The sequence below is a fragment of the Carassius gibelio genome, chromosome B1, assembly GCF_023724105.1.
Source record: "Carassius gibelio isolate Cgi1373 ecotype wild population from Czech Republic chromosome B1, carGib1.2-hapl.c, whole genome shotgun sequence".
Classification (NCBI taxonomy): Eukaryota; Metazoa; Chordata; class Actinopteri; order Cypriniformes; family Cyprinidae; genus Carassius; species Carassius gibelio.
Genome location: NC_068396.1, coordinates 7,630,345 through 7,772,311, shown reverse-complemented (window position 1 = coordinate 7,772,311; position 141,967 = coordinate 7,630,345). Strand labels below are relative to the sequence as shown.

The following is a 141,967-nucleotide window of genomic DNA, read 5'->3' as shown; positions in this document are numbered from 1 at the left end:
TTGCGTCTTACGGACAGATAATAGCGTAAAAACAATTTACACTCCTCCCTTCTCGGTATATAATGAGTCTCAGGGCTCAAAGTGAAAACTTTTTACTCCCGAGTTCAAAATGTCCACAATACTAGATTACAACACTGGGGTCCGGACCAGACCTGAAGAGAGCCCGTGGTATCATCAATTCATTTAGTCTAAATCAATTCATTGTTTGTCTTAATAAAGTGTGCCTAGTGCTTACTGGATTCATGCATTGTAATGACGGATTGTCGGACCTTCAGGATCAGCTCATATAGAAAATATGCCACTGTAAATAGGCTATAGGCTCATTTCTTCCTACACTAAAACATTTATGTTTCTCTTCGCTGAAGTAGCGCATCCCCCCAGAGATGTTCGCTTCTCTCATTATTTTTCCTATAAGCTAGGTCTCATGCAGTGCAAATAGCAGTAACCCGAAATAAGAAATTATGTAAATGTTATTAAGGCTGGAAGATGCCATTCATAGGGTAAAGCTCGAGTCCCTCCGTTTACTTTTCATTTATTTGCAAATGCAGGGGCTCAATGAAGATGACCGAAGGGGTGGCGGTTTTACACTTGTATAATATTGCACACTTGTACGGAGTAAATCTTTTTGGAAACGTGATAATTAAAGGTTCTGCTTTAAGAAGTATAAGCAAGGAAAAAATCCATTGCAGAACCATGCTGGGTGCGTCTTTACTGAGACATCTACCTTTCATTTCGATCATCGTATATTTATTAATTCACTGATGCTAATATTTTCCAGCGCAAATGCTTCAGTGTGCCATGAGTTTTTGACCCTGTGGGTAACATTATTAGACTAAATTGGTGTAATGCATGTGTGTGGAGAGAGAGAGAGAGTTGTGTGTGTGAGAACGAGAGAGAGAGAGAGGGGCTGCTCTTTTATAGAGCGACAAATGATCAATAGGCCGATAAGGCAGGAACATCAATGTACGCGACAGAACAATGAGGGATATCATCGAACATCTATCTTAATATCGCCGCCTACGCGTGCCCTGACAGGCCCGTGCGCCTCATGAAAATTCCACCCAGCGAATCACCCAGGCTTGCCTCATGTGCACAAACACACACACACGCACGCACACACACACATCCTCACACGTACGCTCGCAGCTGCCTGGGCTATTATTTCCCCATTTCAATCTGACTCGCCAGCCTTTCATGCTAATTCTATTATTGTTGGAAGTTTATGTGATTTCATATCGCAGGAATCGGTAATGTATAATAACCCTTCAGGCTAACAGAAAAAAAAAACGTATCCTCCCAGCCGCCACCGGGAAAATAATTACTTTCATATCAAAACTCCACAGGAGCTGACCGGGTCCTACCGCCCGCGGCGTGAGACCTCATTTTAACTGGAGGTTTTGAATGAATGAATTTGTTAAAGCAATAAACACGAGCCTGCTGTACAGCAGCTTCTCAAAGCGATAAACAAAGTAGACATGCTAACTGTAAGCACTGAGGTAGCAATACAAGGTCTTTTCTTTCACAATATTTTATTCTTATTCTTATTATTACTTATCAAAATGTTACATATATAAATATTTTCGATACTTTATCATTTATACAATGTTTGAGGATGTGTTGTTCTTGTCTGCTGCTCACAGCTGACTTGTTTCCTTCAAGTTCGCAGATTATTGGAACAGATATTTTAAGCCGACAGTTCACCTGAATCAAGAATATCCGTTTTTGAAAAGTATAAAAAATGAAATTCAAACAGTCTTGTATACAAAAACGTATGGTTATCAGCTTTGGGATTGTGACAAGTCACTTGGCGCCACCGCTTCTGGCCTATTTACATTTCAGTCCATGTCAACATCCTCTCCATCTGTATTTGTGTCAGCAGACCTGCGGGGTTTCGTGTCTGAATATTCAGACAGGTTAGGAGAGATGCTTTCTTTCTGGCTAGAGCTTGTGACTGTGGACTCTGAGTCGTTTTCAAACTCCTTTTGCGGCGAATTCGATTCTGCATAACATTTCTCTGAGCTTGTGTTTGAAGTTTGCATGGAAGAGTTCTTGCTTTCTCTTTGCAGCTCGTCGTTTGTGGCACCTGTGTCTTTGCACAAGTGAATGATATTTTTCTGGTTTGAGGTGTCTGTCGTGGAACAGTATTGGCCCGAATTTCCTGAATCCTGACTCGGTTTCATCGCTGTCTGTGGCACAATGAAACCCAGCGGCTGGGTAATGGGATACAGAAGGAAATGGCCTTTTCCGACCAGTGGTCGCTGCGGCGGTAACTGAGAGACATCCAGGGTAGTTTTTCTCCTTGGACTTGAGTCGGCTAGTAAACTCTCCACACTAAATGGGTTGAGTTTCTGAAGCGTGGAGGCGCGTGTGATGCCGTTCGAGGCGCACAGTGCAGAGTTCCGCGTGGAGTCCATGGGCTCCGCTGTGTCGTTGACTGTACCGGCTCTTTGGTGGCGTGGATGTTGGTCACACATATGTTCTGTTTGCTGTCGGTGCGCGCTAGGCTGAGGCCCGGTGTGTGGAGTGGACTCGCCATCGGTGCTCTGCGATACTCCACTGTCGCTGTCAGATCCGGGTGTGTGGAAGAGCTCACCTGCTAAGAGCTTGTTCTGAGATTTCAGCAGCTTGCGTTCCTGTTTTCGCTTCTTCTTTTCCAAGCGCTCCAACTCCCGTCGTGCGATCTCTTCTGGGTCCATTGGTTCGCCGCTGCAGGTCGTGGGGTGAGAGTTGTGAGCCGGTCGACCGGGCCCTTTCTTCGTGTTCTCCTTTTTGCGCCATTTAGCTCGCCGGTTTTGAAACCACACCTAAACAGAAAAGGTTGTGAATTCTTTACTCAGTTTCTTAAGCAGGTAGGGTTACACTGTATTTTAAGGTGTCCTTGTTACACGTTACATGTAATTATTAGCCCATTATAATAACAACAAATTAAGCAGAATTACATATATTGATATATTGTATATTTGATATATACAAGGCATATATCAAACTCATGTAGGCTAAAGAACATTGATTGGCAAAATTATAATGACAAATTAAAATAAATGTTTGAATAAATGCTGAAATCTGAAATCTACAAGTACTTCGATTCTTTATCAAAGTATTATCATTTACACATCACAAATGAAAGAATTGTTTCTTTATATTTAATTGTATGCATGTATTCAATTAAATAACAACAACAGCAATAACAATAACAACAGCACTAGCCGATTTCTCATAAAAAAGAAAAGTCTCTGACAAGATGCTCGTCTTGTGTTTCTATTTGATATACATCCAAGGCTCTCCAATAATATGCCACAACTTGGACAGGGAAACTGTTTTCCTCGAAGCATATTTCATAAAGCCCACAGCCACAGATGCGCTTGTCTTAATTGTCAATTGATTCAATGTAATGGCTCACTCTCAGTCTTTCAATTAAGCCTGGTTCTTGCGTGGCTAATTTGGGCCTGTTCCCCTAAAGTTCATTTAGGCGCGTATAAGCGCTAGGACAGATTTGGCCCAGAAGAGGCAGAGCAGCAGGCTCGCACCTCACACCCAGGCCCCTCACATGGCGACTGCCGTCTGTTCAGCGCTGATAACACGAGAGTTAGCATCCACCAGCAGGCTAAGACGCATACTAACATAGAGACATCGAGGCTATACATGACAATAGCTGTGTATACACACATAAAATGTTAATGTCGTTAAAATCTGTGAGCACACAAGCCTAACGATAACGCAGGCTAATCTTCCTTAAGAAATAAGAATAATAGAAAGCTAAGCTTTTAACTCCCTAAAAAGACTGCTTCTCATCCAGCGTCGAGTTTCTACAAAAAGAGAAAATGCAGACAAAGGCTGCACGTTCAACACAGTATACACAGTATAATTTACAACCCACTGGCCTATTTATGTTTAGTAAGAATTGGTTAAACTGATCACAAGTAATTGTATTAACTAAAAGATTTATAAGGGTGTTTTATTATATTTAGGCAATCAAACGTGATATTAGTAGGCTATCATTTTTAAAAATCAGTCAGCATTTTAGCAGAATGAAATTATTAAATTGTTTATAATAATCTGCTTTAGAATTAACATGCATTTACTGCTCAGCTAGTGATCAGTCAGCATGAATATAAATGTTATGCAAATCACTCTATTATATGATCGATTAATGCTTTTAGCAGATGAATTATTGGTTGAACATTTATCATGTAGACTTTACCATTATTTTAAAATGTCTACCCTGTTCTCCTGCATTTGGAAGAAATAACTAGGCCTATTTAAAATTTTAGCATTTCAAATATTACATAAAAAAAGGTAACACACAAAAAAATTATGTATATGATACATAAAGCGTGGCTATATGTAATATTTTGTCTGATTAATAGTAAATAGGCCATTATAATAAAGGTCAATGAAAGATTTTGTTATGACAATAACAAACCATCATTTACCTGAACACGTGACTCAACAAGGTCTAGACGTAGCGCGAGAGCCTCGCGCATGAACACGTCCGGATAATGGCTTTCGTTGAATGCTTTTTCTAGTTCCTCCAGCTGCCAGCCCGTAAAATTTGTACGCGTTCGCCTCCGTTTACAGCCAGGGCTTTCCTTGTCGAGGTCTCCAGCATCTAGGACCACAGAGTCTGTCAGAACACGCGCATGCAAACATGAACATGCACATATGCACTCCAGCAGTTCTACTTGGAACTGTATAATTACAATTTTGTTGACATTAATTATTTAAAATATTACAATTTAACAACAACCAAATTATTGTCAAATACAATTCTACAATAACATGTCACACAAGTGCAGTGCCTGATAGTGCCTGTAGCCTACTTTTAAAAATATAGGTCACAATATCCTTTTAAATGCTAGTAATATGATTCTTAAAATACAATGGTATTATTGTTTAATGTCGCATTTTATATCAAAGTATTTATGAAGTAGCTATTTAATAATCCTGATATTTACAAAGACCAGAAATGCTAATAGAATTTAAACATAAATCAAACGGACTTGAACACACGATAATCAGTGGTTATCATAAGAAGAATTTGACATTTCATTACTATCGGTGTATTATCTGTCCAAGTAAAATCGTCTTACTTTTCAGTTTAATTGAACTCATAAAAGTGAAACAAAGCTATTTATAAAGTGTGCAATGTTGGCTAGGGAAAAAAGCATTTCATGTTTTTTGACGAGAGGCCTCGTGTAGTCTATATGTTTTGCTAAAACTATTGACAAACTGTACAGCCTGCTATATTCTTCATGGATAACCATTCACTTACCGCTGAGTTTATACTGGCTATCCCCGTTTACACCACAACCAGATCCCAGCAGTGGGTTGGAGTTGGCAACAGACGCCGAGCATGATCCGTTAAGTAATCCGTCTATAGAAAAAGGTACAGCGGCCGCCGACTGTAGCTGGTGTCCGGAGATATCGAAAACATGATGGTGACTGATGTGATAGGGGAAACCCATTCCAACCATGCCTCCCAAAGAGCCTCCAAACTGGGCATGAGGATGCTCGAGGATCCGGCTATCCATCATTGCATCTCCGGAATCAGGGAAGCGTTTGTCTGGCCAAAACGAGCTCCAACTCTTCTCTCAGAGCGCATGCAGCAGCCGTGAAGAGACGGACGGAGTTGACATGCTTTGCGCTCCCGATTTAGGAATAAGGAGACCGAGGCAGGCGCGCGAGGTTTTCGCTCTCTCCTACTTTGTCAACATCAACTCTCCTCTTGTCCAAATAACTAGCTCTCGCGCTAGGGAATTCGCGACCAATAAGGAACGTTAATCTTCGGTGACGTCAGAGCCACGACACAAACGTTTTCCATATCGATTGCTAATTATACCTGACATCCACCTCAATAAACAATACCAGCGCTGTCACAACACGACATGAGACATCACAACTAGGCGAGAGGGAGGAGGCGAAACCGGCAAATTGATTGATTCCCCGACTACATTCTAAACAGCCGCTACATAAAAACACACTGATTCTGTTCCAATAGCTAATTGTTCTGCTCTAAACGTCACATTAGTTTAATAAAAGCAGAATAACACATACTAACAACCAAAAACGTCATGTACCCCGTGTCAGCTACTTTTCAAGGAATGTCTGGCGAATGCGTAAAATGATGTTCTCATATTACGCGGAGGCATCGTGCCCTGAATAGAGTGATCCTAGAACGGACGAAGCATGCATGCATCACCACCCACCCTGTTGCGAGCTGTCAAGATGAATTTAAAACTACAAGCACCTCAGCCTTTCTAATATCTACACTCCAGCGCGCTTCGCATCGTTTCAACTCATTTCCACAGTTCTGATTACTGTGGCCATGATCTTGGCAGGTGTTATGAAAAAATAAGGTCGAAACAAAAGCGACTCTGATAGAATATCTGTGAGGGGGAAGCTATATGAAAACAAACGTGTTTTCAAACGTGTTTTTATAGGCTATTTCAGTATAGGGCTTTTAGATTATTGGGCCCCTGAGTCAAAAACAAACCAAACAAAAACTGACATCACTTAAATGTTTAAGCAATTTCGTGCAAACAATCAATTAGCCTATGCTTCTATTCCATTGATCATTTGTATCTAAAAGAGGGCGCTGTGGTGTGTGAAAGGGTCATATTAATCAATAAAATAAAATTATTAACATTTAAAAGAATGGCTAAAACATCGACTTTTTTCAAATGTAAAGGACAAAATTTCATAAGAAGTAATGTGTGAATGATTGCGCACACATGTTAGAGTGTATACGGTGTTCCTACAGAATAAAATGTAAACTAAAAGAAATATATCTTCTTTCATCAGACTGTGATTTTGTAATGATTGTAAACATTTAAGTTTTTATGTAGAATGAAGATCCCCCTGCCTCTATACATGTTAAATGTAAACGATGTCCAGCTCATGTCATTTTTATTTAAAATTGGGAAAGTGTGTGGTGTGTGAGCGAGAGAGAGAAAGAGAGGAGAGAGATGGTACTGAATACAGGATGGTAATCAATCCTGTTCATGTATAAAGTAAGTACATGGGTCTTTCTCTCTCCCTGCTCTCCTCCTCCATTACCGAGAATTAATTCCACTTTATTTATCCAATTTCTCCAGCTGCCAGAATGTTAATTTGAGTTGAAATTTCTCACCACTCGCTCGCTTGCGCTGACCCTCAGCAGCACCCGGATGGCGTGTAGTAATAACCTAAATCTTTCAACAGAGAGGCACGATAATTGTTACCTTATTAGCATGCAAATTGTTTAATTAATATTATTAAGGAGAAGCATATAATCCGTTCGTCACTTGACCTCGCAGTCTGTTGGCTGGCTGCCTCTCTGCATTTCAATGTGTTCATTTCAAACCAGCACTTTCCAAAAAAGAAAAAAAGAAAAAGAAAAGAAAAAAAAGGCCTCTCTACAAGCGCTAGACGTTTTCAAAGCACACATTGCCTGCGTGAGCGCGCGTTTGATGTTACTTGGTTTGTATCTCTCTTCTCCACTCTTTATCCCAAACATTTCATCACTTCGCATACAGGAATTATGGAAATCGTTTCATTCTGCCCGTCCCCAGACATACAAGTTCAATAATTGGCTTCTTGTCGTTTGCTTTTAGAAAACTGCTTCTTGAAAGGGAACCCCTCAAGTTCTGAGCAAGCGGTATCCGCTAGACGCACGCGGCTCCTGGGTAGACAACCCTTGACATGCGGCCCCTGCGAAGCGTTGCAAGGCGCCCGTTGTTTTTAATCCGACAGTGAGTGTGTCAGATGTGCAGGCTTTAATTAACTTGTTAATAATACGTACGCAAGCCACGCCAGGGCCAGGGTTCAGTGCGTTTCCAAATTTATCACATTTTCGCTATCTATAGGCCTATATCTTAGGCGATATTATATTAAACAAATCTGGATATAGAATCAACACGTGTCAAAATGAAATGCAAAGCACTTTGAATGTTTTGCCTGAAGATTTTATTCGCATGTTAATATGATCTATCAATTCTGCATATACTGCATTAGGAAGACTTCATAATACTTTCATTTTTACACTTATGAATAAAAACAATTTAAATAAGTTAAACGGGTCCAACGTGTTTATATGGTTATATGTAGCCTGTTAAATTCAATACAAAGTTCAGCCAGAAAGATGAAAAGGTTTTGGCAGTTCATAAACTCTCAGCACCCTGAAGCTTGAAACAAGGTACTTTTAAACGATAATCATAGCTAACCATTAGGCTCGAATAAAACATTTTAATTAAAATCAATATACTTCTTTTGAAGGTCTTAATTACTAAATTAACTTAATGTGAATTAATTTGTAGCTATCAAAACTGAACTGCACATTAGTCGATGCACAGATAATTAAGAGTGTGAAACGTAAATTAATTTAGTCATTTGATCCACAAACGGAACCAATTAAAGTGTAAAATGATTTTCCTTTCTGTGTTTGTGTTTCACTCAAGCACAGAGTTTGGTGTTTTAGTGGGAAACTAGGCTATCCCACCAGGCAAATTTCCTTCTAATCCCGCTCAGATAATCATGCAATTAAAACTTTCCCGCGCACTAATTATCTGCAATTGTTGGTCTGACTGCCGAGAAAGCAGAAAGTAAAAGCGATTGATTCCGAGTTTTAATTTACTGCATTCCTGATTGAAAGAGAGAGAGAGAGAGAGAGAGAGAAAGAGAAAAAACGTAGTTCCACTTCAAATTACTTTACTCAGCCTTAACCTACAATGTCCTTCAGAAATCTTACCTTGATCTGCATTTATGAGGTAGGGCAAAATGAAATGCTTTTAATAACAATAACTCAAACTTCTATTAGAGTAATAATTTCATTTCAATTAAAACTGACTTATCACCTTTTGCTAAAACGTGCTTAATATGCCAAAAATTATCAATGCTTGACAGACCCCGAGCAGGGATTGTCTAATTGTAATCAGCGAATCGAAGGTGCTTGTCGCTTCCCGTTGCCTCGCGCTGGTATGCACGGAAATAGAACTAATTTACTTGCCTCCCCAGGGAAATCCACTGAACAGATTAACATTTTCAAAACATAGTAATGATATCATTTGAGCAATGGCGATGACGCCAATTTTTCGGAGCCTTTGTGAGGGTAATTTACATATTTTTACAGTCCACTATTTCCCCCGTTCATCACTTTGAAACTGAAGGACACATTAATGTATCACTTGCACGCGGGAGTGCGCGCTCCTGTGTGTCTTTGTGCCCATGCGCTCGCGTTTGTGCTAAAAGCATACTGATCATCCATGTCCATGAAAAGTGAGGAAAATTAGCAGAAAAGACCTGTAACAGGACTTCATTTGGTGATCAAGCACACAAGTATTACAGCTGTCAAAAACTTCAGCTGTCATGTGGAAAAAGAAATCATTCCTTTATCGCCACCTAGCGTCTTGTTATTTTATAAAGGTTAGCTTAACGTACTAGAGAGTGCCAGGGTGTCAAAACGCAAGGGCAGTGACAAAATAAGGACGTCCAAGACGACAAAAAAGACACACTCACACGTTTGTTTCTGTGAATTGTGGGGACTTTCCATAGACTTTTATTACTTTTATACTGACCAAACGATATTTTCTATCCCCTAACCCAACCCTAAACCTACCCCTTACAGAAAACCTGTTTGAATTGTTAGATAAACATAATTTACTATTTTTAGTCACTTTCCCCCTTATTTATATCGAAACGTTTAAGGTTTACTATCTTTGTGGGGACATTTGGTCCCCACAATGTAGCATAAACAACTACACACACACGTATACACACACATACAAATGATAAAACAACAGATTTTAAAACACGTGCCAGTTCTTAGAACTGTATCTTGTGTCCAAGTTGGTTTCATACATTTTCAAAAACGTTTTATTACAAAGAATCAAGAAATGTAAAATGATTTAATAACAACCTAATCATTTTAAAAATTTTATATATATATACATATATGCTATAGGCTATAAGTAGTTTTTATAAAAGAGGTTATAAAGGAGTGCTTTCTAACATGACAACATAATGTCTAAGTTGGTTACAAAAACTCATTTTTAAAGAATCAATAGCCTAAATAACAAATAATAAAAAGGGTTAAAGGGTTAAATGATAAACTTCCCCGTTACAATTTTTTGATCTGTCTTTGCTGATTCGTCTGGCCGGAGGAGAACTGGCCCCCCGACTGAGCCTGTTTTCTCCTAAGGTTTTTTTCTCCATTCTGTCACCGATGTAGTTTTGGTTCCTTGCAGCTGTCGCCTCTGGCTTGATTAAACTTCTGGACACTTCATTTCCAGCGATATCGTCGACTTGGTTGAGCACACTATTTAAACTGAACTGAGCTGGACGATGACATCACTGAATTCAATGATGAACTGCCTTTAACCGAGAATTGAATGTTTACTATTGTCCTTTTGCACTTACACAGTATTTTCCTATTTTGATACAAAGCTGCTTTGACACAGTCTGTATTGTTAAAAGCGCTATAAAAAAAGGTGACTTGGCTTGACTCAGTAAGGCTTATTGATGTTACAAGAACTGCTGGGAGACATAAAGAGGTAGACTATTCCTCGGGATCACCCATCTCTCGTGCTCTCTAAATAAACAAATCTCACGTCACGTGACTCATGTCATCGCCTAGATATCAATCAGGGTCTTGATGTGCACTGACCGCGGTCTTTCGTGAGGGCCCTGAATAGTTAATATCTCTTTGTTATCCACGCCGTTCTAATCCCCCGGTGGCTCGCGGGCTCACGGTTGTTCGGGTCTGGTACAATGAAGCATGGGAGGAGGAGCGTCAACTATTATTTTCGGCCGGCGCGGCCATCTGCTGCGCGCAGGAAACCCAAAACCCCAGAGACGCCCCAGTACCCACAGTGTAAACTAGCGAAGATGTTTTAATTAAGGCGAGGCAGGTTAACTCTGCTGCTTAATGAATTACCTTCTTTGCCCACCTCTTGTCTTCCAGAAGTGCTTTTTGTCTTGGCCTCCTCCAAAACACTGTAGAACAAAACAGTCTTAGTTCTAATCCATGAGTAGCCTACTCCAGAAGTGAACATTGGGGGTTCTTCATATTTAAGACACCTTTTTTATATAATCATCATAGCGTCAGCTCATTAGAGGTTTTCAGACCTAAACTTGGTGTGTCTGTGTAGAGGCACCCAAAATGTGTAAATCTTTTTAAAGGTTTATTATGTCCAAACTTTATAATACAGTGGGGAAAATTGCCAGTACATTTCACAAATAATCACAAAGAAACGGCAGGTTACACATTAAAGTGAAATTTTGAAGAAGAAAGCCCTAAAGACTAAAAATATTTCTTTTATTAAACTTATTTACCGAAAAATATTATTTTTTTGTGTACCAAATATCGCTCAGCCTCGCTGGGTTAAATGAAGGATAATGCAAAAGCAAAGTTTAGTAAACTTTATATAAATGTTTTAACAATACCAAAACCTTTCTTTTTCAATAATTTGTTCTCCAACGATGTTTACTCAGTCCCAAAAGATGGTTCTCGGTAAGCAAATTAAAGGTGTAAATTGTGCGACAGAATAATTAGATGAGCCTATCAGTTAAATACATGCATGCATTTTTGCTTAATTAGGCTACTTGCAGAGGACTCTCAATGGTAGTCACAGCGCATCCTAGTGGTGATCCGAGTCATCCTCCCTAAACTTTAGATCGGCCTATTCAGTAAATTATGATGATATCGTTGATAGACTTTACAGCAATGATACCATATGATAATACTGCACACGTTTATCCTGCTAAAACGTGTCATAAGAATCCAATTAACAACTGTGGGAGTAAGTATCCTGACCAAAACTGGTTGAAGTAAATTCCGAAAGTCAAACTTGTTTTACGTTAAGCTTTTTCTCGAACCACCCACTGGTGAATGCATTTGGCCGTAGTGCTCCGATCTAACTGGTTAATTAAAAACAGCTCATGTTTGCTCAAGTTAATAAAAGGACTAAATTATTCACTTTGGGGACCTGAGTCCCAGAGCGCCTTAAATCATCCCGGGACAATATTGTAACTCTCTCTGCGCTCTGATGAAACGCTGAGGGGTCCTGTCACTGGTCGGAACCCCCTCCTCACTTTCCATCTGTCCTTCTTTGTCCTCCCTATAAAGCGTGTGTGTTTTAGCTCATTGTCTTTCACACATTTATTGACACCTTTTTTAATTCTGCGCTTCTGTCGGCCTTCTCATGCCGCGGGGCGCCAAACTCTTCCGCTCCATTAGCTCATTGAAACAGGAGTCTGGTTAAACAAAAGAGATGCAATCTGATCCTGTGTCAGCTCTCTCCCTCTCTCTCTCTCTCTCTCTCTCTCTCTCTCTCTCTCTCTCTCTCTGAGGCCATACATGTCTCTCTCGCACAACACGGGTTTTCGCGCCCTGTTTGTCAAAGAGACTGGCCCGTGCCTTCGCAAGCCAGCGGGGAGGGGGGATCTTATTAGCATTAAAAGCCTACACCGTGAAATTCATTTATAATTGCTAGAGAGAGAGAGAGATAGCGAAAGCATATGCGTCCCGAATTACGTTTGAATAAGTTTGTGATATGTTAACATGGAATGGAATGAGACAGACTGCAATTATGACGCCTTTGTGACTGTCAAATTCGATTCATAAGAGGCTCGTTCCACGGTGAGCGCCCGTGGAGAAGAAGATGAGGTGAATCTTAATGTAGCTAAAGAGAAGGCTTAGAAATCTCCACTGGGGGAAACGAAAAGCAGACCGAAAAACCGAATGTTTTAAAGTCGATCAAATGGCCTGCCTTTATTACCAGTGTTTGTTTAATCTGTGTGAAATGGCTTCATGATTTAAACCGATCTTGTCTATAATTCATTATCATAGTATAAGAGAGACAGACACTGGTTGGTGGTGATTATGATGAATCAGGTGTGCAACCAAAACAAAAGTTTCTTTCCTCAACAAAAAGATGTGCAACATATGCAGTGCTGGACCACAATTAAGAACTACTGCACTATATTAAGCAAAAAACTTCCACAGAAATCCTTTTTAAGATGCAGGAAGTGTCTCCACACATTTCTGTTATATGCTATCTTTTGCAAAACATGACCTCAAATCCAGATTATCTCTATTATTTGGAATTTAGAACCTGTCAATGTGTCAGTTTCTCTTTAAAAGTCACTGCATTTGAATTAGCCTAAAAAATAACAATTACAACAATTTAAAAGTACTACATTTTATCTGGTAATGATCAAGACATGAAATGCAAAAAGTTATTAATTAATGTGACTCATTTTCACAAACTTTTCTGTATGTGTTCTGACACCCACACCCCAAATTAGAAGTTGAGCAAACCAATTCCATTCGGTTTTAAGAAATCTGCTGCCATCTTCTGGTCACCTTCACAACCAAACAGTAGAGCCTTGAAACTAAAAGCGTTTTTTTAATATCAATGTCAACTCAGAAGTCATTTTTTTTTCTAATTTGGACTGGACCAAAATCAGTCTAAACTGAACCTTTTTTACATGATACAGATATTTATGAAGATTCGTATTTAATAACTTAATTCTTATGTAATGATTATTAAATGTATGATTCTTCAAATCGTAAAATGTGAATATTTAAAGACAGAGAGACAGCTTCCTCTGTTTGAGTGAAACAGCATAGACCAAACCACGTCAAACACTACATACAAATACAGTTTAACTTGCAGTGCATGGATTTAGCAGTCTTATCTGTAAGTATTTGGTGGTGGATATCTTAACTTCAGTGGCCTACATAGACGGTGTCCTTTCAGTACCATGGACAGCGCCACTGTGTTGCTTTTGAACGATAGCACTGTGGTTATTATTTTAATCCAAGTTGCGTACAATTATCCTAATGTTAGGTTAAGAACAGTTCACGATGCCATGTTGGTTACGAGATTTATAATGGAGATATGGCAAATGAGAAAAAGGAGGATTTCATAAACTCGGCAGTAACAGTCTATTAGTAGGCTATTGTTCTCCAACCTCACCTGTTAGTATACATCAGTTTAACAGTAAAAACGTGAGACAACATTATTAACTTAAAAGTACAATAATGTTCCTTTCCCAATGAAAAATTCAGGCGCAGGATGATGACGACTAGACTGACTATGCAGTGGTCCATCCAATGAGAGCAGTGAACGGTGATTTTGGAAATAGTTGTGGGTGTCCATATCAGTGATGAATTTTTTTTTGTAAAAATGTATCGCTACTAATATAACTGATCGTCAATACTACATCGAACAAATAGGCTTGTGATCGCCAGTGTGATCCATCGACTAATCCATATTGGAGATACCAACAGTCTCCTATTTGCGCTTTGCATCTGAAAACGAGATTTTTCCATTGCCATGATCACTCAAGCGAATGCTTTATGGAGAGTATTCGACTATCGGCGTGAGAACGGCTGCGCGATTCACCGAGGGCCGCGGAGATAGAATGAAACGAACGCTTTCGGAGAGACTGGATGTTGGACACTTCGTCAGAATATGCCATACAAGACAGCATATCAACGATTCACCATTACATGACATGGATAAACACCCGTGGTATGTTTTATTTATAGCTTTTTCTACAGATGCAGTGTCTATCAGTAGTTTCCCAAACCGGTTCCAGAAGACATTTTGTAAAGCACACGGATATATAGCTACCCGTTAGCGCCGCAGCAAGCATAACTACGCTCTAAAACGTATTAAGTCGTAAATATTTTACGCTAAGGTTTTTATCGTACATAATAGGCTACGATAAAACAAATATTTCCACTACGCCGCAGATGCGTCATGGCGTCACGCGACGTTTAAAAAAAAAACCATCACTATCACTTTTAATCTGGTATTATATAATATAGCTATTATATTTACTACAAGTTAAACCAAAAAAAAAAACCCATTGTTATTAGTTAAACCGTGGTAACCACAAATTAACCATGGTTTTGCTACACTAGTTTAACCATGGTAACTTTATTTGTAGTAAAATTATGGTTATAAAAAAATTAATCTTTAGGACAAAAACCATGTTTACTACGCTTTGACTACAATAAAACCATGGTTAATTCCCATTAATAAAGTGGTTTTCTTCAGTTTAAAACAATTAACGTAGGCCTATGTTACATTTTTGGCAGTTAGCACATTTTTGGTAGTTGACGTTGGCACGATATAAAAAAGGCCGACAAATGTAGCGTAAGTGGTGGATTATTTTTGTATTTACACTATGCTTTTAAATCATTTTAAAAAACCAAGGTAAGTTTGCTCAAGTTTCGTTTTCAAAACAACTTATTCCTAATTATTAAACCTACTCTACAAAAATAACATCACAAAACGTTATTTATTTACTTCCCCTTGTCGTTACTCCAGACATGAAAAGTTTTTGTCAGCTGAAACGTGCAAATTTAGTGCAGGACTCCAGGAGCATGAGATAAACGCTGCGTGCGGTCACGTAGCCTACCTTTTAAGGACGGAAAGTAACACTTAGTTCAATTGGCTTCACAGGTTCATAATCAATCAACCAAACGCGCACCTGTTCGGGAAGAATCGTGGAGTGTTGCTGTCGGTCTGAGCAATGGCCGCTCCAAGAAGAATTCATCTCACCGCTCTCTCAAGCAATGCATGCTTTCCTCTTCCCACGATCCCCAATGCTGGTGACCAGCCTGTCAAACAGGGTTTACCTGCACCGACGCCTGCAGCTGGATCGCCCCCACCTCCGCATCCTGTGACAAGAGTGGAATTAAAACTCTTCGAGTCGGATGAACAACGCTGCCCGGAGTTTAGCTACCTGGATTTGATCAGCTCAAAAGTAAACAAGCATTGGCACTGATTTATTTTCTGAATTTCACTTGTTGTGTTAATCATGATTTTAAGACAACATTTCAAAACTGTTTACAAGTATGCAAGAACAAAAGTACTGCAAAATATAAATGCTCTGAGTTTGTATTTAACAACTTTCAATCAGAACACTTGAACTTTGTGGGGAAATAGTCAAAAGTTAAATACATACTTGGAAAATTGCTTTTGATCCAGAAGAAGCAGTGTTGACAAAGTAAGCATCTACCTTGTGTATTTAAATTTAGAATTAAGTAAAAAATTGTATATGTAGGCCTATAAATCATTATCTAACTGTCAATTCAGCAGCCGATATTTGTATTTTACCAGTATTCAGTTTAATTTCTTTTTTCTTTAGTTTTTCATCAATGTGCCTACGAGTCCTTGAGGATAAAACCAGTTCTGGTAGATGTAGATAAATCAGTTGTTTCTCATTTTAAGGAAACCACTGAGAAAAAGAAACCACAGACATTAGAGGAGTTGGTGGAGGACAAGGAGAGAGAAGAACTGGAGGCGCTTGCAAAAAAGTTTGACGCAAAATACGTGAGTATGAATTGTGCCAAGATTATATTTCTAGCTTCATCATGTTAGTTCTGTGGATTGTGGAAAAAAAAGTAAAGTTCAAAGGTCACCACACTTGCTGATGCATATGGTGATTCAACAGGATTAAGCTTATATGTCAAATTTAATGTTTTGTGTGTGCATATTTAAAGCTATTCATTAACATCCACCCTTTTCTTGTTTAGGGTGGAGGTGGCAAAAGAAAAAAAGACAGGTTACAGGATCTGGTGGATATAGGCTTTGGTTACGATGAATCGGATTCATTCATTGACAACTCTGAGGCTGTAAGTTCAGGCCAGATGATAGCCTGCATCAAATTAGGAATGTTTTACTCAAGTCGTCTTTTTTCCTGCATGTCGCAGTATGATGAGCTTGTCCCAGCTTGTCTCACCACCAGATACGGAGGCTTCTACATCAACTCTGGAACTCTGCAGTTCCGGCCAGCCTCTGAGAACGAGAATGATTTTGAGGACAGCGGTTTTAAACCTAAGGTGTGTCCTCTGTTTGCAAAAATTGCAATGCTAATTTGTTGTGTACAGTTATTTTCAGCTGTATGCAAAAGATTAAGACACCATACATTATTAAATCTTATTTGCTCCGATTCCTTTCTCAGAAGCGAAAGCTTAAGCAAGGAAAAGACAAGAAGATTGGGAAGAAAAAGAAAGAGGAAGACATGCTTACTAGGGACGAAGCCAGAAAAAGGTTTTTGCTGCTGATTACAGATTACAATGTTTACTACTCTTAATTTTTCACAACATCCTTTAATAATGGTTTTCATTGATTTGTTTCTTAAATGCCCTCATTGTTCTTTATCCTTCTCAGCACCCCACCAGAAAAATCATCTGCAAAGAAGAAGAAAAATAAGAAGCCACTAAGTATCGATAAGATGCTGAAGAAGTTCCACAAGGAAAAGCTTCAGCAGCTGCAGTTGTTTAATAATAGAGAGAGAGATTTGCATGCTCTCAATGACACCGTGCAAGCTGAGGTTCAAGAACCGTCCATATCAGCTGACCCTCTTCTCACACTCATTGGTTCTGCCAGTGCAGATGACCTCCTTCAGGCGGTCAAAGCAGCAGAGCAAGACTTTGACTTTGATAGACTCTTAGGGGAGCCGCAGAACATCTGCTCTCCAAGCCTGGAAGATAATGGTGAGGTTCTGGTAGCGTCCGTCCCTGAGAAACCTACTACATTACTTCCCGATGGTCTGCCACCTACATTAGAGCAACGCATTAAGGAGTTTTCCCAGGTATTATTTGCTCTTACAACTTTAGAGTAGTTTGCTGGAATATGCTACTTATTCTTATATGCATTACTTATGTTGTTGTTTAGGCTGTTAAGAAAATTGAAGGACAAAACAAGCTGGAGATTTTGTCTTCAGAACTCAACAGTGTTCTACTAGAGTAAGTTGCATTACATTAATTATATAACGGGTAACATTTTGCAAGCATACTTTGCATCTAATATATTGATTCTTTCTCTTTGTATGTTCAGTGTGGAGGTGAACTCTAAACAGCTTAGTGGGAAAGCACGCTCCAGAATCTTCTCATACTTGGCATCACAGCTGTCCTGCAGCAAAGGCACTCTGGTTAAAAGAGTCAAAAAACTCCACAGTCTACAGCAGGTCTGTGAACTTACAAAACTGCATGAGCCTTCAGCATAGTGACATGACTTTGATCATAATCGATCAAAATTAGATACAATTTTATAATAGATTTTTAAAGGATTTTGAAATATATTGTTTGAAGGTTTGAGGTCTATAACTTTTTGAAATTAATACTTTTAGTTAGCAAGGATGCACTGAATTGAAATGTGAAGTCACGGTACAAAAGTAAAAAAAAAAATACAAGAGATCTCTATTTTAATATAAATGTTTTTCTCTTGTACTTTCTATTCATCAAATAATCCAGACAAAACTGTTAAGTCATTTCAAATTGTAATGTTATTTCACTATAGTACTGTCTTTCTTTATTTTTGATTAAATAAATATAGCCTTGGTGAGAATAAAGTGAAAGTGACATGACATACAGCCAAGTATGGTGACCCATACTCAGAATCCATTCTCTACATTTAACCTATCCAAAGTGCACACACACAGCAGTGAACACACACACACACACACGGAGCAGTGGGCAGCCATTTATGCTGCGGCGCCCGGGGAGCAGTTGGGGTTTCAGCGCCTTGCTCAAGGGCACCTAAGTTGTGGTATTGCTGGCCCGAGACTCAAACCTACAACCCTAGGGTTAGAAGTAAAACTCTCTAACCACTAGGCCACGACTTCCCTAATAAGAGACTACTTTCAGTGTTTTTTGTATTTACCAACCCTAAACATTTAAATGTGTGTGTAACTGAACTCCAGTTAAATGTCTCTGTACGTGTAATGTGCTGGTCGTGTGTGTTATCAGGATGAACAGCTGCAGGAGCTGCTGAAGAAGCTGGAGAATGCAGTTGCCAGGTCCATGCCAGAACAGATCACCCGTTTCCAGAATCACTGCCAAGCTCACTCTCAAGCCAGAGCTGCCAAGTAATCAATCACTGTTAATATGCACAACTCTATTTTACTGACTCTTTAATTGGTTTGAAGTTTTCTATTAGAATGCAACTTCGGTTTAATTTGTATGTTCTTTTTGTGTTTTAAGACTCGAAGCTGAGAAAGAGAGGGGGATTGATGGCTCTGATGAAGAAGAAGAGGAGAGGGGTGGAAAACGAGTGTTTGGGCCTCGCAAGAGGTTCAGATGGAATGAAGAGATCAGGTCGGGTCTTGTGTGTGCGCGCGTGAATATTAAAGCTCTCTTGAATGCTACTAGTAAATGCTGTACATTCTCATTACATAGTCTTTGAATTTAATGAATACCAGAACTTGTAATAAGATTAAATATTATTAATTAATTGTGTACGCACTGGTCATCAGTATAAACAATTATCACTGAATGGACTTTTACAGGGAGTTACTCTTTGAGATTGTCAATTTGAAGATGATTATTTATGATTCGGAGTCGCCCACATGCTCTAGTTTGGAAGAATATCTGAAAGTGTTCCTAGAGGCTGATGTTAAACCACTTTGGCCTAAAGGATGGATGCAATCCAGGTATACAAAGTAAATTATTAATATTCTGAAATTTTGGACATGAGTGAAATCTCTAGAGCCAAGTTAAAGTTGTTAATTTACATTTACAAGTGACGAGTAATTCACAACAAACTTGTCTGTTTTTATCATCATTACTCCAGTGTCACATGATCCTTCATTCATTCTCATATGCTGATTTGCTGCTCAAAAATTCTTATTATAATGAATGTTAAAAACTGTCTTTTTTTCAGAATTCTGTGAATAGAAGGTTCAAATGAACAACATTTGTCTATTACTGTCACTTTTGATCAATTTAAAGCATTAGAATCTGCATTTTAAAAAATAATAAAAATAAAAAAAATCAACCATCAGTGTTCAGGCATTATGAAATCTTGCTTGGAGTTAATCGTTATTAATCATTTGATTAATTTCTGTCCTGTCCTTAATAGGATTCTGCTTATAGAAACCCGAAAAGCACATGGCCACATCACAGGTGTTGTGTAAGTATGATTCTACACTGCTACACAGTTCCCAGATACTGTATATATCCAACTCTTCTGAAGAAAATTAGTCATTATTTTTTCTGTTATCAGAAAAGACAAATGAACGTGTAAACTTAACCAAAGTTCTTGTTTATAAATTACCCTTTTTCTTGATTTTACAGGGCAAGAAAGAAGCCATTAGGTACAACAAAACTAAAAAAGGTACATCAGGAAAAACTGCAAACCCCAGCCGTAGAGTACACTGTTGCATGTCGCATTCTTTAGGAAAATATAGGTGGAAGTCTGGTCCTAAACCTTGCTTTTTCAAATGTTGAATGCACAGGTCAGTGCTGCCGTTGAGGACAGTAAGAATAACTCAGAAATTCAGGGCCCACCAGCACTGAAACGCAAACGCCTGAGTGTACCTGTGAGCGTTCAACCTGAAGCCACGCTGAGCACCACTGCCAAAACGCCATCAAACACACAAACATCTGCCACCTTCTCCACCCATCCATCTAATCAGAACCATAAGGAAGGTGATAAAACTGAGAACCATCAGACCAGCACTCAGAGAAGTCCAGTGATCGCAGAGGGAGCTGGGTCGGTCCAGATGATGTGGACCAGGTCTGTTATGGATTCAGATTCAAAGCGGCTCCAGACTGGAGAGAGGGCGACTCCTAAACTGACGCTGGTGGCACCGCCAGATGGTGCTGAGGGTGACTGTCCATCCGTGGTGCAGGGAGTGGCCAGGCTGCTCACTACCACCTCAGTGGGTGACGCACCAGTTTCTATGGCAGCAGTAAGTCATTTAAAAAAAAAAATACAAAAAAGACACACATTGGTTGCTTCCTAGATGTAGATCATATAATCTGTATGATGATCTACATCTAGTGTTCACACACACTATATATATATATATATATATATATATGTATATATATATGTATATATATATATATATGTATATATATATATGTATATATATATATATATATGTGTATATGTATGTGTGTGTATATTACAAAAACTATCTTCTGTATCTTCTGTATTTTAAAGTGTAATTTTCTGCATCATTACTCCAGTCTTCGTTGTCACAATTCTTCGGAAATCTAAAGTTGCTTCTCAATAAATTAGAATGTCGAGGAAAGTTTCATTTATTTCAGTAATTCAACTCAAATTGTGAAACTCGTGTGTTAAATTCAGTGCACACAGACTGAATTAGTTTAAGTCTTTTGGTTCTTTTAATTGTGATTATTAAAATTATTGATTAATTAAAATTATGATTAATTGTGGCTCACATTTAACAAAAACCCACCAATTCATAATTTCAACAAATTAAAATGGTTCATAAAACCAATAAAAAACATTTAGTGAATTATTTGTCTTCTGGAAAGTATGTTAATTGACTGTACATGTACTTAATATTTGGTAGGGGATCATTTTTCCTTGAATTACTGACTCAATTCAGCGTGGCATGGAGGTGATCAGTTTGTGGCACTGCTGAGGTGGTCTGGAAGCCCAGGTTTCTTTGACAGTGGTCTTCAGCTCATCTGCATTGTTTGGGCTCTTGTTTCTCATTTTCCTCTTGAACCATAGATAGCCCATAGATTCCCTATGACAGTGGTTCACAACCTTTTTCAGTTCGCGGCCCACACAACCAAACACATACTGTATGTTTGTGCGGCCCACTGCAAAAAAATGAACTGACCCTGCTATTGTCGGGTTAATAATTTAGTACTCAGAAGCTAGATTGTTAACTGTCTTTATTGAATGAACTGGCAATGAACAGAAAATAACTCTGGCTGGCACTGCTCAGCAAAACATGAAAACCAGTCACCGGAGCGAGCAGTCAGGAGGAAACAAGTTAACAGCCATTTATGCATGTTTGAATTTGTTGTTCTGTAACATATGCAGCAAAAATATCTAAGATAAATTGACGGTTTATTCTTAAACCAATCAGCGAGCTCGAATAGTTACTGTTTAATATTTATTTTTTGTTATTTCATTATATATATCATGAATAGAAAGTTCAAAAGAACAAAACATTTTATTGAAAATCTTATGTAACAAATTTGAAATGTTTACTGTCAGTTTTGTTCAGTTAAGTCTGTTTTAGTCATTTATTTTGGAGCCTAAGAGGCAAGGGATTTGTTTTAAAAGCTTTTGTTTATAGTTGGACTGAATAAAACGTATATTCTTCTTTCCTTGTGTTTCAGGCAGCTGGTGAGATCTCCTGTGGGAACCCAGCGCTTCCCACTCCTTCTCTATCGCTCCTTCCATCCTCATACCCCACCACAGTACAGCCGGGTGTTTTACCGAGCTTTGCCCCCCTGCATGCTCTCCCGTTCCCTGGGCTCAGCTCTGGCACCAAACTCCCTGGACAGCCTCAGGCCTGCAATGGAGCTGTTTTTCCTGGCCAAGCAACGGGAACTTTCCAGCATGGTCTCGCACACGGTGAGCAGATATTAATCCTGAAAAGAACCATAGAACTTGGTAAGCATCATCTCTGTTTGTTTAAAGGTAGAGTGTGTTATTTATGCTTCAATTACTGCACATAACTATTGATTCCATAACTATTCTAGCATTTCAAAACTACACACTTCACCTTTAACTACATATAGAGGCTTAATAAATTCATAATCTTTGTGTGATGTTTAATGCACTTTGCTCCATCGCTGTAATGTTACATTTGTCATCCTGGTGTTTTCTTCTTCCTCCTCCTCTCTTTCCTGTTTCAGGTAACTCCATGCTGTGCTCTAGCACGCTTCATCTTCTGTCTGTCCCTGTTTCTTCTCCTGCTCCTCTTCATTCTTTAACACCATGGCTCTTTGGTTTAGGTAACTTTACACACCTTTGGGAAAGCCCATAGAGATAGAGTTGAAACACCCTCACATTGCTCATGTTCATCTTAATTAGGGCTGCGAAATATTGAAATAAAAACTAGACAAAAATATTTTTTTTATAAATAGTATTTTTTACAGTATTATTAAAATAATAATTATTATTACAACAGTTCTCATTTAAAATTTTTATTTATAACAATCTTAATACATTTTTCAAGTTTTCCCCAAGAAAAATTATATATATATATATATATATATATATATATATATATATATATATATATATATATATATATATATATATATATCTCAATTTATTTATTTTTTCTATATAAATCTTTCCAATATTGTGCAGCTCTTGATTTGGTGTTTGCTTGCTTGTTTATATCTTCTTTTTTTATCTTTAGCTGATTGTTTTGAGTTTATCTTTTTAACATTATTTGAAGTGTCACAAGTAATGCATGAGTCTGAGTTTTAGTTTAGCTGATCATCTCTAGTTTCATATACAGTGTCCTCCACTAATATCGGCAGCCTTGGTAAAAATGAGTGGCTGTGCAAATAAATATGCATTGTTGATCTTTCTGATCTTTCATTCAAAAAATTCTAAACTTTCATTGAAGTAAAACAATTGAAAATGGGTAGAAAATCTCATGATGAAATAAATGTTTTTCTCCAATGCTTGTTGGCCACAATTATTGGGACTCTATTTTCCCAAAGATAACCACTCTGGGGTGTGTTTCCAAAAACCATAGTTGTTTACCTGTTAGTTTTTTCCTATAATGCCTGAAGAGTTTGGAGCATCTCTCTCCAGATCCTTCAGATTCCCAGCTCCATGTTGGTGCTTTATGGTCCAGATGATCAATTGTTTTACTTCAATGATAGGTTCGGATTTTGTGATTTTTTTTATTTTTTTATTATTTATTTTTTTATTTTTGAATGAAAGATCAAAAGGATAAACAATGCAGATTTATTTTCACAGCCGCCTTTGCTCATATTTACCAAGGGTGCCAGTATTGGTGGACAGCACTGTTGTTAATAATAAATTACATTTTTTAATGTTATAGTTGACATACAAAGTTACACAGTTTGGTTATATAATAATCCATTCATTTATTTATTTATTTATTTATTAATTTTTTTGACAAAATAACGTAGACTGTATGATGTCATTGTTCTAGTTTTGTTTTAAAATCAACATGAAATCCAAATGGACTCCAATTACTTGTAATACGTTTGCACATTTGAATAACTTGTAAATGTAATGCATGTTCCTGGTTTTACCATAGCTTATTAATTTTCAATATCAATACATTTATTGAATTAATTTAATCACTGCCATATTTTAAATTATGAAATGTTATGAAGGAATTGTGAAATTATAAAAGTAAAATGGGTCATGTGTGTCGTTTCAGGTTGATTTGCTTAAATTAGGCGAGCATTACATTGAACAATCACATTAGTGTTATTTTGAGAGATAAAATAACATTTTGTTTTCTGACAGATGGAAGCCAGATCCAAACAGATGGTCTAAACGCTCGGAGAAAACTACATTAATGGCCATTAGAATGAAATGAATGATGGCTGTTACCTAAAGCAAAATTTGCTACTTTTCGTAAGATTATGAAGACGGAGCTGATATAACTGAACATGGATTTGCATTCTAATTTAAAAAGGAGATTAGGAGACATTTTGTTTTGTATATTTTAGAATCAAATCTCTTTCAAAATGTTTGTTTGGAGAGAAAAAAATGCACTTATTGAGAATGGACGTGAGGACTATAATCCAAGTTTTTTGTTTTTCACAGTATTGATTATAATTTGAATGCTATGACCAGCCATGTGACCTCAGTGCAGTGATATTCACCATGACTTTCAACTTCTAAGGCGGATACTTCTTCTGTAAATTCTTCTGTATCCATATACCTTCTCTCTCTCTCTCTCAGAGGTGATCTACCAGTGAAGATCCACAATCCTGATTTATTTATGAAATGAAACGAATGATATTCAATTCAGTGTTCAACTACAATGTAATTTTCAAATACATGTTTGCAATGAAAATATAAAGGAGCTCAGAATCTGTTGTAATAGTCAAAGCTAGAGACTGCACTTTTTCTTGTTTTGGAGTTGGACTGGGTGATGGAAATGATGCCAGTGTAATGATCTCAGGGCTGTTTAAGTATAGTGGCCGAGTTATTGAGAAATGCTGCAATATCTGTAGAGAACATGCACTCGCTTTTGTTTTTGAACACATTGAAAAATGAATTATTTAAATATTTGAAGGTATAATGTGGAAATAAAGTTTCCTAAAATATTCTATTGTTGACATTGTATTGTTGGAGGTCAGATGTTTTTTGTTTTGTTTTGTTTTTTTGTAGCCTTTTTTCTCTACATTTTTGTACAAATGAATGTTGAGAGTGAACACAGTCTTGTCAAGCCTCATTTCATGTCTATGCAAAGTTGGATAAGAGCTCAGCAAAACAGATGTTAAATTGCTGTTGTTTAATTACCTCTACACCGTATGTGACCTCTCCTGAACAAATAAGATGAGATACTGACTGAACTTTATTTGATCTGATAGCTGTATATGTTTTTACCATATTATTCCTTTTAAAGTGAGAAAGTATATCTGAACGTTACCATGCACGGCTGTTCTGTAAATCTGTAAAAACTTTCTTAACCTATACACTAATTGCAACATTTTAACAAAAGTAACCTAAAAATATATAATGAAAGCTTTAAAGACCCCTCATACGCTGACCAAAGCAGATGTTCAATGCATTTCCAAAAATCTAAACGGATAAATGAATCCTTAATTAAATATGTGCTAAAGACTAAATGTAAAAAAAAAAAATTGCTTCTTCAGTCAAGTAGCATTAAAATAATAATAATAATAATTTGGCCACAGAACAAATTTAGTTTGAAATAATAAAACTTAGTAAAATATTAGTTTGGATTATTCATGCAATGTCCGGAACTTTTAGAACTCTTCTGAGCGTGTTCTCAAGCAGGTGCATGAGGTGTCGTCGTCTTGCTTTATGGCAGGTCGCAGGCTTGCATTATTTACTTCACACTCTATCTACAATCTCAATTAGAAGTGTCAATGCACTTATAATTCTGCCATCTGCCATAAAGCAAGAAGACGCCGTCGCCTCATGGCCTGCTTGAGAACACGCTTAGAAGGGTTGGGACATTGCGTGAATAAGATGGTAAAAAAAAAACTATATAAATATGGTTCAGTTTCTTGCACAGATTAATTGTTTTGTGTCATGAGGTTTTGTCATGAACCGCAAGGTTTAATTTGGTTGTGTTTGTGTATGTTTTTTTATTTATTTCATTGCATGTTTTAGCCGTGATTTCCATCTACTTACATTATAAGAGTGATAGACTGCAACAGTTTCAGTTAAAAATCTTGGTTTGTTCTACTGAAGAAACAAAGTTACCTACATCTTGGATGCCCTGGGGGTAAGCAGATAAACATCAGATCTTAATTGTTGGGTGAACTATCCCTTCAATGGAGTTCAAACTTTAGTATGACTGACAAAAAGCAATTCTGAATGAGCTCTTAAACAGCACAACAAGCTACTGGTCCAAGTGTATCTTCTTGCATGTGGGGTTTTATGGTTTTCCTGTCCTGTCAAGTCCAGCTCCATGAGGTGACAAATCAATATTTCAACTCTAAGTATAACAGTAGGCTACTTTTTTCTTTATTAAGATTCCTCAGATGGTTTCCCAGAGATTTTAACATGAATTTCAAAGAAACAAACCTACTCCAGATTAATAATGGTGTTATACTTAAATTTAGGGCTGGTAATTGGAAAGTTGCTAGTTCGATCTCCACAAGAAATGAACTGTGAGCTATCACCATTGTGCATTTGAGCCAGTCATTTAACTTAAGTGGGGTTGTTTGTTGCTTTGGATAAAAGTGTCTCCTGAATGACTCTTTACTTACTAATGAAGACACATAAAGTAAGTGCATAAAGAAGACTGGAAGGCAAATTAGAGTCAACACGTCTGGGACTACAACAAAAGGTCCTTTTGTACATTTATGGTGTGTATTTGCAACATGGAGTATACTGTTGCAGCTTTTTTTTGTACCTGCTATAGATGCGCCTCTCTCTGTCCAGTCCCTTGGCACCATCCTTAACATCACAATAATACCATTACTACGGCTGTACCTGTCTGGAGACAAAAACACCCCTGTGTACTGTCCTGGTAATGTTAAAATATGTGCACTGACAACTTTCTGTTCTTATTTACCGACCTAGGTGCCTTTCCAAACTCAAATACAGAGAGTAGTACCTTTGAGTATTCCATGATGTTTGTTGTGTGACTCCTCCCCAAATTCTTAAGAGCTCCGCCCCCATAACATGGATTTAAAAAAGAAAAGAGCCGAGCACTGACATCATCAATAACCTCACACAGCTGGAAAAAATGTTTAGGTGGAGATGAGCTTGTTGTGCTGGGATTATTTAAGGTAACTCAGGAATTTTATTTAGTGAATCTGTCATTTTACCTAGGTATATTCAGTGAATTCCTTTGAGAAACAGTCACGTATTTGCAGAAGTCCTGTAAGGCATCATGTTTTATTTTTGTCATATAAAATATATTTTAGTTACATAGTGCTTTTTATAATGGGTTTTTTTCTTACAGTGGAATGATTTAGTTGTTTTGGAACATTTAAAATGATTTTTGATTGAGCCAGAAGATTTTTTTGTTATAATAATTGTTGATATAAATTTGTTACCAATTATTAAAAAAAAAAAAGAATTATATATTATTTATCATGTTTTTCAGTAATCTTGTCAAAAACAGGAAAACAAGCTTTCTCGTATAGAGCAGAGTGATTTGCAAATTTGATCAAATTATTTTAACAGAATCTGTGTAAATAATTGATTAATTTAACATTTATATAATAGCTAAAGATTTGAAAGCATTAAAACATCATTATGAATGTTTATTAAATTATTTTAAAGAATACGTTGAAATGGATTCGTTCAAAATTCCGTCATAACTAAAAATGTATTTGAAAGCATTAAAATATCACTATAAATGTGAACACTAAAAAGTGAAGATGGTCCCTGTACATCTCTGCTGATTCACAGTACTCAAGGAGAGTAGATTCATAAAGTGCCCAGCATGGCACAGGTGGATTTAGTCATAGCTCTGGAGTCTATAACTTATGAAGGAAAAAATAAAAGCACGCAGTTGGGATGGGTGGGAAGCTATTTACCAGTATGATGGTGATTGTGAATGAGGGGGAGCAGTGTGTGACATGGGAAAAGTGCACTCACCTACAGGGTTAGACTCTCTATACAGATCAGAATCCATCACATCTGAACTTACACATCCAAAATGATTAAATCTCAGCCAAATTAGACGCACAATAGAAAATTTCTCAAATTAGTCAAATTTACATTTTATGACACCTACAGTAAATTATGTATTGTCTTTTATAGGTTTTATGTTATCGGTTGTGGAATCAAACCATTAAGTACTAATTTGAGGTAGGTTTAGCCAACTTTGTGAGTATTTCCCTTTTATTTACACATTTATTACTATTACTCCACTAGGTAAGAAATATATATATGTATAATCTAAGCCCCTGGAACACACTACAAACAAAACGATCTTATGATGCATTGTTGTCTGTCATAATTAAACAGTTTTGGAGACACTGGCTCTAAAAACTGTTGTTTTGTTGACATTCTTGTTTTAACGGACATTAATATAAAACAATACTGCGAAAAGTTTACTTTCACGCTTTTATAATCCTATTATATTTTTGTTATCCAACATTCCCAGGCATTTTCTTAATTTAATTTCACATGTTGGTATTCAATGTTTATAATTCTGAAAATTGAACTTAAAATAATTTAAACTGAAACTGACATGGTTTCCAGAGAGAAAAGGTTTTGTTGACTAAAACATAAAGTCTGTAAAAATAAACTGTTAAAAGGTTTTGATGAGCACTAGCCTACTGAATTCACATTATTCTGTGTTGTTATCATCATTCAGGTTGGATCTCAGTCTTATGTAGTAGTTTTTTACTCTTTCACTCCTAAAAGTGATCGGTCAATATATTAACCAGAGCTATGAATTGACATCATTGCCTACAAAAGACTCTCCTGCCTGATTTATAACAAGTTATGACATCCTCACTTTCCTGCATAACCTACTGCATGCTGTCATAATCAGGTTTTAATGACAATCTTTCTGCATGGAGGAAGACCCTTTTCCTGAGAATAAAGTAATAGGCTGGGTGTGAGAAAGCTTACGTGACCTCTTAAACAGATTAGGTTCTGTAAACCCCTAAATCCTTTAATTGGGGAAAACGCTTGTGGATCACGTGTGGATCAGACATACTAGTGCTTGACAAGCACTTTGATCTACAGTAATGGATAGAACTCAAGGCCTGTCTTTTCAATCTTAAATTGCAATGTATACACAACACCAAACCCTTTATTGCAGTCAGCTATGTAGGGATTGTGTATTTTATCATCATTTGTCCCACAAAAGATGGTTTAACTAATGTGACTAAGATTATTAGATTATTATAACCCTAACAATCTTACAGCCCAGCAAGACTGCAACTACTGCAGTGAATGTTTACATCTCAGTCCGTTATGCAACTCTAAGCTGCACGTGTTAGGCTTACCTTCTTCAGAGGATCCGCACATCATGCCTTTGCCAAGCCCCTTTCCCAACACCCTATAAAGAGCTAAACTATTCCTTCATGCTATTTCTGCAGTGGCTGTGTCTGAGGAAAGAAGTGGATGTTGGGGGCTCTGGAAATAACAGGTAGCCCTAAACATGCAAAAGATCAAGACCCTTTTCTGTCGCGCTACACCTCCAAAACCGAATTCTTGTCCTACGTGCTGCTCTATCTGGTGAAGATGCCTTTCCCGCCTGTGACAAGACCACGGAGTCTTCCTAGCTCAGGCAAAGAGAAACTTTCAGGACCGTCACCTGTCATTCTGGTCAAGACCGTGGAACAAAGAAGTTCTGTGAAGGAACGGTGCAAGAAAGCCACACCACACAAAAGTAAGCTACCTACCAGTCGAGCCCCTTCTGGCTTGAGGATAGAGGGTAAAAGCACTTGGATTATGACTTCAAGACCCGCTGATCCTTTGGGTTCCTCGACACCAACTTCTTCGAAAAGTACTTCTGGCAATAGTACCTCTACAACCAATTTGGCAACAACCTCCTCAGTGAAATCCTCAAGCAAGAAGACGTTTCCTGTTTCTGCAACAAACATTCCCACAAGCTCTTTTAGTCCACAGGCTTCATCAGGATCAGGCCATGGACTGAATAGTGAATCTAACTTCTCTCTCAACTTGACTCCTGAGGCCACCTTGCTCCTGCAGAAACGTAGCCGTGAGAAGCAGCTCTGTGCCATCCGCGGCAACATAACAGCACCACACCAGAAAGACCGTCTGTCTGCCAAGCCAGGTTCTCGATCCAACATTCCACTTTTGAAGATCTCTCTTCTAAACGAGCATCACCGATACGATGACGTGGAATATGAGGAAGATGAAGAGAGTGTGGATCAGAGCGTCTTGCTGAAATGTTCTGAGTGGCTACGAGGGGTCAAGAACGCTTCTGGAGCTACAGTCCTGGGTAGAGTGGACAAAATCAGCTAGAAGAGCATTTAACAGATCGGACACTGTGTGACCTTTTACTTGTGCTGACTTGAGAAAGGTGGTAGTTTTGAGTAGTGGTCGACTGATATGCGTCCTGCAGTGGCTGATGTCCATCCCAGCAACTGAAGAGCTGGGTGCCTTATAGCTGATTTTTACTTAGTTTAAATTGCAGAAAATGGGATGTACATATAATTGCAACACCTACTGTAAACAATTTGAATGTCCAATGTTTACATTTCACAATGAAAATTTGTTGTCAAGGCTACTGGTATATTTTAGACTGGACTAAAATAAAATGTCCTGTTAATGGACAGAATTATTGGCCAAAGCCATGTTCATAGGTTTGATTCCCAGCGAATGCATGAACTAAAACTAAAATGCATTGCTTGAATGCAATTTAAATCCTATTTGTCAAATGCATTATGTCATGAAGTCACTGGTCTGGCTAACATCTCAGTCTATCACCATTCTTGTGGACACATTGTGCATTACAGGGACTTTGCTGTTACTATAAGTGGCTTAAGGGACATGATTTAGACAGACTTAGCAACTAAAAACATCGCTCACTCGTAGCACTTCTTGATCTCATTAACAGAGAGTTGCTTTCACTTGTAAACAAACAGCAAACACTACGGTTTCTACTACTGCATCAATCCCAAGTAGACATGACAGGAAGTAGAGCTCTCCAACATGTTCACTGTTGCAAGTTGCTTTAGATTACATTTACTAAAATATGAAAAACAGTAACATTTTGCAATATTATTACAATAAAAATCTTTTAAACACTATTTTAAAATACAATTTATTCCTATGATGGATCGATTCAATAAAATCTGGTAGTTTATGTACCGAACTGTTGTAAAAGTTACTGTTTAAATGCTACAACTACAATTCAATTAAAAAAACTATAAAATGTAACTTTTTGGCAAACACACTGACTTGATTATGACATTTAAATAACATTTATGGATGTTATCAAGTGACTGCAAAATGTAAAACAACAAGTGGTCTGGTGATAACATCACAGCATTAATTCTGTAGTTAATTTTCTCTGGCAAAGACTAGAAATTGCTATTTGAAGCCAAATGGGCAGTTTGCATGTATTTTACATAGATATACAGTGAGTTAAACATCCCTCCCATTACATCTCATGACGCAGAGAGATCATTTGATTAACAAAGAAGTCTGAATGCAGCATAGCCTCAAAAATAGGTGTGTATCTTAATCTCATTTGTGTAAACCAGAAATTTACAAAAGGGAAAAAACTAAACACCCTCCTCTTAAGTGGAACAAAGCATTCAAACTCAAGCTATTTGCTGGAGGACTCCTGACAATCTACTTAACTTTGCACGGTAGGCCAATTGTATATACAATTATTTTATATTGAAATAAAAATATGTAGTTATCATTTACACATAATTCATCTTTGAGACTTGGACGTAACATTAAAAGAAACATGATCAATGGTATTACAGATGGATGAGCTAGATGAGACTCAGCTGAAGAATCATGTGGACAGTCTGAAGCAGCAGCTACAGTTTAACAGAGAGAAAACATCCGTCACGATTCCAGAGTGAGTTTCAAACCTACAAATCTACTGCTTTGGTTTGTTTCAAAACAGTGATTTCCAACTAGGAGTCTGTAAACCTTAAACAATTGTCATAAAATAGTGAAGAAATAAAAAAAATAGGTACAAAAAAATTATAATTATCTATCTTTTTTAATGCACACCTTATTATTTTAATTTATATAGATGGTATTCACATATAAAATATAAGCATCATGTATAAAAATCTGAATACATCTGCTCGGAAAATATCAAAAGTATATTATATAAGTATATTTTTGTGTGTGTGTTAAGTTCTATACTCCTGCTATACATTTATTTCCAGGTTAACTAAATGGATCGAGGAGAAAATGAACGAGGATCCATTTCTGAATCCAGATGTACTGAAGGACAACCCGTGGGTGGAGTCAAGTAAATGTGTGATAATATAGCGCAGGAGCTGTCACTCATCACTATGGCAGCAGGAGTGACTCCGCCCACAGTCATGGTTACACTGCCCAACTTTGACTAGGACAGACAAACATGCTAATTTAAATCTGCTTTCTTGTTTACGCTTATCATGCCATGACATTGTGAAAAAAATTATAAAAACTCGTTATTTAGTGAAAACATGTATTTATAAAAGTGTAAGAACTATACAAGGACACAATAAAAAACAACAACAAAAAGAGGAACCGGTGCTTTTTCTTTTTCACATATTGTAGATCTGTAGGTTTGTTTTTTAACTTTACAGTACAAGGTTCAGAAAATTTGGGGTTTTTCATGTATTGATTTAAGTGGTAAATGAACATGGGCTTCATTCACTTTCTTGACCATTTCACTTTAAAGTAACTCCCGAATGTAAACGTTTCTGCGCACTGTATTTGACACACCTTCATTTAAATAAAACCATATGTCAATGTCACCCACGGCTTTACCAATATGCACCACTCCAGCTCCTTTGGCATCTTCACCTGCAGGAAGGTGAGATCAGTTAATTTTTAGCATTCGGGTTACAGAAGACTTGTATTTTGATCTATTGCATAAAAGTATGAAAAGCATCTATCTATATCTATATCTATATCTATATATTAGTGCTGGGCAACGATTAAATGTTTTAATCGTGATTAATCAAATTGTTATGCACAAAAATAATAATGCATTCAGAAAAGTAGTTTATTGTGCCTACTGCTATATGAACAAAAGTGTAATAACATTTGGTTCACAAACAATTTAACAAGTAAAGTGATTTTTACAGTAGTGTTCCTTTTACATAGTAGTAGTTAAAATATTTATTGTAACCTAAATCTCAACTAATAACATTAATGTAATTAAATTATTAAATTATTATATATAATTAAATAATTATATATAAATTATTTATATACTATTTATCACTGACAGTGGTTTGTGAATGCTGATTCTTAGCCTTTGATCGGGAGCATCCCCTCCTGTGACCCATGATTTGTCTCTATGTTTATTCAGAGCCAGTGAGCAATGGACTTTCATAATAATAAAAAATTTAAATTAAATAATTGTTGGAGTTAATCAATTAATGCATTAACATGATAATAACGTGTTAACTTTCCCAGCCCTAATATATATATATATATATATATATATATATATATATATATATATATATATATATATATATATGTATATATATATATAGATAGATATAGATATAGATATATAGATATATAGATATAGATATAAAAACACAAACAACAACAACACACTTGGGTACAATGGCTAGACCAAAGAAATCCAATTCAGGCTATAAACATGGAAAGGATAAATAAACAAGTCATCACGTGTGAGCACTTCGACCCTGATCCACTATTAACCCAATTAATCTTGGATTATTATGAAGCATAAGTCAAGCAGTATGAGGATAATCATATAACCTGGTGGCACAGAATCACTGTAAAATGGATAAAGGGGAGAATTTAATAAATACTTCAGAGCAAAAACAATTGGCATTTAAATTAGGTTACAAATAATAATCTAAACTAGTAATGCAATATGTAAATATTATTGGGTTTTTTTGGCTCATTTGCAATCACTTTTTTTATTGAATGACAGTATTTCATTTAAAGGTGGACTGCACTTAAGGAAAATAAATTTGGGATTTTTATAGGAGTATAGGAGGTTTAAGGACAGATGTAAAGGATTTAAGATGGTTTAATATAGATTATTTACCCTGCTTTTCCACCACAGTCTGTTCTCCAGCCTCTGCTGATGGTCCCTGCTGATCTGTTTCTTCACTTCTGCACTTTATTAACTGCCTCTGCCTGAACACACAGAACAAATACTTTGCAATCTGCACAATCCTGTTTATTAAAACATGATTATCTACAGCTCTGCACATTGTACATTGTATAGTTGTAACCTTTGTTAGGGGTTAACATCTATCTAAGTAAGTATACATGACAATATATAAAGGATTAAATATATGAAATGTTTTTCACTGCTGTCTAGTGTCCATACTAGATGAAGTCAAGATACAGTTATATTATATAGGTCTGTCAGTTCAACACCACAAAAAAGTACAACTGTAGTTAAGACAAAACAGTAAACATTTCCAAAGTCATGATATTTCAGTCAAACTGAAAATGATCAAAGTGCATGTAAAAGTACAGTTTACACTACAAATGAATGGTGAAACAAGTGTCTGTGACACACACACAACTACAACCATACAAAATAATAATAAAAAAAAAACACATACTTGAAAGCAAAGTATCAAACTTTCAGAAAAAAAAAAACTCATATAACTGATTTAATTCTCTTTTTAAATGTGCATATTTGTGCACAGGCTGTGTGTGTGTGTGTGTGTGTGTGTGTGTGTGTGTGTGTGTGTGTGTGTGTGTGTGAATTTGACCTTGTGGGTTTCTTTCTGCTGGGCTTTCTCCACCCTCCTCATCCTCTCCAGTTCTGTCTCCTTGGCAATCAGCTGCTTCACCTGATAAGTTAACTGTCTCCACGAAGGCAAACCCGGAAAATGCACCACATCTTCTACACTATTGTGGAAACACACACAGGTCATTTAATGTACGACAAGTCCATGAAAACAGCTAAATATAATGACAGCATAAACGTTTGCATAACATTTTATTATACTCCAAAGAGAACCCAAACAAGGGAATCTAACGAGGAGGGATATAAATGAAGATGAGATGGTTAAAGAGTGGAAAGCGGGTGAGCTCAATAATCCGTCTTACTCAGAAGGTGAAACACTCTTCCAGGAATAGAAGTAAATTAAACAATATGTGCAATACACACAAGCAGATGAAAATCCAAACGCAGGATTAGTTGTGCGGGGTATTCCTGGTCACGTACACAAAGTCATTTCTCTAGGACAGTTGGAGAATGTTCTGTGGAGCAGTATGGAGCAGTTCACAAGTTTGTTTTCACACTAAAATAAATTAATTCTTCCATTTCGAGAGAACAGGACAGCAATGAAAGGTTGGCAGATACTTCAATATATCTATGCTGCTGATATGACATTGCATCTCACATGAAAACAAAAGAAGACTTCACATATATATATATATATATATATATATATATATATATATATATATATATATATATATAGAAATGCTTGCTGTGTATTAATTACAAAAGTGAGATGTGATTGTTTCTTCCCTTCAGGCCTCATCTTGGTTAACAATGCTGAACCATTTCTCCTCAATGCAATGGAAATGCAGTTAGCTTTCACTGTCATTCAACATTTGGCATGGGAATTGTACAATCCTCAGTCTGTCTTGTTACTTTCCAGTGGCATGGCTTCAGTGTGGTTACTCAGCACTTGTTGAAGCAGAGCTCGATAAGAGATGGCAGGAAGATACAGGAAGGCATAAACAAGCAGAAGCAGTAACAGGGCGACCAGCAGAGGAATCCCCCAATCCGAGGTGACCAGCGTCTCCTCGCAGCGGGCCTGCAGGAACGACTGCTGCATCATTCTACAGCACCAAGCACAGAGAGAACACAAACACACGTGTATATCAGTAAGAAACTTCAGAAACATGTTATATTTGCCCTATCTAATCTAAACTAGTAGGGTTAGATTCATTTCAGTTCAATATTATCAACATACAATTAACCGGCTTATTCATTTGGTTCATTCAGTTTGATTCACTTTCAAAAAAGCTGTTATTTTGAACTGTCTGTTTCAATGCAAAACACTGATTCTGGGATCAGAACAACAACAACAACAAAAACGCTGATAGAAACCTCTACAGCAAAGAATTAAGTATATATTACTCTTTGTTACATAAAATTACATTTTGTGTATTTTTTGTGAAAACACTAGAGTTTTAAACTAAAAACAGTAAGAAATGAACAGTAAAGAAATTAATTAGTTTATTCAGTAAGGATGCATTGACTGCATTAAGAATCCTGAAAAAGTGCAGGGTTTCCACAAAATGTTAAACAACACAATGTCATGTCACACTGAAGATTGGACCAATGGCTGCTGAGAATTCAGCAGGAATTAGGCTAATAAAATTTGAAAATATATTGAAATAGAAAACTAATACTATTTTCCAATATTTCTATTTTTACTGCATAAATACATGCAGCCTTGGTGAACATAAGAGACTGCTTTTAAAAACATTAAAACAACTTTTTGAACAGTAGTGGATGTATGCATCTGCATTTCATTAGACATTAGCCATTTCAGAATGGACCATTACTAGGTTAGTCTGTTTTACAGAAATACAAACATAGCAGAACTTGAATGCTCAATGAATAAGAGGTAAATGTAGAGGATGAACAGAGATGCTCTTCTTCTGTTCTAGCTTGAACTCACCGTCTGAAAACCAATCCAATAGCCCAAAGTGTTCCCTTGGTTATCTTCTCACTCCAGGTTTTTATCCACCTTTAGCTCCACCAAGAAGACTTTTAAAGGGTTAGCAGCAAGTGCTCCACACATGACTGTCAAAGCTTGTTTGTGAACACTGTCAGCATCACTCCCCTCAATCATTGTGAGTGCTAGGACACGGTAAGCCACAGAGAGGATTGTAGGTCTTTGTAAATATTTAAGTGATGAGCATGTGCATCCATGCAATGAGGCAAGTAACACAAAACCTCCAAGTTCTCATCTGAGAGAATCGCCAAAGTGAAACTGTGGACGAAGAATAATAAAAATGGGGAAGAGTAGGGGAGGGAGAGACAATAATCTGGAGATGCATCTTAATCTCTCATAAATCGTGATGAACAGGTAAACACATACAGAATCTCTCAGCGCTGTGTGTGTTATTGTGTATTCTTGTGATGAAGTCTGAGATGCATAACTTAAGTGCCAACAGAACAATATGTCTGTAGATCAGGGTAATGTTGTTTGTGTATTTGCATGTACTCATGGCTCCAGAACAAGTGTACTGTCCCTCTGGTGTGCGGTCCTGTCTATAAGTCAGGTTATAGTTGATCATGGTGTCAATCAAATCATAGAGCTGCTGCTTCTCCCTAGTGCTGTAAAGCTGAGGGTTGATCTGTTAGAAAAACATCACGATCCACCAAGGCTGCATTTATTTGTAAAACTAAAATATACAGTAAAAATGGTAATATTGTGACATTTTATTTCATTTTAAAATAACCTTTTTCTGTTAAATGTAAGTTATTCCTGTGATGATAAAGCAGAATTTTCAGCATTACTCAAGTCTTCAGTGTCACATGATTTTTCAGAAATCATTCTAATATGCTGCGATCTGTAGCTCAAGTTGAAAACGGTTGTGAAGTGTTGAAAACAGTTGTGCTGCTTAATATTTTTGTGGAAATGGTGATACTTTTTTTCAGAACTCGTTCAGTTTGATTCATTTCCAAAAAGCGGTTATTTTGAACTGTTTGTTTCAATGAATGAAAACATGTTGACAAATCTCTTCAGCGGAAAATTAAGTAATATTACACTTAGCTAAATACTATTGCATTTAATGTATTTTATATTGCAATATGCTTATAATTAAACACAAATTTTTCACTATGCTCTGATGAATAGAGAGTTTAAAAGAACAGTATTTTTGGAAACAAATGGAAACATTTTGTAACATTATAAATGTCTTGATCACCTCAATTTCATGTGTGCTTGCTTAATTTATTTTATTATTTGTTTGATTGTTTTTCAAAAAGGAAATAAAAACAAATCTGACTCCAAACTTGAGAAGCTGAGTACCTTACAAGGAATCATAATCATAGTTAGCCACCTTCTTGTTCTTTTACGCTGCAGACTTCAAAATCACTCACCGGCCTCAGTTTGGGGGAGATGAGCTCCAGGAGAAGGCTTTTTTCTTCTTAACTTTCTTTTCTTCCTAGAACACTTGATGACTGACAATCTTCAAAGGGCTCGACTTTGGTACATGATGGAAACTTGCAAAATGGCTCAAATCAACAATTTTACTGCTGCAATTGATTGTAGCGCCTTTTACATTTTAAATAAAGGAGTTCATAAGCATATTTGTATTTATTTATCAAAAAAATTTGTATTGAAAACTGCTAAACTGCAGTCAACACCAATCATGGTACAGATGATATGCAATTTGTTTTAGCACTGCTGATGTGTTATCTGGCGTGCCCAATAACAGAGATAACACGTCAGCAGCCTCGAAAGCCAACAGCTCCACTGAACGCATTCACAACAGACCAGGAAAAGAAGACCATTGTCTTCGCAATTTTTATTTTTGGACAGATTTATTTTCAATGTTTCAACAAATTCTAACTGACCCTGTGATGTCACATGGACTACTTTGATTATGTTTTTCTTACCTTTCTGGAGATGGACAGTATATTGTTCACACTGTTTCAATGGAGGGACTGAGAGCTCTCTGACTAAATCTAAAATATCTTAACCTGTGTTCCAAAGATAAAAGGAGGTCTTACGGGTTTGGAACGGGTTTTTTTTTTTTAAAGAAATTAACACTTTTATACAACACTGATGCATTAAGTTGAGCAAAAGTTACAATAAAAGCATATAATATTACAAAAAATGCTAAAAAATTAATTTCTATTCATCATAGAATCCTGAAAAAGACTTCTTATGGTTTCCACAAAAATATTATGTTTTCAACACTGATAATAATAAATGTTAGGCATACTTAAGCAAAATCAGCATACTGTAATGATTTCTGAAGGATCATGTAACAAAGATCAAGACTGGAGTAATTCAGCTTTGCCATCACATTAATAAATTACATATTAAAATATACTAAAATAGAAAAGTTATTTAAAATTGTAATAGTCTTGGTGAGCATAAAAGACTTTCAAAACCAAGAAATAAAAATCTCACTGACATCAAATTTTTGAATGATAGTGTAGCTCTGAATTATTGTTTTATTACATGAGAATCCCCTGTAATGCACTTATTCAGAGATTCCTCCTCCTCACACACTGGTGGTGAGATGCTCTCAGGACACGGTTTATTTACTGATTTTCTCAATGGCACATCACCGGACACAATGGCTTCCTCAAACGTCTGGAATCGGCTTCTTACTGCATACACTTGAAGGATGTTCGCCTACATACATACAGAAACATTCATTCATACATTCAAAATTAACAAGCTGTTTTAATTATGTTATTATTACACTATAATAATTTTCCAACGTTTAGTAAATATATATAGATATGCATATACATACATACAAATGTATGTATATTTATATTTATTATATATATATATATATATATATATATATATATATATATATATATATATATATATATATATATATATATATATATATATATATATATATAATTTGATCTTAGTTCGTAAAATGTATCTCAAGACAATATCATGAATCCTTTTCTGACACTAAAAAAGAGCAATTGCATTCAGATATTTTATTCTTCAGTTAATACCGTGGTACTACTATGGTATAATTTAAGACATGACACACGCACACAAATGTGTTTTATTAAAACACTTTTATGAGGAGCAGTCAGTGGTTATACCATTAGACAGAGACTTAAGATCGATATTAACTCATACTTACGTTTCATTTCAGCCATGACTTCCAGTTCATCCGCAAACTGTTTCTCAAATTCATCTTCAATCCCGTACATTTCATCATATTCGTCCATGTTTGCGGTCTGTTGAATGTTTTAACAGGAAATGTACATGTGACCTGACATACGAATAAACAAGCAGTAGAGCGCACATCAACAACAGAATTTTTCGCGGAATATATTTTTGTATGTAAATGTACTTCCGGTTCCATTGTAAGACCTACATCCACGCGATAAAAGTCCTGTATGGACATGGTCAATTAAATAAACAAAGGAAAATACTACAATTTAACATTTATATTAGAAAATTGCTTGTTTGAAAACTCTATAATCAGCCTTTTCTGAACTGTCCTTTTCCAATGTATTATAATTGCAAATTTACAATAGATAAAATAATGTAATTTCCTTACTACTGTATGCACTAAACCAATGATACGCGTGCATGGTAAACAGCATTTAATTAAACTTTTAATCAAATATGCCATTCCCTCGTTTCCCTTGCTTCTAATTTAATCTAAATTGCAGACAGAATGAGGGGGCGTGTTTTATGTAAATAAGACAAACAGAATTATCCAATCATTCCGCTGGAACGCAACTGTTTTGCATATGTCCCAGAACGCTCACATTTAAGGGGAGTAAACCCTCCTAAACATTTTGTTTTTATTATTTTAAATGTACTCCAGATTTTCCCTATACCGCTCTACGATATAAAAAAAACTTGTTATATAATTAATTTGTTGTCTAAGCTTTTTGCTACCATCGTGTGCTTTAATAGCCAATATCTGATCTATATATTGTGGCATGTCCCGCTAATGGTTTGTGTTGTTTGAAATAACACATATACTAAAATTGGATCGATACAGAGAAGATTAGCATGGTCCCTTGCGCAAAGATGACACGCATAATCGTGAAGCGTATCCAATCTTTTGCGATTTGCCACATATTCTTTTTCACAAGTGCTTGCAGTCGTTTCTAATCCTTAATTAATTTAACTAAAGTCCGTTCAAGTAACTGCTGTAGTCGTTGATATTACAGCGAATACAAAAAACAATAATTAGGAGATACACATCTATCTACAACTTGTTGCAAAGACAACCGCTCACATATTTTTAATACACATATATAGGCTATATTTTATACACACAAACACACATTTATGTAGATCTTTTTAAACTGTATTAGTGGGTTATCGTTTAGTGGGCTTGATGTTAAAAATGTTGCACAAGAGGGCAGCAGAGCTCATGGTATGTAATTATAATTTGAGGTTATGCCACACTTTATTAAAACACATTTAATTGTTTTAAATGTTCTCCATGGTTTAATAACATAATTTGTTGGCCATAATAATGGTATTTTGTTACCTTGTACATCCTTGATGTTTAGTTTAGTTTTATATATTTATGTATTTGTTATTTGTATCGATCTATTTATTTTTCACAGAGCTCAAATGTATGTATCTGCAAAGAAGTTACATTCACTTAAGTTACATTCACATGCATTCACATTCACATGCTTTCTATTTTTTTAATTATATCTTATTGCATTCTTTGTGTGTGTGTGTGTGTGTGTGTGTGTGTGTGTGTGTGTGTGTGTATATATATATATATATATATATATATATATATATATATATATATATATATATATATATATATATATATATATATATGCCAGTGTACTGCATTAGGCTAACCTAGACTTGTCAATTGCACTTACATATTGTTGCTCTTTTGTTAGTTTGATCGTTTCTATTGTCCTCTTTTGTAAGTCGCTTTTGATAAAAGCGTTTGTTAAATGACTAAATGTAAATGTTAGGAGACAGCTACCTCAGATTACATTAGTTTATGTTGGTTTGTAGAATGTACAGTTCTTATTCTTTAAATAACTATGTTGAGAAAACGACTGAACATAAAAAGTCATACATGTTTGATTCAGTATGTAATTCTTTCTTAATTTTAATGAAATAATAAAACATTACTTGTTCCGATGGCACTTAAACTAAAGTAGCTAAAGTAAAAAATTATTTTGCCTACTTAAGCAGAGAGAATATTCTATGTTAAATGTAAAAGAAGAAAAAAGACAGAGCGGGCTGTTGTCATCAATCGTCAGGGCCAAACTGTTATTGTTCCACGCGTTTTAAAATGACATGCCGTTTTCTCGAAGCTCCGCCTTTCAGGTCAAGCGCAGCGAGTGGCTATTGGTCAGACGCGCTGTCAATCAAACAAACATGGCCGTGCCTTCTAGTTTTCTACTGATTTGAGTGACATCACCAGTTCCGTCCCAACGCGGAAATGTGCAATATTTGTTATTATAATATAGGCTCAGTTGTCTGGCATGTTACAGACATATGCTGAACTGAAGCAGTACTGTAAGTGATTGAGTATGCCGCTGTGTAGTTTTTCCGGTACTTTGTGATTATGGCGTTTTGTTGTAGCCCTTTCGACCTCAGTGTATATTTACTGACACGGACCTAGAACACGCCGCAACTTTAACACAGACACACCTGGCAGATTCAAGGAGAAATGATGGACTGGAGGCATTCGCTGCTGCTGTTGCTCAGCTTGGCTGGAAACGTGTCACAGGTAAATTGGGGAAATGGACCGCATGTGTTTACCACTTCATGTTGCTGGTCTCTATAGGGAATGCACGGGGACATGGCTATGTGTTCGTCTATTTTTGGCTACGCAGAGGCGGGTGCTCTGAGGTTCTTGGAACGATATGCTAATTAAAAATAATAAATAAATAAGAATAATATAGAAATCACATATTATAATGATTTGATATTATTATACTGTTGTATTATAATTAAAAAGTAATGTAGTGAATTAACTATTAATAATGAATAAAGTTTGCGAGTCGGAATCATTTCGCCGAATCGGTTCATTTGAACGAACGTATTCTAAAACCCGATTCACAGATTCTTTAGTTATCGCTCAAAAGCGTCCCTTCGCAGATTTTTACATTTATTTTGAATTGAATTAGTTGTTGTTTTATATTATAGGTTTGATTAGATACTGTATGTCTAATGGTTTTTATGCACTACATCTGTGGTAACTATGTCATTTTTGTAAAAAATGCATTTTTGAAAAGTTTTATAATGGTATTGATAATACATAAGAAAACATTTGAATCAAATTAAATAATAATTATAATACTATTGTTTTTCCTTATATTGTTAACTGTATTATATATACCTCGCAGCTTAATTCCTAAACAAAGTGATCCAGTACAGTCAAGTGCTTGGACATTTTGTGACTCGTTTGGACAGGTTCATCGAAATGAATCAGCTCAAAAGACCGATCCAAGAAACACGTTTGGAAAAAGTTGGAAACACAACCCTATTAACAGAGCTTTTCAAGCTAATTTCAATTCGTATTCTTACAATAGTGTCATATTACCTGAGCCTGAGCACGAGACCTGCATAGGCGCGCGCTTAATAGGCTTTAGTTTGTACTGGAGAGCTCGCGCAATCCATGATGCATTGTTCCCAGAGCGGGTGCATGTGTGTTATAACAAGAATTTCCATGAATGTGTGAGAAAACAGAGTAGTGAGTTTTAAATGATGTGATGCTATATGATAATTTCTTTTGAACACTTACTGACCCATAATGTTTGTAGGCAGAGCTTCAGGTTTAGTTTGACCTGAGGTAATAATACCAGCTGTTTATGCTCTCAGGATGAATTATTGAAAATGTAAAGAATTGAATCCCCTCAAATTAATAATGATTGTATGGTTTAATGAAATAACAGCCTAATTATGCCATACAACAAGTACATTTCATAATTTATTTACTTTTTGTACTCATTGAAAGTTGTCATTCTCAGTCATATAATGTCAGGCAATTTTTTTTGGTAAATATAGGAGTGTCGTTACAAAGAAGGATATCCTGGTTACTAGCCGTTGACTGTTAACTGTGCTCTCTAACACAAACACACACAAACCTCTGAAGCTATGTTAGAGCGGACATCATATAGACATGATTTTTCGTAAATAACATATTTGCTATACACTCCCCACGAATCTAACTCTTACAGTCATGTTTTTGGCATTAGATTTAAAGCTAAACATGAGCTTAAAAATGTTGGCCTTCACAAGTACACACACACATTCAGTCAGTCTCAAGAGGACACACTGGGGTATTTACGGATACATATCAGGTAGCGATTAGTTTTAAATAGTCTGATATCTGCAGTGTGATGTGTGAAATGGTGTTTTACTGGTTTCTCTTTCAGTGTGAAGGAGGAAGTTCAGTCTCTCTCCCAGAATCCCTGCTCTTTGTTTCTACACTGGATGGAAGTCTGCATGCTGTCAGTAAACAGACAGGAGACATCAAATGGACACTAAAAGAAGGTGTGTGTGTGTGTGTGTGTGTGTGTGTGTGTGTGTGTGTGTGTGTGTGTGTGTGTGTGTGTGTGTGTGTGTGTGTGCGCGCATCTGCATGCATGTGCATTATGACAAATGATAAAAAAGAATATTGTCATTTTGTAGTGCTGTTGTCGCATTAAGACAACATTTTGTTGTAACAAAATTGTTATTCCATGACATATTTTTAAGAGTAGTGTAATTACTGTACGTAGTATTATTATCTGCCAAACAACTTCCAGAATCATTTTACTTTCTCTCTCTTCTAGATCCCATCATACAGGTTCCTACATATTTCCAAGAGTAAGTGTTTAACAGCTTCAGAATCTAAATGAATCTACACTACTACATGATTAGGGTCGGTAAGATTTAAAAAAAAAATTCTTTTTTAAAAGTCACTTATGCTCTCCAAAAAAATACAGTGAAGCACATTATAAACAGTAATATTGTTAAAATATTATTACTGTTTAAAATAAAACATTTCTATTTTACTTTGAATTGAAAATATATTTTAAAAATAAATAGAAATGTGTTATTCCCATGAGTGCAAAAATACATTTATCGTCCGCCGTTACTCAGTTTACTTAATTTCAGGGTTACATGATTCTAATGCAAACATTTTTGATTAAGTAACATTTCTTATTATTATCAATGTTGAAAACAGTTGTGCTGCCTAATTTTTAAATATTGCATTAAACCCTAAAACCATGATACAGTTTTTAGGATACTATAAATAATAGAAAGTAAAAAGTAAATATAAAATTAAATTAAATAACATCTTACAGACACCATGCATTTAAAAGATAGTATCTTGGATAAAATGTAATAACTTGATTTTTCTCTGAAACAACATTCTTTTTATAAATAACATCACTTAAGGCATGCAGGTTATTAGATACTATTACCACCAATAGCAAAATAAAAATAAAATAATAATAATAATAATATAGTGATTGTTTTAAAATTGCATTCAGGTCTGACACATTTCTGGTATATAATGCCCACCTTTATGATCCGATTTTAAGGTTGTCTGTTTCCTCTTGTAGGCCAGGCTTTTTACCGGATCCCAATGATGGCAGTCTGTATGTACTAGGAGGCAAGCGCAAAGAAGGTCTGATGGTGAGTGTCATGGGAAGGGCTGCGAGTGTGTTTGTCAGAGAGTCACAGCTCAGTCACTCATATGAATCTTCTCTGCAGAAACTCCCGTTCACGATTCAAGAGCTGGTCCAGTCTTCTCCCTGCAGGAGCTCTGATGGGGTGCTCTACACGGGTATATATGTCAGACATGTTTGTGTGTTTGTAACGTTTTTGGTGAAATCAGTGTTAAATATATGCACTTTGTGGTGCTTTTAAAAATAAAAGTGATTTCCAGCTCAGTATGATTTTTTAAAATTTGTTCAAATTAATAAAAGCTTAAAAGTCATGTACTAGTTTTGCTGAGCAAAACCCTGATAGCATGTACACACAATGATCTGTGAAAAGCTCCATGGCCTTGCACGCTCTCATTTATTGTATTGTGTATTTTCCCAGGTAAAAAACAGGACACTTGGTTTGTGGTTGATCCTCAGACAGGTGAAAAACAGACGAGTCTAAGCACCTCTTCTTCGGACTCTATTTGCCCTTCTGCCCCTCTGCTGTACATTGGTCGCACAGGTCCGAACACACATACATGAACCTTCTCTTTATTATAACACCCTGAGTCATTCTGTAACACACACACACATTTTTCACAAAAGTTAAAGTAAAGAGAAAAATGTTTAAGGAAAAATATCAGATTTTTTTTTATTTTTTTTATTAAGTGTTTGTTAAACAGTGTTTTTTCAACATTAGTAATAATAGGAAATGTTTCATGAGCATCAAATCAACATATTATATTGATTTCTGAAGGATCATGTGGCATTAAAGACTGGCATAATGATGCTGAAAAATCAGTTTTGTAAATTGAAGAGTTTATTTGCAAAAACAGATAACTCTCCAAAAATCATATTTTTATGATGTTATCATGTTTTGTATTGTGGTTCATTGTGGTAATTAGCTGTATTCATTTTTTTGTTATTTTTACTTAATCAAAACAACCCAACTGCAGTTTGACTGAGATTAATTGGTATGCACAATGAAAAAACATGATTTTTGAAAATGATTTTTTGATCTGTTTTGCAAATGAATTCCTCCATTAATTAAATTTTTTAAATATGAATAAAATATAAAGATATATAAAATATATTTTTTTAAATTGTAATTATATTTCACAGTCTTACTGGACCCAAACTTTTGATTGGTTGGTTATGTGATGCATGTATCCACATGTATGTCTGCAGAATATATGATCACCATGTATGATACGAAGACTCAGGAACTCCGCTGGAATGCTACCTACAACGACTACTCTGCGCCTCTCTATGATGACAAAAAATATGAATATAGTAGGTCCTTCACCACGCATGCACAGATTTTACAAGCCAGTCTATTGAATTTAAGAATGCGTAAGCATGTTGTTTTTGGAATTCATCACAACTGAGTGTGTCTGTGAATCACAGAGATGTCCCACTTTGCGTCCAGTGGGGACGGTCTGGTGGTTACGGTGGATCGGGACTCTGGTGAGGTGTTGTGGATGCAGAAGTTTGATTCTCCAGTAGCAGGGTTTTATTTATGGAGTCAGGACAGTCTGCGGCGAGCTCCTCATCTGACGGTCGCAACAGAAACCCTGCGTTACCTGACCTTCACTGCAGAAAACACACAGTCCCACACCATGAAGTGGGTCTACCAGTTCACAAAGGAGAACCACAGCACTAAGACTCAGCTAGTGTAAGACACTAGGCTTTAAAAATCCATTTATTTAAAGAGATGATTCATCACCCATTTTTTTTGTCATCATTTACTCACCCTTGCATGCCAAACCTGTATGCCTTAAAAGGCAGTTAACTATAAAACAAATCAGTTGATGATTAACTCATTATAAAGAAGTATTTATTAATTAATTATATATTCATGTGTGCATATTTTGATAGTCCTACTCTCTATGTTGGCAAGACGGACTCTCATCTGTATGCTTCTACCTCTCTTGTGCACAAAGGTGTGGCAATAGTGGTAAGTTTTGCAATCCATTTTTCAAAACCAACAGTAAAACTTCCTTCTTAATAACTATATCTTGTTCCCATGACAGCCAAAAGGTCTTACACTTGCACGCATTGAGGGGCCGATCACCGCTGGCGTTACAATGGGTAACGGGCGGCCTGAGTGTGAGATCACACCCAGCACTGATGTTAAATATCCACCAGGAAGCAGCAATTCCCTGCAAAATCAGTGGCTGCTGATTGGTACGTGTACATCAAAATACGTGCATGCATGTGCAGTGCTACAACTCCCCAGTTTAAGTTGTAGTTCAGCAGTTTCAGAAGTTTGTAACGTATATTAGACAAAAATATGCCCTAAAACTCTTCTAAAACTGCTTTAAAACAGTGGTGTATCTCTGTAAATGGTTAATGTTTGTTTGTGTGTGTGTGTGAGTAGGTCATCATGAAGTGCCTCCTTTGGCTCACACCACCATGTTGAGAGATTTCCCAGAGAACCTGCAGCGCTCTGGTGAAGTCATCCCACCTCGAGCTTCTGGCTCTTCTTTCCGTTCTCCCTCTCACCCAGTGAGTCCAGTGCACAATTCACTCAGAAATGAAAAAGTCTGCCATTTACTCACCTTCATGTTGTTCAAAGCCTTCATTATGTTATTTCTTTTGTTAAAAAAATTTAGTTTACACTGTTATTTTCATAGAATGTCAAAAAAGGTAATAATATCATAAGTTACCTATACACTTAAGTACCATAGAAGTAATCTATGCAACTTTTGCCATGCCTTACATTCATATTAACGTTTATGCATTTTACAGACACCTTTATCCAGAGCAACCTATGAAATAAAAACAAAGACAATTTATCAAGGACACCACAATATTCGCAATATGCAATGGCAGTTTTATTTGACAACCACATAAGGAAGCAGTTTAGAGAAAAGAAGAAATGCATACAGTTAAAAAGCAATTGTGAGTGTGTAAATGCAACATGTAGATCGTGTCTATAGCAACTTTATAATTGGATGTAGATCGTTGAAAATCTCATGCATGATGAAATTGCAAGCGTTACGAACATCCAAGAACAAACTTGTCATCTTGTGTTCACAGTTGCCACCGGTAACGAAGCACAGCTCCTCCCCTGTGTTGCCAGACTCCTTGACCTCTGACCCCATGACTGTGCTGGTGGTGACGCTGCTGCTTGGAGCGTGGATTGCCTTCCTGCTAACACACAAAAGGGTTTGTAGTAGAGAGTTTATTTTAATATTTATAATTCAATTCAAGTTTATTTTTATGATAATATACATACTCATATATATGTATAAATAAAAATATGTATGTAATATTTATATACGTATGTATGTAATATAAATAAACTGGCATAAAAACAGTTTGTTTTCCCTTTTTTAATCAGCCTATCAAAAAATCCCAGACATCTGAAGAGCCAGTGGACTCTAACCCACTGCCAGTGTTGACCAATCAGAGCGCTAACACAGAACCCAGTGCCTCGCCCTCAACCTCATCTTACAACCACAACAACAGCCATTCAGAGAAGACCAGTTCTGTTGCATCCAATCAAACGCCATTCTCAAGCAAAGACTCCGCCTCATGTACGACAGCTGGCCAATCACAGAGTACGGAAGCTATGCTATCTCCATATCAACTGTTGAGCCTTATTCATGAAACACAAAAACACATTTCTGTGTAAATCCAATTAAATCCAAACTATTATTTACCAAACTGTTGCTTTTACAACTCATTATAGGAATTATTTTCTTATTAAGTTCTGCTTATATCATTTTTTATTTGATCTAAATAAGCTTTTTAATTCATTTACACACCTATCTATGTTGTTCACTATAATATAAGCCTTTAGATATGTGTTTTTTAAATCGTGTTCAACTCATATTCTTCAGGTTATCAGCCTGACGTTGTGGGAGTTGGTAAAATCTCTTTCAGTCCTGCTGAGGTGCTGGGCCATGGGACAGCGGGAACCTTTGTGTTCCGGTGGGTTTTTATGGGTTGTAATAATAGTTTGGTGGGTTGGTTTCATCTTTACCTTTACTTCACTGGTGTTATACATGCAGGGGTGATTTTGACGGCCGGCGTGTGGCGGTAAAGCGTATTCTTCCAGAGTGTGTGGAGTTTGCAGAGCGAGAGGTTCAGCTCCTCCGTGAATCAGACGAGCATCCCAATGTCATCCGTTACTTCTGCACAGAGCGGGACAGACAGTTCACTTACATTGCCATAGAGCTGTGTGCTGCTACACTCCAGCAGGTGTGTTTCAGTGTGAGCATGTGTGTTACAACATAAAAGTTACTCAATTTCCTTTTCGCTGTTTCATCGTGATTGGTGAAGTCGATCTACATGAGGCAATAACATGAGAATTGTATCGTTAGAATTTAAAAGTCAGTTAGGATTTAGAGTTAGGCTAGTTGCACAAAAACTATAATTTACTGTAACGTAGTCAAATATAATATACACATTATTTTAGTATAAGTGATATACTATTCATTAATATGTTAAATTAGCTTTTATATTTTAAGTTTTAATTTTAAAGTTTTAGTATATTTGTTTGTCTTTTTATTCGTTTTTTATTTCAGTTTTAGCTTTCAAAATTCTTAACATACTTTTGAATACATTTCTAATTAATGTGGTTATAGTTGTTTTATTTGAAATTAATATTTTATTAATAACACTTTTTTAAAGTGCATTTTAAAACAGCATTGAAACCATGTAGCCTTATGTACAAAAAATTATGTACAAAAACAACATCCCTACTGTACTGTGCTGTATTTCCTAACTGTATAACCACATTTTGTTATTTATTTTCATAATAAATATTCATGAATAATATTAATATTACTATAATCAACTCTCATTTAAAGCTGTATTATAACTGATTTGTTTCCATGCACCTTCTGTTTTGTATGTAGTATGTGGAGGACCCAAGCTGTCCTTATTCAGACCTGAACCCAGTGTCCCTTTTGGACCAGACCATGTGTGGCCTCAGTCACCTGCACTCCCTCAATATTGGTGAGTCACCATTGCCATAGCAATGATTCTTATCATATCTTCCTTCCTGTAACGTCTTAAAAATGCACATGGAAGTATTGCATTGCACTAATGTTTATTAATTGCTATTGAGTACCTGGATGCTGATGGCATACATGCACGCAAACAGACGGCCCCACCGTCATTTGTAATTGCATGTCCCTTTTGTACTCAGTTCACAGGGATTTAAAGCCACGGAATATTTTGCTCTCTCTCCCGGGGGCGTTGGGTCGAGTCCGGGCAGTGATCTCAGATTTCGGCTTGTGTAAGAAGCTTCCAGATGGTCGCCATAGTTTCAGCCTACGCTCTGGAATACCGGGAACCGAAGGCTGGATTGCCCCTGAATTACTCATAAATGCTCCAAAAGGGAACCCTGTATGTCCCGTAGACATGCATAAAACACACACATCACATGTTTAGTTAAAAAAAAACAGATATTGTGCTCAACTGAATTTTAAAAGCTTATTAAATTAGATATATTTTGTATAAGTCTCCTGTATAAGTATCCTTTCCCCTCTTTGTTCTGTCTTTAGACAAGTGCAGTGGACATATTTTCGGCTGGATGTGTGTTTTATTATGTGACGTCCAAAGGACAGCATCCGTTTGGTGACACTCTGCGGCGTCAAGCTAATATTCTCTCTGGAGTCTATAACCTCGACCACTTTATGGAGGATATACATGGTTTGTGCATGCATGAATTTATTAATGCATGTGTACTTTTGCCTTGAGAAGTGTTCTGATTTTGTGTAGACAATGTTATCATGAAGTTAAATGTAGAAAATGGTATATATATGTGTATGTGTGTGTGTGTGTGTAAAACCATATTATTTGGCCATTTTAAATTTTTTAGCATTGACTAATAACAATGTGGTTTTGCAGATTAATAGGTTTCAATTAATAAATTAGATTAAAAAAAATTAAAATTTGTTTTTTTGGGTTGTTTTGGTGTTTGTAGAGGATGTGATTGGCAGAGATCTGATTGAGCGGATGATCAGTGCTGAACCGGAAACCCGTCCTTCGGCAGCGTCCGTCCTCAAACATCCTTTCTTCTGGAGCCCAGAGAAACAACTGCAGTTCTTTCAGGTGTGTGTTTGTGTGTGCGTATTCAGTGAAGGGTCCAGTGAGAAAGTGCAGTGCTGAAGTTGTTCTTTGGCTCTAGGATGTCAGTGACAGAATAGAGAAGGAGCCAGCAGATAGCGCTATAGTGGCCCGTCTAGAAAACTCTGGCAGATCTGTGGTAAGAACCAACTGGAGGATGCACATTTCAGCACCACTACAGACTGGTAAGCACTGCCAGCTACCATTACAAAAAATACTGTTAAAACATTTTTATTTTAGAGAAATATTGAATAAAATGTGGAATGTTTTAAGGCATATGAAATGAAAATGGTTTAAAACGTGTTTATTTATATATGTATATTTGCTTGTCTAATATCAATCTTTTTCCATCTGGCAGATCTTAGAAAATTTCGCACATATAAAGGAAACTCTGTGAGAGACCTACTAAGAGCAATGAGAAATAAAGTAAGTGTTATGTGTTTTTACATATAAAATGTTTTGCATAGAGAAGTGAGTAATCACTAAAATAACTATTAACATTGCACTTAATATAATATAATATACACTATCATTCAAAAGGAGTCTGTAAGATTTGTAAAATACTGTTGAAAGTTGAAAAACTTCAGACATACAGTAAAAACTGTAATATTGTGATTTTTTTTCTGTTAAACTGCTTTAATATATTTGAAAATATAATTAATTCCTATGATTGAAAAATCATTTTCACCTTCACTTTAATCAACTGAATGCATCTTTGCTGAAAAATTAATAATAATAAAAAAAGAAAAATCAGTGACAACAGACTTTTTAATGATAATAATATAATGTTTTCTATAGGGCCGGGACTTTAACGCGTTAATTGAGATTAATTAATTACACAAAAAATAACGCGTTAACTAAGATTAATTAATTACAGAAAAAAAAATTCCCGCATTTTTAATAACTTATTTTTGCACCGCGGAACGTTTCTCACTGGATTTGTTTCGGCGGACCGATTATACTGGAGCACCAACTAGCGTTCGCTTCTCATATCACTGCAGCACATCGAGCATCAAGTATCACCTCAACGCAAAACATATAGCAGTTAGCGTGGACTTTACACTTTATGTTGAACTATATATTATTTTGTTGGTGCAACAGTTTATGTTGAACTCTTTATTGTTTTGGCCAAGGTTATTGAGAGTTGGACTTAGTATGTTATGGCCTCTGAAGCAACAAAGAGATGTTTTCTAATAGTCAGTGTTTCCAATGTTCTCAATGTAATTGACAGTATTGTGTTTTACTTAAAAAACTCTTTACAGAAGGTTCCAGCACCTATAAGCTTCCTGAATTTCTGAAATGTACTATTTCTAAATTGTTTTAATCGAGTCCCGGCCCTAGTTTTCTAATATATTATAATATAATATTTAAAAGTTGGGGTTGGTAAGTTTTTAATATTTAAGTCTCTTATGCTCATCAAGGCTACATTTATTTGATAAAAATAAAGTAAAAACAGAAATATTGTAACAAATCATTATATTTTAATAAATGTAAAAATATAATTTATTCCTCTGTTGGCAAAGCTGAATTTTCATCTTGATTTTAATTAGCTGAATAACAGTATTCTTTTATTTTTTTAATTGTACTGCCCCCAGACTTGTGAACCATAATTATAATTATAATGTAATGTAATAGAATAGAATAGAATAGAATGTGAAGCCTTCTGTAAAAATCTGAAATCTTGTAATGTCTTTCAACAGAAACATCATTATCATGAGCTCCCACCAGAGGTTCAGACAGCTCTGGGTGAAGTCCCCGATGGCTTCGTGGTATATTTTACCTCCCGTTTCCCCCGGTTACTGCTTCACACGCATTCAGCGCTTGGCATCTGTGCCTCCGAGAGACTCTTTCACCCATACTACCACCACTGAACATCCACAGAGACATGCTTGTTTGTTACTACGCTGGACAGGAGACGAAAAGTAAGATCCTTGAGGAAACAGAGACCTTTAGGACTCTGTCAGTGTATAATTCTGAACTTCAGAACTGTGAGCACATTTCGTTCCTAAACATCCAACTGGACTTGCTGAATGAAATGTAAACCTTTTTATGCTTTTACAGAAACAGGTTTTATAGGTTAGATTAACCAAACAAGTTACTGAGTGGGCTTTTATTAAGGGCGTTTACAGAGCTGCCATTGTTTGCTGCTGGTTTTATCATGTCAAACAAATAGCAAAGAAATAAAAAGCCCATATTTTCTGATGAGTTGACATCAGCCAGTAGATTGGCATGTGTTCTACCATTTCTGTCAGTTTTGTTTATTTTAATTCTGACTTTTACCACACAGGATTACTGCATCACCACCTGACTACTTATATTCTTATTAGGTAGAAAGTTAAAGGAACACTCCACTTTTTTTGAAAATAGGCTTTTCTTTTTTTTATTTCCAACTCCCCTGTAGTTAAACGGGCCTAGAAAATCACAACTTTTCATTTTCCGTTGGCCTTAGTACACAAAGTAAATACAGAATGTCAAGTTTTAAACCGGAATAATATTGAAACTCTTTGGTCATTTTTTAGCAAGATGCTAATGGTCTAATTAAATTCAATGAGCTATGCTAAGATAAGCGTGCTACCGCCAGACCCGGAGATCGGCTGAATGGATTCTAAAATTGTAAAACTCAACTCTTTAACTTTAGGGGATTCGAAAATGAGCCTATTTTCAAAAAAAGTGGAGTGTTCCTTTAAGTATTTTCATAATAAAGTTTCTTAAAGGGATAGTTCACCACAAAAGTTTAAAAAGGGGGTGAAAAAAAAAACATAAATGTGACCCTGGACCTCAAAACCAATCTTAAGTGTATATTTTCTCAAAATTGAGATTTATACACCATCTGAAAGCTGAATAAATAAGCTTGACATTTATGTATGGTTTTTAAGGACAATATTTGGCCGGGATACAACTATTTGAACATCTGGAATCTGAGGGTGCCAAAAAATCTGAATACTAAGAAAATCGCCTTTAAAGTTGTCCAGATTAAGTTCTTAGCAATGCATATTACTAATAAAAAATTACGTTTTTATATATTTACAGTAGGAAGTTTGCAAAATATCTTCATGGAACATGATCTTTACTTAAAGGGATACTCCACCCCAAAATGAAAATTTTGTCATTAATCACATGTCGTTCCAAACCCGTAGAACAGGGATAGGCAACTCCAGTCCTGGAGGGCCACTATCCTGCAGAGTTTAGCTCCAACTCTAATTAAACACACCTGAAGAAGGCAATCAGTGTTTTCGGGATTACTAGATAGATACCGGCAGGTGAGTGTTTATGAGAGCTGAAGCTAAACTCTACAGGACCAGAGTTGCCTATCCTGCTGTAGAAGCTAAATTCGTCTTCAGAACACAATTTAAGATATTTTGGATGAAAACCGGGAGGCTTGAGACTATGCCATAGACTGCCAAGTAAGTTACACTGTTAAGGTCCAGAAAAATATGAAAGACACTGATGTCCAACTGCCATCAGTGATTCAACCTTAACATTATGAAGCAATGAAAATAACAACTTTATTCAACAATTCCTTTTTCAATATTCTCCTCTGTTTCTCTTCATATCGCCATATGCTGCGTATGCTTTTCTATATCAGCCGCTCCACAAGGATGCACTGTTATCTTTCAAATAAAAGCTAAATACACGTAGAAACAGCTCATGCTTGTGGCGCGGCTGACACAGAAGAGCGTAGGCAGTTTGAGTGATGTGGAGAGACACAGAGGAGACTGTTGACAGGAATTGTTGAATAATGTCATTATTATTTGTTTTATTTGGGTACAAAAACTATTCTCGTTGCTTCATAGTGTTAATGCTGAATCACTGATGGCAGATGGACAAATCTGACGATGCTTTTTTTATACTTTTCTGGACCTTCACATTGTAACATACTTGGCAGTATGGGACAGTCACAAGCCTCCCGGTTTTCATCCAAAATATCTTAAATTGTGTTCCAAAGACGAACAAAGCTTTTATGGGTTTGGAACAACATGGGGGTAAGTGATTAATGACTTTTATTTTAGATTTTTGTCATAGAATAAAAATCTGTAATTTTGACCCATACAATGTTTTCTTGGCTATTGCTACAAATATACCCCAGAGACTTAAGACTGGTTTCGTGGTCCAGGGTCACATATGTGGTCCATCTTGTGCAGGATATTCATATTCAATACCTTTGTGTGAGAAACAAATAATGAAATACATTTTGGGTGAACTATTCCTTCAGCCAGTTTAGATGCTTAAAGAATGATAAAAGCCAGCAAAACGTCCACTGATATTTGCAGATTTATGACAACATTTCATAATTAGACTTAAAAAACTAGTTTGTCTGTCATATTATACACCACGTGTATATGCATATGTATTTTTGTGATTCAGATACATTGGGAATGGGATTTTTTTCTTTTGATTTTGCTTTGTGTGGCTACATTTTTGGATCCTCCACCTCACATTGCATCTTCATCCTCATCTCTCAGTGTTACAGCTTTAAAACCAAATATTGTGAAGCATTTTACAGCCTGCTGTACACTAGTTTTATACTGCTAGTTTTAAACATGTATTTTTATAAATTAAGTGTTGAGGATTTTTGCCACTGGAAATATTCACTGAATGTGGAAATACTAGTGCCTTTGTTTTTCTACCCAGTGAAGATTAAATGTATTTGCCATAAAAATCTTTGGAACTATTTTTGGCACAAATTATAAACTCTTATACTTGATTCAGATTATTGTTGTTATGGATTTCCATGTCACTGGATACTGTGTTAATTACATGTTACTTAACAAAACACACAATGGTATTACCGTTGTACAAAAATGTGGTAGTGCTATTATACTTTTTTGTGCCATTTTATTACAGCATCAACAACTGACTTATAGTCAACTACATGAAAAATGTTTGAAACCTAAAAATGAAACTAACTTTGCCCTGCAAAACATTATGGAGTGATATAATCTTAAATAAACTGTACCTTTAAGCATTTGATTGCATTGCTCTACATTTTCTCAGCCGTTGAATTTAATCCATTATGTTGTGGTAAGCTGTTATTGTGTAAATGCGCTTAATGTTTAAATCATTTGTCAGCTTTGTAATGGCCATCTTTATTCTTAATATAAGTGGTCTTGGTGACAGATGCAAATGGCAAGCTCAAAAACATTAAAAAAAGATTTGTTCATGTGCAGTGGCAATGTAAATAAACACTACCAAAGAGGACATAGAGTTACTTCATTAAGATGTAGTGAAGTAAGTACCTTTAATCTTCCTCATGGTTTCCCCCAAACATTGTCTTATTTGCACATGCTGCCGTAAAAAATAAATGTTTGCATTTAGCAGACGCTTTTATCCAAAGCAACTTACAGTGCATTCAGGCTAACACTTTTAACCTAACGTCTGTTCCCTGGGAATCAAACCCACAACCTTTTGCACTTTTAATACAATGCTCTAACACTGAGACACAGGATCACTAATACAATAATGTAACATATGCTTCAGGTTATTGAGAACATGCAAGGCTATATTTCATAGATTTAAAACCTCATATATTTTCATAGATTTTAAAACAATTTATTCCTGTGATGCAAAGCTGAATTTAATTTTCAGCATCATTACACCAGTGTCACATAATCCTTAAGAAATCATTAAGATATGCTGATCAAGAAATGTATAAATATGGAAAACTGTTTTACATCTTAAAATTTCTAAGGAAGGTATTTTTTTTTCCTCAAGGATATTCTATGAATTTCCAAAGAGCAACATTTATTTGAAATCAAAATCTTTCATAATTTTATAAAGTTTGTTTATATACTGCTATATGGATTTTTTTTATTTTTATAATTACTAAGCCCTAACAGTATAAAGTAGCATATTAAGTTACAGCAACTCAACATGAAACAAGTAGAATATTGAAATAAAGGATTGATAGATAGCAAGGTTTCATGTTTGATTTAAAAACACTAAAGACTTATTTTCCGGACACTTACATTTTAATTAAACTCAATTATAAACATGTATTTATCATTAACAGTATCTAACAATCAAAATGTCTCTAAAAAGATCTTTATTTTGGAAAACCAACTCATTTCAAATATTCTCTTACACATTAAAAGATTAACGTCCGAAAGCTTTTATACAAAGAACAGTCAAAAGGTAAACAGACAAGTTCTAAAATATTAAAACATGTACAAGAGCATTCACATGATACAGCGAGCTGGCATGGTCACAAACTCCCCAACCCAGAAAAACAAGTGATAGTATAGGAGTAAACAACAGATCCGCAGGAGGAAGTCCTGGTGTAGAGCCCAAAAAACTGACAAGTTTGATCTCATAAAGCTATACATATTGTGATGTCAGTGGATTAACGGGCTGATGTAGCGGTGCTTTTGCAGGCCATGAGCTTCTCTACCATGTTACGAGCATAGCGCAAACGGCTGGCCAACTCTTTACAGCACCCAAACTCCTCAATTAAACTCATCTTATAGGTGTAGAACTCCCGCTTCTCATTGATGTACGTCACTGCACCCATCAAGGGACACAAAATAAGCTTAGTGTGGTCCTGTAGAACACAAAGAGAAAATGAGTTCGGATACCTCTGTATTTTGTTTGACATCACAAGTACTAGACCCATTTCAAAAATGGTAGGTTCTGACCTGGAAGAAGTTGATCTGCACGGTTCCATTGCTCAGGTGTAGCACTATGGCGCTCTTTGTGCGGAACCAATGGCGGAGGTAAGGCAACCGGATCAGTTCATCCCCATCACGTGGCGTTATGTTTGCCCCGGCCTTCAGCAAGTGCTCGCTCATGTAATTCCTGAAGTACTTGAGGAGCGTAATCTACACCAGAAAAAGATTTTTATTTTATAAGCAAACCTGAAACAGAGAATTATGGAAGTCATTCGCGGTGTTATAATTCCAGTGCGCACAGACCTTTTTGGAGAGTGCAGAAGGGTAGGAGCGAACACTGAGGTAGGATTCTGCAGAGTTGCGGTCGATGTACTGCAAACTGTCACCGTCAGTGTACATGATCAAACGGGTGGAATCATTGAACAGAACGCCTACGCTGTTATCACACAGCTGGTAACCTATGAAGGGGAAAAGAACATTATACAAATGAATAATAAATGCAAAAGTACAAATATGGACAATATTTTTGGAAAGCATGCAAGTAGCATCATTCATCACCCAAAGCTACAAATGACATGTGCGCACATAATTGGGATGTCACAAAACATTTGTGAATAAAGCACCTTTTCCATTCTGCATGCAAAACTGGCACAAAATAGTAAAAAAAAAAAAACAACAACAACAACGTGCTGTATCCGTAGAAGGCATAATTTTCCCCCCACGTAATAAATTTGAAGCACTTGTTAAACTGAGAAACATGTATTTAGTAAAAGGGTTATCACAGTTTATGCATGTTTTCTTACCAAATGTAGAAACCCACCTCAAATGAATATTGTGCGGCGTGCGCATATTAAGACTTTGCACATTCCTTTAAAATAAACTGCAGCTAGCAGTAGTTATCTCTACAAATTTAGCCAAAAACCTAAAATAAAGGTTTCACTAATTAGGGCAATTGAAATGTGATCTCAGACAATAAATTTTACCAGTTACTGTAAAGTTCTTCCGCAATGAGTAACTTTATTTTTTTATAAAGTGAAGAGAGTTCACATTGCTTACAAGTTTGCCTTTTGTAGATCATCCACATAATGTGCACAAAACAGATGCATCAGAGAAAAATGCTAATTATACAGTTTGCGTGTGTATGTGGGGGGGGGGGGGGGGTCTTACCAAGGCCATATTTGTCAGAGTAGTCGACCCATTTACTAATCCAGAAGATAGGTATACATGCAGGGTCCTCTGCTTCCTCTATATAGGAAGAAAAAAAAAAATTCATTGCATTGTGCTCATCAATAGTTTGAACAAACACCAGTCAGCACATATTTTTGTGGCTTTATGTTCAAATGCACAAACTACAGTTTTATAGATTCTTGCTGTTACAGTAGCTCCTGCTCTCATTTCCATTCAAATACAGCCACAAGTTCAACCCTTCACTGGCACGATGCAGAAAATCCATGTGGTTACCTTGTCTAATAAAGTCTCTCTCAGATGGCCTGGCCGTGTTGAGGCTGGCCAGCTGCTGCAGCATGTCACTTAGATGAGTGTCAGGTTGTTCAACTCCATCCCTGTACAGAACAACAGATAAAACCATTAAATACAAATGGATGCAAGTCAGTTTTTACAATTATATTAAAATCCTGGTTTTGATACTATTTTCCAAATGCATGTACCAAACCATCTATATCTATATATTTCTATATCTAAAAACAGCGGCTGGTATCTACATAGATAGAACTGACCTTTGCTGAAGATCTTCACTTTGTGGCTGCTCCATTTTCCCCATTTTCTCAATAGGACTATCTGTTCCTTTGCACACAGAAGATAGATTACAGGCAACTTGAAAGTTTGAAATATTTCTGAATGACAAGATTTTCAGTGGAGGGACACGGTGTTGAACTCCAACACAGCTGAGCCAAATTACAAGATAAGAGTTTTAAAAATAGATTTTTCTATACACATACCTTTATTAAGTGACGAGAGGGGTTTGCGAAGGAGGGCGGGATCCAGGCTGGAGGGGGCGATGGAGAACCTGGGAGGTACAGTGAGACAGGAAGTGGGCAGCCGCAGAGGCGCATAACCAGAGGTGAAAAACTCATCAGTGAGCAGCTCGGACACGGAAGGTCTGAGCATCGGGTCAGCGTGCAGCATCCGACGAATCAGAGCAGCAGCAACTGGATTAATGTGCTAAACAATAAAAAAAATTAAAAAAAACATGTTGCAATAAGCCAACAATCTGGCAAGATTCAATTTATAATTGCTTTAAACATTCAACAATAGAAAGTACAAAATCTAGCAAGTTGCCTACCTAAATTGAATTAACCACAATTAAATGATTAAACATTAGAAGCTTTACTTTTTTTTTTTTTTTATGAAAAAAAAAAAGAAACCGTTCACAATGGGCACAAAAGGATTTTCATTTCATGCCAGCATCCAAGTACAACAGGTGAACTCCTGATGCAAAGATACATACTCTAGGAACAGCGTACTCATTCTTCTTGATTCTGATGTAGGTCTCCTTCAGACAGGACGTCTCAAATGGTGGCTTGCCAACCAACAGTGTATATCTAATGGACATATTACATCTCCATCAGCAATTGCACATGCACAGTTAAAAAAATTAATCCTTATGCAAGGACAGAATTTCATTAGAGATCATGTTTTATGAAAATCTACATCAAATGCTTCTATGGTTGTTTGGTTTAACACTGGACTTACAGAATGCATCCCAGTGACCATACGTCTACTTCGAAGCTGTGGCCTTTCTTGCAGAGCACCTCTGGGGCTATATAGTTCGGCGTGCCACACAGGGTCTTCTTTCTCTCTCCATCAAACTCGATCTTAGTGGCCAAACCAAAGTCACCTAAAAAAGGAGAAATGGTACATAGTCTTGATTTAAAAAAATAATAAAATAAAATAAAAAATTAAAAAGGTCAGGGGTTAAAAAAAGAAAAAAAAAGTAATGCAACAACAATTATTTTTTTCCTCACCAATTTTCACATCCATGTCATCATTGAGGAATAGATTTCCAAGCTTGAGATCACGGTGGATGACCCGATTGTTGTGCAAATACTGACAACCCTGGATAGTCTGGCGCATGAAGTATCTGGCCTCAGGCTCCGTCACTGCCTTCCTCCGCTTGTGCAATTCAAGGAGAGACTATATGGAAAGAAAGAAAAAATAAAGCACAAAATATATGGAGCGGACGGGAACTTCAAACAAACTTCTTTAACTCCAGTTCCATCACATAAAGGACAAAGGAATAAAATAATTTGCCAAAAACCTTCAGGATAAACAATTTCTTATTTCAGACTTCTTGGGGGGGGGGGGGGGAGAAAATAAATATGGTGGGATTTGAGGATTATTTGAATTTACAGAATCTGAAAGAAAGAAAAGTTATAAAAACAAAAAAAAGGTATAATAAATTATTTGTAAATTAATTATAAAATCTGGTAGAATTGGCATTAGTAGAAGTGAAAACAATAAGATGTGTGTATTATTGATCGTTTTCATTTCTGACACAGTTCGTTTTAAACAACGATGTCTCCGAGAAACACAAAATCAACTGACGTCACATCCTCCAGTTTAAAATCCACCAGCGGCGTAAGGGAGAAAGTTGAAGAAGTTTTAGTTTAGATATAACGTTTACAAAACATTTAACGTTACGTTTTGAAAGAACACAGTAATTACCGGTTACTCTTAGCAGAATGTGGTTATTTTAACGAGTTAAGTTTGAAGCTCTGTAATCTACTATCAGCCATGACAGGAATACCGACCGTTGACGGTCCGTTTTCAAATCGGTTTCCCTGATCTTACCCGTCTCCGGCAGATTTCCAGCACCACGTACACAAAGTCATCATCCTCAAAAAAGCCGTGAAATCCCACGACGTGTGAGTTATCGAGACTCTTGTGAATGGCGATTTCTGTGCTCATTTTCTCTTTCTGGTGCGGCTTCAGTAGCATTGACTTAGGCACCACTTTCCCTGCGAAAACCTCCTTTGTGTCCATATCTGTGATTTCGTAGCATTTCGCAAATCCTCCCTTTCCCAGAAAGCGACCTCGCATGTATCTCTTCATGGTTCTGGGATCCACCAGAATGTCAGGAATCTCTTTCAAAGGAGCAGATTTGGGGTCGACGTGACCCGATGGCTTCGCCGTCTTTGCGATTGCAGCGCTCATCGTTGCACGCTTTACGAGACGATTTAAGTCGAATAAGGAAACCTAAAGTCCTGAAAAATAAATAACTGAGTCGAAGTTCCTTGCTCCTTTCTTCTTTATCCCGAAAAGCACGCATGCAATTCACCAGTCATCCACATCCGCTGCGAATTACATTCAAATAATAACCCCAACAATTTGAAAACCTACAATATACACGCTGTATTATCTAAATTTCGCTGATAAGAATGAAATTAAACGGGCATAAAGTCTGTGCGTCGGCCCGCTGCTCAGATGGGAATGCAGTGAGTCACTGCTACTTTTTGAATTGTGCTCGATTCGTTATCGCCGCCTCTGATTGGCTGCTGCGATTTAAATTCTGACCAAACACAGCGAAGCATCATGGGACTCGGCGTGCGCGTTCGGAAAAACTTTGCTTGTGTTCTTTGGATGTTTAACTTTGGGGAAACTTTACACACCGTTATATAGTTTTCGTATGGATTTAATTTTATGATTTATAACATGGATTATACGTTGAATCTCTATGGGGTTTATTGAGTCTCTATGGGGTATAAATAATATTCAAAGTCCACTAACTTGTTATCATTTAATTAAATGTATTTAATTAAATGTAAATTATTTATATTGTAATTTAAACAACTACATTTAGTAATAATAATAAATAAAGAAATAAATAAAAATCACCTGAAGATAAATTGCTATATTTTATTTTCTCATGTCATATACAGCTAATCCTTTGATTTTGTACATTGTTCGGTTTGTTTAATTATGCCGCATGTGCCCTCTTGGGTTTGTAAACACATTCATTCAAGCACGTGTGCTTAAAGTCTGTTTAGTATCTAACCTCGAAAAGTAAATAATTTTGCTCTAGTTTTTAATCTAACCATCTATCACGTGCTTTTAACACTTTGTGTATCTTTGGGTATTTATGTGTGTGCAAATGGTCAAATGAGGGCACGTTTTAGCTTGCGGAGGGGAAAAATACCAAGTTACCTATCATTACACACGTTTTTATGTTTGTACAAGTGTGGGTGTGAGTAGAGGAGAGAAAGCAAGATAAACACAAAGTTTGCCCTTGTGATTCAAAACCAAAACAGTGTTACAAGGTCAGGAAGCAGTAACAAACAATGATATATATATATATATATATATATATATATATATATATATATATATATATATATATACCATTCTTAGTGTTTATTTTAGTGTCTTATTCAATATTCTATTCATGATATTTAACTATTTCTAACAGACTTAAAATTAATAACGATCTTCTAAATAAATTATGCTAATGTTTTTTTCTTCATATAATCAAACCATTAAAGAGAAGACATGACTTAAATTATCTGTGTGGGTGTTTTTTGAGAGCATTTCTGTGTCTGTGTGAATACTGTGAAGTGTTTCCTAATAAGGTTGTTTACTGTTTTTCATGAGTGTCTTTCTCACTCTCCTGCTCACGATTTTCTCTTGTCTAGTCCATTCACAAATGCATGCATGCACCCACCCACTGTTTCCTGATTAAAACACTACAATTGTCACTATAAAAGGTTGTCATGGCAGTTAGATAATTTTAGCATATATAAAAAGGTGGGTTGCATGGATGCAAGGAAGTACTTCATGTTTGCATAAAACATGTCAGCCTCCTTGAAAGCTGAATAAATTACACATAGGCTATATTAAACAGTTCCAAAATACATCAACCTACAAAAAGTCACATGGTCAGCAACTGCTGGGACTAACATTATTACTGGCATACATGCTGTATTTATTTAGTGATTAAATGTTTATACCATTAATTTTTACATTTGTTTAATTTTGCTACCATTGGATTTTACTTTTGTGTTTAGTCAGTCATTATTGTAGATGTGGCTGTAAATATTATTTTTACTTGTACATATATAGCTATTATTTTGTCCACTGGCCTGTTTATAAATAAATATAATATAATATATTTTAAGAGGTGACAAAGAAATGAAGCAAGGAGAGCAGCAATGTGTTCAGATGGAAGATGAGCTTTTATTCATAATCTGCTTTGGATAGTTCTGGAACAAAAAAGTTGATATGCCACAACTAATGAATTCAATGGTTACACAATTGGCTATTATAATGCATTGATTCACTTTTTCTTTTTAAATAAAATTTAATTTATGCATTCAGCGGATGCGACTTAAAGTGCATTCAGGCAAAACAATTTTTACCTAACATTTATTTCACATTTCAGTTTTTGAAGAACTGAAGGAATAGTTCACCCAGATAAGTTTGTTTTTCGGTCATCTCTGCATTGGATGGGTGCCGTCAGAATCAGAATTCAAACAGCTTATAAAACATCACATTAATTCACACAACTCCGGTTCAATGTCTTGTGAAATGAAAAGCTGTGTGTTTCTTATTACCAAGTTAATCCGTTTGCCACAGTCCATTTCAAATGAGCCCTGGCCCTGAGAAAACACCTGCGCTTTCTGGATCGTGTTTAGATATGGCTTCTTTTTTGACCTATAGAGATTTAGCTGGCAACCGACAATGTTGTCTGGATGAGCCCATGTTGTGATTTCCATTACAGTAGCATTCCTGTATGTGATGTAGTGCAGTCTAAGGGTCCAAAGATCACGGGCATCCAGTATGCTTTTCTGGTCTTGACCCTGATGCACAGAGATTTTTCCAGATTCTGTGAATCTTTGGATGATGCACTGTAGATGATGATAACTTCAAACTTTTTGCAATTTTTCTCTGAGAAACTCCTTTCTGATATTGCTCCACTATTTTTCGCCGCAGAATTGGGGTAATTGGTGATCCTCTGCCCATCTTGACTTCTGAGAAACACTGCCACTCTGAGAGACTCTTTTTATACCCAATTATGTTGCCAATTGACCTAATATGTTGCAAATTGGTCCTCCAGCTGTTCCTTATATGTAAAATTAACTTTTCTGGCCTATTAAACCTGTCCCAACTTTTTTTTGAATGTGTAGCTCTCATGAAATCCAAAATATTTGGATTTATTTGGCATGACATTTCAAAATCTCACTTTCAACATTTGATATGTTATCTATATTCTGTTGTGAATAAAGTTTATGATATTTGTAAATTATTCCATTCCTTTTTTACTCACAACTTGTACAGTACAATTTTGTTTGTAAATTATGGACTCGTGTTTTGGCCAAAAGCAACAACTTAAAGCTGCAGTAGGGAACTTTTGACGCTCTAGCGGTTAATAAACAGAACTGCTTGCGTCTTGCGGAAGAACATCGTAGCCGGAACTACTTCTCTCTGTTTATGTCTATGAAGAATCACAAAGGTACTGGGTTACCCCGCCGCAGTACCCCCGAAGCAATCTAAAATAGTCTGAATATAAACACTTATTATAGGTGCACCCTAGTGATTCAGGACAAGCTAAAAACACGGTTTGGAAAATGGATTCATGGTGTACTCGCTTATTATGTTCATTTTTCTACATTTTGAACACAAACAAAGTTACGGACCGCAGCTCTGATTGGTTGTTTTTTACCGGGAGCGCATGACTTTCTGCAAATGGCAATAGGAGCACTGGGAGGAGCCAGAGGAGCTTGATTTTTTTCACAGATTATCTGTCTCATATTCTACTGTCAGGACAGGTTTAATAAATATGTAAAAAATATTTTTTTACAAAAGTTCCCTACAGCACCTTTAAAGTTAACAACTTATACTACCACACAGCTCTTCAATTCACAAAATGTTAACTGATGGACTGGAGTGGTGTGGATTAGGTGTGGATTAGTGTGATGTTTTTATCAGCTGTTTGGACTCTAATTCTAACGGCAACCATTCACTGCAGAGGATCCATTTATCCAAGTGATGTAATGCTACATTTTTTCAAATCTGTTCTAATGAAGAAACAATCTAATCTACATCTTGGATGGCCTGTGGGTGTGTAGCAAATTTTATTTCATGAATCATTCATTTAAGAACATGATATTATTTGCAGTTTTTATTATCAGCAAAGAAAGGGTGTGACATGTTGTTGAGTCATGCACAGACTGATATATATAACAAAAGGCCATCTGGAAGGTGCAGAGCTGACATTATTTCCTGAGAAAAGGTCTGGTCATTCAGCATATCTATATCCAGTCTTATATGCAAAGTGTTATTTTCTGTGTGTTGGGATCAGAGCAGCAGGATATAGCCAGAAAAAAAAAACTTACTAATATATTCTGCCATTGATCTGACCAAGACACTACATGACAGATAAAGTAATCAAATTACTGAATTATTACTCTTGGTTGAACTAAGAAAACATGTCTGTTTTATTCTGTATAGGTGACTTTAGCCCAAGTGGGTCACATTTGATATTACCTTTTATGAAACAAGGTAAAGAATATGCACAGAGAACATATATTGATTAGAACATTATTTATATTTATTTACTCATAAAATCTCCTTTAGAGAGTTACATGATTATGATAAAGCATCAGACTTAAACTGTCCAACATTTATGTGGAGTCTATCGATCCAGACCACTTAAGCATCAGTATGATGCACAACTATTATAACATCAGGTGAAAGTGCATTAAGACAAGATACAGCTGTTGTTCTTCTTCATTGGAGGCTTTTTCCGCGTCTCTGTATGTTCTCTGCTCATTGTCTGCGTCCGTCTGCGCAGTGCCGGGCTCACGCGGCTCGGTAACTTCATCTGTTGAAGCAAGTCCCGAAACACACCGGTGACGTTCTCCCCGGTGCGTGCGGACGTCTCCACAAAGCCGGCGCCCCAGTCCTCCTCCACCGCGCGCATCACCTCAGCAGTGGCCTGGCGACTCCGACTGCCCAGGTCCGCTTTGTTCTCTATCACCGTGATTCCAGTGAACTTCTCTCCCTTCAACTCCAGGATCTCCTCACGGAGTCTCTGCACCTCCTCCAAGGAGTCTGGCTCGTCCGCGGCGTACACAAGCGCAAACGCGTCCCCGGTTCGGATGCACAAAGCGCGCATCGCTGGGAACGAATAACTACCGCTCGTGTCCAAGATCTCAATGCGCACACTCGAGCCGTCTGTGTCGTACTCAAGAGCGTGAAGCTCCTCCACCGTGCGTGTGTATTTGGAGTCGAAGCGATTTTGCAAGAAACGGGTGATCAGAGCAGTTTTTCCAACCCCGGCGGCGCCCAAAAACACAAAGCGGACCGTCCGATGCTCCCGCACCAGCAAAGACATATTGCTAATTTTATAAATTATAATTTGCAGAAGAGATTCAGTAAGACTTACAAATCTAAAACTTTTAATATCCTTATGCCATCGAGACGCGATACAAAAGTGTTGAGATGAAGCAAGGATGCTGCCCTTATATTACATGCATGCGTCCCACGTCCTACTAGCTGTAGCCAATGGAAACGCAATGACGCGACGCGTGGGTTTCTGGATTCGTTTGACGAATTTAAAGACATTGTAAGAATTATTCAGTGAGTTCAGCTGGGGTAAGTAGGAAATTTTTCCGAACGCAAACTGTTGAAACACTTGGGGTTTATGCAAATATATATATATATATATATATATATATATATATATATATATATATATATATATAGGCTAATAAAGTGATAATAATGTTTTATAAATGTAACAGAACGTGCCCGGACAGGACAAAATTAACCATGGTTTTACTACAAAAACAAAACAAAACAAAAAAAAACGTATAGGAGTTAAACCATGTTAACCAATTAACCATGGTTTTGCTACACTACCCATAGTTTAACCATGGTATTTGTAGTAAAATACAAATGGTTATCAATGCACCAAAAACATGGATACTACACTTTTACGATAATAAAACCATGGCTGATTTTAGTAAGGGTTGCTCCTCATAATAACGTGATTTCTGTTTGCTTGAGTTTATTTATCGCCATGAGAAATTAATGAGGCTAACCAAATTTTTATGGTTAATGAAACATTAAAAACAAAATAAATAAATAATGGGCAAATTTGGTTTATTTATTAAATGTTTTAAACATATTACATTTAATATTAATTTTGTTAAACATATAACCCTATCTGTGGATCATATTGTAGTTTTGTGTGAATTTGCTAAATCTTTGTAAATCTATTTATTTACTTATAATTGTATCATATTTATTTAAAAATACAAAACAGTGTGAGACCCCTCCATAATCATCCCCCAGTTGACAAACAGCTTCATCTCACAACAATGGATGTAATATTTACTTTGTTGTTTCAACTTTTTTTTTTTAACAGACAGTTTTGAATTTACAAATAATGTGCTAACAGGACTCTGACTTGAGGAAGCCTGACTTCTTGTAGGTGTGGTTTGGCAAATTATATAAAAGTTGTTTTTTACTCTGCCCTGGATAAGTACGCATATCTATCAGCAGGGTTAGTTATTTAACTAATGTGGGAACAGGCCTATTTGATGTCTAATATTTAATCATCTTAATCTTTATGCATGGCTGACCTTTCAAAAACACAAAACTCCAGTAATTAGTCATCATGATTAATCGTTCTGTTAGCTTACTGAAATAAAATATGTAAACTGTTCAAAGGAGCATTATATACTTAAAGTATACTATATACTTTAAGCTAGGCTGTATTTGTCATTAAGAAAAAGTCAGAAACAAGGTATTTCAAATATCAATGTTTCATGAGCTCGTCAGGGATGATTTTCCATATTTTGCATATTAAAATCATGGTGTCAGATGGTAGGCATGGAAATACAAACGGTGACCTCAAAGCACCAATATTTTCCACACAAACACTGTGTTTACGCAAGTCTGAAGGCTAAATGCAGTCAATGTGACTTTATCTGTCTATCTCCCTATTAATCCGTTGCTGCTGTCCATCAAACTATCTGGGACTAACATGAAAGGATGATTAATTTGGCCTTCAGTTCTGCTTTTTCTGCACATTGCTGTCTAGTTTATTATATTTAATGCAGTATATATTTACATTAGTATGCATATTTAATATGATATTAAAGCAACTTTAAAGATAAGTCTGTTTGTGCTGTTGCAGCGTAAATCTGAGATGCGTGTGACTCACCTTTTGACAGGAAATCTCCCAAGATTAACAGTTTGGGGAGACGTCCTCTTCACACCACATGAAGACACATCATAAGATCAGTATTGCCTCTAAAGAACAATTAGGTAGAGACACTGTCCTTAAATGTACCCATGCCGTCCATGCTTGCAGAGAATGAATGTCCTGTCTAACACAAATACTGCATAAAACAATTGCAAATCATGCAGATTATTAAAATAAGGAGGTTGCACTGGTCCAGATGAGTACAACTTACATTTTCTTCATAAGTAGTAAAATTCAGTCATTCTAGCAACCTCCCGTTCAATTATTTTAAGGAATATTTGCACTAAAAATACTTTAGCTTAAAATGAACTCAGACAATCAAATATAGTCTCACACAGAGGAGTTTTCCCTATGCTGTCCATCTCATTGGTTTCTTCTCAAAAGTCCATCCCCTGTTCTCTCAAATCAAAATCCACCAACAACATACTTTCTAAGAACTGTTTTAGACCATTTTCACATTGCTTGATATGTGCAAGTTTTCTCTATTAATTCAGATTAGACCACCTTTTGACTAGAAAAAGCAATATGGATATAAGCAACAGCTAAAAAGAGCTTAATGATGGAGTTGTTTCTTACAAACACAGCTGTTGCATTACAAGACATTGATGGTCTGGGGTCGTGTGGATCAACTGTGGATCATTGTGATGTTTTTATCAGCTGGGTTCTCAATCACTGCAGAATCACTGGATTTTCTTTTTCTTTAATGCAAACAGACTACTTACAAAGCTAATATTTTATCTACCACACTGTTAAATTTATAGCTGCGAGAAAGGGAAGACAATAGTTGAATCTAAGCCTCATTCACTAAATACTGAGAAAAAACAGACATTACTAAAGAGTCCCGATGAGACGGATTACGCACACGTCTGTCTACATCTAAATCCTTAAGTTAAAAAAAACTTATTATACAATAGGTTATATGTATATTTATATAAAGGACGATTTTATTATCCAATAACAAAAGTAACAGTAACAGTAACAGTAACAGTAACGGGCGAGTAACACTAACCTGAAGGTCAGAGCGTGTGGTCTGTTATCGATTGGTTTTGTCTGCAGTCAGAACTCGCGGGACAGTTGAGTGTGTGGCAAAATATTCCGCAAGTCTCGTCAGGTTAGAAACAAAGGTCAAAACACAACTTTTGAGCGTAAACTTCTCTCCTGGGTATGTAAATAAATGTTAATTTAATTGAAGCTTATTGTTTGCTCAGTCTCTTCTGTGTTTATCTATCAGTAGCCTACTTGTCAGTCTGCCTATGTCTATGTGGTTGTTTACAGTTGGTTGTGATTCTCGTAATGTTTTCATATGTCAAATAAATAACGTTACGTTGACGTGCAAATATAGAAATAATATCTATTCACATATTAGTTTGCAGGATGTCAGAGGAGATTCACCCTAACGAAGATAAAGAGACCGTGAGTTCATATGTTTATATAGTTTGTAGGAGCACCATTTGACAAAAACTGATTTGCTAATAACTTCCATGGTCATGTTATGTTGTTTTGGACATTGTTTGGAATAACTTTTAGCGCTATGTAAGTACTATAGTACTGTACTTTATGACATACATGGTATAGAGCCATGTGACATCTGATATCCTCATTGGAATACCAGTAGTACTTTTTATATCATATTATTTGTATAATTAGCATGTATTAATGTTTTTACTTAATATGAGAGACATGAAAATATTGCCTCATTTGTCATTCATTGAATGTTTTAGTTGAGAAGACGATTGGAGCAGCTGAAGCAAGAGTATGAGAAGACCGCACAGAGACTGCAGGTAAAGAGTAAAGACATGCCATATTTGTGGCTATGCAAGACTTTATCTTCAAACTGATGTTAACACTGTTAGACTGAATTGATTTCTGCAGTGTAACAGCCCTTGAGTTGTCATATAATTGAAATTGTGATGAATATAATGAGACGTGTTAATGTATATCATGTGTTTTTTGGTTTAGAGAGCAGAGCGCCATGATGCCATTCTCAGACTTACACAGAATAACTCTCCACACACATTTTCTGTGTCTTCATCCATGCCAACATCAGAATATTCAGAAAACCATGAGAATCTGCAATTACAAACCAGTAAGGCTAACTTCAATGTAAAAACATGAATAGAGAGACAAACATAACGGATAATATTAGGATAAATTGTTATAGACCAAGGCAGCATACATATGTGTCAATATTCATAGCCTCAGTGGTTTGAGATACCAGTGATGACCACATTTACTGTTCATTGTAATGTAAATGTTGAAACGTTGTTAAACATAATAATGCATATTCATAAGGAAAAGTATCCCGAACACTAATAAACTGTGGTTTTCTTTGTTCTGTCTCAGGCCTAGTTGCAGAAAGAAACAGCTCTGGTATTTCCGCTGTACCAAAAATCCCTGCAGTCCAATTGGATTTTATCGAGATTATGTCCACACCGCCGTTGTACTCCCCAGTATGCAAACGAAGCCCTGCCCACCGCCTGCGTTCTAAGCGTAGTCGACTGCGTCTACGGAACAAAGAGCGAGAATCAGACAGTGAAATCAGCCAAGAAAAAGAAAGGGATGGAAGTGGAGACTGTATTTGTGAAAAGGTGGACACCGAAATAAAGGAGGGTAGTGAATGGACTGAAAACAAGAACAGTCTAAAAGGAATAAGAAAATATGGTAAAATGGAAGACGAGGACAGTGAAAAGAAAAAAGAAAGAGAAATTGAGAAGATGTCGGCTGAGAGGGAGAAGAACCAGGACAGGTCAATTGGAATAAGAAAAGTTGGTAAAATTTCTAAGCCATCACAAGAACTGGATAATGATTGTGCATTAAACTGCTCTATGAGCCAGTCAGATAACAAACTGTCAATAGTTTCAAGTGAAGAAAATCAGAACTCTCACCGTAGCCAGAAAAAGGTTAACGCTGAGCAAAAATCACACTCAGGTTTAGCTGTGTCTATCCAAACCTCATCTTTCCCTCAGTCTTCCGAGGGAGTACAGATTACTGACAAATCACAAGAGATGCTTGAACAAACTAACCAGCTGCTAAAAGACTCAAATAAAGGTTATGATGACATGATAGACATTAAATCTGGTTTTCTGGACTCTTGCACGCTGGTTGAGGGTTTACCGTTTCCCGTGGAGTATTATATCCGGACGACAAGGCGCATGGCTGCATCTCACAGCTCTGTCGATTTAGATGCTGTCATATACAGCCAGCTCACTGGGGGGCGGGGCAGACGCAGGCTCAGCCAATCGCAAACGAGTGGTAGAGGTCACATGACCACGGAGCATTCAGTCTGCAGGTCCACTGACCAGACCAGACGTGGAAGAAAAGGTCAGAGAGGGAGAAGAGGCCGTCCGAGAAGCACTGCTTCATGTGCCAAAGCTGATCCTGATTGTACAATATCACATTCCCCAAGTAAATCTCAAGCAGAATCAAAGTCCACGTCTCACACTGAATCACCCAGTCAATCAGTATTGGTCCTTGACAGGCTAGAGTCTCAGGAAGTCTGTTCTCCTGGGCCCACAGTGAGTTTAAAGCCAAGTCCAGAGCAAGGAGTTACTCAGGATTTTACGCATCTACCAGATTCTCAGCTTTGCTTTGATTCCCAACTCCTCCCGGATTCAAATGTGTTCCCTATTTTCAGAAGAAAACACGGCCAATCTGGAAAAGCATCTCAGACAGGTAAAAAATAAAGATGATGTGATTTTTATATTCTTTTCTTTCTGTGTCATGTAGTATGCATTTTTTAATTATTCTGAATAAATAATTATGACACTAGCAATGTCATGGTCATTGGTTTGATTTTCAGGGAATGCACAGACATAATGATAATAAATATACGTTGAATGAAATGGAAGTCACTTTGGGTTAAAGCGTCTGCCAAATGTATGACTGTAGATGAGAGGTGTTGTTCTTTCTGGAACCATCATGTTATCGTTAATATGTGTTTGTGGATGTGTTTTGTGTTTAGATCAGTCACCTGTTCTGCCATCATTAGCTTCACTCATTCAGGCTCTTCAAGAAAAGGGTAAGAAAAATGGACTGCTGGCGGCACTTGATTTCCAGGATTTCCACCTGCCTGATGAGGATTTTGGACAACAAAAATTAGAAAGATTGCGCTTGTCATCTTCAGTCGTAGAGCCCTTCGTACAGCATCCTCTTGTGTACAATACACGGCAGAGCAGCAGGCGCCAGAGAATGAGTGGGAGAAAGAGTAATTGTGAAGCACATTACTCAGCGGGTGAACTATTTACTCCAGAAGCCCTAACTACCTCTTCTCTTGAGGATAGTTTACCTCTTTGTCAGTCAGACCCTGCTGACCAGTCACAGACAGAGATAGAAAAGGACCTCAACGCTGTAAATGAAATAAAGACCCTCTCCTCAGAAGTTATGGACAGTATACAGATGATCAAACCTGAACCAGACGGAAGCATAAATAATGAGAGAAAAGTTGAGGCCCCACTTAAATCCTCAGAAACTGAAAACATTAATGAGATTCAGGCGCAAACAAAGATGCAAAAACAATCTCACATGCTCCTGGAGAACAGCTCGCTTTGCCCTGTGGTACTTAGTTTGAGCCCATCTCTGACTTCACATACACAGAAAGGTCAAGATCCTGTCCTTCCATCTTTGGGAATGTCCCCTCACTTTTTGACTCCAGGTTCACCATTAGACCTCCGGTCACCTCTGTTTTCTTCCTCTGGTATCCTTAGGTCTCCCTCCTCAGTTCCACTTATGGGATTTGTGTCTCCAGAATCAGTCTCAGTTAAAACAGGGGACATCAGAAATCAGGGAGGTTCAGAATCACAAAATCAAACTCAAATAAGTCAAGAAACAGTAACAGAAGTTCAGAATACTGTGAAACCACATATGCCATCCCAAAACAACACTACACTGGGATATGAAAACTTAAGTGTCCTGCAAATGGAATCCTCAATCATCTCAGAAAATGAAAAGAAACGTGAATGCAGTCTTGATACGGAAAGCAATCTTGAATGTGGAAATAAGATCAATTGCACGCCAGAAAATGAACTTCAACTCCTCAACATTCCTGAACCAGTGATTTTTAAAACTGTCTTTGAGTCTGAAATCCAAACCAAGAACAGTTCTGAAATGGACATTGAAACCTATAAATGCTCTGAGCTTGGGTCTGAAACCCAAAGTATGGGGTTAAACCAAAATGCGAAATCTGGAGCTGTAGGTCAAACTCCTGTTGAGACGACCTCTTTGGACACTTCCACCTATCAGAGAACAGAAAGAAGGACTGGTTTTGACAACAACAGTTCTCAGTTAGTGGAGCGTAACACTGTTCCATCCAACAACCAGAAATTAGTGCATGAGGAATCCCTAACTGGCACTTCATTTACTGATGAAGTTCATTGTTCTGCAATCCTGCAGGAAATGCACACTTTTAAGGTATCTATAAATTAAAATAAATAATTAGTTGATATGCAATGCAGTGATATGTGCTCACTTGTCCTAAGGTCTAATTACCTGCATATGTGTGATGATTGTCTTTGTTTTCAGGCGCTGGAGGGTGGATGTGTGTTAGATTTGTGTTTGGTGCGATGGCCATCGGAGGACTGGTGCATATGTGTGGCAGGAGAATGGAGCGTTTGCCTTTGGGCTCAGATGAAGGAAATTCAGTCATGGTGTCTTTTACAAACCTGGACATTTGCACAGGTAAACCAATTTGCTACAGCATATATGACAGCAAGCTGACAATTCTTTGAATTTTTGTAGTAGTTTAAAAGGTTAGTTCACGCGAAACAATTGTCATTATTCATTCTCATGTTATCCATAACCTTTAAGAAAGACTTTGGTTAATCTTCAAGACATGAATTGAGCTATATCTAAAAAATTATATATATATAAAATATATCCCTCTGATTTGAATTCTGTGTTTGTATCTGTAGTCCGTGATGTCTTTGGAAGGGATACCAGACTCTTCAGGACTGCTTTGTGTCACTCTGGGTCACTTGGAAATCACAGAGGCAAGGTAATAAAAATGGTACAATACAAAACAGCAAAAATACTATTAGGTAAACCAAAATGATGCTATTTTTGACTCCCTTTACCACAGTCATCCAATTGTGAACTCAAACCCTAGGGGCATTGCGCTCAGGCATCTTATAGTCAATATACGCCAGTCTAATTCCTTGTGTGTTCCTGAGTGCAGGATCCTTTGCTGTCCAAGTACGGATGGGCCATTCTCTCAGAACGCTGTGTGCAAGGACACGTTACAAGCAGTGCTGGGTGTGTCTAACTGTCGGCTTGTGTGTTGCTCCTCCCCTGGAGATCAACAAAGAGTCAGTGTGCTAACAGTAACTCAAGATGGAAGGTAATAAACTATCATGTGCATTTTAAATACCTGTGTCTATGAAACCTTTTTCTATTTACTATTCACTTAAAGCAAAACTTTTATTTACTTGCTTTATTTAGGGTAAAGAACACTCTTCTCCTGGCCTCTGCTAAACAGAACATTCGGACCCTTGCAGCTGTCGAGGGTGAAAAAGATGCTCTGATTGGTTGGACAGAATGTAAAACTCTCCTTATATGGTAAAGAATTTGGCGATTTTGAGTCTTAAACATCTTTGAAAGTCTTTTTATTAGGAAACTTTAATTGTATCCATCCTGTAAATAGGGATATAATTAAAGGGTAATGAAACCCTGTGTTTCAGCACTGGTTAGTTCTGTTCACCGTTTTAAAATACGCAAAACAAAAGTGGGCATGGTGCACAGAGGAGGGGAAGAGGGGATAGAGACACACAACACACACAGCTTCAGGCTCAGACAGTTTAATTTCGCTTCCAGTGAGATAAAAACACAAATAAATGCACAGCAATTTGCACTCTGCATCGAAAACATATGAACGCACTTTTAAGGATTATTCTGTTTTTCATTGGAACGTGAAAAAATGTTGCATTACGTGGACTCTTTTCACTTGTAAACAGTGCTAGAGCTGTGCATGTTTCTCTCCTCATTCAGATGAGAATAGAGAAAGATTAACAATCACTAGAGAAAGATGAAGGATAGAGGACTCATATTTTAGCCCAAAGTAACAGTTAAAACATCTTAATAGATTTGATTAAAACAAACACAACTTTTTCGCTGACATTAATTAAATCATGTGGATTATTGTGTTGTTTTAATCATCTGTTTGGACTCTCATTCTGATGGCACCCATTCACTGCAGAGGATCCATAGTTGAACAAATGACGCAACGCTAAAGTTTTCCAAATCTGTCCCAAAGGAGAAACAAACTCAGTTTACATCTTGAATGGCCCAAATAAATTTTCAGCAGAGTTTCATGTGTGGCTGAACTATTCTTTACATTTTTGATAAAATGATTGCTATATTCTGATGCTTTGCTAAAAGGAAGGTATAATTTGAAGTCAGTTTTGTTAATGTTGTCAGTAAATAATTTTTAATACTGTGTATATCTTGTTAGTATTTTATTTTTGTATAATTGATTATTGCTTTGGTCACACTTGTGAATTTCAGGAACATGAAAACATGCCAGCTGCTGCAGACTATATACCTGGAAAAGACTTTAACCATGACAAACTGCATGAAGGGATATTGTTACAGAGTAAGTGAGTGTATTGTTCTTGTGTGAATGAGTATGTGCCAGTCATAACCTTGTGCTTTCTTTCCTGCAGGGGGTGCTGTGTGTGTTGCTTCAGAATGCAGGAAATGTGTGTGATGATGAGAGTAACGCATCTCTTTTCACACTGATTGCCACAAACCCTCTCACTGGCAAACATATCACACTAACCTCTATCAACTGTCCTGATCAACACAAACAGCAGTAAGATTAGACGTGATGAATGTTCCAATATAAGAACACATAATGTTAACAGTAAAGTCAAATGAATGAATGTTTGTCTCATTCTCTAGGTTAATAGATGGTGATGTCTTGGGCACCGGGCTTGTTGGTGTTTTTCAGTCTGGTTATCTTGCTGTTTGGGATCTCAGAGGAGCCGTGGTTAAAGTTGTTGGTGTGCTGGATGAGTTGTGTCGACTAGCCCGCTGGGCAGGGCCAGATATGCTGCTGACTGGATATCTGAATGGAGATGTTAGTGTGTTTCATTATAAATCTACATAAACACATCATACATCTCTATTCAGCACAATGCATGCCAAATGACTTGTACTACTTGTTAATAAAACAAAAATATATTGATTAGTGCCATTGTTAAAAAAATGAAAAATGTTACATTATTACACAAGCTGTTTGCTGATTACAGTTAATATAATCAAAACCAGAGAAATATTTGTACTGTTCAAATGTGACACTGTATGTAAAATACATTTTACTAAATAAAACATAAATGACTTAAACACTTTTAATGCCTTTAATATTGAGATTAAAGTTTTTAGATGAGAAAATGTCAAATTGTATAAGCTTTATTGTCCACACGCCCCAGCTAATATGTAACACTGGAGCACAAATCCAGTCATAAGTAGCACAGGGTTTTTTTTTTTTTTTGGCAATGGCCAACAATGATTTGAATGGGTCAAAAGTAATAAATGTTTCTTTATGCCAAAAATCATTAGGATATTAAGTAAAGATCATGTTGCATGAAGATATTTATATATGTAATTATATCAAGGCCTAATTTCTGGTTAGTAATATACATTTCTAAGAACTTCAGTTTTTCTCAATATATATATATATATTTTCATCTTCAGAATCCCTTTTCAAATAGTTGTATCTCAGCCAAATATTGACCTATCCTAACAAACCATATATCAATTGAAAGCTTATTCAGCTTTCAGATGTGTAAATGTTAATTAAAAATAATGTGTGTGTGTGTGTGTATATTATGGTTTTGTGGTCCAGTGTCCTAATCAGAATTAAACAGGACATTTTATGGAAAATAAATAAATAAAATGTTTTGGATGTTTAAATACTGAAACAGTTTTGGATATATAGTTTTCAGCCAAAATAATACTAAAGGTCAAAAAGATGACAACTACACATTTATAGTTGACACGTATGTTAATCTAAATTGAACAGTTGATGTCGTACATTCACAATTAATTTTCTTTTATAATCATGAAATATAGTATATTTATTAAAAGTTAAACTTTTACATTCACAATTGAAGACAGTGTTGCGCGCATGCGCAGTGCAGTCTCGTGCATTGTGGAAGCGGATCGAGAAACATGGCGGCGCGCGTCATTGCCCGGTGTGTCCGATCACTGAATCACCGTACTGTATGTTTTAACCGTGTCAATACTGTCGCGACATTAACAGCAGCTCCGCTCATCCGTGGACGAGCATTCTCACAGCTGACTCATGGACACAAGTCTCCGCTGGAGCAGGTGTGTGTTAGTGATTGACTCGTGACATCCAGTGACCTACCCGTGTCTTTAGTTACATGATGGAAAGACATCATATCACAGCTACGAAATACTTTTTAACAAATTCACCTGTATGTACAGTTCAGGATAATGTTTCTAAATTAACCGAAGTGTTATCATCTCTATGTAGCAAAACAGCTCATTAGACTGGTCTGCATGTTTTGATTTTTAATGAGCTCTTTTGCTAATCAGCTATGATTTACACAGTTATTATGGATCGCGTGTATGTAGACATTACATGACAGTATTAATATATTTATGATTGTTTAAAGGTGTATTTGTTTTTTGTGTATTTTCGCTATGTATTATATATGGTATAACTTCTTTCTTACACATTGATATTCTGACATTTAACAAATATATGATTTACCTCGTAATATTCATGTATCATTAGTTATTATTGTTCTGAACCTTGAGTTAATTTTGCTTATTGTTAACTATAATCGTTAAAATAATTTCTGTAATTGAAATATAAATGTATAAATAATAAATAAAAAACTTAAAAAAACAAAACAAATTGAAAATAAGGCTTTAGCATAAACTAACTGACTGACTAACGTTATACAGAATTGGATCAATGAATTAAACCCAAGTAGAAAGCAAATAGCAAAATCATTAAACCTAGACTAAAATTTAAATAAAAACTTGAAACATAAAAACAAAAGCTCAATCAAATAATTAATAAATACTTTAAATAGTAACACTGCTTCAGATGTCTGTTGATAATCCTTGTAAAATGTATTTTTTCTGAGATGTTCTGTTTTCTTTTGTAGTTCTCCATCAGTTCATTTCAGGTTTTTCAGTGGAGGCAGTACGGTGACTTGCCCCCATTAACCCTGGACTCTATCCATGAGCGTGTCCTCTACGTCCTGAAGCTCTACGACAAGATCAGCCCAGAGAAGGTAAAAAACAAAGACGGCAATGTGCAATATGCCTGAATAGTCCCTCTTTCTAAATGAAAGAGCCAATCGCTGATTGGTTAAGTCATTGCATCACGGCAACAGCCGTTAGAAGCTCGGGTTCCCATAGAAACTCTGATGGGTATTTGTTATCGTATACTGAATTATATAAGAAATTCCCATTTCCAGTTAAACCAAGAGAATTAGCTTTTTTGTTTTTGACGCAATCCAAGTGTGGTGTTACTTTTTAAAAACTGTATCTCAGATTAAATCAGTATGGTTAATCCATCTGAAAACATTTTCAATGAAAATACTTCCGGATGTTTTAAAACAACACTAGCAATAAGATTATAAGGAATGCTCTTTGTTCTGTGTCCTTAACTGCGGCAAGATTATTTTGGTCTACTTTATTTGGTAATATCTTTTGGGTTTAAAGCATGGAAAATGCCAAATAAGATTTGTATCAATAACAAAATGAAGGAAGTATCTTACAAAATACTTCATAGAATTCATCCTGCTAAGCATGCTTTGGAAAGATTTAAGCTTAATATTTCATATATCTGTGAATTTTGTTAACCAAATTTTGCACATTTTATAAATGACTTTAAGTTATATGTAAATCTCTTGGAGCAAACAAAAAAGCACTGAAAACAAGAAATGCTCTTAAAGCATTGAAAAAATAGGTAATTTTTTATCTCTTTTTTTTGTTATTGTGCATGTGCGTATGACTGCGCGTCCGTGTAGCCTAAAAAATATGCCATTTGAGCATAATAAACAACATTCATGGGGCAGTTCATTTCAGATTTTATTTTGCTGATTTGAAATATGTAATTAAATTGCGAGTAATTTTGGAATTTCAGGATTCCCCCATTCATTTTTAGATAGGACTTGTTTGAGCTGCCTGGAGGCATTGCAAATATGGCCACTGAGTGAACAGACTTCCCTTGAAAGGGACTTCATAGTTTTTTATCAGATGGGCAACATTTTTGGTTGAAATATTAGCTCCAAATATACCATATTCTGCAGATTAACTGTGTTAGATGATAATTTTAAAGTGTTTTTCTTAATAGCTTCAGGCTACGTCTCACTTCATGAAGGATTTGGGATTGGACAGTTTAGATCAGGTGGAGATCATCATGGCCATGGAAGATGAATTTGGTATGTAATTGTAAATAGTCTCCCATTATGGCATTTCTTTGTATTTATGTATTCTTTGAATGTGTGTCATTTGTTCTTGTTGATGTATAACTATTAAAAGAAACAGATTATTATACCTGGTTATGAATGTGTATCTATCTTACCCAGTTGATATAGTATTTGCTCTCATGCACAGGTTTTGAAATTCCTGATGCTGATGCAGAGAAGTTGATGACACCACAAGAGATAGTTCAGTACATCGCAGACAAGAAGGATGTTTATGAATTAGCATAAACTATCATTGTGAGTTTCCTTTTCATATTACTTCAGTCATTTCGGGTGAACCTTATTATGAACTCTCGTTTGTTCTTTTTCATCCAGATAAAGATAATCCCATCAAATGACAAAGACCATGGCGTTTTCTTCATGAACTGTTTATGTTACTGCTATTCTTTGTCATTCTTTATTCTTTTTGTATTTAGATAACTGTTTAAACAGTGTTCATAATTTTGCTTGTGGCTGCTTGTGATTTGTCTGTTAGAGACATGAACAAGCTCCTCATTCATTCAGCGTGCAAATAATGTGAATAATACATATGAACACTACAAAAATAAAGACTTTGAATAAGTTTCATGTTTTATGGAATTGTTTATTTATTGGAAACATTATGCTAGGTTGCATTAAATTGATCATATACAGGAAATATTGTGTAACATTATCATAAAAAATAACTGTTTTCTATTTTAATATAATTTAAAATGCAGTTTATTCTTGTGATGGTAAAGCTGAATTTTGATTTGAAAGAACAGCATTTATTTGAAATAGAAGTCTTATGTATTCATATGAATGCCTTTACTGTCATTTTTGATCAGTTTAATATGTCCTTGCTAAATAAAAGTATAAATTTAAAATCGTGCTGACCCCAAACTTTTGAATAGTAGTGTATAAAACAAGAAACTACTGTACATAGTTAGGAGTGGCTGTATTTGGTATGTTATAGCACCACCTACTGGAGATTCTTTCAATGTCTAAAATATTAATGCAAGACTTTCCAGAGCTTGAGCCAATAGAGTTTATATTAGGAAACATTTCTAGTCCAGTACTTAATCTTTACCCCCTGATGTTAATGCTAATAAAACTAATACAATCTTTCACTAATAACCTTTAACTCACTCTAAACAACATTAAGCTGTTTGACATTTATTGCAGAGTGGCCTTAAAATTGTGATATTTAACATTCTTGTTCACATTTGCACATGGATTCCTTTAATGCCATTTCTTAAGTCTGTGTATTTCAGGATCAGCTCTTCAGCATAAAAGGACTGTGTCTGTATTTCCTTCAGAATATTTAACACAAAATATTACTCTAGTCATTTATCAAAACTTAGAATCACATCAGAACTATTTGATTTATGATAATGATAATTCTTTCTTAATTTAGACATACAAATTTGTTTTTGTTTATTCAGACTTGGAGTTTCAATTTAACCTTCAGCTTAGGGTAAAAAGAGATGAACTCTGGTTTAAGTTAAGTTCAAAAAGGCTTTGATTTGAAAGACACTCCTATCTCATGGACTTAAACCCGTGTTTCCTTTTCAGGTGTAATAAATCCTTCTCCCTCCCTCTGTGTTTATGTGTGTGTTATGTCAGTGGACGTCTGTGAACATATACCTCTTACTGTGATGATGAGAAGCTAGGGAGGGACGCTCCAGGCATTTCCTCCTGTGTGTGTGTTGTGTGTGTGTGAATGTCAGGATTTATGTGCATTAGCCAAAGGTTAAGTAAAGTTTTAAATGCAGTGGGATTTGAATTTAAAATGAATTAATGCAATTGACTTTTAAGAAATTGTTTGAATTTTATTCAATGTCAGAATACCTTTTAGTATAGTTTTAGTTTTTACTTTGCCTTACAATGTAGTGTCTAAGAATCTGAGTTTGTCTAATCTACCCTTAAACAAACGGTGGTAGTATTCCTTCAATTCCTGCATTCCGTCCCCTAAAACTGCTATCACAGAAAACACACTGTGTCAACGATCTCTGAATGCCTTCTGCGTTAATCTATTTTCTGATTTGAATTGAGAGCACAAGCTCGTCAGGGGAGCGCAAACAAACACTCTCTCTGTTTTCTTTCACACAAACACACACAACCTCGATAATTAACCTAATCTTGAAATCTCCACCGTCCCCTTAACGTTTTACCGCTTCCGTCCCATTTTCCCTCTTAAAAAGATGCCTAATCGTAATCATATGTCTGCACGATGCCTTGTTTTCTACACCCCTTGGGCGAGCTCGCGCGTTCACAGGCGCGCGTACGCACGCGCGAGCTTCATAAATTGAGCTGAGGTCGGTTCAACGCGGTTTCTGAGGCGGACTGAGGGATGAACTTGACTCTTCTGTGAAGGTCTTTAAAGAACAGACAGAAGCCTGAAATTAATCCTCGTTACACATACTTTTTTGACTACTTTATATAGTCTATTGTCTACATCATTTTAGTATTGTTAAATAATCTTTATGGAATTAACTGTGGGAAAGGATTCCTTCCTGGAATGTTTTGGCTCGCAAAATGCGTCGTTTTGTGTATCTTTTCTTATTTATTTTCGCTCCAGGTAAGACGACTATTTCATTAATAGACGATGTATTTGCTAAATGCTAAATACATTATCTTATATTCAAACCATATTTTAGAAGGTTGATTAAAAACTGTATTTAATAGTTTTTAAATAGTTTATTTTATGATTCATCTATATATTATCCTTTTTAAAAATGTATCATAGTAATCTTAAAATATACTGTAGTGGGCCTGATCATAACATATAGGTACTGAATCTTTATGTACCACAGATTTTACACACGTGTCAGAAGTACCATGGTACTTCTAGGCTATTTTTGTTTTTTGTTTTTCTTGGACATTTACATTGATAGTAGGCTACTATGAGTAAATGTTGCAACCATTTTACCTCACAAAAAAACAAGGTTAAAGTCCAAAAGTACTGATACTTTTTATAAAATGTTATTAAAAGTTATTACCTAACTTTAAGGTAAGAAAATATGTAAAGTTTCTTAACTTATTGAAGATGATGATGATTTTTCTGTAGGTAACACACTGTTGAACTTGAATCAAGACTGTGGAGGTAAAATTCTTGGAGAGAGGAGTGGCTCAATTCAGCCAAACAGCCTTTTATTGAACAGATTTACCAGTAACAACACAGAAAAACCGTTGGATGTTACCTGCACTTGGATTATTGATGCTTATGAAAATCAGACTGTTTGGATAGAGGTCATTTCTGTTGGGAAAGGCGCTCGTATTGGAATTAAATTTGGGAATGGGAATACACTGATCTATGAAAGAGAGGAGCGGGCACAATTCTCTGGCACTGGGAGAACCATCATTGAATGGAGCTTGAGAAGGACTGATGAAACATTTTCCTCATTACATCTGAGTAAGGCAATTATGTACCCTGCTATTATCATATTCTTTCAAAAACATTTTTTCAAAAAGTGTTTGTGAAAAGTATATGGACAATACCCAGTAAAAAAAAGGTTGTTGTATATTTGTTAATTTCCCTTAGTGTTAGAATCTTTTTTTTATTGGAAAAATATATGCAATACAGATAATCTTGGCAAAAATCTAAATATCCTCCATAGTTTCCTTATTCATACAAAGTTAAATAAAAACGTTATCTTTCTTCTGCTGTTATTTAGTATATACAGATACATATGCAAACAAATAAATGCAGTGTTCTTAGTTAGTGTTGGAATCTTGTGTCTTGAATAATCTCATAAGTTCTGTTTCCATTCATCATTGTCTGTGTGTTTTTCTCAGGATGGAACACGTCAGAGGACAGTCACACTCCTGCTTTCATTCCTTACACCCACTCTGATGCTGACCCGGTGTCTCCCTCTCCGAATGGCTCAAACGATGTAACTTACACTGCTGACATTCCAGTGAGCAGCAATGCAGCCCCCAAAACACACACTCTCAGGGGTGAGAGTATACAGCAGGGCGGAGGTGTGTCTGACCTGGACGATAAGCGCAGACCCATATTTCCGCAGGAAATCACCAACAATGGACAGGAAACGGCTGGAGCCTGGATCTCCGACCTCTCACTCACTGGCACACATTCCTATTCTGATACACAGACCAGCTCTGCCCTTGACACACACATGAACACACATACAATGTTGTCTAATGAACCTATTTTGATGCAGTCTTCTACTGAAATCCAATCACCATTGGTGTCTGTACAAACTACACCCAAACAGGCAACTGATGTGGCAAAAACAAGTGTACTCTTAACCACAAATGATGTTTCACACACTGAACTACATATAGGAAGTTCACAGCAGACACATACACATGCATATACCAAAATACAGCCCAAAATGACAAAAAGAGATGATCCAAGTTCAATGTTTCCAACTTCCAGCTTTATGACTATAAGTCCGGATTATATTCAGCCATTCGACAGAACTTCTAAACACTTTCTGAGTGACAGTTCTCACAAGTCTATAGCAACCACGGTGACGCTCCCAAATAGGGATGAGTTTACAATATCAGAGGATGTTGGGATGAGTCAATTTGATTTGATTTTTGGGAGTTCAAACACAATTACAGATGACAACCAACGTATATCTTTAGAGGTGGACAGGACAGATCGCTCTCCAAGGTCAACTAATGCAGATCAATTAATTACTAATCCAACAATCTATGCTGATTCAGTACTCACTACTAGTACGCCTGCAACAGTCTCAGAGTTTCCAGATGTTAATCAAACCCACACATTAGCGTTTTCTGAAAGTGACATGGCTGAATACTCCACGTCTCCGAATGAGACGCCAATAAATGTTACCGCTGAGAATGAGCCAACAACTTCAGGCGAGTTCATGCACTCTACATATAACACACTTGAGACTCCAACTTTGACATCTTTGGAAGCATCAACCACCCTCATCTCACACACAACCCAAAGTCAACACGATACTAGCACCCGGGGAACCAGCTCCGCATCTGCGTCAATCTCATACCAGACGTCACACAACACTAACGAAACCAGTGACTTCACCTCTTTCCCAGCTACCATCCTTCCAGACCTGACCCCTACTGAGAGTCCTAGTACCCTAGAAAGGGACAAGGATCTGTCACCATCTGAAAGTGAGTGTATCGGGCTTGCATGCACTTTGTATTTAGCGTCCACAGTACAAGGCAAGCAAGAACGTCCCGTCACCAGCCCTCCATCAATCTCTTTGTCAAGTCCTCAGATTAGTCATGATGTGACTTCTGACCTCATGGTTGAAGACAGCACTACAGTGAGATCTGAGAACCGCACTGATTTAGAAGAACTTGATGGGTCTCCATCACAAGTCCAGAATACCAACACAACATCAAGTATGCCAACTGAATTCCCTATATACACATCTACACCTCCATATTCAACATCTTCGGAAAACACACAGAGCAATGTGGGATTTTCCGACGTAACTGATATCAGTGAGATGAGTAGTGGTCAAACAATGAGTGATCCTACTCAGACTAGAACAACAAGTTTGAAGACAATTCTGGGCTTATCTCCATTTAACGACATTCATACTGTATCAACAGAAAACACTAATGGGTTTACCGCCCACACGATCGCCACACTGAGTACTTCATCATTGGAAACCACAACTCCATACATCTCTCAGCTCAGTACAACTGTTCCAACAAGCAAATCTGTTAGTACGACCTCTCCACATTGGAAAACTAGCCCCCAGATTAATCCACATGCCACGTCCACAGAAACTACTTCAGTCCAGGTCCAGACACACATTCCAGTGCATAAACCCAGCACTGTCAGACTTCTCCAAAATATGACCACAAGCTCTTATCTAATTAAAACAAAAGCACACACAGTACCTACACAAGCAGTGACTCAAACATCTTGGATCCGTTCTACTGCATCCAGCTTTGACAGGAAGTGGCTACATGCACGCCATTATTTTATAGTAAAGGACCAGCCAGCAATCATCAAGGGTGAGTAATATATCTGTCACTTTTGCTTCTTGAGGCCAGTAATTTTTCACTTATCCGTATTCTTGGTAAACATGAGTCTTGTTTTTTTTTTTTTTTTTTGAAAAAAAAAAAGAAAACATGCATTCTTCTGTTTTTCAGAAAAAACATTTCAAGTACTCTTACAGATTGTTCTGGAAGGAGATTATGCCCCTAGCATGAGGTTACTTGAGGTGAAACCATTTGAATTACTTTATATACACTACCATGCCAAACCTCTGTAGGCTATGTGAATTTTCATGTTTTGAAAGAAGTCTTATTTGATAAAAATACAGTTTTTGAAACCCCAAATTTTAAATGTCAGCAGATGGTTTATGGCCATTTGATTACCATTGCTCTTCTTCCACTCCTGTAGGTGGAGACATTTCTGCACAACCTTTCTGGATTTCAGAATCAACATGTAACCTGGCACAGGTAAAATTTTTACTGACATAGATATTGTCGACCAGACATTGCTTTAATGAAATTCATAATTCAGTGAGTACTTATAATTTTAAATAAGACTTGTGTTAAATAAGTTGATTTAATGGATTCTGCAATGGATTTTTTCATCAGTGGCCCAGTTCTGCAAACACTAGTGCAGTTCCAAACAGTGGAAGCACTCTCCTGGCTGGAAAGGGTGGAGTCTCTGTTACAAGAGGCGGGGTTAAACCCACTGCCAAAGAAAGGAATACTTGTGGGGGGAGTTAAAGTGAAGAATATTACTGTGGGAGGTGAGTGTTGAATAACGAGATTTTAACCACTTAAATATCTCTCACTCTCAGAACACCTATCATACCTTAATATTTTTTTTAATTTGTTTTCTTTGTTTCTTTCCAAGGTTTGCAGACAGATGTTTGTGAATGGTTGTTTGAATGTCCATCTGGTTTCCAGTGTGTTTCTTCAAAGGGCAATGCCACCTGTACATCTGTGTGCCACTCTGAATACTGCAAACATCATGGCATCTGTGTCCATCACCTCGGGCAACAGCCTATTTGCCAGTAAGTTGCATGTACAGTTACATGCAGTGTAGTTTTGCATAGTCACATCCTTTATTTGCAGCATACAATTTGATCTTAATTGCAACTCATTCTAGTCCAGACCTGTGTATTTATACGTGCACACTGATTAACTCAGTAAAGCCTAACAAATTAAATAATAGTCAGAAAAATATATCAATATTTTTGGAATGGAGCAGTTTATTAAACCTTTAGATGAAAAAAAAGAAAAGCTTTTGTGTTTTTTAAGTATCATATTTGATACATCAGGCTTTTATGGCTTATAAAGTGTTATGGAGTTCACACTTGATTTTTATGGAAGCATATGGGTAGCATTATTCAATTTGGGATGTAATATGTAAAATGACAATGCAATATGTAAAATGGCAATGCATTTCTGTATTTACATTTACATTTTCCAATACATTTGTGCAACGTTTGGTGCAAAATGAAAATGAAAATTAAATTACATAATTTTAATTTGCCATTTACTACACCAGTTTTAATATGTAAAATGAATATTAATTTTAACGCTTTATAAGTTGCAAAATTAAAATGAAAATGTATTACAGAAATGATTAGATATGTCTAACATGTTAAAGCAAAAACTGTGGCAAAATGATCATTTAAATGCTATTTTTCTTAATTGGATTAACACTCACAGTCAAGACACTTACGATTGCATTTTCATTCGGTGTCCCGCAATGAATGTAGCAAAACTCAATGTGCACATTGAAAATGCATTCCGAGCCGATCACGTGTCCCCGCCCTCGCGCCACGTCAATCATTGTGTGAACAAGGCGGGGCTTACAGAAGGTCAGAGACTCAAGTCTCAAGAAGAGGATTCAATCAAGTGAGACAACATGGACAAGGCAGTTGGTCCGTGTATGTTTTGATCATTTCGGTTTATGGCTTCAATATTTCATTCGGACTTGTGGGCGGAGCTGAAACGCTGCTTTCATCTGATTGGCCGAATCGGATCGGTTGTCATCTGACAGCCTTCAGCTGAAATGTCTGAAACTACACTCACTGTTAATTAGCATAATATTTGAATCAGATGTAGCTGGGCACATAATTCGTGCTGCTGAGACCTGCAAATTATTTCTAGGTTGTAGTATTGTATGAATTTTGTCCCACTGATAAAAACAGTGCAAATAGTTCTGTCCCTTTGGATAACAGTAAAGTGGAAATAAATATAGTTAAATTTATGAAATAAAATTAAATAGGATTTTTTGGGAAGGTAAGTCTGGCCAGTTATACAAGCAACACGAGTCGGACGAGTCTAAAGATATGAGCTGAATTGGGTGAAACATTAAAGTTCTAGTCTGTGTCAATTACTCTCATAATAAATAATAATAATAATGTTAACTGTATTTTTCGGTATAAGTTGCATCAGTCCAAAAATACGTCATGACGAGGAAAAAAACATATATAAGTCGCACTGGACTATATGTCACATTTATTCAAGACCAAGAGAAAACATTACCGTCTACAGCCGCGAGAGGGCGCTCTGGGGTAGGCTACAGGAGCACTGAGCAGCATAGAGCTAATTTTACTATTTTTATTTAGAAATTTAACTATATTAATTTTTACAATTATTTATTAATGTCTCTCTCACACACACACACACACACACACACACACACATACCTAGTGCCTTATGACTTAAAAGATGAGAGTGGTAAATGTTACAGACATGGAACTGTTCAGTCTATTATTGATTTTAATTTCCACTTCACTGTTATCCAAAGGGACAGAACTATTTGCACTGTATTTATCAGTGGGACAATATTCATACAATACTACAACCTAGAAATAATTTGCAGGTCTCATCAGCACGAATTATGTGCCCAGCTACATCTGATTCAAATATTATGCTAATTAACAGTGAGCGGTGGTTTAAGACATTACAGTGCTTCACTCGCACTGACTCTTATTTTGCCTGAAAGAATGACAAGACCGAGCTGAAGGCTGTCAGATGAAAACCGATCCGATTCGACCAATCAGATGAAAGCAGCGTTTCAGCTCCGCCCACAAGTCCGAATGAAATATTGAAGCCATAAACCGAAATGATCAAAACATACACGGACCAACTGCCTTGTCCATGTTGTCTCACTTGATTGAATCCTCTTCTTGAGACTTGAGTCTCTGACCTTCTGTAAGCCCCGCCTTGTTCACACCATGATTGACGTGGCGCGAGGGCGGGGACACGTGATCGGCTCGGAATGCATTTTCAATGTGCACATTGAATTTTGCTACATTCATTGCGGGACACGGAATGAAAATGCAATCGTAAGTGTCTTGACTGTGAGTGTTAATGCAATTAAGAAAAATAGCATTTAAATGATCATTTTGCCACAGTTTTTGCTTTAACATGTTAGACATATCTAATCATTTCTGTAATACATTTTCATTTTAATTTTGCAACTTATAAAGCGTTAAAATTAATATTAATTTTACATATTAAAACTGGTGTAGTAAATGGCAAATGAAAATTATGTAATTTAATTTTCATTTTCATTTTGCACCAAACGTTGCACAAATGTATTGGAAAATGTAAATGTAAATACAGAAATGCATTGCCATTTTACATATTGCATTGTCATTTTGCATATTACATCCCAAATTGAATAATGCTACCCATATGCTTCCATAGATTTTATTCAGAGGAACAAACAATTTGCAATTTGGTTCAGTTACTCAAATTCTAAATATTAGATGAAATTCTGATAGCTTTTAATGTCAATCAACAAGATCTTTATAATAGTATAGCAGACTACATGGGACATGAAATGCATATAAATACATGAAAATGCTTATAAATATAATTTGTTACTCTACATCTCCCAATACATTGATGATTAGGGGATGTACAAATAACCGTTCCTTAAAAGCCTGTTTCATCATATTTGAAACTTACATTTTACATTCTACAAGATGATGTTTAATCAAGTAAACCTAATTAGCATGAAATATTACTAACAATATAAAGAGTATTTTTATTTTACTTTATAAGAATCAGTAAAGATCTCACAGTAAAAGAACACAAAGATGGTTTTACAATTACACCAAAAGGCCTTTTACTTGATAAAAAGGTATAAATCAGATGACAGAGAGCATGTAGAATATTGTGTACAACAGAGAGGTTCCCATCATTTTGATAATCAAAATTTTGCATATCAAATATGATACAGCAGGCTTTATCAGTTTAAAATCCTGCTGTCCAAACTCTTTTTTCCTGAAGGTGTCCTGTTGGGGAAGATTACTGGTTTATGGGCCAGCGCTGTGACCTGCGCATGACCCGGCCACGTTTGGTGGGCGTGTGCTTTGGAGTACTGGTTGCTGTCGCAGCAATCATGGCTCTTCTGTCTTATCTCACAGTGCGCCGCTTTAAAACCATGCTAATGCAAGCCAAAGTGGAACAAACACGCAGCAGGTATCACATGTTTTCACATTTTATATACACACACTCCCATGCACTTAGCTCTATTAGCCTGGCTTTGTTATTGGAAATAGTTTGCAGGAAATCATTGGCCAGTTAAAACAAACCGTGGGCTGTGATAGCGCCACAACACAGGGGTCGAATGTGTGAATAATATTTCTTTGTCTTCTGTGTGTGGAAACAGTTATCGCAGGTTTAATCACTTTGATGAGCTTTCGGCTCGTTTTTGGGGAAGGTCCTGGCCAGGCTCTGCGGACTCGTTGGATAACCCTGCCTACACCCGCTCTGATGAATTACTACACATGAGAGCACTTGACCGTACCTGCTGTTACCATGATGATACTCTTTCTGTGGTATCCACATACCACGGTAGTGGAACACACCTCAACACCATATATCCTCACGGGTAACGTAATATTTGCATATTATTTCATAATTCATAATTTACCATAAATATCATGGTACACTACTGTTCACAAGTTGGTGTAGGTAAAGTTTTTAATAGTTTAGGAAGAAGTCTCTTATTCTCACAACAGAAGTAAAAGAAAATTCCATGTATGTTTGGGCTTACAGTTCTCAGTATGGTTGGGATCTCAGCAACTGCAGCTTGGCGGATGGCGTGGTGGATTCTGGGAAGGCTAGTGATCTGTCAGTCTGTAGCTGGCCAATTGAGCCGATTCAATGGACCCCATTCCCTTTGCTGCAGCAGCTCAACAGGAATAGCACCACAGTAAGACTCATACTCTCAAACTCATACTTTATATCTATATTGTTGTAAGGGAATGACACATAACTGTTCTTCATATCCAGGTGAAAGCGTCCCGTCCACGCTCTTACTGTGAAGGCATGGAACTTGTAGATTTAGAGAAGAGCTGGACAGCTTAAAGGAGATTCTCAGGAAACCCAACAAGCTCTGGTCAAGTGAGAGATTATTTCATCTGTTTCAGGAACACCGTTGTTGTGCCAAAAATAAAAAATAAATATTTTAACTGAAAAAAGTCTTTTTTGGGGATCTGCTTCCAGTGTACTCTGTAAAATCTACACAACCATTCCAATGTTTGGTGTCAAGCTTTTAAGGAAACTTTTTTAGATAATTAATACTTTTATTCAGCAATAACACGTTACATTTATTAAAAGTAACAGTTAAGACTTTTATAATGTTATTAAAAGATTTTAAAGTCGAATAAATATTGTTCTTTTGAATGTCTGTCAACAATCCAGAAAAAAAATGTATCACAGTTTTCTCTAAAATATTAAGCAGCACATCTGTTTTTAACATTAATAATAAGAAATGAGAAATTAATAGAAAATAGAACATTTGTTCTGAAAATAGAACAAATCTTTTTTCATATTCTCCTGTTCTCCATTCTGAAGATGTGACAACAAACATGGTGTTAGCAAACTTGAACACGCCAAATAATTGAGGTAGCAAGACAGCGTTTTCTGATTGCATGCAACATGCAAATGCAAAAGTTCAAGGTTCAGTCATAGTCATGCATGACCCAGAAACTAAAGCCACCATCCTGTTCTGCCCTCATTGGGTCTAAAATCAATCCACTTAACCCTGTTGCTCCAGGCTATCTGTCCTATCAATTGTATTGGCTGTTAATTTGTATAAAAACTGTATATTATCTTTCCCAATCCAGTATGGTCCACTAAAAACCGAATGTTCTAAACAATGTTTTAACACTTTCTGGATTTTTGTTGTTGTTGATCACTGGACCACTGGAATGAGAAATTCTGGGCACGATAAACAGCACCATTAGTTTTTTTGCAGAGTCAATCCACTTCATTTAGTACATAAAGCTAAAAGCAAATAATATGCACATATTCAATAAAGGAATTAGCTAACACTTCATGGCCTTTCATATAGCATAATATAGCAGCATAGGTTCTTTTTATTTATATATATTTTTTTTTACACCGGAGTTGTTCTTCTTGATGCAGTGCTACTTTGAGACATATATGAAGGCTCCTTTACAGCGTTTTGCAAGGGTGAATTGTCATTCCCAGAATTTTGCGCATGCACTGGGCTTTTACTGAGATTCACTAAGTTTTGTTTGTAGTTCTGCGACAGCACGACTCCATTTTCAGGTTTGATTGAATTCTGTCCATGTACATTTGCAAAGGCAAAGCCATTCTCGGTGCTCAACGAGTTCTGTATGTGCCCAAGCTCTCTTTCTGATTTCAACGAGTTCTGCATGGTGAGGACATGAGGATTTGCAAAGTTGTTATTAGCGATGACAGAGTTATGAAAATGTGCAAAACCACGCCCGGCGCTGAGGCTGTTGTGCGCGAGCGCGTGAGCAGCTGTTGGTGGAAGTCCGCGTCCCAGCGCGTAAAGCCTGAGGTCGTTCCCGGGACGGGCCGCCGGGGCCGGAGAGGGTTCGTTCGATCGGGAGTCTGAGGAGCGGTTTTGACCCTGCCTCCAGCGGTAACGGGAACGGTAGCTGCTCGAGCGCCGATGCTGTAGGGAATGCGTGCTGGTTTGGAGTGTTCGATGCGCACGCGCTCTCAGCACACGGTGCGTATCGATGAACAGGTGCACGGTCAGGACGCCCACAGTCTCCGCTATGACGAAGGAAAGAGCGCCGCAGTAGAAGCTCCAGCCGTACCAGTGACTGCGCTTCGACTCGCTCTGGTTAGGGTCGCCAGCGTTGGATGAGATGTACACGATAATGCCAATGATGTTGCTGAGGCCTAAAAATAACAATTAAAATACTGTCAACCTTCCTTCTTTTGCTCCAGCTCACTTGTGTGTGTGTGTGTGTGTGTGTGTGTGTTTCTAACCTAATCATACATTAAGAGCAATTTGCTAAGAAATGTCCTTAGAAATTATTTTCAAACAAGTTATAATGGTGTCCTCGAAATAACTGGTGATCTTATGAAAATAATCTTACGTAAATTATTAAAGCAATGCATTTTTCCCCACAAACAAAAATATCCTTTTTTTGCCTTCAATAATAATTTAGCAAAATCATGAAGTTGAGTGTGGAAGTTGGCACTTATTCTGTAATTTTGTTTATGAAACGTTGCATTGTATGGAAGCGCATTTATGCCACATAAAAATTCGACATTATGAGATACTGAGACATAATTATGAGATAAAAACTAGGCAATGCTGAGATGTAAATGTGAAGTTATAATTATGAAATGAAAAGGTCAAAATTGCATAAAACGGTCGAAAGTCTAACAAAAAGTCATAATTGTTATATAAAAAGACAAAAAATTATCAATTTGGCCTTTTCTTATCACAATTAGGACTTATTCTCCCATGATTTTGACTTTTTATCCCATAAATATGACTCAGTAGATCATAATTTTAACTTTCACAAGAAACATAAGTCATATTAATTGACTTAATATAATACTATTTATTATAATAAAAATCTATTTTGAGATATTAAATTAAAATTTTAAGATAAAAAAGTATAATAGTATTACAAAAAAGTCATAATTATGAAATAAAAAGACAATTATGGGAAATCATGGGAATCAAAAACATGATATAAATAGAGTCTTAATTATGACGTAAAAGGACAGAATTCTGTCATAATTGTGACTTTTTAAGTCAATTATAATGTCATAACTGACTTTAACTGAAGATTTTGTGTTTACTGTTTTGTATTATTACACCCCCCCCCCCATTTAATACTGTAAAGCTGCTTTGACACAATCTGTATTGTTAAAAGCAAATAAAGGTGACTTTACTTTTTATCCTTATTGCTTGTCATAATCTCTTAGACGGTTTCCTATAATTTCCTCTTTTATGTCCTACTTAAACTTTTTATCTCATATGTCTGACTCTTTACTTCCTAAATTCCCCTTTGTCATAATTATGATTTCTCAAATAGTTTTTCTTATGTGGCAGAAATAGGCTTCCATATTACAGTCATGAGAATACCACATACATTTGTTTACAGTGCCACCTACTTGTCAAAAGCTAAAAAGTTACAAGTAATACAAAATCTGCTTTGCTATGAATCAACCAAATCTACTCAACATAACAAAGGGCTGCTATTTGTGTGCTTCACCCTGTGATGACTGTTTGCGGATACAAATATTATACATATATACATTTGAAAGCATCTGTAGTGCATATAACCAGGTAAAAACCTACATGTGATCACATGGACATACCAGCTGAGACAAAAAAGATGCCTGCGCTCAGGATGACATTGTGTCGGCTCTTGTAGAACTCACTGGCAGCTACACACACTCCACCAATGAACAGCAGTCCCACACTCAGTATAGGGAAAAGACTAGAGGCGCGCACAGCACCTGCCACACAAACACACACAAAGTATAACTAATCTCTAATAGTGTTTTTTCTCTAATCTATATAATTAGTATGATTCTAATTCTTATTGGTTTATTTTATCGCTTTTACAGGGTTCCTATGTATTTTCCATTTCAAAATTCCATCATTTTTAAACCACTCAATTTTTCAGTCCATATTTTTACATAAATGGGTTATAAAGCATTATGTCCAAAATTATATATAATATTGTCATCTCAATTTTTTTTTTTTTGAGAAGAATCTGCATGTATTCACCTGATGTATCAGTATGATTAACACAATAACAAAAAAACAAAATACTTTTTTCACATACATCTTAACATATGCATCTTTAGGAAGGAACCTTGTTTTATCAGTGATTAAATTGGAGACCACAGAGTTTGCAAATGCTATTTTTATAGCAGGTTTTTATTGCATGTGCTTTACCTTTAACTGAATGTGACACGTGTAGATACTCACGCAGTAGATATTCTGCAGCATCTTGTTCATAATCTGCATCCTCTGGAAAATGATCAATGTTCTTACAAACCCCTTTAAATATGCCTGTAAGAAACACCAGATACTTTCACAATCACACATGCCTCAGCCAATGCCATTTTCCACATGATTGGACTAATGCTATCAAATCATTAACAATATCATTATCCTCCAAACTAATTAGACATTCTCAAAACACAGACTTTACTTCTCTTTTATCCAGGAAACACATTTGAACTTTTGCTAAGTGTCATTCAACATATCAAATATCTTGAGCCAAAGTAATTATTTACTTTTTTTTATTTTTATTATTATTACAAAATGATCACTGCATGTGCATGTGACTGTGATGTAGATACCACACATGTACATGCATCTGCATTTTTAAAAGCTTGATTTCTATATCTTTGTGTGTATAACTGATCTTACAGAGAACACCAGTTTTAGATAAAGTGTATGGTTTGTACCAGCCATCTTTAATAACTTTCTACTCGTACCCTTAATATATCTTGCATTCACACGTGTAAAGTGAACGCTGCCACTTTGATGCCCTTTTAACATAGTCAACGCTTCATTACACTTTCCATTAAAAGAATTGACGTTGAAGTGATATAGGTCAGAGAGTACGAGAGGGTGTGAGAGATGGGTCGAAGCTAGAGGAATGCGTATTGTGAGAGAGAGAGAGTAAAAAAAGATTCAATCAATAATCAGATAAATAAATCAACCCACAGGAAACAGGAAAGAGGTTTGATTCGGCTCCAACTTTTAAACATTTATAGTCATCTGACACACATGCTTTAGAAAAACGTAATGTGTGGTAAAATGACAGTGACGGTAAGGTCATTATTATAGTGAATGTGTATGAGTAATTCAAGGTACTTCAAAGACTAGCATGGTACTGTAAAAAAAAAAAAATAAAAAAATAAAAACTACTGTTCTATGAAACAATTGCATGGTGGTTTTACTTTTTTGAACATTGTAAAAATGGTCATTTGAAATTGTTATATTAAAAAGCAATTTTTTACCTGATTTAACCCATAAACAAGTTGGTATAAATTAATGTTTTTAGGTCGATTAAGTGATGTTATTCTATTTTGACTTTAGCCTAGTTAATTTAGTCATTTCAGATGTTATCATTTACAATTTTTTGGTGTAAGAGTATAAATATTTCAATTATTTAGTAACATTAAATCTCAAACTGATACTGTGTTATTGTTTCAGAACCTTTCTGTCATTAATTCATGCATTCGTTTAATAGATGTCAATTTACCATCAATAAACAAATTTAGCTGACTAACTTTCAACATATATATATATATATATATATATATATATATATATATATATATAAACACACATACACATAATGTAGTTAAAATAAATAGCAACCATTTTTTTATTTTTTTTTAAAGTTACTTTTTTACAGTTATACCACAGTTCTATTGAAACAACTTACTTGAAATCATGAATTTAAATCATAACACAATCATAGTTTGAGCTAAATATAAAGGCTATTACAGTGTTATCAAGTCATCCACTTGTACATGTAATAAAAAGCATTTCATGACAGTTTTGAAGGAAAAGAGTACCTTCCATGCAGCACTGTCTCCAGAGTCCCGAGTGCGTAAGTACCTCTTCGTTCTTTCGGTTGGTGTCATTGTCATTGACGCTTTTGGTCCTGCAGACCCCACGCGAGTACAGCCAGTAGTCGGTGCCCACCGCGATGGTCATCAGGCTGAAGGCCGCGAAAGCCCCCGCCGTGGTGAGGAGCATCTGCACTCCACGATTACACACCTTCATCCTGCACCCGGCTCTCTGGCATCAGTGTACACTTAGCACGGCTTACACATATTCACGCGTGTTGATGAAGTCTCACATGTGTGTGTCCGTGACAGTGAAGTTTTCGAGAAGTTTTGGCACGCGCTCCTCATGCGTTGCGCTTTTACGCGTAAAGTGAGAGAGGTCATTAGGGTTAACCCCCTTCATTAAGGTAGGCTAAATCCTAATATCAACGCTCCAAACCTACCTTATACATCACAAATCAACTCCAAGAAAACCTTTTTCCCAGAAGACATTACGGTGGTGTTAGGTTTTCTCGATATTCCCCCGAATAAAACCAGTGTGCCCATAACTGGTCTGTGCATTCCCACATGGATCATACTACTGAGATGGGTTTGGGTTGAGCCTCTGATTGTGGATGCAAAGCACCGCCTCTCACTTTGCGCTCGATAGTGTCGTGAACAGCACATATAAACTTATGCAATAAAAGATCAATACATTGTAAAGAAAAACATGCACAAATTAACACATTTATCTAGTTACCCTGTCATTTGCATTTGCTTATTTACAAACCGTAAAAATTATACTTTTAATTGCGTATACTATGCATAGGGTGAGCGTGATTTCACAAAGTACAACATGTTCACGGATTAACATCCTTGCTTCTACACTAGCACCTCAGTCGTAGCTTTGAATACTTTTCTTTAAGTTAGAGTTTAAATTAAATCTCACCCGTTCACTTTTGTAGGCCCACTAAAATCAGAATAGGAAAAAAAACAACAACAACATATTTTCAATAGTATGAATATTGGAAGATGTGCCCTCTATGGTGGTCCAGCAATGTGGCAAAGTTAAGCAGTAACAATTTTTAAATAGAAATACATCTTGAAATTTACAGGTACACATTTCTCACTTTTTTGTGATTGGGCCAATAACCTTAGACCCTATGGACTCTTTATGGGACTTCATAACAAAAACTAACAAAAAATTACAAACACACATATTGGCATTTGAAAACTTCAACTTTAATAATCCACATATCATAAATAAATAACATGCAAAATCTCTTTGCAATTACCAGCGATAGCCCTCCCCATAGCCGACCACTGCTGCTGTCTGGTGTTATGTCGATGTGTCGTTGTTGACATGCATCTGTCTTGCATAGTATAAAACTTGTTTTGGGGGTGGGGGGCGGTTGATTCTTGTGCAGGAAGCCCTTTAAAAGCCTTCATCATTAAACATGATAGAAAAACTAAAATAATAACTGCCTACTAACGGCCAGGGTTTACAATATTAAAGTGTGACAATAAGGTGTGACAATTACCTTGATTGCGTAAAGGCCACATCATTCATTTACAGTTACGCACATGCATTTTAAAACTGTATTTCAAGATTATTCAAAACATAAAGTTGCTTTAAAATAACAGCTTTTCAATCTCTCTTTCCAGCTTTCACATCTTTGTAGTTCAGGCCACTGGTCTTACCAAACATTTAACCCTCCATATGCACTATACAATAAATATTTTACAATATCTTTATACATTATCCCCACTTTTCCAGTTATCACCTCAGGAAAAGCTGATTAAACTTTTCACTGTTTACATGTTCACACAACGTGTTTTCATTTGGAAGACTAGAATACTTATATTTCTATTTCGTATATCTAATTACAAAATAAAACATAAACAAATAGAACTGTTCACACACCGTAACCCTTAAAAGGATCTATGCTACAACAGATCCAACCGTTACTGGCACACTTCGTTAATAAGTTAACACCGAGTTAAAGAGCAAGGGCTCTACCAGGCATGCATAGGGTAGACTAAAACTCCTTGTGGAGTCTGTTTAACACAGACACATTGCACATAACGAGCTCCCCAAACACTGCAGATTCCCCCACAAAAATATATGGCACATTAGGGTTTCGGTCAAAATTGGTACAGTAGCTAATGTTGTAGTTCTTCAGCTCATACAGAACGAATCACATTCTCTGCAGCCAGTGATATGCATGGAACAACCCCTGATGCCAGTTCAGTAAACAGCACTAACACACTTTAGCAAGGATTGCAACCGCATGCACTTGACAAAAGTTCAAAAAGAAAATGGTGAAACTCGATGCTTTAAACACAGTTAAGGTTGAAAGTGCATTCTAACATTTTCCATTCAGTATTTGTAATTCTCATCATATTCACTGTATTGTCATATGATAATTTTTTTGTAAGCATATTTTATTTCATGTTATTCTCTTTGTGTCATGCTTGCAGAAGGTTTCCCTCTCAAATGGGTTTTAACCCTAAAATGGGCATTTTGCCAACTTTTATTTAAAAAACCTATTCCATCACATAAGGAAGAATCATGTTTTGGTAATGAATTATGACATGATTTCACATCAAAATTGGAGCACTAAGTCACTCAGACATAAAAAGTTGAAATTGAGACTTATGAGAAAATTCATAAATCAAAGTCAAAATTCTGACATAATTACAAAAAGTCATTACTTTTGAAAATGTGAATTTGTAAGATTTGAAAAATGAAACAAGTTCAAATGATGACAGATTTTCTTCTCATAAATGACTTTTTATGTCATAATTATGACTTGTGTTATAATTATCTAATAAATATGACTAAATATGACTATCATAATATCAAGAGCACCAAATTCCCAGAAAAAATCAATATGAGGCTCTCACAGTTAAGCTCATTAATTGATTTAAGACTGTTTTAGCACAGATTCAAACTGATCAGCAATGAAGGGAAACAATCAACATATTTCTGGGACCACAAATGTAAACCATTTTCATGTAAAATTATGATTTTCAAATCTTTAGCCAATTCATAAATCGACTCTGTTGTCTTATGTTTTCCCCCTTAAGTTATCATGACACAAAGAAGCCATTTTGCCGGGAGCAAACTAAAGGCCATATGGATGTGTTTAGCTGTAATGCTGAGAATCTCAGACCAAGCTGACAGATATCAACCATTTAAACAAACATCTAGCAAGAAGTGCTTATCTATCACTCACTGATGCACAGGAACTCAACTTTATACCAAAGTGCTTCACTAATTTAGAGCAGATTGTAACTTAAACGGTTCAAGGTTGCGGAAGGCCTAATGAGCTCATTAGTGTTGTCAGGCTAATTCATTTGGAAATGAGGGGCTGCAGGAAAAAGCTGACTGAATCTATGGAGAGAATGTATAAAAGAAAGAGGTAGGATAATTCTCATGGAGATGAAAACAGAAGACATTCTCATGGAGACTATGAATACACTCTTTCATAACCGTTCTCTCTCCTCTGGCGAATTCATTTCAGTGTTTCTGAGGCCTTGGTTGAGACTGAGGATAGTCCTGGTTTGGTTCTGTATGAACCTGCTGGGTTTGTGCTGTTTCAGGTGAAGAGAGAGGACAATCAAGATGGCACAGGGACAAAACAATGCTTTCTGGGTAATAAGAGCGAGCGAGTCCTGCTCTCACACCTGTATGGAGCAATCAACTGGAGTTTGGTGTTAAACCTGAATGACAAACTCAGGGTTGGTGTAGGAGAAGCCTTGGAATTCATTTTGGTCCAGATTCATAATGAAGAGTTTATCTGTTGGTGTCAGCTCAACCGGCATCTTGGTGAACTCCTTGTCAAAATTACCCACGTCACGACGATTTTTCTGAAATAAAAACAGAGAAAGAGTGTTATGAGTGTGACCATGAGTGTGCATAATTTTTCGCATATGTCACTAATAGTCTAGGTCAGTGGTTCTCAAAAAGTGTGGTAACCAGAGGAATCACTAAATTAAGTATAAATTAATGTTTTTTATTTAAGTGCAGTACAGTTTTAATTTAACTTTTAGGTACAACACATTTTAATTGAAAATGTATTAAAGTGTTTTATTTACCTGTTTGTAAGCACAGTGCAGTGTTAATGTTCAAACTGTGTATTTGCAATGTTAAAGTGGCTGACAACAATAAATATTCTAAATAGGAATAAAACCAGCTTGTTTTTTAACTATGCAGAACTGTTGAATAGTTAGGCCTTCTCTACTGTATTTGAATGTTATTCACTACGGTGGTAATTTTAGAGCCAAATATTCCCTGAGGTGGTACTTGGTATAAAAAGTTGGAGAACCACTGCTCTTGGTTATAACTAGTGACCTGAACTCAAGGTGTTAAAGATCAAGGATATTACTTGTTTTAGTTTTTAAAATTTTGATAACATCACAATACAGTAAGTCTCTACATGCTTACATTAGTTAATTACATACAGTTACTACTGTCCAAAAGTTTGAGGTTGGTAAGATTGAATAAAATTTTTAATAAAAGAAAAAAAGAAAAACTGTATTTTTTTCTGTGATGCAGTGCTGAATTGACAGCATCATTACTCCAGTCTTTAGAGTCACAAAATTGTGCTGCTTAATATTTTTCAGGATTCTGATGAATAGAAAGTTCAAAAGAGCAGCATTTCTTTGAAATAAAAATATTTTTGTAACATTATAAATGTCTTTACTATTGATTTCTATCAATATAATGCATCCTTGCTGAATAGAAGTATTTATTTCTTTAAAAAAATATATTACAGACTCAAAAGTTTTAAATGATAATGTAAATTTGAACATTAATTTGTATAAATTAACTTTAATTACTGTATATGAATATTTGTAAATGGATATTAACAAACGTTGAAAATATAAGTTATTTTTTGTACATTACTACACTCATTGTGACGTTAGCACTTTTTTTCACTGTCTAATTTTTCATTTCTAAAATGTTTTATTATTTATTTATTTATTTATTTTTAAAACTTATCACCAACACAACTTTTCCACATCTTCAGCAAAGGTTTTTGTTGGCATTTTGCATTACAGATCAGTTCAATACTAGCAGAAATGCAATAAAAAGCCAACACAAAATTGCATTTGAAACCTATTTTACTTTCACAGTGGGGTCTGTTTCTGTGATAAGCAGGATATTCAACATGAAAAACTTGAATTTGTCCACTGGAAACTGTCCATGAAAAATGCTGATAAGTTAACAAGATCCAATAGCCCTCAAAGCCTTGGTGACATCAGCAGAAAAAAGTTGATCATGAATTACAGAGACAAAATATACCAAATCACCTGAAACATGCATGAAGAAAGCAAATAGGATCCATTTTAATTTTATGTTGACTTTAAATTAGACAAGACAACCCAAAAACATCACAGAGAATAATCGGATATTAAAAGTCAGAAACAGCTAAAAAGACCAAGAGGAACGTGATGAAGAGGAACACACAGCTTGAAGTTACATCAGAATCAAAAACTCAAGACAAGAGTCAGTCCGGAGGAAGCCGAATTAAATCACAAATAACATGGAGGGACAGTACAGAGGAGAGCAAACTAGACCATAAATGTCTGAAAAATTGAGAATGAGATGAACATTTCGACATTAAAGTCCAGCCACCAACTGGAGACAAACAGCTCAAAGTTCTGCTAAACACATAAACCAGGAACAAAGAGACACCACAATGCCCGTTCATCCAAGACAGAGGACAATCAAGACAAAGTCCTACCTTCTGCTAGAGGCCCAAACCAGCTCAAGAACAAGGGCCTTGGAGAGAAGTACTTCATGAGAGTCTGGTCCCTGTAACTACTCAATTACTGGAGCATCACGTCCTCACGAGACCCAGAAGTCCAAACGCACAATTTCACACGAAACACTCCTTTTGTTCTCATATGGATATGCTGTTTGCTTATGGTTGTTTTGCAGGTAGCTGATTTTTTAAGACTAATCAGTTGGCGTACTTGCAAAGGATAAATTATTTACTTTTATCCACTAAGGATGCATTAAATTGATCAAAAGTGACAAATAAAACTATGCATTACAAAACATTTCAAATAAACCTTTCCATGAAAGATTCTTAAAAAAATGCATCATGGTTTCCACAGAAAACTCCACAGCAAAACTTGATTCTTGAGCAACAGATCTGAATATTAGAATGATTTATTAGATTTTTACTGTATTTTTGATCAAATAAATGCAGCCTTGGTAAGCATACAAGAATCCATTTTCTTACTGATCACCTAATACGTGTTTTATATATATATATATATATATATATATATATATATATATATATATATATATGCTGATATTTATTGCTGATTTTTTACATGTTAATGTCAATGTATGATCAATGATCAAAACAAAAATGGGCATATTATTAACCATATTTAATATATCCTAAAATATCAGTATTCAGAGACTACATTTCGGCACTGGTTGTGTATGCGAGAATAAACACAGAGAAGAAAAAAAATATAGACATACAAAAATCATGAATATATTCCAAATACATATTCATATATTTTCCTCTATAGAAACAGTCTGTCCACAGTTTCACAGTAATTTGATCCAAACACTGCCAAGCACAGATAACAAGTCATACATCACAGATTTGGCAGAATAATGACATAAAAGATATGCTCTTGTAAGTAGTTACATCATCATCATCTTCATCATCATCATGTCTGGAATTAAGTTGTTGTAGTCATATCACGATCACATCCAGTTGGTTTAAGGATGTGTTTATGAGTATCCAAGCAGCTCTGGTTGGAAAACTACACGCTGCATGACCAGCTCTTAAACTTTATTCTCTGACTTGGCACAGTTTCACACAAACACACGTACAACACCCAACCGAAAAAAGCACTAAAATGGGGTGAGACCCAGTAAACATCCTGATCAATAAGCAGTAAATGGTTCATCTGAGATGCATGGACTTTGTGTGCACGTTTGCATGTGGGGAGAAAGATAGATTTGACAGCTATATTTAATATTCCAAAGATATGCTTGATCCGAGACAATGAGTGAATCTCACAAAACCTCTAGGACAGGTCTAGGTCACATTTCACCCCAAAATGAAAAGAAAATAATGAGAAACAAATTGATAATAAATAAAATGAAGCCTATTTTTAAAACAATTCCAATCTTGTTGTGTTGTCACATTATCACATTTGAGTGCATTTTTTTGCATGTTTCTTAAATTCTCATATATATATAATATCTGGGGTGAAATGTGTCCATAACACTGGATTTATTCTTTTTTAAATCTATAAAACTACAGTCTATGATATATAAGCATCAAATAGTCAAAATCTCGCAAGTCTGCCACAAATACACTCCTTATAGGTTCTTTTACAAAGGTAAAGTTAATCTCTTTCCATGATCCTTTTAAATCAAACAAAATATAATAAGCAGGAAGGAACAATATGAATCAAACACTACGTCCATCAATCTGGCCAAACTCTCTCATTGGCTAATTTTGAAGATCTGTAATCTCATTGGTCCCTATTTTGAGCTTGGCTAAAACTGGCTACTTGGATTTCACAGATGCAAAATTTGGATTAATGTACGAGAAGCCCTGAAATTCATCTTGGTCCAGGTTTTGAATCACTTCCTGGTCAGGAGGGGTCAGGACGGGAGGATGGCGGGTGAAAAAACGATCAAAGTTCTCTGCGTCTCGACCGCACTGTGGAGAAGACGAGAGAAGAGAGATGTGGGATGGGAAAATGATGGTACGGCGTGAGCAAACAAATGAAGAATTAATGACAAATGGAAGCTTCAAATGTGGGAAAATAACTGAAAAAAAAAAATATTGAGACGTCTGATAAAATTAACAGTTCTTGTATAGTAACTCTTAATTGAGTGAATGTGTAATGATAGAAAATGATGAGCACATACCTACTTTGCATAACTAAAATAAATGCACATACTGTCAGTCAAACACCTTCCTGCTCTCGTTTGAGCAAAACATTTCATGCACATCATTTTCTGCATTAGAAACATTGTTTCTGATGCTGCTAATTGTTGTGCTGCAAGACGTCAACACATTAAAAAAAACCTGAAAATTTAGTTTTCAGGAGATGAATGTGCAGCATTCAGAAAAATGTGATCTGTGGAATTAGACAATTCCAAGTGAGAGGGTGAAGAGCAGTGACTGTGAGAAAACAATAAGGAATCCAAATCACTTACCTGTGAATGGGTTTTACATTGAATATTTAAATGTTTATTCTTTGAACTCACCTCACACATCCTCAATGCAAAATTATGTGGGGTGGGGCTTGCTATAACTGGCCAATCAGCCCACAGTCAAATGCATTATCAGAAATATAGACTTTAAAGAACAAAACAAGACGACGACTTAACCTTAACCGGAATCAGGCAGCACTGTTACATGGAGATCTATGCACATATAGAATTATCATGAAGAATTCAAAATTAATCAGTTAAATCAAACCTGTTAGAATACTCATGTGCAAGCTGTTAACAGCAGGGGCTTAGGAATGATCCGAAAAGTGGGATACACATTAAAAATCTCATCAGCCTCTCTCCATGTGATTTCAAATGTCTAGTTGCCATGGATACAATCATTCCAGATACCATTTGAAAGCTCAGAAACAAATATCTAGCATTGTTGTCAGTTTAATAATTAGACCTAAACTTTGTTGTAAATCATGTGACACTGAAGACTTGAGTAATGATGCTGAAAATTCAGCTTTGCCATCACAGGGATAAAACATATCAAAATAAAATAGAAATGGTATCTCTCTCTCTCTCTCTCTCTCTCTCTCTCTCTCTCTCTCTCTCTCTCTCTATATATATATATATATATATATATATATAAATAAATAAATAAATATATATATATATATATTTTTTTTTTTACTGTTTTTCTATATTTTGATCAAATAAGTATAGTCCTCCTGATAATCATAAAATACTACTTCTTTAAAAAGCATTTGAAAAAATTAAATGATTTTGTGCTGTGTGTGTAATATATATATTTACTTTACTGATGATGTAATACTAAATATTTACTTTACTAAACTAAACTATATATGTATTTTTTTTGTACATTAACATTTTGTACATTGTACATTTTGTGATTTTAATTAAAGATGACTTTTCTTCTGTTGTTCAGCAGCACAGTGCACATTCTGAGCCAGTGAAGTGATGCAGATGTTGGCAGATAAGCAGTGCATTACCATTAATCACTTGCACATTGTTCAGCCAAAGCAGCTGGTCAGCTTTAAAACAGCATATGCAACATTTTATCATTGAAAATTGTGCTTGTGCATTTAAAATGAACACAATGATATCTTTCAGTGTGGTTTAAGTGTCTGAATACGTTTTTGGGTCACTTTATATCTACATCCTGAGTCAACCTGCAAAATTCTTAAAATGATCCATTACAGTTTTCTGCAGAATTTGAGTCTAAATATGAAAGCAATCCTTCAGTGCCTCTCATATTTGTGTTTTCATTATCTTTGTGGTTTAACAGCAGAGCATGAAGTGACGCTTTACTTCCTGCACTGAGCATTTTGGAACCACAGCATCTTGGCCACATACACTAAATCTTCACTACAAAATGAAGACACATAAATAATGAAGATATTCTTCATCACATGTACTAAGAACAAGAAAAGTGTAAAAAGGATAGCATTTTATTGCCTTGTGCTACAATGCAACCACTTGATAAAACACACACAAAACAAACCGCTGCATTATTACTTACTGCTTTAGGTTTGAAGGGAGGTTGAACTTCTTTATTTTGTAGTTTTTCCCAGTCCATGTAGCGGAAGAAAGCATGTTCCTTAATGTCTCGCTCTCCCTCCGGTCCACAGCCCAGACGCTTCCCTGGATGCTTGGTCATCAGCTGCCAACACGTAATGGTGTCTTTTAGTGTATGCAAGCATAGTCAAGAATGTATAAAAAGTGTGTTTGGGTGTCGCCTACCCCTTTGCATATAGCCACTGCTTCTTTGGACATGGATTTGGGGTAAGACACATGATGCTCCATGATGGACTGGAAAAGCTCATCTTCATCCTCACCATCAAAAGGTGGCTAAAGAAGAGGAAACACACTGGCATCACTGCATCTACCACAATCACATAATCACTTCTGACAATGGCTCTGAATTTAGACCCAGAATGAGAAGGTGGCATTAGTTTACCTGTCCAGCCAGCATTTCATAGAGGAGAACTCCATAAGCCCACCAGTCGACAGACCTGCCATACGGCTGATATGCAATGATCTGTAACACAGGAGAGCATATATATATGCCTCGTGCAATCTAACATAAGTGTAATAACATAACACACTCATACATCCACACACACCTCTGGGGCAATGTAATCTGGAGTGCCACAGAAGGTTTTGGTTGTGGCCCCATCAAACATGTTCTCCTTGCACATGCCATAATCTGCAATTTTAATGTGGCCTTCAGCGTCCAACATCACATTATCCAGCTTCAGATCTCTAAACAAACCCAGAAAACAAAGAGCAACAGCACACACACACACGCATTAGGAAATATTTGTTCTGACAAAAATATGATTCTTTACTAAATAATTACTTTTCATTATTATTATTATTTTTAAATATGACAAACTAATTGGAGGGACAATTTACATCATTAATAGATTTATTTGTAAAATATTGACAAATATTTGTATTATTCTTCATCTTTGTGTATTATTATAATGGATTATTAAATACTGTGATTGTTGCATAACCTAACCCTAAAGTAAACAATCATTTCACCTGTAAATAATGCCCTTTGAATGAAGAAAGAACAAGCCGATGGCAATTTCTGCAGCATAGAACCTGATGGTAAAAAAAAAAAAAATTATTATTGATCTGACTCATGTATAAATCTAAATAACAATAATTTGTCTGGTGAGCATGGCATAGCAATAATACTTAAAATGCATCAATAACGATAATTGATGACTACGAATTTTGCTCTTATTGATATATGTTAAACAAAGTCTTATTTTAAAACACTTTGAAAGCTTTTGTAATGTTTCTGAAAGATTTTGTGAAATAAAAAATATAAAAAACTAATATATCTATAATATAGATATAAATTATGTATCTATAATAATAAAATGTAATTTATTCCCGTGATGACAAAGCTGCATTTCCAACAGCCATTAGTCCAGTCTTAAAATAATAATCTAGAATATGATTTTGTGCAATCAATAATTAAATGTATAATTTTAACTAATGAAAAAACCTCCTTTAACTGTTTTGTGTTTGTTTTAGTAGTGAATACATACACAGCATGGGGTTCCTTAAATTTTCCCACTTGTTGTATCTGATACATCAAATCTCCGCCGTTGATATACTCCATCACAAAGTAAAGACGGTCCTACAAACAGCAACAACACGACTGATCATAGGTTTATAATGTGGTTTTTATATGTATGTGGATCTGCTTAGTACAGAGAGTGTGATGTGTACCATGGTCTGAAAGCACGAGTGGAGCTGGGTGAGGAAGGGTGGTTTGCCAGAGAGAGCGAGAACCCTCTTCTCCACCATGGTGCACTCCACATCATCATCCTGAATGACCACATCCTTCTTCAGGATCTTGACTGCGTACAGCTCATCGGAGCCCTTGCACTCGGCCAGCATCACCTGCAGAAAGACAACATGATTATTCTGAAAGAAGTTTCCTAATTTATTGAGCAATTATGTATGATTGATTTTATGATATTGATATTACATTATACAAAGCCTACAAATGGCATTACGTTTTGTTTAATATTTCGTATGGATATAATTTATAAATAAATAACCAGTTATTTACCAGAGATTTGTTTTTGTTTTTTCAATTTCAGACTATTCAACCAGTCTTTAAAAATAAATTTTTTTATGAATACTAACCATCTTTAAAGTCTCATATGGTCAGCATAGTTGCATTTATTTAATCAAAAATACAGTAATATTTAGAAATATTATTACGATTTAAAATAACTTTAATTATTTTTTAAATTACATTTAATTTATGCATTTAGCAGGTTTTCTTACGGTGCATTCAGGCTATCAATTTTTACCTATCATGTGTTCCCGGGGAATTGAACCCCAACGCAATGCTCTACCACCACTTGAGCTACAGGAACGCATTTTATTTTAAAATGTATTTTATTCCTATGCTGTAAGCTAAGCTGTATTTTCAGCATCCTTACTCCAGGTTTCAATGTCACATGATCCTTCAGAAATCAGACAAATCATTCTAATATGGTTTAACAATAAACCATAATGAAAACAGTACCGTCTACAGCCGCGAGGGGTCTAACAATACGCAAAAATCACGGTTCGGTATGTACCTCGGTTTTAAAGTCACAGTTCGGTTCATTTTCGGACCTGCTCAGTTTCGTTATTGCGTAGGACCGATCGGAATTAAGAGCAAAGGTCTGTTTAAATGGCGATGGGAGCTGCGTTTGAGTCACAATCGTTTTTTTCCCTAGTTGTAGTGATGTTCACACTTGCGTGATGCCTTTTGAAAACCTTAGGCCGGTGACACACTGGCATATTGCACCTGTCAAACATACGTAGTCTATTTTGCCGTCAATACTGTTGACAGTGTCCTTTATCAGTAGGCTTTAAATTTAAAGTAAAGTCTTTATATTAAAGACAAGATCCTGGTCTGTCGGCGGTCTCCCCCTATGTCACCTACAAAAGGCGTCAGGCACGATTCTGGTGTGTAAAGACACAGAAAATGCGATGCAGCTGCCACGCAACTGACACGCAGCAGAAACGCCACGCTCACGCCATGCAGCCAGTGTGTCACCGGCCTTAGAATCAGCTGCAGGGCGGGATTTGCGCTGAACGCAGAGACATTCGCCACTTAATATGTTCGTTTGGAAACACGAAAATGTATATGTTCCACACACAAAATATTGCATTCGGTCATTCGGTACACATGTGCACCTCACCGAAAGCCCTGTACCGAAACGGTCCGGTACGAATACACGTACCATTACACCCCTAGTAGATGGTAATGGTTTCTCTTGGTCATATCTTCATGTCAAATTAATTTTGATAAATAAGTCGCACCTGACTGTAAATCGCAGGATCAGCCAAACTATGAAAAAAAAGTGCTACTTAAAGTCTGGAAAATACGGTAACTGCATTTAAATCGCAAAAAGTAAGCCATGTTAGCTTTGGCAGACCTTACACTACCACTACTGTGTGTGTAAACGAGGATGTGTGTGTGCATGAATGAATGGTGTGTCCTGCCTTGCCAAAGCTGCCTTTGCCCAGCACCATGATGAAGTTGAAGTCTGAGAGCTTGACGCGGTCTTGGTTGCCATTGGCATCGTACTTGGAGATGTCATTCTTTGAAGAGCCATCTGTATTCTTAGTGCCAGGGCCAATCTTGGCTCTCTGGAGAGTTTAAAAAAGTAAATCAAAATCAGAATACTGTCAGAAAGATACAAGTAAAAAAAAAAAATAAATAAAAATAAAAAAAAAAGAGTGTGAATACTAATGAAAAGAGACGTGGATTTCACCTCAAATTTCTGCCGCAGTTCTTCATTGCCCTCCTCTCCGTCTGGTGGAACTGGAACGTTGAAATACTCCCCTTCCTCTTGGCCCAGCAATTTAAACCTACAATCCAAACAGATGAAGAGGATGCTCTCAATCCTCGAGCGCTGAGGTCTCATGTGTAGGAGGTATCTGGTAGTGCTCACCATCCGTCGACTCCTTGTTTCAGCAGCTCAGAGATGCCAAAAGACATGGACCCCATGAAGTCATTTCTGCTGGTCAGATCCCAATCCCACACCTCCACTGACAGACGCCTGTCTTTATCTGTATCTTTGAGGTTACTATAGTAACACGGAGATGGAAACACACATTGCACATGTGAAACAAACATCCATATCCATTCCACACAAATGAATGCCCTCGACTGATTTGCCACTCACAAGCTGAAGTGTTCGTCCCAGGTAGGATTGAGGGAGCACTTGATGGTTTTGGTCTTCTGCTTGCTCTCGCTCTTTGGGTCTGGAATTAGTTTAAGCTTCACGTATGGATCCGACAGTCCGTTTGGATCCATTGGCACCAAGTTACGAGCTTCCTTGACTATAATAAAAAATACGGAAAAATTAAATGTGAAAACCAATGGATGGAGTATTATATGTACTTCAATGGTGTAATTTGTATTTCAAAGTAGATACATTTTTAGTATTATTTGTATACTACTGAAATATTTATTAACATATTGAATTCGCGTTTATTTGTACATTTACATTTTTATTTTAAGTTTTATTCCTTTTGTTGTGTTGTTCAATAGTTTTTGTTGCCTGAAACATTTCTATGTAATACAATCCTATTTATATATTTCTATATATTTACATTACTAAAACAGAATTATTTACAACAACAAAAACTAATAAAAAGCACATAAAATTACTAAAACTTAAAAAGTTTGGCTTGTCAAATAACTGAAATAAAACAAAGTTTAAGTTTTCAAAAATATGTAGATTTTATGACAATGATTTTTTTTGAGAGGGGAGCGGGGGTTTCCTGTTTGATGGTGTTTGTGTATTTGTAGGAGGATGCTAAGGGTTGTTTGATGTAGGTGTTGTGGGGGTTACTATATTTAAACAATGTCATCAGCAGATTAATTCTAAAGAATCTGCAAATGAACAGCAAAGTGTATGAAACTTCTATCTATATACTCAGGCCTCTAAATGTATCTGTAGAGAGCTGATGGATGTGTGAATGGGATGTGGGGCAATCGTTGGTGGATTGATCTCATGTTTCCAGAGGATGGAGTTTCTGCCCAAGGCAAAAAGAGCTGAGAAAAACACAGACTCGTTTAGAAACACTTTTTTGCCGAGCTGTGTGTTTTTTAAACTGAGTGATAGAAGCATTCTTCATGAAGACAATTTTTTTTTTTTTTTTACCAAATTTATGACACAAAGACTTAGGAGTCCTCTTTAGGCTACCCCCAAAACATGCAATCATCACCATTATTGCATTTGCATTCAATACTCTTGTAATGGTTTGCATGCTTAGCTGAAATTTTCAGCTAGAAAAAACGTTTGCTTTCTGCCCCGCTGATATATTATATATCCCACAACAGCACTAACACACACAATGAACACTGAAGATATTTGCTTATAACATTACATATTCAAAACTAGCACCGCTGTGGGTTCTCTAGTTTCTGAACAAAGCCCTTCCTCACTACTCCAGGCAAGTCAATTATTACCAGAGCATTTGTTTGTAAAAGCTACTGACCAATTATTAAAATGTCACATTAAAATTCAGCGCACGGAGAATATTTAGAAGTGTTTCTCTTTAAAATCAATAAAACCTTTATATATCCATGTTGGGACTAAATCTCCACACACTGATAGTGTAGCTGTAGTAGTTTCAGGGGTGGTAAAATGTTTAGTCAATTAACCAATCTTGTTATTTATGTAGCATCATCTAAATAAACTGAACAGAATCAAGACTAATTATTTAATATCAATACCTAATTCTATTGTTTAAAATCCCTCCTCAAAATAAATCAGGATTAAAGCATGTCAACTCTGTTGGAAACAAACTAGGCTAAGATGGTTTGCAGGTCGAAATTGTTTTTGTTTCGCAATTAAGTTGAAAAGTATGTGAGACTGATCATTTGTTTTGATCAGTAGAAAGATCAAAACAACAGCATTTATTTGAAATAGAAATCTTCTGTAACATTATAAATATCTTTACTATGCTATTTTGTGAGTTGTTATTATATGAGCCATTGCTCTGAGTGGTTGTTACTGTAGGGTGTTCTTATATATATATAATGTGTGTGTGTGTGCGTGGGAACTCACTGGTCACGGTGAGAACATTATTTGTGATACTAGCAATGATTTGCAGCCGTCCTCTCCTCTCGGTGTGGTCTGTTCCACACAGGCTGGGAACATTCTCCACGCATCGTTTATGAATATTCATCATACAAGCTGCAGAAAACCACACATAATTAGATTGACAGCATTACACATGCGGTGTTTGTTTCTCACTCTCAACTTACTCAGAAATGCCCACAATCACCGCAGACACAAGGACACATAGACAAACAAAGATCACACCCACGCTAACATACCGAACACTAAATATACAGCTGTTTTTACACATGCATGTACTGCACAAATGATTTAAACAACTGAACGATTCAAATGTATGCAACAATTTTTTATGTATGTTTATAGCGGTGCTATTTTTCATTATATAGAATATTTATATAAGCGTTCAGATTTGTATTGCCTTTTAATACATCTATGTAAACAGATTTAATGTCTCATACAGAACATAAACAATTTGCATTTCATGCATCATTTCCAAGTGATCAAACAGAGGAGCAGATCAACCAGTCGATTGTGTAATGCATGATCAACACCAGCAGAGGTCACTGTTACAGAGCTTTCATAGTTGAGTGTGTGCAGGTTTAGACTCACTGTCGCATTTCATCCCCTGGTGTATGAGCCCATACAGTAGAGAACCACAGTGGTCACAGAATGTGGGGCTGGAGTATGTGTGTACCTTGAACTTATGCTTACTTCGAGGGTCCTATGATACAAACACACACAGTTCATCATCAAAATAAAAAACTTCCTCAACAGAAGAGTGAAATTACTAAACTGTAGGTTACAATAATGCAGATGCAAACACAGATGCAGTCATGCAAGGTATAGCGGAAAAAGTATATAGTCCATATAGGTTTTAAATATATAGTAACATATCAATAGATAAAAATAGAATATTTTAATAAAATCATACATGTGTGAGAGTATAAAGCTGTTTTTAGATTTTTTTTCCTTCTCTCAAATCTTTATATGAATCGAGAAGTACATGCCATGGTGTGAATTGACTCATGTTTCAGCTCCTACACCCACCTGAAGATGCAAAACATCTAAAAGAACAGCTATATCTGCCTGAAATCACTGTTGCTTGAAATCATTTCATTACATACAGATTCATTTAATAGTGAAGGTGACCATAATAAATCATTAGAAACATGTAAGAAACACCTACACCAACACAGTATCACTGAGATACTATACTAGTTTTTATTCATATTTTGAATATTGATATAAATTGATCGTTTTAATATTTTTATCTGAATTTTAGTTAAGAGTTTTAGTAATTTTGTTATTTTTTTATTCATTTTTTTTATTCATTTTTATTTCAGATTTTATACCAGGTTAGACTAAACGAAAATAATAAATTTTGCATTGGCAGCTAGCTGAAATAAAATTAGTTTTTAAATGTTTTATTTCAATTAACGTTTATTTTATTTTAAAAAATGAAATGCTTTTATAGTTTTTGACTCATAGAAAAATGGCAGAAAATAATGCACCTTTGCACAAAAATTCTACCTCATGCACAAATAATATCCATTAAATTTTTGAGAACATTTGACTAAGAATTAACATAAATCCCCCATTTAATTCTTTAGGGAGTTCAGTAAAACTTAAGCGACTGAGCAACTATAACCAAGGAGGACGGAGCTTGCAAAAGGTCAGATGCACCCACATAACTGAAAAGCAAGAACTGCAACTGATAGCAAGATATACAAGAGGGAATTTTAAAAACAATGAAGAGAATTCTGCAGCACTATATGAAATCTTATGAGAAATTCCTACAGCTAGGGGGCGCCAATGTGGAGACCTAAAGAAATAATGTAAAGCAAAGATTAATAATAAAAAAAAACATCTATGTGAAGAAGCACAATTTAGTCTGTTGCGTTTACTTTCTTTAATGAAGTGCAAAGTACAGATTCAACCAAAACAGTGGTTAGTGGTCTACTTATTCACCACCTTCTCGGTGTTCTTCAAGCTTCTGTAATGGAGTCAATGGTGAAAGTGTCAAGAATCAAGCTTTCCTACGCATCAGCATCACACAACGGAGATGCAACAAATATCTCTTGCGAAGTACAGTATCATTCACGGAAAACAAACATAATCGGCTGCAACGCAGAAACAAAGCACAACACAGGAAGTGCTTGTGTGCGCCTGCTTTTACACATATAGGGAGGATGCGCGGTTATAAATAGAGATTAGAGAAGAGAAAACTGATGCCTCTCCCAGTCTGCATGTGAAAATATAATGCAAGCTAACACAAGAGGAACATGATTAGTGTTAGGCTTCATTAAAAATAAGTACATCATCAGTTGAATAAATATTTAAACTGCTCACCAAGCAGTGTGTCTACATAAGTGTGTGAGTATGTGTGTGTACTGCTTAGTCACAGGAAGAAGTTTCTTCAACTGAAACGGAAGTGTATTTCACTATCAGAAAAGATGGCGTAAGAGAAGCCAGAAGGGGGTGGGTGAGGGAGTTTTCGAGTGCTTGTGGCTTTACTTACATCTGATGCGGGGCCCTTGTCGGCCCCAGGGCATGAAAAAGTAACAAACTCATGGCAGCGTTTGTGGACCACGAAACCGCACACTGGGGGAGAGAAAGAGAGAGAACTTCATTAGGACATTTCTGAACATTTCCATCATTGTGCACAATATTTTACAGAAAGACAGCACAAGCACACTTTCAAGCTAAGCTAGTTACTATGAAGACTATGAAGATAAAACGATCCTGAAGATAAATTTTCTGGTTGTCAAATGTGGATGTAACAGTTAAATAGTAAATGTAATAAACTACACGGTTGGTCACTTGTTGCTCCATTAGTGCAGAGTAAACGCTGGAAATTGTTTGCAGATGCCATGTGGTTAGATATGTTTTATCTAATACAATCTGTTTCAGACATAGTTAAGGGCAGCTCAAGGGTCCAAATAAAGCTCAATCCATCAGTGTTGTTTCAGTATCTTTATAACATTTATTAATGTTTTGAATTAACCCTCCATTTGTATGTTTTCAGTTTTTATCAAATTTTAAGTTTGAGAATTTGTATTAATGGTAGGTTTATAATTTGTTCATTTTTTTATATTTCCATAATATTTTAATATTTTAGTTTTAATTTTAATACATTAACTTAATTTATTTCGGTCTAATTTTTTAGTTCAAACATGTATATATTTATATAAACATGCATGTAAATATTTAAATGTACTATAAGTCTAAATATTTATCAATTTTATTGCAACTATGAAAGTTAACAATAACACTAACAAAGTAGTTTAAAATTTAAGTTTTTTTTACTACACTGCAATTTTTCTAAAGTTTTCATTCTTAATAGGTTTTGTTTTAAATATTTGTATTTAGTAAAAGTTTTTATTTAGTTTTAGTTCTTACTAGGTTTTGTTTTAAATATTTATATTTAGTAAAAGTTTATATTTAGTTTTTTTTTTTTTATCTGCTCTATTTTATAATCTGTCTATCAGTGTGGCAATCAAACCCTATAATCATAAACCGCTAATGATAATTTGCCAGTTAAGCCCTGATCAGAACTGAATGATGAAAACTGAACCTTGTCTTATTTCTATGGTTAAAATATATACAAATCCTTGAATCATGATCATTTTACTTGAGAATTAAGTATATGAGTTTTTCCCCATATATTTTAAACCTAAACTAATTAAAGATTAGTGCAGAAAAACAAAATACACTTATCACCAAAGTCTAAAAATCATTTGCAGAGTCACTTCTTGTAAATGTGTCTTGTTTCGGATGTTTCCTGCAAAACAAGTCAAAAGTCTAATTATTAAGAAGTATGCAGTCAACACTGCTTTCCGTCGGTAGTTATAGAGGAACAAGGAGTCCAGTTTGTATACATTATTAGAATATTTTTTACAGGTGTTAAAGATCAGATTCTTTGAATAGTTATGATGGTTGACCATTTACCTGTCAAGAACATGCCTAGTCATAATTCACAAATAATATTTGCTCATTGTGTTGTTAACGTATTAACTGACATTAGCTAATGGGACCTTACTGTAAAGTCTTACTGCCTAAATAACTTGCTTATATGAAGTATATTTTTAAGCATAATGAATTGTAAATGTTACTGACAAATCAAACGGGTCTGACAACCATAAAGAAAGATGCAACAATCAGATAAACCCACACAAACGTCACAGGCCTTCAGACTTTAATCACTGGGAGCTGACATTCATTATTAACCAGACTATTAAATATGTATTGTTGGACAAATTATTAATGAGGTTGATAACCCAAATGGCAACTGTTGCCATCTGTGATTTAGCTGCAAACCTGTTTCACAAAAAAGCCATTTCTGTTCATTTTGCACACAAAACTTGACAGGCAATGTACACATCAATACCTGGGTATTGGAAACCACAGTCTGGTATGCACTGACATTCCAGCCACAAGAATACATGCATCGTTACATAACAGAGACGACAGGGACGGTTGAGTCACAGCGGCCAGACTGAAGCTAAAGGATCTCCCCTTCTCATGTAAACAGTCGCTTCTACTCAGCACAACCTTCCTCTTTTTATAGAAGCATTCCAGGACATTCCCTCTTTAAACTGTCAGCTGTTGCCTAGCAACAAGACCTGAGGGTTAAAGAGTGTGGAGCTGTTCTATCCACTAAATGTCAAGTTTATAGTCTCCCTCGGTCTAACTCTTGACAATATCACAATTATAAACATGTAGAGGGGAGTGGGGTGAGATGTGTGACTTCCTTCATCTAGCAAACTGTGTACAATGTTTGCCATGTGATTATATACACTAGACGTTTTTGAAATATGCCTCTTGTGTTCACCAAGGCTGGATTTATTTGACAAAAATACATTAAAAACGGTAATATCATTAATAACTTCTCTATTTCTATTTTCTCATTACAATTTAATGCATAATTTATTCCTGCAATCTTCAAGGTTGAAAACATTTTTTTTTTTTAATTATTGGATGAATAGAAAGTTTAAAAGAACAGCATTTATTTGAAATGATCTTCGGTAATATCATAAATGTATTTACTGTCACTTTTGATAAATTGAATTGATTACTACGGAATAAAACATTTTTTTGATAAAAAATCTTATTGACCCCAAATTTTGAACTGTAGTTAATGTGGAAAGGCTTTTAAAATGTAAATTTTCTACAAAGCATGTAAAATGAACCAAATTTCACCAAAGATATCGGAGGATAAAAAAAGAAAGCCGCCGTTCAAGTATTGATTTACATTTATGTATTTATGTACAACACTAACTTTTTAAGTATTCCCAACAATTCAACCTGCCTGTGGACATCACAGTTTCTCCCTAACCTACTTTTTTTTTTTTTAAAGAAATCATATTTGTCCTGTTATAGACATCTTGAAATATAATTTGGCACATTAACGTCATCTCAAACTTTTTCTTGACGAGAGGCACCTTAAGTGGCATAGCATGGCCAGTTCACACCTACGCAGTATTTGTGTACTGTTAAGATAAGACAAACAATCCCACCATGACGTCTTTGACATGTTTGCTTTCGAAGCTGAGCAAGTTTGAACCTGCACTAAAAGTTCAACCTTTGGTTCATCTCAAACATTAAAATACGGCACAGCAGTGACAGAAAAGCTGCAGTTGCCTTTGTTGCACAGTGAATGCAGTCTTAAATCAGGAGAAGAACAGGGACTACCAAACTTAAAGCTTTTAATCCACTGCTTGCAGCCAATGCCCACCATTGTACCTCTTGTCGTAGTACCTTAAATTAGTGTCACAAATATTCAGTGCTAAAGTGAATATAACAACCTGAATTACTCCTGCGCTTCCTGGACAATATGGGCCATGTTCTTAAATACAACACACTAGAGATAAATAAAGAAAATGACAGAGGTGTTTGCAAATGTAACTGCCACAATGCTCAGGTGTTATGATTGCAAGGACATTGCTGTGTGGTTGCTAAGATGTTCTAGGATTATTCTAGATGTGGCTCAGATCCCTCCTTCAGTGTAAGTTCAATGTAAGTTTAACTGGCACAAACTGAAAATTGAGTTCTCAGCTTTCTAGGGAATGCTCTCAGAACTTTTGCTAACTGAATGCAGTTAACCCAACCATATGATTACATATTGTTAGAATAGAAAATAAGCAGGCAATGTTTAAAAGGGAAGAGAAAAACATCCTGTACCTTTTCTTTTTGAGGTCAAAAGATACGCATTCAGTTGAACACAGCTCTAATGCATGTTGGTGCAAAATCATCATCTGACACCAGAAGCTTTAATATCGAAAAGGATTATTTTGGATTCATGGACAAAAAAGAAGAAGAAAATTGGATATCCGCAAAGAGTGGATGCAGAGTACATAAGATATACGGCAATGTAGACAGCTTCATTGATTATTATGAGAGCACTGCAGGAGTCCATAACTCTGCTTGTGTAGCTCAAACAGTTGCTCAAAACAGTGTAACACAATACAATGACAGCTTCAGTGATTAAAATGGGATCAGCGCGTTCCGGTATTCTCTTCTGCATTAAATATATTCAATATTTACATAACGGGTTTGTTTATGATGCTACAAGTGTGACAATGCAAGTTGATCATGTAAGCACTAGTTTATAATATTAGTCATTCATCAAATCCAACAGCATACAACAAATGTTTCAGCATTGAAATTTACTGAGAACCCTTAACTTTAGTGATAAGGTTTTATACAAATGCTTAGTGATGCTTTGCCTAGCAGTCACTACTCAAAAGGAATTACAGTGAACACAAACCAAATGGTGAAACTAGGCCTTTACACACATTAATTATGGAATCTCTTAAATCCCACAGCTATGCATCATAATTAGAGTCAAGGTCATTATTAATTATAAATGTGTGTTCAATTGTTGCCCTCCAGTCATTACAGATGTGTGATTCAGAAGATTCATGCTGTCAGTGATGATGGGGTTCTGTAGCAAAGGCTTGCTATCAGTTTGTCCGTCCCTTTAAAACTCTCCAAGCAGTCACTATCATAACATCCAGTGTTCTATTAGTGTAGAAGTCATGCACATTACTGTCAACTTCACAGTCATTGTCTGTTGAGTGGCACTCTGTTTTCTGATCTGACGAGCTTCATTAGAAAAATGAGTGAACTGAAGGAGGAACCGAAGCCATAACTAGAGACCAGGACATTATAGAGAGACTTCACGGATGGGCTCTTTAGACTTAAGCTAGTAAGCAACCAGGTTTTAAAGGTTTAAAAAAAACCACTCAGAACAATTTAGCAACCACATAGAAGAACCCTGGCAACTACTCACTGTTGTGAATTTTGCACTACTTCCAGTAACACATCTTTTTTTTTTTTTTTAAACAAAAAAAGTAAAGACAGTTTGCAGAATAAATGGAAGGGAACACAATATGTTAAGAGGAAGCAAGCAATGAGTTGTATCAGATTTCAAAGTAAAAAAAAAAAAAACTTCCAACAACCATTATGATCTCCATTTTCTTTTATCTCATTTTACAGAAACTTTAGGCTCGGATACCTCTGTTCCCAACCACTAGAATATGGAAATACTTTCAGTGTAGTAAGCTTACATATAATTGATAAGAATCATAATGTAAATGAAAAACAATGACTGTAACTGTTACCTTTCCAAACATCACATTTTGGCACTGTTCCATCTTGTTCAGGCCTGTGTAATCTAATATGACCCTGCCTGCTTGGGTTTATACATTTACATGCACGCAGGAGCACAACAAGTACATGTTTTGCAGTGACATTAATGGATGAATTAGTAATGTGACGGCATCATAAAAAGCATTATTTTTGGCTGTAGCTTTAGCAATGGCATTAATACAAGCATTTTGTGCAATGTCTTGGGTGAACAGTAGTAGCCTTCACTTCAACTTCTTGTTTGCATTATCATCTGTATGCACCACCTCACTCTCTTCAGCTCATTCTCAGTCTGCAAGTATTTGCCAGTAAAATGTAATGGTCAAAATATCTGTTGTGCTGGTATCAGACACAACTCTTTGTTACCTGAAGCAGTTCAGGGACACACAGCTCTGACCTACTCTCATTCCTTCACTTCTACCAATTACAAACCCTTACAAGAAAAATAAAAAGAGGCAAGTATGAAACGTGAAACTCATATTAGTGTTTTACATTTTTATGTAAATGTACCTATTAATATTTGCATCAGGAATTTAAAGAACCCATGAGATCGCATTTGTATGTGTGTGTGTGTTAAGTAAATGATCAACATTAACTGTTAACATATCACTGCATCAGCAGCAGACCCGTCTGGCCCTTGCGGAGTACTATAAATATATCAACAGAGTGAATACGTCTTTCTGCTTGGTAAATATAAGAACTGCCAAAATGGATGGAGTTTTTGTATGACTATGCATTACAGCAATTATGAAAAAAATGATATCATGCCAACACACTGTACAAAATGGCATTAGATTATAAAACGGAGCCTAGATTTTATATTGGCAGTCTTTCATATACATTAGATGATGCCAGAGGGACGAACTATCAGAAAACTAATTCACTACAGAACACAATATTAGAGATTGCAAAGATAAAGATCCATGGAGGATTGATGGAGCCCTAACTGTGATAAAATATGTTAATCAATTCCAGAAATGTAGAATTTGTTGAAGACCATGTGGAGGCAGGAAACATGGGAACGAGGTGTTATTTCGGCAGACAAGCCGTGCAGTCCATTTGTACAGAACTCATTGTGCTGAAACACACAGATGACAGTTTCTGTGTATTAATTGTACTGTAATGCTTAGCTTAATGCTCAGCATAATGGTCACTACTTAAATATCAAAGATTATTCACATTACAGTGAGCCAAATGTTTTGGAAAAACATTTAAAACTTGTAGCAATTTGACATTTTAACAGAAAGATACAAAAGGTTTCATTTTTTCTGACAGGTGGCGAATCTTGATTTGATAATAAGACTAATTGCCTAGTCCATAAGTAATTTCACCTATAGACAAAGCAGTTCATTTAACATTAGCTGTGGTTCGTTTGTCATCTGAATGCTTTTTAAAGTTGACTTCAGTGAAAAACATTGTAAAATACATGACAACCAGCCCTGGTTTCTCCTACTATGTTTATGCCATCTTATTAAAGTAGCACTGCAGTGTAGTAATTGTGGATGATGCGTTTTTTAACAGCCCTTTAATGATCTGAGTAGGAGGTGATGTATAAAGAATAATGCTGCCAAATGCCAGTATAACTGCAGTTTGGGCTTTGACGTTCATGGCAACAGTGCCTGAATATTGTATTTCATATCTGAATGTTCATTTTGTAGTTCACACGGGGAAGTTGTCACCAAGGGCTATACTCAGTGATGCCAAGCTGAGAGACGAAAGTTCAATTCAATTACAAATGCTTTTTCTCTAGCAGTGCTTTTGTATGGAATGGAAATAATAGTTCAGACTGCGGCTGAACTTTAAGATATGTGCCCATACAGAAACAAACTACCCAAGGAAATACTCAATGGCGGAAAAGATGTGAAAAACAGATTTTATGAAAAAAAAATGTATGATGAAATGTATTATGTGATCCATATGGAGGAAAAAGTAAGCATAAGAGTCAGGGAGGCGTAGAAGCTCATACAAAATACATTTATATGAATTAACCGTATAAATAGTCACAAACTGCAGTGAGTGTAGGCTGTGAAAACTAACAACAGCTGTCACTCTCAATTTCCTCAACTCGCCACTAGAAAACCAAAAAGCTTCTCTGTATCTCTTCCTCAAACACAAGCAAATGAAATGAAAGAACAGTTGCAACACCGCTTGCGTTCAAAAGTGAAGCGGCTGTCATGTAACAGAAAATAAACAGTTGCAGTCATAGAAAATGTAAAGACTCAAATTTCTCTTGGAGGCCCAAAGTACTTACCTTGACACTGGAAGCCCTGCTTGCCGAAACCCCTGCAAAAGAGACGAGACTGTGTGAGAGATTACAACACAGAAGCCAAATCTGGATGCATTCCTCTGCGCTCAGCAACGAGACGCGCAGGCGCGCCATATTCCGCAAAATCGCCAAATCCATCTCTAGGATGATGATGGTGATGATGGCTTAATCATAACGAGAAGGATTTCTCCTGTCCTGATAGACAGTTTGCATGTATCGTTACTACAACAAGAGAAGAGCCTAAATAAATGTGCAACTGCATAAACGCGCGCACTGAAATCTAAACACATTGCGCTGGACTTGTCGCTTGTCGCTCGTCTTTTCCGTCTGCGCTCGGCGTCTTTGTTCAGTGTTGACAGCACTGCGGATGTCTGAGAGCGTTCAAACTCTTTACTGTTTTTCCCGTCACGAGCATCAAGTGAGTCACCTGTGCCATTCGCGGCCGTTTACATACAACAACACATTTGTGTCCTCCAGCATACTCACCAGATGAAGTCGGTGCAGTGGCTGCAGAAGGTCGGTTGTTTGAAGAAGCGCGCGATGAACTTGTGGTCCTTCACTTCGTGCACGTTCTTCTGCCTCAGCGCGCCCTGCCTGGCGAAGCCTCGCGCGCCCCCCTCGCCCTCCGCAGCCTCTGGGTCGGCCATGATGGGGACGGAATGGATGTAGTGGGTAGAAATCTCCTCGACTTTGTACTGTTGTACGGGGTCTTGCTCAGCTTGCGCTTCGCTTCGCTTCCCGGTTGGTCGGCACGTGCGCGCGCAAACGCCTGTCTCTCCCCAGCTGACTGTTGTCGCGAGCAGCGGTGCTTCAGTCAGTGAGACTGTAACCACGCCCCCTCCGTGCAGCCGTTTTGAATGACTGCAGAAAAACCATTTAGTAAGGCGGCCCGATTGAGAAACCCGTCCAAAAAAAAGAAAAAAAAAAAAAAAGAATTCGAATTCCGAGGAAACTGTCACTAGAAGGGTGACTGAACGATCGCCAGATGCACAACACTTGTTGATTTAGCGCATTGCAAACATTTACCACAGTGGCTTTCCGCCAAGACGCATAAAATAATATTAACACTGTGTGCTACGTGGGAATCGAATGTTGTGTTGTTAACCTCACTGTGTGGACATTTAATATTTATTCAGTGTATTGTTTTAATATTTTGTTGTATTTTAATATTATAGCATGCTATACTATAGCGTTTTTGTATTTTGTTTTAGGCATATCTGTTTATAAAGTAGAGCATGACACTAATAACCATAAGGTCATGGGTTCGATTTCCAGATAACGCAGGAACTGGTAAAGTATAAACCTTGAACTAGTTGTTTTGGACGAAAGCTTCTGCTAAATGCATAAATGTGCTTTATAAGTTTACTGTGTTTACATCATCAAAATCATAAAGTAGCTACAAGAAGCACTGTTGTTATAATCCCAAAACTGTTGGGAAAAATTTGACTGATTTACTGTCATAATCAAATTTCCTTTAAAAAGACAACTATAGTTGCTGTATCTATCACCTAAATGAATGCGAAACATTTTCATTTGAAATGTTAAACATATTCAAAACATTTAAATTCAAAACCACAATCTGAACTGATATATATATATATATATATATATATATATATATATATATATATATATATATATATATATATATATATATAAAATAAAACTAAGATATTAAACACTAGGCAACGACTCTAAAAACATAACTGACATTCTGTGAGTGCATGTTATTTTGCAATTATGTCATGTCATGGTATAAACTGTCCGATTTTGTGCAATCTTTGTGGGTTGAATAGAAATACATATGAAAGTAGTGTTACAACCCTCCCAGTCTGGTCAGCCATGATATTTCAAGTTCATATTTTTAATTTATTCATTTTTTAATATGTAGATTGAAATACTTGTGTGAATGGTTTTTATTTACCCAGAGAACCTGCTGAGTCAGGTGACACCAGTTCTGTAATTTATTACAATTCCTTAAAAGGAGCCCATACAAAAGTATTAAAACAGGCATGAAATCCAATTCCCCTTTCAACCCTTTCAATTCATTAAACCAGTTTAGATAATACTAAGTTACTTTAATATCTTTGTCCCCACTCTTCAGTCACAAATTAAACTTCAGTGTATGTATTAGGTGCCTCAAATACCCTTTTCCCCTCATGATAGACTGGAGGGCAGTCTTTAAACTTTTTGCAGAAACTTAGGTTCTGATGAAAACTCAAGAAACCTTACAGGTTATTTAGAGACCAGTCTTTTTTGAAAAGCCCCCAAAGCCATCTCATGTATTCTTTTTTTTTTAACTGTCACGTCGATGACAAATTGTTACAGAAAAATGTTGGCACTCAAAGCTGTAATTTTCTATTAAAAAATGACAGCAGCTCATAGCTTTGTGTGCCTGTGTACAAAAAAATCACCCCCTAATATGATATGTGCAGAAAGGGGGGTAACTTTAGTTTCTACAGAAGCATATTTTCATTCCAGAGAAATGTTTTTCTATGTTTGGCTTTTGAACTGATTTTAAACTGACTTTTTTTTTACCTTGTACTTTTACTTGCACTTTAAAAGGTTTGTTTCTGAAAGAGTAGCAATTCTTTTAAGCTTTTTTTTTTCTCAGAAAATGTTTCGGTTCTCTTTCAAGCAGCATCTGATGCAAACATTGTGGTTGAAGCCTAGTGGTCTATGATAGGAACTGATTCAAACCCCTTTAGTAGCAACCCATGAACAAGTGTTCACTAAAATCACCATTGTGCCCTTGAGAAAGAAAGACACTTAACCCCAGGCACCACCAAGGGGACTGTCCTTGCAATTACTGTTCAAGAGCAAAAGACTGGATGAGCAACACTTGTATTTTATTTGTCAATAAAATATCCCCCTTTTAATTTGCATGAATGTAATTTGCAACAACATATGATATTAAATCTTAAAACGATTAATTGACCCACAGAGAGATATTTAATATCAGAAGACTGATTAGTCTTCTGAATATTCTCATGTCATATTCTGTGTATATATTATATATTCTTCATTCTGTCTTGATGCAACTGATGTTCAGATACTGACAAAGGGCTCATAAAAAAGATATGAGTTTATTAACAATAAACAAGGCTTGTCCTCATTCAACCTGACAGATGTGATTTTTGTGAAATGTTATCTGACTCATACTGCTCAAACAGTGTGTTGACTAATTAGCTTGTGATGAACCCACTGGTGGGTCATCGGTCAGGTTATTAACAAGGACTCAGTCTGTGATTACATTATTAAAATGTGCAATATTCTGTCAAAGTTTACAGTTTATTCTTTAACAACATATGCATGACCCTGACTGATTACTACTGTTCAAAATCCTTTTCATTGAATCACTTGCATTGGCAACAAAAGCATTTAATACAGACATCCCCCACCTGCTGAGCTCCACACTTGTATAAGATAGTACACTGTCAATTCACTGCATACAATAACATGCTCGGTTTAGGTTTCATTATGAGAACAAGAATGTTATATTTTGACAACAATAGAGGAATGAAAAAAAAAAACAACAACTCTGATGTGGCCTTTATTACCTCACCACTACTTTCACTAATCAGTTATGAGCACACATACTGAAATTGCATAGCCTACAGTAAGTAAAATTAATCTTCAATTAAAAATCTAAAAAACATCCAACAGGTGGAGCCAAAGTTATAAAATACTGTTTAAAAGTGGCCAGTATCATGTGATTTCTGGAAAAAGAGACCTACATCACATCGTTTGCAATAAGGACACACAAAATAGACCTAAAGTCACCTTTAAAAATTGAGAAGTGTGCAGTATGTACAGACAACATGCTAAAAACGAAAGAATAAGTCTAATCTAATAAGATATGTACAAAAGAAAGTTACCAGAGGAGTAAAACCTGATTTTAGAAACCTTCATTATTGCTATTGTCACATACATTGGCATTTTATTCAAACTAATGTTATTTGCTTAAAGGTGACAGAAAAGAGGCTGAACTCACTGTGAAACCATCATACTGGTGATATACAGTCATTAAAGTAGAAAATAACAATATAGATAACTTCCCATTGTCACATTTCTCATTGCACAAACACTGTTCACCAGATGAAGTCGGTGCGGTGGCTGCAGAAGAAGCGTGCGATGAACTTGTGGTCCTTCACTTCGTGCACGTTCTTCTGATAACACATGCATTCACAGTGCTGTCAGTGCTCGGAACGCGTCATGTGAAATAGTCTGTCAAGTAACAATGGGCCTACATATGAAGTAAAAGGAGGCACATCTGAACTGGTATTATCCAAACAACCCCCGCCTAAAGCTTCAGCTTACAGGCACTGCATTTTGACACTTTTAAGGTTACGCCTTTATCCACATTGCTACATTTAATGGCTTTGACATGTTTTAAACTTTGCACTTGTTAAAATAAATTATACAGCATTGTTAGTTTTGATTTATTTACGTACTATTGCAGCATTTATTAATATTTTGTATGTTCAGTTTTGCTTTTAGTTAATGTTAGCCCTGTATATAGAGTAAGCATGCAAATTAAAGTAATGCATCATACAGACATTGCATTTTGGTACTTGGCCATTTTAGATTAATCTATATTTGTCACACAACCTGGCAAGCCATTAACATTCCTCTCTCTGTAGAGCAGCTCTCAGATTGCTCCAGAACTCACTTCTCTTTTCCTCCTCCTCCGGCCACTCCAGATACGTCCTGGAGTTCATAATCTTCCTCAGCTTGCAGAAACGTTTGGGAATGGTCTCCTTCTTGATTGGTTCTAGAAGTACCAGGACAGCGGAGTCATTGTGTTCATCTACTATGCGGAAATGTGAGAAGTCCAGCTCGTAACGGCACCATTCGCTGGTAACAAAGTGCTCAGACAGAACAAAGAGAGTCCGATGGCTTTTCTCAATCGAGTCGATGATGTTGTCCACGATCCAGCGGCCCGGCTGGAAGTCCCGTTTGTGCAAACACAGGGCAAACGGAGGCTGAGTGCTCTCTAGTTCTGGAACAAGGATTTCCTCGACCCACTCAGCGTCATGTTGACTGTAAGATACAAAAGCATCATAGCGGAGCTCATCGGCCAGTCGACCAACTGCAGGTTTTCTTTTGGCTTGTATCCATGCTTTTGTCATCTGCAGATACCATATAACGTGAAGCTTATGGCAAGTAACAACAATAAGTCCAAGCGCTATGATAATCACAAAACAAAGTACTGAGACAGCAGGGATCATATAGCACTCGAAAACGGACAATCTGACACTGTCAATAGAATCACCTCTGAGAGTGAACGGAGTGTCGCACACGTAACTGCGACGACTGTCCCTTAGGGTGATGAAAAGTTTAACATCCCGTTTAAAGAAAGATACAAATTCACAGGAGCACACAAAATTGTTATCCCCTGCCTCCAAATATTGTAGGTTTTTGAATCTCTTCAAATCACTACTGTTAAACATCCGCAAGGCGTTCCTTTGGATAAGCAGTGTCTGCAGTGTTGGAAATAATTCCCCCTGCGGGAGTTTTTTAAATCGGTTGCCTGTCAGTATAAGCGTAATGAGTTGGGGAAATCTTTGGTTGAACACCATCAGATCGTTTTCACTGAGATCCAGGACTGTCAAGCTAGAAGGCAGGCATGGGGTCATCTTACGTAGCTTTGTGCTGGAAAGGTTCAGAAACCTGAGAGTCGCTGGCCAGCTACACTTTTCTGGCATAGAAACAAAACTGTTATGGCTCAAGTCTAAATCTGTGAGGCTCTTAAGGTTAGTGGTCAACTGAGACATCAGCCCAAGGGATTTTAAAACGTTCTGGCTCACGTTAAGAGTGAGGAGGTTTTGATATGCACCAAAACTCGTAGATAACGTCGGTGCAATTGTCAGGTCTGAAAGGAGGTTCTGACTCAGGTCTAAATATTCAAGTTTTTTCAACAAGACTGTAGTTATCGGAGGAATAACAAACACTGTGCCGTTGATCACGGACACCTTGTGGAGATTCACCAGCAGAAATCCCAATTGCTTCATGCTACTGAACTCAAAGAACCCTTGGATGTCAAGATTACGTATGTAGGCTGTATGTAAGTGTTCATAATGTGTGTACGAAGCTTTCTGCCACCACCCTTGACCAATCAAATGTACTTCTTCAAGACCAATGTAAGACAAAGAAGAATTATCCATGACCACCAAAAAAGAGGTAAATGCTTCATCAGTTGTGGTGCAATTATGGAAACTCAAGCTTTCAGTCCCACCTTCTCTTGCCGCTTTAAAGGATTCTGTCGAAGTGTTCGTTCTGAGTTCAACATTTTTGATAGTCAGCCGAGTTTTAGGGTGGGAGACATCTTTAAGAACCTTAGAGACTAATTCTGGATCGTTCTGAAATGGACTCTGAAGGCTCAAAGAGACTGAACCGATTGGACGGGCTGCTTTAAAGCTGCCGTTCTCATATGACTTGAGGTTACTGCCAATGAATGTCATCTCATCCAGATGAGTGAGCCCATCTAAGCCATTCTTGTACACCTCTCTCAGTGAAGGACTACCAAACTGCAGCGTTCTTAGGTTAAGGAGAGACTGGAAAATGGGAGCAGGTCCCACGGTGGTGTATGGGTTTCCTACAAGGTTCAGTTGCTGGAGAGAGTTTAGCTCGTGGAACCAAGATGAAGATAGCTTTTCTAGGTTGTTTAAGGACAGATCAAGAACTTCCAGCTTATGTTGAGATTTGAAAGCCTCCTTGTGTATAAACTTGAGCTTGTTCTTGTGCAAGTTCAGGGTTTTCAGCTCACTATATGGGCTGAGATCATTCATGTCAATAGACTCAATTTGATTGAATGACAGGTCAAGGCTAAGAGCATTCACTGGAACTTTAGGGACCTTTTGGAGATGATTTAATGAACAGTTGCAAAAATATTGCTGATCACAATAACATGTCCAGGAGTAGTCAAAGCCTTGGGCCAAAATTATTAAAAAAAGTATTACGGACTCCTTTGCTTCCAAGGGTCTCATCCTGTAAAAAAAATAGTTTTTTTTTTTAAATAAATAAATATTTTTATTTAGTAAAGATGCATAAAATTCATTAAAAGTCATACACTTTAAACACAAGACGTAAAAATATTGCACAATGTACTGCATTAGTATGAAGGAATTTACCGAATTGATTTTTAAAGGAGTTTGATCTGTTTTAAGTTTTTGCATGTATATTTATAGAGTTAACCGAAATTTTCATAAAATTAATAGAATAATTAAAATAATTAATGTAAGAATAATAATAATAATAAAAAACATTTCAAATAAATTCTGTTCTTTTCAACTTTATATTTATCAAATAATCCTTAAAAATGTATCATGGCTTCCACATTAAATAAATAAATTAAGCAGCGGAATTGTTTTTTAACATTGACATTAATAAGAATAATTTCTTGAACACTAAATAAGCATAATTGAATCATTTCTGAAATATATGACATTGAAGACTGGAGTAATGGCTGCTGAAAATTTAGCTGTGCGTCACAGTAATACATTTAGCATACACAAAAGGAGAAATGCACAAGCCAGAAGTCCACAATTTCTGATCCAAAACGGTCAGTCAATCAATGCACTTTCACTTCGTTCTGTGGCTATACCTCAATATTACACCACGTTTTGTATAACCGCAAGCTTGTGAATGCAGCATTAAAACATGTTAGATATTAAAGTGCTACCAGTCTAGAATATTTCAAGACAGAAGAAGTCAACTTTGATTACCTGACTGCCATTATTATTAAGTCTTGTCCTCTTTTCTACGAAAAACTGCAGATTGGCCGTTGTCATAAAAGGAGAAAACAAACAGAAATCAAGCATGCAAACACAGAGTGAGTCACAGGATGTAGTGACTCAATAGCCTGATTGAGCCTTACAAAATCATGTCTCTTTTATCAGGAACATAGATTTTAGGGAACCACCCATAGAGACCAGTCTCAGAGCATGTGTACTTACATCCCGCATGCTTCATACTGTATATATCTATAGTTGGGTGATATGTAATCAGACTGCCTCAAATGTCTTACATGGCTTTTATGCAAATATTTTTTTGTAAAGCTATTTCAGATTCCGTTTTATTTTCACTTCACTAAACACTGAATTAAGGATTCGAAAAGAGGAAGTAGCCTTTTTTTTAAGCAAGACATGAATTTGCTTAATTTTTTTTTACTATAAAGCATCTCTACATCAATCTTGTGGTGTAGCAACCGCAGTGCTTTTCATAATTCAAGGCACAGCAAATATTTAGAGCCCTGTGATAAAATACTGGGATCCTCATGTTGAAAATGTTAGAGAGGGATATTGAGCTGTCATGTTTATGGTTTTATGTTGATTACTTGCTTTTATGTTTTATGGATAAAATATCTTGATAAGGGTTTTTCTGGCATGATATTAAATGTCCTTCTCTTTTAGACCTTAGCAATTGCTCTGATGAAAGTGCAAAGGTGAAAAGAGGCATAAACCTATATCAGACATAAACAACCTTCTCAATTAACTTGGGACACATAAAGTTACTCTATTTCTGCTCCAGGTGATTTGGACTGTTGATGGCACAACAGTATTTCTGTGTTTGAGTTTCAGATACAAATAGAGAAAAGTGTATACAAGTCACGTTTTATAAATATGCAGACTTACTCAAAAAGAGAAGTGCTTGCAGCATTAACTTAAGTTTCTATTAGCATCAGAACTCTCTTGGATAGTTAAAACAGAAGAAAGCATGTCATAAGGTATTACTTCTAAACATGTTTTACACTAATGGTTCAGAAAGGAAACCTAGCCACAAAGTGTCTTGTTTTGAAACCTGCCTCTGCCTTGAATAAAAAAATGAATACATTGTCCATACCTTTGGGATAAATTTGGATATGCCAATCAATTTATTGTCCATTCGGCATATTGCAAACAACCAAAAAATAAACTTTAACAAACGTAACTTAGTCTTCATAAACAAAATATTTTACATTCCAGACAAACTGTTACGAGTCCTGCTTAACACAGCACAGACATGGTCAAAACATTTGTTTTACTTTTCATTGTGCACCCTGTCTCTAATCAATACCTCACCTAAATACACTCAAAATAATAAAAAATTACAACTCTGTATAATGGCTCCAACATAGTTTCTACAAAAAGAAAACATTTTCTGTGTGTATCATATAATGACATTCTGGTCTCTAGAAATGCCTTGGGTCATTTCTTTAAAGTCAGTCAAAGGGATTTGATGTGCTACGAGACCAAAAGTGAAAGTCTGATTACATATAAAATAATAGCACATCTCCTCAACAAAAAATATTACTTTTTATGTCTTATATTCAAAACCTCAATCCTACTTGACCGATAATCATTTGTTGTGTATTTAAACCTTTTAGAGCACCACATATTGTGTGCTCTAAAAGAGTATTATGCAATAATAGGGTAATGATTATCTACCATTTGGCAGGCTACTGGATCTGGAAAAGAGTAGGCTAATTGAGATTGAAATTAAATAAAAATGGTTAACAGATACCCATCCATTGCCACATTACAACTTCCTCTGGCTGACCTCTGCTACCCAACTGTGTTACCACGTACGTTTGACCATAAATTCAAACACGGGCGCTTTAAATAGTTACCGCCTCAAAGTCCCGCCTCCAGGCCTGTAGCCATTGGCTCGACGTTTTAGTTAGGAAGTTTTAATTGGATGCTGAGCTGACATTTAAAAAATCCGGAACTAAGCAGCTGTAAACAACCGCAGAGTGTTCTTTGTAGAAACGATATATATTTTTAGATCGATTCAGTAAGTTCGTATATGCATTTCAAGGCTGACGTGCTAATGTTTACATTGTGCCTTGCTTTGATTTGCACCAGTACATGATTTAAAAGAGAGTTTTATTTCTACAGACATGCCGACCTCCCCTGTGAAGACACGTATTCCGCTGACAAGTTTTGGTCATCTTATTAGCGAAGTCAAGGTAGACAAGTGACTTTAAAGCAGCTATGCTTGCTGTCATTATATATATATATATATATATATATATATATATATATATATATATATATATATATATATATATATATATATGAAGTAATGAGTATAAAAATAGGCCTATATAAATAAAATAAAATATAAAAATAGATTTTTTATATTTTGCCATTTGGACATACCATGGTATTATAAGAAATGCAATTGTATCTAAGGTTTATTTAGTACCATGGTATTACCACCTAAAGCTAAAATTATTTCATTTTATTTTATGGATGTGGTTTTATTCATAATTCCTTGTTGTTTTTATAATGACAGAGACAGCTCTTTGGGATTGATGCACCGACCCCAACAGAACTGACAGGATGGAGGAAACATTTTAACAGCTACACATTACGAGGACGCAGGAATGTAAGATCATTAAGGATCTGTCAGATTGTTGCATGATCAAAGACAACAGTAAGATCGTCTCTCACGTCACTTGTATCTAAACGTGTCATCCCCCCCCACCTCCCACTTATTCCCTTTTCCAGTTTGTTCTTGCCACATATGGTGTTTTTGCACTCACGGCTGCCGTCTACATGATGAGACACAGCAGGAAGGAGGAACATGAAACAGCATCTGCCTCATCATAAACTACAAATAGAAAGTTAAAGGGGGTTAAGAATACAATAAATTATTCTGCATCACTACATGAGTGGACCGTGGTTAATGAAGCTCGTGTTTCTGCATGTAACTGGTCAGATGTTTAATTTTTCTATCATGTACACGATTGTCATTTAAAAAAATATTAAAAGTCCCAATAAAATGGGAGTAGTGACAGAACTGTTCCTCTATACTGTGCTGTACATCCGAGTGTAACTTGGTTGTATGCATCAAGTGTTAATTGAATGTTGAAATATAAATGTTGGTTGCACTCATAAGTGAATGAAGATGAACATGAGTTTGAAGGACAAGATTTACGCGGATGAAGTAACCGCTTTCGTCACCGAGAGAAAAGTCTATCGCTTGGGAACAATACTTCCATGCTTGATGTATGGTAAACAATAAAACCTATAACATCGATTTCGCATATAATTTCATGCAGACTATAATGTTTTTTAATCTTGTTGTAGTTGTTTTAAGTCTCTGGTGGTTTGCCAGTAGAGTGCAGTGTAAGCTTATTACCAAGTACATTTCTTGGAACCCGTTTGCATGGTCTGTTCTAAAGGCAAATTTTGTGGTTATTTTAACAGCTGTTGGTTTTAGGTTAGTGAAACTAGCTGGTCAGATAGGGATGTTTTCCTGTAAAATGAAATGTTTAGAAATGATTTCAGAAATAACAGTGCTGTTGTAATGTGTTTTTTTTTTCCTTTTATCCTGCTTTTTGTTTCAGGATGATCATGCCAGTTCATCGTAATCAGGTGTCATTCTGAAAGTGAATCTTCGTTGAACCTAATTATTCTGAAATCTACACTATTACATTATTATGCTAATCAACAAATAACTGAAGTACTATCCATTTTCTTTAATACAATATGCTTGTTTTCCTCTTTACGGTGTTATACTATACAGTTATGCCAACCATGTCTCTCTCTGACTGTCAGTATTTAAATCTTTTATCTTTCAGATATTTACACCTACTTATGACACGATCTATACCTAGGTCAGCTAAAGTGAAACTGAAATGAAAAAGCAGCTGTGTGCACCAATGGTGGGATGTGGTAAATCTTTTTTTTTTTCCTATGAAGTTAGAGCAGTATCCTACTCAACTGCAAAATTTTAGGTGATTGTGCAAGCAGTTGATGTCAGTTGCATAAGATCTCTGGTATTTTGGGGCTCATCTCATCCTTTTAAAGGTCCTTCAGGTGAAAATACAACTGGATTCATCTGCAGTACAGTGCAAGGTATTTTTTTTCTGAAATATGCCAACAAAACATGCACATTTATAGCTAAGATACATTAAAATATGATTTATCCTTTATTGATTGATTACTTATAATGGTTCAAACAAACATGTTTGTTAAATATATAAACTGGGATTTGATTTGGGAGTGTTTTCTAAGATGAACTTAATGTAGGATGAATTATTCCATGTATACATTCTGCTTTGCCACTCAGAGGATATTTTTAGAGATCATCTGATTACTGTAAGAGTCGGAAGCAATCTACAGAGAGAACAGTTAATCATAACATTCATTTAAAGTCGAAACTATGTATGTATTCAGTTAAATGCTGCTTTTTATTTTTATGTTTGCACATATACAACAGCTGTCTGGTGCAAGATTGGTTACTTTAACATTTTTTGGTTGCCTTTTTATTTAGTTTTCTCTTAGTAAAAATAAAAATCATATTTTGTTTTTTAATGGGTGTATCAGGGCCATAACAATCATAGACTTCAAGGTGGACATTGTCTCTTAATATTCAAAATAATGTTTGATTTTTATAGGATTTTCAGTGGCTGATTCTTATAGGCCTTTAAATTTAAGTTCATATTTATGTTTTTTTTTCTGCAGTACTATAATAACAATAATAATAATAATAATAATCTTACTATTAAATGCAATAAACTATTGATTTATATGTGTACTAGTAGAGGATGATGTGGATTTACATAAGTAGGCTATCATTTCCATACATTTCCAAATCTATTAAAAAAAACATTTTCATTTTTATTTAATTTTAATTTTTTTTTTCATATGTCTGTTTAGGGTTACAGTCTTAAACAACAACATTAAACCAGGATAAGACCTGGTACTTTAACCTCTTAACCTGTCGTAAGACGAGATGAGTTGAAGATCACGTGATTTAGAGTAAAACATGCCTCCCGAAATGAAAGTGAAAGAGACCTCAGATCAAAACAGCAGGCTAAATAACAACGTAAAATACACAGTCGTCAACACATACTGCAGTAGCTTGCTTATAACAAGCTTTTAATGTTCATTATTTGCTGAATCCCCAATATATTCGCCACTTTGAAGGTGACCTAGCCTATTTTATCTAGAGGCAGAGAGAGCTGCCAAAATCCAACCCCATTCCCAAATCTAGTATTTCACTGCAGATTACGGAGAGGCTAGTGTAGCCTAAATAAAATACGTTAAATTGCATAACGCCTGCATAGACAGAGACATATGTCCTTGATATAGACTCTGGCCGTTCTTGGAAGAGTTATTCCTGTTATTTGTATGCTAGAGACGAGACCGCCTTGCTTTATTTGGCTAGCTTTCGCTTTCACAATCCTTAGCAATGGTCAGCCTATGAGACAAGAATGATGTGTTACAACTAAAAATGAAGCATCGCAGGAAATCTTGACACAGTTCTGGAGAAGTTTGGCTTCGAGAACATCTAACTGCATTTGCGGTAAGTGGGCAAGAGGGTTTTCATCTGAGACCGGACCGGAGGTGTTTCGTTCACCTTTAATTTCACCGTGTCATTATCCGTGGATTAACGCTTTATGGAAAGCTTTTCGGTACACATAGTGCTTATTAAGGTTTTAATGTCATGTGATACCTTGGAGTTCTTTCTTTACTTGTTGCTCTGGTATTTCGGAGAAGGCAGGGGGCTTCGCTTTTCGTCCACTAACCTAAACGCTTATTTCCATAAAGACCATATATAAAACTTTCAAAGTATTTTACATAGCCGACGAAAAATGACACATTAGATTTTTATGGTGGATTTTACGTTTCAAATATATGTTTAAAATGTGCAATGTAGCCTATTCAGCCAAATTACTGAAATATTTTCTGTTATATTTTTGATATGGATCTTTTTTGATATGGATCTTTATTTTTAGAGTAGCCTATCTACAGTACCTACGCGTGAGGAAATCAATTTTCCTTTGTCACTGAAGCGTAAGAAAGTTTTCGAGTACATCACAAATTCTAAACTTCTAAATTTCTTAATAGCCTATTGATTTCATACGTTTCTCTTACAATTTTTTTGACCGTTTTTGATAAAAAAAAAATGCGGTGTAACCAATAGCTAGTCATCAAGTAAAAGTGCACAATAAAATACAGTAGGCTACACACACAATATATAATAGTTCATTTTAATCATGAGATTTTCAAACATGTTTTTTCAAACTTATACACTATTTAAAAAAAAGGTGCTTCACAATGCCTTTTTATCTAAATGGTTCCATAAAGAACCTTAACATCTGCAGAACCTTTCTATCTCACAGAAGGGTCTTTGTGACGAATGAAGGTTCTTCAGATTATGAAAAGGTAAGAAAGAGATGGTTCTTTGTGGAACCAAAAATGTTTCTTCGCTGTGAAGTGTATATTCCTGGGGTTACTCCATTTGACCTGAACAAAATGTGCCTTTTCATAAAAGTTCACAGATTGATTTGACACAAGACACAAGGGTCTACAGGAGGGCTGCACAATTAATCCAAATTTTAATCGCGATTAAAATTATGGATACCACAATTAATCGTTCAAAGTGGTAGTTAGTTGTTCAAAGTCCACTCATGTTATTCTGCGTGTTTAAGATGTTTTTTTTACATTCTACATATCTTAAGGGTTTTCCCCCCATTTTTTTGTTTTAGTATAACATTATAATACCAGTTATATTTTTATTTTGTATAATTAAAAAAAAAAAAAAATCCGATTTAAGTTGACAATTAAGGCATAAAACTATAGAAAAGCACCATATGTTTTTCCAGTTAGAGTGTTTTCAGCTTGTTTATTTTCATATAAAAATACGGCATGCATTTGCATCAAATAATAGTATAAATATAATTCAGTGTAATCATAATTAATAATCGCAATTACAGTTTCAATTGAATGATCGACAATTATGATTTTTGTAATAATCGTGCAGCTCTAATATACAGGGGTCTTCTCTGTATTATGGTTTTCTTATCAAATGTCAACAATTGTAGGCTATGCTAGTTACACCACACTGACTTAATAGAACATCATCCGCATAGAAAGGGTAAGCTTTCTGTTTCATAATGACAAATTTAATTAAACCTGAATACACTTGATATCAGTGTGCTTTCATGCACAGACTTATGCGCTTTCCCACAGACTTTCTTTATTGTGTCTGTGCAAGAGCCATTCCCAACTCTTGATGTTAGAACTCTTTGTTTCTTTAAACAGGCGGCACATAATCATTCATCTATGATTTAGGACCATGGAGGAATGGTATGAGTGGGCCCTGATTCAGAATGGTCCAGCACAATGACACTGACCATGCAGATGCGCAACAGGGCCCATCCAAGCCGGCCGAGTCCCCTAAACCCTGTACTGTCCCACCGACACACTTTCACCCCTTTCGGGACCAGCAGGAATGTGACCTCATCACCCAGTCTGTGGAATACTTGAACCACAGTGGATTTTACTGGGGTCCCTTGGAAGTAGATGAAGCCCACGCTCGACTTGCCAAACTTCCTCTCGGGACATTCCTGATTCGGGACAGCATGCAAGCAAATGTTTTCTTCACTCTCAGCTATCAGTCTCCCGAGGGCCCGACCAGTGTGAGGGTGCTCCTGAAGGATGGGGGATTCAGCTTAGCGGGCAGTAAACATACTTTCACTTGCCTTTTTGACTTACTAGGATACTATATTGCATCCCCCAAAAAGAGTCTGAGTATGCCGTATCGTGGAGAAATGCCGCAGAGCTTGCAAGAACTGGCGAGAAGAGCTGTGGTGGGGAGCTTTGGGAAAGATAGTATTCAACATCTTCCTGTGAGCAAGAAACTTAAAGAATTTCTGTGGTTGTACCCTTTTAGTATATGAATGTGTATAGTTCATATGAAGATGTTACAGATGTTGCAGCTCTATAACAAAGTACGATTTATTGGAAACAATGCATTTCATATGGCGGGGTCACATTAGCAATTTCACTGGGCAAAAACATGTCCTTTGTTCATTGTCAATAATGCCGATTTTGCTTATTACAATTATTACAAACAACCTGAACACAACTTTACGGTGGTTGTGCAACAAACTCAATTCATGCTGATTTCTTTTTAATGACAATGTGACCATGCCTATATGATTCTGTGCTCTTCATTGACCCAACTAGAACATGTACTGTATTTATGTGTAGTGATTGTTTGGATTATTTTACGATATTAACAATGCACTACAAAACATTTTTATTATTATAATTTGTTCAATGCGCAGTAAGAACAGGGCAACACCACCACAAGCCTTCAATTGCTTTACAGCAATTCTTCTGGTACTGGGCCAGTGCAAAGTTTAAATATTTGTAAAATGACAGAATTAACTATTCAGTTACCTTTACATAGTATTGTCTGTCTTTATATATGAATGTAAACCACTGACCACAACGCACTGTTGATGTCATTATCAGTATGAACGGTTGAATTATTTTGATGTATTGGTACATATGTGTAGGCTATATAATCTGCTATGCAGAAATATGCATTTCACCTATAGTGAGGCAAGGGTTTCATTTGTTTAGGATTGCTTTTTATTATTAAAGATAAATTATTTGAGGTGATTTGAAGTGGATTTTGCTGTCATCTCTCTATGACGATTTCTCTTTCATTTCTTTTGTTCTAACGGATAAGTTTCTTGTAATGTGGCCCAACCCTAAAAAGAATCAGTAACCTCTCTCATACAGACTTTACAGAAACGGCCCCATCTAGGGGAAAATATGAGTTCTATATGCATCAGCCTACATCGGAAATGTGTTAAGCAATACATTTTTCTTTCTCCTCATTTTACACTTATACAAAAGTATGACTATTTATTAAAATGATCTGATTTTGAAATTTGCCGGTTTTGCATGTCATCATGTGCTTGTCAGGCCATCTGTACATGTTTAAAACAACTGTGTTCATGTTGTGCATTCGTCTGTATTTTCACAGCAGAAGCAGTACTGAAGCAGAATCATAGGTTGAAATCACAAACCATGCACCGACCACTGTGCTTATTGAAATCACACCCTAATAGACAAAAACAGGAAAACATTTGTTTTCCTCCATATCTATCTATTTTTTCTATCTACCTTTGACAATTCTTTTGCGTAATAAAACAGAAAGTTATGTTTGGCTCTTGCATTTTTCAAACACACAAAAAAAAAAAAAAATGAAAAATGATCTCATTACGTTCATGGTTTTTCAGGACAGAAACCTGAAACAAAGACATCCATTGTGATTCTGTCCCGAATACCTCACATACCTTACACAGGAGTGGACATCTACATCAATGCATTTATTCAGTCAGTTATTTTAGTATTATTTACGTATATAAATAGTATCTATATTTCAAGTTAGTAAGTTTAAGTTTATGTGATTTTGGCTTTGTATTTTGTAAGCTTTATTGTTTTTTTCTGTTATAGTTTACTAATTTTAGTGCTTAAACTGAAAGTTTTTCATCTGCTACTATTTATATTTTATTATCATTACTTTATACTGGTATTTACTACTATTTATATTATATGAGGAATGCCACAACAACTGAACAACTGGGCTTCATCTTAGAGAGAAAGGTACGTGAATGAGATCATATTTGTGGATATATATGTATATCTTTTTTAATATTTTATATATATATATATATATATATATTTTTACCTTAAAGCAACACAGTACAATAAAAAAATTATATACAACCATTTATAGAGTTACATTTATAAAATAACAACCATGGATACAGTAAGAAGGATCATTTTGGTAATAATATGAGTAAATAAGACATTCAAAAAAGAGAGAGGAAAAAAAGTTTTTTTAATACATAGTTTAACAGTTTTATACATAGTTTAACAATGTTACACATATATTTATAGTCCAGTGGGCATGCAAACGATAATAGAGTCAGAGTGTATATATAGTTATATATATCTGGACATATGTACAGGATGACAGTTAGGCCACAGTATTCTCTCTTCCTCAGTCAAAGCCTCTTGAGATTCACTCAGCATCCAACCATTGGAACCCATTCTCTTATCAGAAGTCAGTGCACAAATTGTTCAACCAGGCACTTCAGTGAGTTTTACCGTTGTGATGACTGGAAACGTTTTCACAGGCCAAAGTATTCTTCATGCATGCCTTGGCATCACCCCTCTTTGACGTCCATTAATCAGTAAGTCCTTCAACAAAACTGCCTTTGTGTTGTGTGGTGTACTTATAAATCAAAAAACCTGAAAGACAGAAAGAGAACAAGATTAATAGCACTTCGGTGTTTAATGCAGCATTTCCTTCTTGCATAACACACTTCTTTCATATATCAAAATTTACAATTACATAGTAGATTCAAATTAAATTTTTATTCTTGATAAAGTCTATTGGTTTTAGTATCTGGCTTGCATGTGGCTGTGAAGCAGCATAGCTAGTGAACATGAATTGCTCCATACAACCAACTTTCGTCCATAACTTGCATTTTTTCCAAGCTAAAGAAACATATCAAGTGAAAAAAAAAAAAATGTAGAGGTTGATTTATTTTTGATTGGACCATGATGAGATCATTGCTCACGTGAATGGAGTCAGGTGATTGAAGGGAAAGGGATTAAAAAGTAAAAGTGTTTTATAAAAAAGGAAGTAGTGTCAGACGAGGGAAAAACAAAAATTAAGGCAACATTTGATTTTAATAGGATTAACAAACAGAGAAATACAAGGAAATTTGCGCATTAAGAAATACATTTCAGTTTTGATTTCCCATAGACTTTGAATGTGTTACATTTTTACTTTTAATTTCTATACTAGTATGTATTAATCTAAGTCATGTGAGTGTCTCTCAAATACATAA

General features: G+C 36.2%; 14 protein-coding genes, 1 long non-coding RNA gene and 1 other non-coding gene across 23 annotated transcripts; 9 read left to right on the top strand and 7 right to left on the bottom strand.

Annotated features, from left to right (window-relative positions):
• Window positions 1-1,512: 1,512 nt before the first annotated feature.
• Window positions 1,513-6,316, bottom strand: LOC127949605 (homeobox protein unc-4 homolog). 2 transcript variants are annotated; one of them, XM_052547042.1, is made up of 3 exons: window positions 5,273-6,316; window positions 4,434-4,624; window positions 1,513-2,804 (listed from the first exon to the last, which is right to left on the bottom strand). In XM_052547042.1, exons 1-3 carry the CDS (start codon window positions 5,532-5,534, stop codon window positions 1,836-1,838), a joined length of 1,422 nt encoding a protein of 473 aa, XP_052403002.1. In that variant the 5' UTR covers window positions 5,535-6,316; the 3' UTR covers window positions 1,513-1,835. The 2 variants fall into 2 exon arrangements, with proteins under 2 accessions (XP_052403002.1, XP_052403003.1); XM_052547043.1 differs by having other exon boundaries at window positions 4,434-4,609; window positions 5,273-6,312.
• Window positions 6,317-15,522: 9,206 nt separating this feature from the next.
• On the top strand, window positions 15,523-25,042 carry LOC127949604 (ubinuclein-1). 4 transcript variants are annotated; one of them, XM_052547038.1, is made up of 17 exons: window positions 15,523-15,756; window positions 16,224-16,325; window positions 16,529-16,627; window positions 16,706-16,834; window positions 16,957-17,045; window positions 17,166-17,589; window positions 17,673-17,743; window positions 17,835-17,964; window positions 18,746-18,864; window positions 18,980-19,093; window positions 19,285-19,428; window positions 19,857-19,907; window positions 20,072-20,111; window positions 20,233-20,688; window positions 22,106-22,343; window positions 22,628-22,726; window positions 24,234-25,042. In XM_052547038.1, the coding sequence occupies exons 1-17, from the start codon at window positions 15,523-15,525 to the stop codon at window positions 24,284-24,286; spliced, it is 2,592 nt and encodes an 863-aa protein (XP_052402998.1). In that variant the 3' UTR covers window positions 24,287-25,042. The 4 variants fall into 4 exon arrangements, with proteins under 4 accessions (XP_052402998.1, XP_052402997.1, XP_052403000.1 ...); XM_052547037.1 differs by having other exon boundaries at window positions 22,106-22,382; XM_052547040.1 differs by lacking the exon at window positions 22,628-22,726.
• A 4,462-nt stretch (window positions 25,043-29,504) lies between these two features.
• On the top strand, window positions 29,505-30,371 carry LOC127948957 (proline-rich protein 18). Its single transcript, XM_052545840.1, has one exon. It carries the CDS (start codon window positions 29,505-29,507, stop codon window positions 30,369-30,371), a length of 867 nt encoding a protein of 288 aa, XP_052401800.1.
• Window positions 30,372-31,551: 1,180 nt separating this feature from the next.
• Window positions 31,552-32,606, top strand: LOC127949606 (guanine nucleotide-binding protein G(I)/G(S)/G(O) subunit gamma-13-like). Its single transcript, XM_052547044.1, has 3 exons — window positions 31,552-31,723; window positions 31,847-31,944; window positions 32,264-32,606. The coding sequence occupies exons 2-3, from the start codon at window positions 31,847-31,849 to the stop codon at window positions 32,367-32,369; spliced, it is 204 nt and encodes a 67-aa protein (XP_052403004.1). The 5' UTR covers window positions 31,552-31,723; the 3' UTR covers window positions 32,370-32,606.
• LOC127949607 (uncharacterized) lies at window positions 32,607-40,320 on the bottom strand. Of its 2 annotated transcripts, XR_008152394.1 has the most exons (6): window positions 39,915-40,320; window positions 38,167-39,433; window positions 36,737-37,418; window positions 34,805-35,888; window positions 34,123-34,214; window positions 32,607-32,891 (listed from the first exon to the last, which is right to left on the bottom strand). It is a non-coding gene; the product is annotated as an uncharacterized LOC127949607 (long non-coding RNA). The 2 variants fall into 2 exon arrangements; XR_008152395.1 differs by lacking the exon at window positions 36,737-37,418 and having other exon boundaries at window positions 39,915-40,315.
• Window positions 40,321-40,746: 426 nt separating this feature from the next.
• LOC127949748 (U6 spliceosomal RNA) lies at window positions 40,747-40,854 on the top strand. The gene has a single exon (XR_008152427.1). It is a non-coding gene; the product is annotated as a U6 spliceosomal RNA (small nuclear RNA).
• Window positions 40,855-42,177: 1,323 nt separating this feature from the next.
• LOC127948907 (serine/threonine-protein kinase/endoribonuclease IRE1) lies at window positions 42,178-56,470 on the top strand. The gene is made up of 22 exons (XM_052545750.1): window positions 42,178-42,509; window positions 44,161-44,278; window positions 44,560-44,593; window positions 45,337-45,409; window positions 45,488-45,560; window positions 45,821-45,943; window positions 46,609-46,713; window positions 46,828-47,095; window positions 47,299-47,377; window positions 47,454-47,607; window positions 47,801-47,928; window positions 48,463-48,591; window positions 48,767-48,986; window positions 49,269-49,359; window positions 49,440-49,629; window positions 50,289-50,388; window positions 50,582-50,781; window positions 50,940-51,087; window positions 51,362-51,489; window positions 51,566-51,689; window positions 51,863-51,930; window positions 53,205-56,470. Exons 1-22 carry the CDS (start codon window positions 42,450-42,452, stop codon window positions 53,373-53,375), a joined length of 2,784 nt encoding a protein of 927 aa, XP_052401710.1. The 5' UTR covers window positions 42,178-42,449; the 3' UTR covers window positions 53,376-56,470.
• Window positions 56,471-57,530: 1,060 nt separating this feature from the next.
• On the bottom strand, window positions 57,531-62,602 carry plk1 (polo-like kinase 1 (Drosophila)). The gene is made up of 11 exons (XM_052545751.1): window positions 61,920-62,602; window positions 61,094-61,262; window positions 60,822-60,966; window positions 60,577-60,670; window positions 60,068-60,290; window positions 59,846-59,912; window positions 59,571-59,671; window positions 59,277-59,354; window positions 58,413-58,567; window positions 58,137-58,319; window positions 57,531-58,042 (listed from the first exon to the last, which is right to left on the bottom strand). Exons 1-11 carry the CDS (start codon window positions 62,280-62,282, stop codon window positions 57,845-57,847), a joined length of 1,776 nt encoding a protein of 591 aa, XP_052401711.1. The 5' UTR covers window positions 62,283-62,602; the 3' UTR covers window positions 57,531-57,844.
• A 4,048-nt stretch (window positions 62,603-66,650) lies between these two features.
• On the bottom strand, window positions 66,651-67,579 carry rasd3 (RASD family member 3). Its single transcript, XM_052546191.1, has one exon. It carries the CDS (start codon window positions 67,456-67,458, stop codon window positions 66,823-66,825), a length of 636 nt encoding a protein of 211 aa, XP_052402151.1. The 5' UTR covers window positions 67,459-67,579; the 3' UTR covers window positions 66,651-66,822.
• A 2,750-nt stretch (window positions 67,580-70,329) lies between these two features.
• Window positions 70,330-77,670, top strand: palb2 (partner and localizer of BRCA2). The gene is made up of 13 exons (XM_052547255.1): window positions 70,330-70,498; window positions 70,703-70,749; window positions 71,058-71,117; window positions 71,296-71,422; window positions 71,680-73,008; window positions 73,298-74,742; window positions 74,854-75,009; window positions 75,243-75,325; window positions 75,506-75,667; window positions 75,769-75,885; window positions 76,831-76,918; window positions 76,989-77,137; window positions 77,227-77,670. Exons 2-13 carry the CDS (start codon window positions 70,711-70,713, stop codon window positions 77,432-77,434), a joined length of 3,963 nt encoding a protein of 1,320 aa, XP_052403215.1. The 5' UTR covers window positions 70,330-70,498; window positions 70,703-70,710; the 3' UTR covers window positions 77,435-77,670.
• Window positions 77,671-78,464: 794 nt separating this feature from the next.
• On the top strand, window positions 78,465-81,363 carry LOC127948515 (acyl carrier protein, mitochondrial). Its single transcript, XM_052544991.1, has 5 exons — window positions 78,465-78,657; window positions 79,470-79,598; window positions 80,666-80,753; window positions 80,929-81,035; window positions 81,114-81,363. Exons 1-4 carry the CDS (start codon window positions 78,499-78,501, stop codon window positions 81,024-81,026), a joined length of 474 nt encoding a protein of 157 aa, XP_052400951.1. The 5' UTR covers window positions 78,465-78,498; the 3' UTR covers window positions 81,027-81,035; window positions 81,114-81,363.
• A 1,690-nt stretch (window positions 81,364-83,053) lies between these two features.
• Window positions 83,054-92,197, top strand: si:ch211-14k19.8 (mucin-4). The gene is made up of 11 exons (XM_052546445.1): window positions 83,054-83,337; window positions 83,827-84,171; window positions 84,555-86,741; window positions 86,880-86,950; window positions 87,133-87,191; window positions 87,333-87,490; window positions 87,598-87,757; window positions 90,999-91,190; window positions 91,381-91,602; window positions 91,770-91,926; window positions 92,007-92,197. The coding sequence occupies exons 1-11, from the start codon at window positions 83,295-83,297 to the stop codon at window positions 92,079-92,081; spliced, it is 3,669 nt and encodes a 1,222-aa protein (XP_052402405.1). The 5' UTR covers window positions 83,054-83,294; the 3' UTR covers window positions 92,082-92,197.
• Window positions 92,198-92,263: 66 nt separating this feature from the next.
• On the bottom strand, window positions 92,264-98,373 carry LOC127949345 (voltage-dependent calcium channel gamma-3 subunit-like). The gene is made up of 4 exons (XM_052546447.1): window positions 97,563-98,373; window positions 95,956-96,039; window positions 95,337-95,477; window positions 92,264-93,896 (listed from the first exon to the last, which is right to left on the bottom strand). Exons 1-4 carry the CDS (start codon window positions 97,771-97,773, stop codon window positions 93,115-93,117), a joined length of 1,218 nt encoding a protein of 405 aa, XP_052402407.1. The 5' UTR covers window positions 97,774-98,373; the 3' UTR covers window positions 92,264-93,114.
• A 551-nt stretch (window positions 98,374-98,924) lies between these two features.
• prkcba (protein kinase C, beta a) lies at window positions 98,925-124,211 on the bottom strand. 2 transcript variants are annotated; one of them, XM_052545605.1, is made up of 17 exons: window positions 123,796-124,211; window positions 123,295-123,326; window positions 115,915-115,997; window positions 114,006-114,117; window positions 113,382-113,510; window positions 111,489-111,645; window positions 111,255-111,389; window positions 111,075-111,171; window positions 110,803-110,949; window positions 109,024-109,197; window positions 108,840-108,931; window positions 108,322-108,384; window positions 107,898-108,036; window positions 107,732-107,812; window positions 107,515-107,622; window positions 107,294-107,434; window positions 98,925-101,408 (listed from the first exon to the last, which is right to left on the bottom strand). In XM_052545605.1, exons 1-17 carry the CDS (start codon window positions 123,954-123,956, stop codon window positions 101,256-101,258), a joined length of 2,004 nt encoding a protein of 667 aa, XP_052401565.1. In that variant the 5' UTR covers window positions 123,957-124,211; the 3' UTR covers window positions 98,925-101,255. The 2 variants fall into 2 exon arrangements, with proteins under 2 accessions (XP_052401565.1, XP_052401564.1); XM_052545604.1 differs by lacking the exon at window positions 98,925-101,408 and adding an exon at window positions 103,935-105,247 and having other exon boundaries at window positions 123,796-124,131.
• A 2,165-nt stretch (window positions 124,212-126,376) lies between these two features.
• Window positions 126,377-131,198, bottom strand: LOC127948925 (toll-like receptor 2 type-2). The gene is made up of 2 exons (XM_052545783.1): window positions 131,037-131,198; window positions 126,377-130,299 (listed from the first exon to the last, which is right to left on the bottom strand). Exons 1-2 carry the CDS (start codon window positions 131,045-131,047, stop codon window positions 127,932-127,934), a joined length of 2,379 nt encoding a protein of 792 aa, XP_052401743.1. The 5' UTR covers window positions 131,048-131,198; the 3' UTR covers window positions 126,377-127,931.
• An 84-nt stretch (window positions 131,199-131,282) lies between these two features.
• LOC127948926 (suppressor of cytokine signaling 1) lies at window positions 131,283-140,265 on the top strand. Of its 2 annotated transcripts, XM_052545784.1 has the most exons (5): window positions 131,283-133,083; window positions 133,188-133,258; window positions 133,588-133,680; window positions 133,803-135,155; window positions 138,351-140,265. In XM_052545784.1, exon 5 carries the CDS (start codon window positions 138,419-138,421, stop codon window positions 138,986-138,988), a length of 570 nt encoding a protein of 189 aa, XP_052401744.1. In that variant the 5' UTR covers window positions 131,283-133,083; window positions 133,188-133,258; window positions 133,588-133,680; window positions 133,803-135,155; window positions 138,351-138,418; the 3' UTR covers window positions 138,989-140,265. The 2 variants fall into 2 exon arrangements, with proteins under 2 accessions (XP_052401744.1, XP_052401745.1); XM_052545785.1 differs by lacking the exons at window positions 131,283-133,083; window positions 133,188-133,258; window positions 133,588-133,680; window positions 133,803-135,155 and adding an exon at window positions 136,041-136,608.
• Window positions 140,266-141,967: the final 1,702 nt, after the last annotated feature.

What these genes read in the sequence shown, in the direction of transcription:
- LOC127949605 (XM_052547042.1), bottom strand. Translation starts at nt 5,534, where the DNA reads ATGATGGATAGCCGGATCCTCGAGCATCCTCATGCCCAGTTTGGAGGC. An exon ending in TAGCCAGTATAAACTCAGCG is followed by an intron (nt 4,625 to 5,272) that starts GTAAGTGAATGG and finishes GTGTTCTGACAG; the next exon opens with ACTCTGTGGTCCTAGATGCT. An exon ending in TTGTTGAGTCACGTGTTCAG is followed by an intron (nt 2,805 to 4,433) that starts GTAAATGATGGT and finishes TTTTCTGTTTAG; the next exon opens with GTGTGGTTTCAAAACCGGCG.
- LOC127949604 (XM_052547037.1), top strand. Translation starts at nt 15,523, where the DNA reads ATGGCCGCTCCAAGAAGAATTCATCTCACCGCTCTCTCAAGCAATGCA. An exon ending in TCATTGACAACTCTGAGGCT is followed by an intron (nt 16,628 to 16,705) that starts GTAAGTTCAGGC and finishes TGCATGTCGCAG; the next exon opens with TATGATGAGCTTGTCCCAGC. An exon ending in AGGGACGAAGCCAGAAAAAG is followed by an intron (nt 17,046 to 17,165) that starts GTTTTTGCTGCT and finishes TATCCTTCTCAG; the next exon opens with CACCCCACCAGAAAAATCAT.
- LOC127948957 (XM_052545840.1), top strand. Translation starts at nt 29,505, where the DNA reads ATGTTGGGGGCTCTGGAAATAACAGGTAGCCCTAAACATGCAAAAGAT.
- LOC127949606 (XM_052547044.1), top strand. Translation starts at nt 31,847, where the DNA reads ATGGATGAGCTAGATGAGACTCAGCTGAAGAATCATGTGGACAGTCTG. An exon ending in ACATCCGTCACGATTCCAGA is followed by an intron (nt 31,945 to 32,263) that starts GTGAGTTTCAAA and finishes ATTTATTTCCAG; the next exon opens with GTTAACTAAATGGATCGAGG.
- LOC127948907 (XM_052545750.1), top strand. Translation starts at nt 42,450, where the DNA reads ATGATGGACTGGAGGCATTCGCTGCTGCTGTTGCTCAGCTTGGCTGGA. An exon ending in TCCTGCTAACACACAAAAGG is followed by an intron (nt 48,592 to 48,766) that starts GTTTGTAGTAGA and finishes TTTTTTAATCAG; the next exon opens with CCTATCAAAAAATCCCAGAC. An exon ending in AACAACTGCAGTTCTTTCAG is followed by an intron (nt 51,490 to 51,565) that starts GTGTGTGTTTGT and finishes CTTTGGCTCTAG; the next exon opens with GATGTCAGTGACAGAATAGA.
- plk1 (XM_052545751.1), bottom strand. Translation starts at nt 62,282, where the DNA reads ATGAGCGCTGCAATCGCAAAGACGGCGAAGCCATCGGGTCACGTCGAC. An exon ending in TGGAAATCTGCCGGAGACGG is followed by an intron (nt 61,263 to 61,919) that starts GTAAGATCAGGG and finishes CTTTCCATATAG; the next exon opens with TCTCTCCTTGAATTGCACAA. An exon ending in ATGAGTACGCTGTTCCTAGA is followed by an intron (nt 60,291 to 60,576) that starts GTATGTATCTTT and finishes TTTATTGTTTAG; the next exon opens with CACATTAATCCAGTTGCTGC.
- rasd3 (XM_052546191.1), bottom strand. Translation starts at nt 67,458, where the DNA reads ATGTCTTTGCTGGTGCGGGAGCATCGGACGGTCCGCTTTGTGTTTTTG.
- palb2 (XM_052547255.1), top strand. Translation starts at nt 70,711, where the DNA reads ATGTCAGAGGAGATTCACCCTAACGAAGATAAAGAGACC. An exon ending in TTGGAAATCACAGAGGCAAG is followed by an intron (nt 75,326 to 75,505) that starts GTAATAAAAATG and finishes TCCTGAGTGCAG; the next exon opens with GATCCTTTGCTGTCCAAGTA. An exon ending in TGTAAAACTCTCCTTATATG is followed by an intron (nt 75,886 to 76,830) that starts GTAAAGAATTTG and finishes TGTGAATTTCAG; the next exon opens with GAACATGAAAACATGCCAGC.
- LOC127948515 (XM_052544991.1), top strand. Translation starts at nt 78,499, where the DNA reads ATGGCGGCGCGCGTCATTGCCCGGTGTGTCCGATCACTGAATCACCGT. An exon ending in ACAAGTCTCCGCTGGAGCAG is followed by an intron (nt 78,658 to 79,469) that starts GTGTGTGTTAGT and finishes TTTCTTTTGTAG; the next exon opens with TTCTCCATCAGTTCATTTCA. An exon ending in ACAAGATCAGCCCAGAGAAG is followed by an intron (nt 79,599 to 80,665) that starts GTAAAAAACAAA and finishes TTTTCTTAATAG; the next exon opens with CTTCAGGCTACGTCTCACTT.
- si:ch211-14k19.8 (XM_052546445.1), top strand. Translation starts at nt 83,295, where the DNA reads ATGCGTCGTTTTGTGTATCTTTTCTTATTTATTTTCGCTCCAG. An exon ending in ATTTTCCTCATTACATCTGA is followed by an intron (nt 84,172 to 84,554) that starts GTAAGGCAATTA and finishes TGTTTTTCTCAG; the next exon opens with GATGGAACACGTCAGAGGAC. An exon ending in CAACATGTAACCTGGCACAG is followed by an intron (nt 87,192 to 87,332) that starts GTAAAATTTTTA and finishes TTTTTTCATCAG; the next exon opens with TGGCCCAGTTCTGCAAACAC.
- LOC127949345 (XM_052546447.1), bottom strand. Translation starts at nt 97,773, where the DNA reads ATGAAGGTGTGTAATCGTGGAGTGCAGATGCTCCTCACCACGGCGGGG. An exon ending in GAGACAGTGCTGCATGGAAG is followed by an intron (nt 96,040 to 97,562) that starts GTACTCTTTTCC and finishes TGTTTCTTACAG; the next exon opens with GCATATTTAAAGGGGTTTGT. An exon ending in CATCTTTTTTGTCTCAGCTG is followed by an intron (nt 93,897 to 95,336) that starts GTATGTCCATGT and finishes TGTTATTTTTAG; the next exon opens with GCCTCAGCAACATCATTGGC.
- prkcba (XM_052545604.1), bottom strand. Translation starts at nt 123,956, where the DNA reads ATGGCCGACCCAGAGGCTGCGGAGGGCGAGGGGGGCGCGCGAGGCTTC. An exon ending in CACTGCACCGACTTCATCTG is followed by an intron (nt 123,327 to 123,795) that starts GTGAGTATGCTG and finishes TCTCTTTTGCAG; the next exon opens with GGGTTTCGGCAAGCAGGGCT. An exon ending in ACTCGTGCTTTCAGACCATG is followed by an intron (nt 108,932 to 109,023) that starts GTACACATCACA and finishes TGCTGTTTGTAG; the next exon opens with GACCGTCTTTACTTTGTGAT.
- LOC127948926 (XM_052545784.1), top strand. Translation starts at nt 138,419, where the DNA reads ATGGTCCAGCACAATGACACTGACCATGCAGATGCGCAACAGGGCCCA.